The sequence below is a fragment of the Lycium barbarum genome, chromosome 2 (genome assembly GCF_019175385.1).
Source record: "Lycium barbarum isolate Lr01 chromosome 2, ASM1917538v2, whole genome shotgun sequence".
NCBI lineage: Eukaryota > Viridiplantae > Streptophyta > Magnoliopsida > Solanales > Solanaceae > Lycium > Lycium barbarum.
Window position 1 is genome coordinate 136,789,635 of NC_083338.1, and position 144,179 is coordinate 136,933,813.

A 144,179-nucleotide genomic window follows, 5' to 3' on the forward strand; every position below is an offset into this window, starting at 1 on the left:
CTAAGAAGGACCCATAAGCTAAAAATGAGTGTAGACCCTCCAAAAGGACGATTTAAGAAAACATGTTTGGGTGATCCGACTTGGAGGGGCAAAAACTGCATTATAAGTTTGGAATTTGGGAAAACCCCAGAAATAAAGGTTGTAGATAATTGAATTAGCTTTCCAACCATAGGTCGTGGGCCCTCATACGATATCGGGATCAAACGTTATGACCGTTTTACTGAACGAACATCCAGTCAGAAAATTTAACCCTGCGCGACCGCGCCCAAAGGGACGCGAACGCGCAGAAGGAGTTTATATTACCCTCCGCGATCGCGCCAGAAGGCAGCGCGAACGCGATGAGCAATTTTCCAGTAGTTTCTGGCAGCTTCCAAACGTCATAAAAAGGGGGAAACCCCCCTCATTTTCAGATCAACACACGAAAAACACACCCCAAAACTCTCCAAAAATCTGGAGAGTTCTCCCAAACTCCCCAACCAAAATTTTGCCCAAAACCAGGTATAATTTCCCAATTCCAGTCCGGGTAGTGTATAATTATTGGTGCAGAATCATATAACAGTGTGTGGTGGCCTAAATTTAGCATGGAAAAGTGGAGATTAAGAAATATTAAAGGGAGAAAGGTATGAATCTCTTTCTATTTGTGCTAATACTAGTTTATTTACGAAGAATACGCGATTAAATAATTGTATACTGAGTTAATTAGTTATGAAAGTTGGAAAACAGCGTGTGGGCTGTTTTATGAGATATTTTGGAGTTGAAAACATTATAATCGATGTTGGTATTGTTGTTGTTGTTGTTGGCTGCTGAATTAAAAATTTGGGCTAGGCATATAAATAGGGGAGATGCTGCCCGATTTTCGGCAGAATATAAAATAGTATAATTTGAATTATGGTACAAGTGTAAGATGAAAAGGCTAACATTAGTGTGAATTATCTTAAATGTAGACTTACAAGCTCGGACACATAAGCGTAGCTAATAGGACGTGGAACAGGTATGTTAAGGCTCGTCCCTTTTATTTCAAAGGCATGATCCCGATATTATGAATTTAAAATTTGTCTCCATATCTTACTTGTTTTTAAAAGTTAGATGTCTATGATTCTAAGGTATGATTACTTTCCCGATAACCCGTCAACGTTTTTCAAATGTTCGTATTTTTCCAAAACAAAGGTTTATGATATTGTAAGCTTTTATGACAAAAATGATGGATATGTATTACAATGACATCGATGACGTTAAATATGAGGAAATGTCTATGACAGATATGTTGACGATATGTTCCTACCATTAATATGACAATATGAAAATGTTAAGTTATTTCTTGATTTCTCAACTCTATTATGATAATGACTATTTTAAAGGTTTCAAGTATATGAAATGACGCCTTATGATCTGATTCTATGTTTTATTATGATTACACTCTCCATTGATAGTCTCTCCTTATATTAATTGTCCCTTCAAGGTGAGACACGATGCCCATGGCTATTCCATAATATAATCGGAGGTTACCGACCTTACGTCACTCCGAAGAAGATATGATTTTCTCTGGGCTCTCATGCATGCTATGTATATGTTATCAGTATATGTATACGTATATGAGGAAGATGGGGAAAGGAAAGGCGCTATAGACGCACAGCCACCTGATCAGTTGGAGTATGATACATGATATCGTCCCGGACGCGGGATGCCCGGACGCGGGATATATGGTTAAATGGATCGGAGCCGACGCCTCGGCAATATGATGTATTTTATTTTCTATATATATGAAAAGAAATGTTTTCCGAGAAAGCAGAGTAATATATGCACATATGGATCGGGCTGCACGTTCCGCAGCAATATGACATAGTATATGCACGTATGGATCGGGCTGCACGTTCCGCAGCATTAAGCATGCATGGCATCCGTCCTAAAAGGGCACTCATATGTACATGTTACTCTCTTATCTACTATATGCTCTATAAACTCATTATATTATTATTCATACTGTACGTTCTCGTTATGTTACTATTCATGCCTTACATACTCAGTACATTGCTCGTACTGACCCCCTCTTCTTCGGGGGCTGCGTTTCATGCCGCGCAGGTACACCCAGATGAGTTGAAGCTAATATAGAAGATATTCCAGCAGAGTTGGCAAGCTCCACTTGTTCCTGGAGTGCTACCGAGTCAGAGTACACGTGCTACGATGTCTGATAAATGTTAGAGACTTTGCAGACAGAGTCATGGGTATAAGATGTCGGTATTGTGAATGGCTCCACTAACCTATGTGTCATTTTATGTTATGTTATAAAGTCAATATGATCAAAGATTATATTGATTCGAGTACGATGAAATTTTTTTTTGAAAGCTTTACTATGTTTTCCACTCCTTATTAATGCAAGAGTCTAAGGAAATTAAGTACGTAATAAGAGTCAGCGGGTTCGCTCGGCTCCGAGTATGGGGTCGGGTGCCCATCACACCCTAGTACAGTCGGGGTGTGACAGTGTCGTCCTATAAATCAGTACCTGCATCGTGAAATGCAGGCCCCCGGACAATAGAAAGGGGACGTCAGCACATTGAATGTACAAGTATGTAAAGAAACTGAATGAAATAATATGGGACATGGGATAACAAAAGACATCATTTGACCCTTGAACTTGGCACGAAAACTCAGTTTGACAACTAAACTTAACTTGTATTTATTTACCCCCTTAACAACTTTCATTTCAATTATTTACCACCCTGAAAAAATAATACCACTCTCACAATGGGAGGTGTATTACACTCGCGCCACGTAATTGCCACATCGTTGCCACATCATTGCCATGTCAAAAATTACTAACCCTTCATTTTTTGTTTTTATTTTATTATTTTTTCTCTTTCTTCTTCTTTCCCAATTTTCTCTTTCTTATTATTTCTCCTCAACCACCCCCCCGGCTACCGCCACACCTCCGCCGCACCGCCGCCGACGCCGCCATGATTGAACAATCCACAGTTCGTCATCCTCACCACGTCATTGCCATGTCAAAAATTACCAAGCCTTCATTTTTTATTTTTCTCTTTCTTCTTCTTTCTCCTCATCCTACCATAACCACCCACATCTTTACCCACACCCACCACCACCACCACCATCATCACCCCACCAAATTTCATCCCATTCCTTCTCAAATTCGTCCAAATTGGTTATTTTGGTTGTTATTGTTGGCTATTATTATTATTATTATTATTATTATTATTAGCAACCTCATTTCTTCCATAATCATTATTCCATAACTTTATTTTTGAAAGAAAACAAAAATCAAAATCAAGAAACCAAAAAATGGTGAAAATGGTAAGAAAAGAATGATGAGAATATAAAGAGAAAGAGGAATTTGTGAAGAAGAAGAAGGAGGAGGAAGGTGGTGGGGGCGGGGTTGTGGCGTGGCGTGGGGGTTGTGAAGAAGACGAAGGTGGTGGGGGAGGGGATGTGGCGTGGGGTGGGGGGCTGTGAAGAAGAAGAAGGTGGTGGGGGCGGGGCGGTGGGGTGAAGAAGAGGGGGCGGGGCTGTGGGGTGGGGTGGGGTTGTGAAGAAGAAGATGGTGGTGGGGGCGGGGTTGTTTGGTGAAGAAGAGGGTGCATTTTGATTTTATTTTTTAATTGTATATTATTTTTATTTTATTTTTTAATTATATAATAATATATATATCAGCGGGCCCGCTCTTTTATATTTTTCACTCTCTTAATTTTTTTTTTACTTTTTTTTGCCACGTCAGCATTTGGGGTTGTATTTAATTAAGATGAAAGTTGTTAAGAGGGGTGAATAAATATAAGTTAAGTTTAGTTGCCAAACTGAGTTTTCGTGCCAAGTTCAAGGGTCAAATGATGTCTTTTCTCTATCATGATAAGAACTGAAACTGGACATGAACATGAACATGAGCATGAACATGGATACATATATATATATATATATATATATATATATATATATATATATATATATATATATATATATATATATATATATATATATATAACATGAGTCAAACATGGTAAGTAGGGAGAGCATTTCATAAACCGACAATAAGATATCACCACGTGGGTACGTGGAGTCTGGTACCTCGCCAGACCAGCAGAGCCCCCATACCTTGCCAGGGTATAAGGTGGTAACGTTCCTGATGGATCCATTCAGTGTAAAATTAAGGAATCGTCCTATCTGGGCGGAGCGATCCTTGTCCTACGGTGGCTACGTAGTTTCAGGCTGTCTGAGCCTTCTCGGTAATTCGTGCGACTCCCAAAAACATCAACATTATATAATTGGCTAAGAAGCCCATGATTTTCGTGAATTAACTTGTACTTGACTTGTAATCATGATTTCACGAAATAACTGTAAACATGATTTCATGAAATAACATGTATTTAACATGTATGTATCTTGTATCATGGCATGAAAGTAATTATATAATATAGTTGCATGAAAACTTGAAGACATGTAGGATATTCATGAAATAATCATTTTTAGCTAAAAACATGCATGCAGGAACCCATGGAATACAAGATATGGATTTTCATGGATTACAGACTGATTCTTAATAATCATATGGAGTTATTAAGAACACAATGATAGAATAATAGCAATTCATACATAATATAATCATGGACATGGACCTAGGGTTATTATGAGCATGGTATAGAAGAAACCCTAGTTTTCGTATGGACTCATACTCTATGGATTAAGAGGCGTGGGGAAGAACAATGATGTTCCCACACGTAGATAGCAACCTTACATACCTGGTAATGCTCCAAACTTGAATTAAAGACTTGAACTTTGAAGAAGATTTCCAAAATCTTGAATCTTGAACCTTGAGACGGGTTTCTTGAAAACCCCAGGTTAGGAATGATGATTTCTTGTTTAGATTACAAGGATATATATTAAAATTGACTTGGAATGATTAGAATAGGCTTACCTTGGTGTGTCTTGAAGGTTGGGAGAGAAGAGCTTCGTCCTTTGGGCTTGAGAGACTTCTTTAGGGTTCTTTACCTCAGAAAAATTGGTTTAAAACGAAGTGGGAATGAATATAACGAAGTTTGGCTCTTAAAACGTCGTGGTCAGTGCGCGTTCACGCAGCTGGAGGCCCACTTCGCGTAGGTGATCATGCAGTGAAGGCAGTAGCACCGCCTCTGGTGCGTGATCGCGCACCTGAAGGGCACTTCGCGTAGCACTTCGTATAGCTACGCGCAACACTTCGATCGCGCAGACGAATTTAGAAGGCCTTACGAACTTCACTTTTTGGTTTAACTTCAAAATGACTTTTTATCACCCGAGTTCATCCCGAATGGATTCGTATAGCTAAAATATCACCTTTATACTAGATTCATACATTCACACCTATCTCAGATTTACGGGATGTTATAGTTCGATACACCGGGGCTATTATCCCACGAAGGCTAATTGTCCTCTGGACTAGCACAACGATTGATACACCAGGGTACACGCCTCGAAAGTCAATCGTCCTCTGAACTGACACAACAATTGATACACGGGCTACATGCCACGGAGGTCAATCGTCCTCTGGACTAGCACAGCTTGCCCATACAGGCACAAACACAAACACAAACACAAACACAAACTAATGCATGTCATGGCATATTAACCAAATCATCTACCATGGCTTACAGCCGAATTCACTTCTCAAGTCATCTTCTCACAATAGAGGTATTTCAAGTCACAATCAATTTAGTAACCTTATTCAAATCACTTATTCAGTTTCAAGTTCAAGAAAACACATTTAAAGCTTCAATCTTTAGAAAATAAGTTCAATCATCCCATAGTGGGGAAAAACACGTTTCACACACTAGTATAATTCGTATAAGGTTATATGAGGGCTTGACCCTACACGCGCATGACCTTGTTCAAATATCACCTTTTAGTTCGAAAATAAATTCAACAAAGAACAACCACCAAACTATAGTTTTAACTTGTACAATTAATCAAAAGAGGATTGTCGTAAGTAATCATGCTTTCAAAACATTCTTAAAAGTCGGCATGTTTCAAATGATGTTTTCAAAGCATATGTATATATTTATCAAAACATTTTGAAAATGTAGACATACCTCAATTCCCGCTCAAACATATTCCTCCAAGTTCAACCAATCGTTCTACAATGATTAAGTTCAGAACTTTAGCCAAATTCTAAGTGTTCCTATCCTTATCGAAAAACTAGGGCCATATAGTAAGCTATGAAAGAATTGATTGACAAGCGAATGAAGAAAATTAAGTTTGTCGGACTTTGGAGAAAATATGAGGAGCAATTTTGGTTCAACTTGGCGGACGAATATCTCTTAGCATATGAAGTGTTTTAAGGTGAAACAAAATCCCAAAATGAATTTCGTCGAGTCTAGTTTCCAACGCAATAAACCGCTCATCGATTGGACTTCGGAGTAGAGAATTATGGACGTTACAAGTTCAGCTGACAGAGCAGAAACACGTGCTACAGTATTTAAGGACCAAATCTGATCCAAAACCTCCCTCATTTTTCAGCCAAGAATTCTCCAAACATTTCCCAAACCTTCTAGAAAATTCTCCCAACTTCTATTCACTAGATTTTAACGCGAATTAAGTATAATCTCCGGATTTAAGGTTGGACAGCGCGTAGTTGCGATTATACTATCGTATTGCGGTGAAACTTGGCTTGGATTCAAGGTGATAATCGAAGATATTGCAATTCTAGCGGCTGAAAGGTATGAACCTTTCCTTATTAGTATTGATTTAAGCTTATCTACGGAGGAAAATTTACTAAATAAGCATATAATGAATTTATGGGTCGAGAAATTGGATAAAACATCGTGTGAGATGTTCATGGAATATTTTGGTGTTGATAATATTGTTGTTGATGTTGGTATTGTTGTTGTTGTTGTTGGTTGCTGAATTGAGATTTCGGCAGATTCTAAAGGGATTTTAATTAAAGGCTTAAGACAAGTGTATGATGGTGAGCCTAATAATAGTATGAATGATTTTATATGTAGATTACAAGTCTCATGATCCTTATGATATTATTGAGCTTATTCATGACCTTTGGAATTATTCATTGTGATTGATCTCACCTTATGATATTTGTTCCTTCAAGGTGAGATATAGCGATGACGATAGTTCCATAGTAATAACAATCCACTGAGTTTAGGAATGTGTCTTAAGGAATGTTTTGTGGGACATGAATAGAGTGCTAGTGAAGGATCCCTAATGAGGTATTTGATACTAGAAGAGAGACTTATGATGTATCTCAGGATGTGGCTAATGTTTAGTTAAGCGGGAAGAAGTCTTAAGGGCCTAGAAAAATGCTTATGACTTTTATATGACAATATAAGCGTTGACGGATAATTGATGGTCACGAGAAGAGCTTAGAGGTGAATAGATAAGGAATGAGTACTAGAATTATATAAAGGGATTCTATATGAGAGACTGGATCAGGCTGCACGTTCTGCAGCACATATATCTATATGTTGTGGCCCAGAGATGTGTTAAGTCTTATGTGATTATGTGGACATTAGCGAATAAATGGCGGCCATGAGAAGTGCATAGAGGTTACTCGTAGAGGTTTGATCATGATGTTGATTATAATTACCACTGGTCTACGACCAGTCGGGCAGATGATACCACTGGGCTATGTCCGATTGGGCAGGTATGTATTTACCACTGGTCTACGACCAGTTGGGCAGTTATGTATTTACCACCATGCTACGGCTGGTTGGGCAATTATTACCATCGTGCTACGGCCGGTTGGGCAGATATGTATGTATATTTACCACTGGACTGCAGCCAGTCGGGCAGTTACCACCGTGCTACGGCCAGTCGGGCAGTTACCGCTGATCAGTCGGGCAGTTGCGCTCTACCGTCAAGCGATAATCGGATGGGCGATTACCACTGGACTGCAGCCGGTCGGGCAGTTACCACTGATCAGTTTGGTAGTTAGTATAGGATGATTAGTAAGATAAAGACACAGTACTGTACATAGATATGGTTAAGCTTACGAGAGTATAGAGAGAGACATGTATCATATATGGATCATGTTGCACGCCGCAACACATGTTCAGATAACGTTTGATGAAAAGGTAACCAGGACTGTGGTAGGGTATACAAACCTAGTAAAGATCACAAGAAGATGAAGAGGTATGTATACATATGCTAGATTTCCATCAGTAGTTCAGAAATGCCAGGTTGATTCTTATTCTTCTCATCTTTAGTATATGGCTATATTGTTTCACTTTCCGCCTTGTATACTCAGTACATTGCTCGTACTGACATCCCTTTGTTGGGGGCGCTGCGTTTCATGCTCGCAAGTCTTGAGATACATCTTGACGGATCTTTCAGTAAGGATACCAGCTCAGCAGTCAGAGTCGTGGCGCTCCACTTGCTTCGGAGTTGCCCTGTGAGTAGGGGTGGGCATGGTACGGTATGGTACGGTATTTGAAACTTCGGTTCGGTAACTTCGGTATTCGGTTTTTAAAAATACGATACCATTACCATACCAAACTAATTCGGTATGGTTCGGTATTTTTAAGTTCGGTTTCGGTATTTCACGGTACGGTATTTCGGTAACCATAATTTATTTAACTTCCACTTACGTATATATCATCACCAACCGGACACTCACAAACCCAAAATCCAACAAGATCTAACCGATCCTGAGGTAGAGTTCAAAAAGCAGTATGCTGTTTTCAACGTCAAGGTTCTAAGCAAAATTCCAAGAGGTCCACTGAAAGACAAAAAGATCCTATAGACGCGAATAGGTGGCACCCCTTAGGTTCACAGAGGCTTTCCTCCTGATGTTGTGATTCAGTTATGTTAGAAGGCCCTTTGTTTACTTGTTTTGCTTTATTATTACTAAACAAGCTTGGAGTTTTCTTGTGGTAGTTTTGAGTTCCAGATATGGTTTTCCTTTTTGTTAAATTTTGAACGACTGTTGTAAGATTATTGGCAGTCATCATGGTCACAGTAAACATAAATATGCAAGTGAGTATTACTTCAATTATAAATCAAAAAAAAAAAAAAAAACACATAAAAAAAACGTAACTTAACACATAAGTCAACAAAATTATACCTGCAGGAACATGATTAAGGCCAATTCCAGTACTATTTAACGCTTGTTGAACAGAAGAAGAGATCTTAGTAATATCACCATAAGCAGAAATGGAAACAGGTCCACAGTATAAATTGGCATTAAATGAGATATGATGTAATTTTTTCTAAGAAATCTAGTCTATATATTTAGCAGTAGTAAATATAATATATATGGATTGTATAGATGTAGTATAAACTTCGGTACGGTATACGGTATCTCGGTATCCATTTTATAAATACCAAATACCGTACCGAATACCAAAAAAAAATTAAATTCATACCAAATACCATACCAAATACCGCAATACCAAAACCGCGGTATTAAAAATTTCGGTATCGGTATGGTATTCGGTATATACCGTACCATGCCCACCCCTACCTGTGAGTCAGCATGGCTGCATATGCATTTGCATGGGTATGGCGGGGCCCTGTTCCGGCCACTTTGTGTCATGTACTCCTGTAGAGGCTCGTAGACAGATATGCACAGTTAAATATCTTATAATTATATCGACTTGTACTATGTTGTATCATTATTATGGATAGCTTTACCGGCACATGCACTCGAGATTAGTTTGAAGACGTAAGTATGTTATCTTTTGGGCTTGTGCCCCTTTGGCTTATAGTACCTTGGTCTTATGTTGCCTTTCGAGATACAGAAAACATGAGTTACAGTTGGTTCGCTCGGTTGCCGTAGGGTGCCGAGTGCCAGTCACGCCTTACCAAGGTTGCCCAAAAACGTGTTTTTAAATCACCCATGGATTCTTATTGTTTCTGATACCCTAAACTAGTCCAAATCCTCTAAATAATCTCAGAAAGGATCAAAGAACATACCTTTAAGAAGTTTCCCAAAATCTTCTTCAATTTTTCTTTCTTCATTTTTCAAGAATCTATGATTTTGAAGAATGAACTAGTGTTAATTTGACGTTAGATTGATGTTGTAATGATAGAATTGATCAAGAACTTGCCTTGGATGTTTTGGGGAAGCCTTAGGGTTGTTTTCTCTCAAAAGACTGGCTAAAATGAAGTGGGGAAGAGTTATAATGAAGTTTTAATCTTATAGGGTTCGAAACCAGAAAGACGGGATCGTGCGTCACATCCCCATCGCACATTGCGACACGAACGGTACCTGTGCATCCCACGGGTGGATCACAAGACCAAAAATTTGTCAAAGACAGGTTTCGTGCACGCCACCGGTGCGTCCCACGAGTGTTCCGACATGCGACAACGTTCAGTAAAATGGGCATAACTCTTAGCACAAGGCTCTATTTGATCTCCACCATATATGGTTGGAAAGTTATTTCAAAGATGTATAACTTCAGCTTTTGAGTTTTCTCAAATTCTCAACAGATTTTCACATAATTAGGATGGAAGTTAGACCTACCATAAACTTTGTCGATTCTATCGTACCTTGGGCACCTCACTTTTCGTCTTGATCTAAAAATGACTATTTCCACCCAAACTCATCCCGATAGGACTTCATATAGCTAGAGTGTCACATTAATACTCATTTAACACGTTCACACCTAACCTGGATTTACGGAGTGTTACAAGAAGCTTGGCCAAACACCTCACTTTTTTAAAATAAGCACTTATTGAAAAAAAAAAAAAAAAAAAAAAAAAACTAAGCACATTTGGGAAAAAATAAGCTCGACCAAATAGGCTATTAACATTGGAATTTCTTAAAATATAGAAATAGCAATGCTAATATTAATTGTTTAGACTTATTTTTCGAATTTAAGTTGTTAAGAAAAATAGTACAAGTAGAATATAGTACTCTTATTTATATAAATACTCAATTATATAAGAAGACTTGATTCATTTCCAAATAGCTAGATTGCTTATAGAATAGTGTTACCAATTCATGTAACGGTTTTCAAAATTGAAATTCATAAAATCTTACCTAAGATCGACAATAACTAAAGGGAGATTAAATGAATAACTAATTTATCAATTAAAATAGAATCGTTCGAAGAAATCGATAAAAAAAAATATTAATAATTTTGCATCTCAATAAGTTAAGAAAATAAACTTCAAATAAGAATGTATACAAAATTTATTTATTTTAATGAAAAAACTTAAGGATTCTATTAAAACTTACTTTTAGGCCCTCAAGTTCATTAAGCCACTCCTACATTAAAGTCAGATAACAAGAGAACAAATCTGAATATCTATTTGGAGGCTAAAAAAAGAGACTTAAGAAGAAAGTGAAGCAAATGAAAAAATATGAAGAAATGGCACCGATATATATGATGGTTAGAATGTTTTAAGGGGTTAGCATAAAACTTGGGCAGTTAGGCTAGAATTTATTTCTACCTAAAAACTAACCTTATTTAATTGAAGTCAAACTGTATTAAGATAAACTGCAAAGACAATAAACGAGGGACCAGAATCAAAATTTTCCCAAACATTTCCTTTTTAAACTTATAGGGTTTGAAACTAGAAAAACGGGGTTGTGCGGCACCTGTGCGTGGCACCCCCCATCACACATTGGGTCACGTGCAACACCGGTGCATCGCACAGGTGATGCACAAGGCCAAAAATTTGTCAGGTCTCGTGCGCGCCACCCGTGCGTCGCACGGGTGTTCCGACACGCAACAACGTTCCGTAAAATGGGCATTACTCCTAGCACAGAGCTCTGTTTGAGCTCCAACATAGATGGTTGGAAAGTTATTTCTATAGCTTTCATGTCTTAAGTTTTTCTCAAATTCTTAACAAATTTTCATGTAATTAGGCTGGAAGTCAGACTTACCGTAAACTTAGTCATTTCTATCGTACCTTGGGCACCTCACTATTCGGCTTGATCTTCAAACAACTATTTCTACCCAAACTCATCTAGATATAGGACTTCATATAGCTAGAATGTCACATTAATACCCATTTAACACGTTTACACCTGTAAGGACCCCACCGCCTGGGTCGCCCAGGACCGGTGAGTAGACCCCTTGCGGGCCCCCTCCATGACATGCATGCTTGACATACTCAGGTATTGTATGGACAGGAAATCACACCAGTTCGCTGCGCCCTGCAGAGCTTCGAACCCGTGACCTCCAGCCTTTTGTTCTCCCAAAGGAGACGACTCTTAACTTTGAAAGTTTCTTAAAATAGAAATAGAGACTCTAATATTAATTGTTTAGACTTATTTTTCGAATTTAAATTGTTAAGAAAAATAGTTCTCTTATTTATATAAATACTCAATTAGATAAGAAGACTTGATTATATTCCAAATAGCTAGATTCTTATAAAAATAGTTTTACCAATTCATGTAACGGTTTTCAAAATTGAACTTCATAAAATCTTACCTATGATCGACAATATTCAAAGAGAGATTAAATGAATCAACATTTATCAATTGAAATAGAATCGTTCGAAGAAATCGATAAAAAAATTATTCATAATTTTGCATCTCAAAAAGTTAAGAAAACAAACTTCAAATAAAAATGTATACAAAATTTATTTATTTTCATGAGAAAACTTAAGGCTTCTATTAAAGCTGAATTATAGACCCTCATTTTCATTAAGCCGCTCCTACATTAAAGTCAGATAACAAGAGAAGAAATGTGAATATTTATTTGGAGGCTAAAAAAAGAGACTTAACAAGAAAGTGAGGCAAATTTAAAAAAAATTGAAGAAATGGCACTGATATATATGATGGTTAGAGTTTTTTTATTTTTAAAAAAGGAAAAAAAGAAGGGATTAGCATAAAACTCGAGCAGTTAGGCTAGCATTTGTTTCTACCTAAAAACTAACCTTATTTAATTGAAGTCAAACTGTATTAAGATAAACAAAAGGGAATGCAATTAGAATAAAGCAATAAAGGAGGGTCCAAAATCGAAAGTTTCCCAAACATTATCGTTAATACCAACGTCATTGCTTCCTAACATCAAATCTAACGCCAAAGCCTGAATTTGGACCCAAAACAATGGCATCATCAAGTAATAATTTGAGATATTATCCATCTTCGAAGAAACAAAAGATTGGAATTGAAGAACAAACCCTCGAAGATCGTATCAGTCAGTTACCGGACTCACTCCTCGTACAAATTCTCTCTCTTTTGCCTACAGAGGATGCATTCGCGACATGTATTCTCTCGAAAAGGTGGCAGTATCTCTGGACTTTTTTTTATAACTTCATTTTCACTATTACAAATCACGGGGCAAAAGAAAATTTCTCCTTTGTTGACTATGCATTAGCTCATTCCCTCTCTTCCAAAATTAAAAAATTCCAACTCGACTGTACTGACCTGTATCCATCCGACCGCAGTGTGGAGTATGAATATGACTCGTTAGTCAGGCGATGTCTTAGTTTTGCTGTTGAGAGAAAAGTGGAAAATCTTGTATTCTGGTCATTTGTAGATGATCATTGCACATTGCCTGAATCTCTATGTACCTGTTCGTCGTTGATAACTTTGGATGTTAAATATTGTGGCTTTGATTATTATCACCCGGTCATATCGTGTAAATCTCTAAAGAGCTTAAAGTTGGGGTATACGGTGTTATCAGATGAAAATATTGTGAACTTACTGTCAGGCTGTCCTGCATTGGAAACTATGGAATTATATATGGTTGAGGGTTTCTGTCGCCTAGAAATTAGTTCTTTAAAATTAAAGAGATTCAAGCTGAAAGGTTATTTGTTTGCTCAGGCTGGAGGAGATTCCTTAGAAATTATTGCCCCGTATCTTCACCATTTGGAAATATCAGGAGATCTTTATGATCTTAAGTGTAGACTTGTTGATGTGTCCTCTGTGGTTAATGCTAAGCTTACTTTCAACATTATGTGTATCAAAGAGATTGATAATGATGATGAGGAAGAATTTGATGATGAGGAAGAATCTGATGATGAGGAAGATAGTTGTCGTGACTATCATGAAGCAGTATATACCCTCGTCCAAGATAATCTTCAGAAGTTGAGTTGTGCAGCCAATCTAACAATTGGAACTTGGTTCACAGAGGTTTGTTTATAACTCAAAAGTCCTTAAATATACTTGTTTGTATTTTGGTATAAAATTGACATTGTAAATGATATAGACCAGATGTTAGACTTCATTAGTATCCTCATATAGCTAAAACAGGGATGCTTTTGCTCAGTTGTATGTAACTTGTGTAATTCAGCACTCACTTGGTGCTGTCAAGTCATAAAAAAATTGCCTTACCTTTCTCAAATACTGAAAGTCCTTATTTTCTCGGATTTTTAGGAGATAGTTGCACAATGTAAACATTATACAATTGAGGCCTTTTTGCACAAATTTCACCAACTCAACTGGAAAAATTATGGAAACTTGTGGACTTTTGGGCCTTTTCGCAATTCTTTTTGTCTGCTTTCCGAGTCGGGTATCTTTTTATCATACAGGCAAAAGATTGTCTAGAAACTGAGGATTTTTGTGCATTGATGTTGCTTAGAGTGTTTAGATGGTTAGATTTGTCAAAGCACTATCTCTTTACTGTGAAGTACTTTCTTTTTGTTGTTATTTCTTTCTCCATTCTTTACTAGTTTCATTGGGATTACCGCGCCAGGTCCTATGCATGTTGCTGTTCAAAGGGGTGTCGATTCCAGAATTGAAGTGCAAATATCTAACACTAGAGTTGCATTTCAAAGAATTTAATTTGTACGGGGCAACTGGCCTTTTGCGGACCTCGCCTTACGTGGAGACACTCAACATAGACATGGATACCAAGCATGTAACTTCCTGGAACTTTTTCTCTTCCTTTTACATCTGGGAACAACCATTATTATCATTTTCTAAGTGTCATTTAGATTTGCTGGTTCTGATGTTTTTCTGTACCAGACACTTCTACTGTGAAATTATTGTGTCACTTTTGTGCAATTTCTATAATGCTAATGTGCAATTGATCCTGATTATATTCTGTCTCCAGTTTGATGATTCCCGCTGCTGCTTTGAGTTACCAGATTTGGCCGAAGGAGATAATATTGATTTGCAGACTTGGATTTCAAGTTTTGTGTTTCCCAACCTCAAGAATGTTAAGATTGTCTTCTCCTCACGGCAGTGCTTGAAGAATCATGTCAAATGGGGCTTTGACAAGCTCTTCAAGCTTTTGGAATTTCTGTTAAAGAATGCAACAGTTTTGGAGAAGTTCGTTATCATATTAGAGAGAAGATTGTGCGGGATATGTTCAATGAACTGTTTGTCCCAATATTTATTTCGGTTGGCTGAGAAATTGTCAGGTTGCCCAAGATCCTCCACCAAATTTATGATTATCTTCCGGGAGTGAGCTTTCCGTGACGTGAATGCAGTAGTTTTTTGTCAATTCACATTACTCTGTTTTTGATAAACTGCTCCGTGCAATCATGAATCTTTAACTTCTCTATGTAACTAACTAGTACTATTCTTTTGGACTTACCCTTATGGCCTTGCAAATGTTATGGTAGCTTTACTCATGAAGCTTCTGTTTGTTGCATTTTAGATGTTGTACACATGTCCATTGAGATTTCTTGGTAACTCTTGTTGTCTTGGACCTATTAAGATGAGATCAACCAGCCACATATATATATATAGCAAGACAAAGGCCCGCTAACTTGGCATCACAGAATCACAGGGTTTGTATTTATCTATTTTGATAGAATTTTGTAGGGAAAAAAACTACTTTGCACCCTTAAAAAAACAACCCTCGCAAATACGCACGCCGCTTCTCACATTGCACCCCCACAAACTTCGGCAATTAAAATGTTTTTCCCCAAATCTACCTTATTCACTCTCTCTCTCTCTCTCTCTCCCCCTAATCTTCTTGCTATTGTGCCTGTTCTTACCAACATTATTCTGCCGAGAAATTTGAAACTCTTCTTCACGGCGTTCAAAATCCCTCCTGACTGTGAAATTCTTCTTCACGGCACACAAAATCCGTCCAGCCTGCCCAGATATGTTGTTCTTCAATTCTTAACCGCTTTGTTTTACTTCTGACACATTAATTTTAAATTTTAATGTAGATTTCCTATGACTTCTTACGTTTGTTACAATTAGACTCCCATGTCAATTTTCATGAGACTTCTCAGTGTTAGATAAATTGTGTACCTTCGGATATTTATCGCAAGCAGTAAACTTCTTCTACTCGATTGATTTTAATTTTTTTGCCTTGGATGTCATTGAAACTGGAAACTTAAAGTTTTGGTGTGAAACCGCGCGGCTACTGGGCAGATTCTTTCTCCTTTGTTAATTGGAGAAATTTTTTCAACGGAAGTTGAAACTTTTCTATGATTTAATTGAAGAATTTTTGCAAAGACGTGTTACGTCCCGTATTTTTATACATTGGAACAACCCGGATTAAATATGATAATTTAAGGCCAAGATTATTCCGGGATTTGAAGTCGGGACTTTTGACCATTTGATTTTATTTTGAGACACAAATTATATATGAAATTGATGGCATTGAACACTTAGGGAAAATTGGGACCACAATTCATAAAATTGGGATTAAAAATCTTGTGCAAAAAGGGCCATGTGGCCGTGTGAATTTAAAGGGGTCCCCACATTGTGTGGCCAAATTTAATTGGTCCAACACATGTGTGGACCATAGGGACATGGAGATATTTTAGTGGGAACTTAAAAATATGACCTCTAAGTCATTTCTCTTCATTTCTACACTTAGAATAAAAATTAAGAAGGAGGAGAACAACAACTCCAACCTCACGGCTAAGAGGAGAGAAAAACAAGATCATTTTTTTGCTTTCCAAAAATCAATTCCTTGGTGTTAACCCACTATATTGAAGTCCCTAAGTAGCGTGGAAGAGTTGTTTGGGCCATCCAACCACTAGTTGTGCCCAATTGCAAACCCTAACTATTGAAGGAAGTGAAGAACAAAGGTAAGATTTCATCTTGTTTATGTATTGTGAACCTCGTATGCCTATTGTAGTGTGCTAAAATGGATAGAAATCATGAAATATAGAATGTTGAAGTTGGGTTGTGTGTTTGGCATGTTGGCCGTGTAAGTGGGGGTGTGTTGGGTGGTATTGGATTGATGAATTTATTCTTGTATCATGTTAAATTGTTGTAGGATGGAGAACTTTGTGCATTGAACGAAATTCGTATATATAGGAATCTTTAACATATGTATATATGTGTGTTGGGGACGAATGTGAGTTTTATAAGGTGTCGAAGATCTCATTACTACCGCTTAGTATGTTAGTTGTCGTCGTCATGAATTCTAGTCTTGAAATGAACATTTAATGACTTATGATTGATGGGAGATTGTGCGGGCTGTTTTGAGGCTTATCGTGCGTTAATGTAATTGGTATATTATATAAGGATAACATCGTTATATTGTGGATTGTTGAGACGAGACATGACTTGAAAATGAGGAAAATTAAAAAGAGAGCTGCTCTCGGCCAAAGGGCTGTTTTCGGCCAATTGGGAGAAAAATTGTGAACTGTTTAGAATGTCCTAGAATATTGTGGTAAAGACTCGGGTTGATAATTAAATGTGTGAGCGATGTGGTGGCTTGAATGTGAGCCGTTGAATTGAATATTTGAAAAGTTGTCGAATGATGAAAAAGAGAGCTATTAATGTTATTTTGCCTTCCGAATTTATTATTGATGTTGCTAGATTGGTTATTGTGGTTGTTGTTGTTGATTTTTTTAAGCGAGATAAATTCTCGGGATGGCCTATTTACAGGGGAAGTGCTGCCGAATTTTTTTGTAGAATTTAGAGTTAGTTGGAATGAAAATTTTCTTAATATGCCTATGGTTAATATTGGATATTCATTGGCACATTTTGTAGACCTTGGGGAGCCCGAGAGGTAAATTTGGAGTAGCTTTAGATTGGCTAGCTTGGGAGTGCGTTCGAGGTATGTAAAGCAACCTCCTTTCTCTTTGGCATGTCTTAGTTTTACATAGGCTAGATTAAAGCCTTAAGGAAATTCCTATGATTCGAAATCCGAGCATGATATGATCCATATGTATTCTTTGGCACTCTTATGCATGATTTGATAAAAGTATGAACCTTCACGTCTTTGAAACAATCGTTTTTTGAACTTTGTATAGAAAGGGTTCACTTTAAGGATTTTTCGTAATTCTTGAATGCCATTTCTTGCACATAAATGCTCGGATTACCTCAATACTTTTGTAGGAGCCTATATGGCATGTGATATGTATGTTTTCTATAGGTGGGCCCGACTCGGGTAAATAACCATCCGTGGGCCCCGCGACTTTCCTTTATGAAATTCGGAAACTTTTGAAAGAATTTGTTAAGACTATTATTTCGATTTCCAAATGTGATCATTTTACTTATGTTTGAGTTATGATAATGATTTTATGCATATGACTACTCACGACTCTATTCGTGCATTCTGTTATTCGTTTCGCCGAGTCCCGGGCCGGTTCTGTTATCGTGCGCATTTTGATATACTCCGGAGTTATGCTGTGTTATGGTTCTCCGAGCTACTCGCTAATGAGGGTCGGGTTCCACTTATGTTTGGTGATGTGTTGTATATGGCGTTATGTTGTGATGTGATATGTGACGGGGATACGGAGACATGAAATCTTTCTGGTGTTATGCTGTGTTTATGGCGCCATCGACAGGCGGGCGACCATATTCTTCTGTACCCTATGCATGACTCACATATTTGAAACTAAATAATTTGATAAGATTGGATTTGCACTTATGTTTGATACTCCCATTTCGTTATGTCTCAGATTTGCTTTCTGTACATTCTGCTTTGCATACTCAGTACATATTTCGTACTGACCCCCTTTCTTCGGGGGCTGCGTTTCATGCCCGCAGGTACAGACGCACAGTTCGGTGATCCCCCAGTTTAGGATATCCCCTTCAGCTGTTTGGAGTGCTCTTCTCATTTCAGAGCATACACTTTTGGTATATACTTTTGTTCGTTATGTATGTATATATATTTGTTCCGGGTACGGCGGGGCCCTGTTCCGCCATATGATTCGTTTGGTCTGTTTAGAGGTCTGTAGACTTATTTGTGGGTGTGTGTGCCTACTACTGTACAGTTGTGTCCATATGATCTCTTTCGTTATGGCAGCCTTGTCGGCTCGCACATGTATATGTTGTTCTGTTGGCCCTGTGTGGCCTTTGTTGGTATTTGCTGTGTACAGGGTTATTTTGGATAATCCGAAAAACAAAGGAAACTCTGTCGAAATTTTCTTTGAAAATCTTATAAATTTGAAACACCGCCTTGTCGGCTTCTGTTATATACCTGGATGTGTTTGATATAATCTGAGGCAGCGTTTGATATTTGTATCGGTATAAGTCATCTGTTTGCCGCTCGGATTTGTGATTGTGTTCGGGTGCCCAATTCGGGCACTAGTCACGGCCCACGAGGTTGGGTCGTGACAAGACATTGAAGTAGCAGTAAAGTGACTTAGGAACATTCATCAAATAGTTGATCATTATTATAGTCTCCCTCTCTTCAATTATAGCTTTGTCACTCACTGTTTATTTGGTGTTGAGTACATTGACATTTGGATTAGTTTCTTCGCAATCAAACAATTCAGCAACTCTTTCAGTCTTCACACCCCCCGACGTTGAATCCTAGATGTGTCTTTGTTCGGCTCTGGTCCATTAGTGTCTTGGCGGTGATTGACTAAGGAAAAGGAAATAAAAACGGATGGCTTCCTCTCGGACGGCAGTATGACTTATGTTCATATTTCCTTGCCTTGCTTTCTCTGGTAAAAGATGTCGGATACGGGGTACAAAGACCGAGGAATAATGGGACTCTAATTAAGAGAAGTGAAGAAGTTACTGTTGAGAAGGAAAGGGATAAAACTAATCTATAAAGCACTTTAAGATTTTCATGAGACTATCTAGTGTTGGATAAATTGTTCTTTGAAAATTGCTAAGGAAAAATGCATCCTTTAGGATTTTCAGGTGATCGATTTTGAAATCTAGCTCACCACTTTATGTCAAATTCTGCAGAGAAATATGAAATCATCGTTCACGCAATTCAAAATCTCTCCTGACTTTGAAATTCTTTATTGCGGTGCACAAAATCTATTCAGGCCGCCCTGGTATGTTGTTTTTTCATTCTCAACCACTTTGTTTTACTTCTGGTGCATCAACTTTTTCCATGTAGATTCTCTACTACTTCTTTCATTTACTTACACTTTGACTCCCATATGTTCTGATAAAAAAGTTTTGAAACTAAAAAGCACTTTAAGATGTTCATGACACTCTTAGTGTTGGATAAATTGTTCTTTGCAAATTGGTAAAAGGAAAAATGCATCCTTTTGACATTTCAAGGTTGTGGATTTTTAAATCTGCCTTTTCGCTTTATATCCACTTCTGCAGAATACTTGCCCTATCTTAAGATGTACTTACTGATACTACACATGATGTTCCATGTTCTTTTCCCGACCAGTAATAGCAGATGTTGGACCATGCTCTCTTTCGAACAGTTATTGGACAAATCCTATTTGTTAGGATGCTCTGTCAGATTAGTTATGCCTGGATTTCTCATTTATTTCTGCTTGGTTGTTTTATTACAACCAACCGTTTCCTTTATTGTTTTCTCGGTCTTATTTTTCCCTTCATTTAATTTATTTTAAGCAGTCCGAAAAATGGGTCTTTCTGATGTCCATAAACCCATCATTGCACCTCTTATATTGGGTTAAATCTACTTCTTAACTTTTACTACCCTTGATCCCTTTAAGATATTTTCGGAAAGTAATTTCTACTATGCATACGCCCCTGACTTGGAGGTTCTACGGTTCCTGGTGCAGTCTTTCAGTGTTTTTTATTTGGACTTCAAATAGTACATGACATTTGATTGTATTCTCAAATATGTAACTACATTCTTGTCAGTTCTTAACTACTAAAAAAATTAGTTAAGTAACATTTAGGAGTGAGGGTCGAAAAGAGGTTCGTTTTTGTTAGTTGCACAACTATGACTGTATTCATATTTGTATTTCCACCGTGATACGTTTAGACTTTACACTCTGTTTGGAACGTTGTTACCCATTGTTTCATAATGTACTGTATTGTACTGTATTGTATTGTACTGTGCTGTTTTGTAGATACAATGTTTGGATAGACTGTATCGTTTGCTGCTGTGTAATAACATATTTTTTGTTTGGATTGAATGTATCATACTGTATTTAAATTGGTAAGTTTACTAAAATACCCTAAACTATAAGTTAAGTGCATGTAAATTGTGCAATAGCATAATATCAGACCATTAACAAAAAGCAAACATATGGCAGAATGGAATAAGCAGAATGGAATAAGTAGAATGGAATTAGCTTACCTGTAACTTTGAAACTATGGAAGAGTCCTGAGCAAAAAGCAAACATATAAAATTAAAAGAAGGAAAAAGAAGTAGGGAGCAGGACAAAAAAAAAGAAAAACGTAGAAGGAGATAAAAGAAGGAAGAAGACGGAGCAGATAAACAGAAGGAAGAAGACGTAAAAGAAAAAGAAAAACCTAGAAGACGTAGAAAAAGAAAAAGAAAAAGAAGTAGGGAGCCAAACCTAGAAGGAGACAGAGTTATGTAGAAGACGCAGGTAAGGACATAATTGGAAATATTATAAGGACATAATTGGGTGGAGTTAAATAATATAAGGTAAAGGGTAAAATAGGATTATGAAATATTAAGTAAGGACATAATTGGAAAAAGAAATTAGGTAACAATGGGATAACACCAAATCGGTTGTTACATAAAATGGGGTTTTTCATTGTTACGTAACGACGGAATTTAACAATACGATACAATACATTTTAAATAACAATCAAAACAAACATTGTTTTTGTGGTAACAATACAATACAATACAATACAATGGGTAACAATGTTCCAAACAGAGTGTTAGAGTGTGTTACTACCTTGGTACGCTGCGAAGATTTACAATTACTATTTTATTTGATTGTTGCGTCGTCTTCTAATTAACTGTATTCATATTTGTAATCTCCACTGTGATACGCCTAGACTTTAGAATGTATTACGACTTTAGGTTCACTACGATATTTACAAGTACTATTTTTGATAAAATGCTTTGCCGTCTTCTAATTAAAGTTTTCCCCTTTGTTTTACTCTTTTCCGACTACATTATGCTTCAAATACACACACACTAGAGGCAATGAAGGACACGTCGTAAAAAAAAGACCTAGTTATTGTAGAAAACCCGCGTATAACAATATCATGCACCTCATTAAATTACTAAGCCGGCCTCAAAGGTAATGTAAAAGACTAAGCACACTTGTTGATCTCAATCTCAAATTCACTCTCATATATAAGTAGAAATATAAGTAGTTAACTTGTAGTACTCTTCGAAGATAGTGAACTATTATTTTATTTGATTTAATGCTTCGCCTTCTTTGAAGATTTGCCCTTGCAAGGCCAAAAAAAAAAAAAGCACTTACCAAGTTCACATCTACTTTTATTGACACACCTATTTCCTTTTATATACGTCCTTCCTCTGTTTTCATGGATACATTTTTCCCTTATCTAATTACTTAAGGCTCTTCTAACAATCGGAAACTTACTGTTGCATTGAACTTGCTATTTCACAGGTATGCTGACATGCTTATATTTCCATAATACACCACAACCATATATAAATCACGCACAACAATTTTCATCTTTTAACGTACAGGATTCTTCCAAAGGATAAGCAATATCGATCACGCATAACAACTTCCTCAAAATAATTGTCCAGGTAAATCTTAATGCTTACTTTAGCAATTTTAATACTTTGTTGTTTATCCCAATTAATATTGCCTTTATCTTTTGATATAATAATTAAGTTACCTGTGATCCCCAGAATTTTGACGTACAAACATGCGGATTCAATATCTGGAAAAAAAAAAAAGAAAAGGAACAACTGAGAACCGAAATTTATATTGGAGTTTTGCTAGATTCATCATGCAAAGAATGGCTGCGCATATATTGGTTTATGTATAGATATTGTGTTTTCACATGTATGATTTTTGAATTACATTTTGACATATAAAAAATTATTAATGTCATCTTCTTTCTAATCTTATTACAGTGGTTAATTCATTATAACCATTTAACAATGCCGCGCGTCCAGATAACTGGGCATACAAATGATGATTGCTGATAGAGATGAACTGCCAATGCCAATGAGCGTAACAACATTTCTGCTTTTCTTTGGCTTAAATGATCCAAAAAATGATGGAGCCGTTCCAATTGAAAAACTGCAGATTAGTACTTTCTACGTAGAGCTTTCACTTTAAATAATTCATAATTGATGTCAGCGTGAATAGATAATTTTTAAAAATTACATTATAACTGTTGTAATGAATTGGACAATTTCGAGAAAGCGATGACAAATAAGTTCATTGGCGTACAATATCTAATAGGTTCTATGATAAGGTGCTCAGGGTGTTGCACAAGTTGATTCGTGTGGGTTTATTAACTGTTGAATACAATTTGGGGTACATCATCTGCATTAGATTCAGCTAACGTTCAATGACTTTGAACCTCTTTGCAAGAAAGTTATAATCAACTATAAGTGTGATATAAAATTGAAATGTCAACATTCGAATTCTCCTATATAAAGGATGTCACGACCCAACCCCGTAGGCCGTGACTAGTGCCCAATCTAGGCACCCAAACACATCTATCAAATGCTATCTCAAAATTTTATCAAACGCATTCAAGTATATAACAGAAGCCATCAAGGCTATATTTCAAATTTAGACAATTTCCAGAAAAATTTCGGCAGAGTTTCCTTTGTTTTTCGGACTATCCAAAATAACCCTGTACACAGCAAATACCAACAAAGGCCACACAGGGCTAACAAAGCAACGTGTAAACATATGCGGACCGGCCGCCGCGGCGAATGGGATCGCCCAAACACAACATATACATGTGCAAGCCGACAAGGCTATCAAATGGCACAACGACCCAAAAACATATACAAAATGCATGCCGACAAGGCTGCCATGACGAAGAAGATCATATGGACACAACTGTACAGAAGTAGGCACACACACCCACAAATAAGTCTACAGACCTCTAAACAGACCAAACGAATCATATGGCGGAACAGGGCCCCGCCGTACCCATGAACGAATATATACAACATAGCGAACAAAAGTGTATACCAAAAGATGTGCTCTGAAGGGAGGGGAGCACTCCAACAGCAAAAGGGGTATCCTACACTGGGGGATCACCGAACTGTGCGTCTGTACCTGCGGGCATGAAACGCAGCCCCCGAAGAAAGGGGGTCAGTACGAAATATGTACTGAGTATGCAAAGCAGAATGTACAGAAAGCAAATCTGAGACATAGCGAAATGGGAGTATCAAACATAAGTGCAAATTCAATCTTATCAAATTATTTAGTTTCAAATATGTAAATCATGCATAGGGTACAGAAGAATATGGTCGCCCGCCTGTCGATAGCGCCATAACACAGCATAACACCAGAAAGATTTCAAATCTCCGTATCCCCGTCACATATCACATCACAACATAACGCCATATACAGCATAACACCAAATATAGATGGAACCCGACCCTCTTTTGCAAGTAGCTCGGTGAACCATAAACACAGCATAACTCCGGAGTATATCAAAATGCGCACGATAACATAACCGGCCCGGGACTCGGCGAAGGGAGTAACCAAATGCACGAATAGAGTCGTGAGTAGTCATATGCATAAAATCAATATCATAAATTCAAACATAAGCAAAACGATCGTATTTGAAAATCGGATAGTAGTCTTAACAAATTCTTTCAAAATCTCCCGAATTTATAAAAAAAGGAAGCCGCGGGACCCACGGGTGGGTATTTACCCAAGTCGGGCCCGCTTATGAAAAACATACTCGTTATATGTATTGCAAAATTTTTATAAAAATATATTGGAGCAATCCGAGCATTTATGTGAAAGATATGACATTCGGATATTTCGAAGTTCCTTAAAGTGAAACCTTTTTGCGCAAAGTCCGAAAAGCGATTTTTCAAATACATCAAGGTTCATATTTCATCAAATCATACATAAGAGTGCCAAAGAACATATACGGATCATAACATGCTCGGATTTCGGATTTGGAAGTTTCCTTAAGGCTCTAATTTAGCCTATAAAAACTAAGACATGCCAAAAAGAAAGGAAGTTGTCTTACATACCTCGAACACACTTCCAAGCTAGCCAATCTAAAGCTACTCCAAATTTACCCCTCGGGCTCCCCAAGGTCTACAAAATGTGCCAATGAATATCCAATATTAACCATAGGCATATTAAGAAATTTTTCATTCCAACTAACTCTAAATTCTACAAAAAAAAATTCGGCAGCATTTCCCCTGTAAATAGGCCATCCCGAGAATTTATCTCGCTTAAAAATCAACAACAACAGCCACAATAACCAATCTAGCAACATCAATAATAAATTCGGAAGACAAAATAACATTAATAGCTCTCTTTTTCATCATTCGACAACTTTCCAAATATTCAATTCAACGGCTCACATTCAAGCCACCACATCGCTCACACATTTAATTATCAACCCGAGTCTTTACCACAATATTATAGGACATTCTAAACAATCCACATAATATTTCCAACGACCCGAAAAAATTTTCACTGTTTGGCCGAAAACAGTCCCCTTTTCCATTCCTCATTTTCAAGTCATGTTTTGTACCACAATCCACAATATAACGATATGATTTTCATAAAATATACAATTTACGTCAAACACACAACTAGCCTCAAAACAGCCCACAATTTCTCAACATCAATCTTGAGCCACTTAAACACTTATTTCCAACTAGAATTCGTTTCGACGATAACTAAAATACTAAGCGATAGTATTACGATCTTCGACACATTATAAAACTCACATTCGCCCGCGCCACACACATACACATGTTAATGATTCTTATATATACGAATTTTATTCAATGCACAAAGTTCTCCAAATCAGTCCGCAACGCTTACTATGTCAATTTGGGACATTAAATTCTCATTTCTAACCTACAAGTCATCACAATAACCATTACGACGCTAAGCGAGATTAATTCCTTCTTTGCTACAATTTGGAGGCTATAAACACGGCTACACTACACATATACATGTATCGATGATTTTTATTCTTTTCCCCACTCGATACCAATCTAACATAATATAGAATTAATTCATCAATTCCATTTGTCACACCCATATACACGGCTAGAACACCCATCACACAACCCACGTCCAATCATACTATATTTCATGATTTCCATCCCTATTAACATACCATAACATGAATAAATGTTCACAACACAAAAACAAGAGCAAAACATACCTTTCTTCTTCAATCCACCAAATAGTTAGGGTTTGCAAATGGGTACAACTAATGGTTGGATGACCAGAACAACTCTTCCACGCTACTTAGGGACCTCAATATAGTGGGTTAACACCAAGGAAATAATTTTTGGGAAGAAAAAAAAATGGGGTTGGATCTCCCCTTGGCTGGCCGAAACAGTGGAGAAAAGAAAGGGCTCTCAATGTTGATATTTTGCTAAGTGTTGAAGTGTAGATTGAGTAAAGAAGACCACTTATTCATCTTTTAAGTGTCCCCATTACCTTGGGTCCACACAATGTGTTGGACCAATTATAATTGGCCACACAATGTGTGGGACCCCTTTTTAATTCACACGGCTACAAGGGAGTTTTGAACAACATTTTAAATTCCAATTTTGTGAATTGTGGTCCCAATTTTTCCTAAGTGTTCCATACCAACAATTTCATATATAACGTATGTCTCCAAATAAAATCAAATGATCAAAAGTCCCGACTTCAAATCCCGGAAAAATTTTGGCCTTAAATTATCATAGTTAATCCGGGTTGTCCCAATGTATAAAAATATGGGACGTAACAAAGGATGTAACAAAACTCGCACCAGATAATACCTACATGGCACTCAAAGCAAAACTAAATTCAAAGAAACTGTAATTAGGATCTCCCGATGAGGTAATATGGTACGTTCTAATTATCATCCAAAACTATGTACATTTTGTGTATACAAAATTAGAGAACACGACATTTACAAGCATTCATCGTTAAGATTCTTCATATGTGTGTCTAAACTTTTGACAATAAATGACATTTTTAAGGTATTAAACGGATATCAGGGAATGATCATACGTAAGCTTAATAAGGTCATTCACCACCGCATTACCTAGTTTTAGAATAATATTTAGCCGCATGAAATGTTATTTTCTGGTAATGCTTTTGTTAATAGCATTAAGGTCCTTGATTATGAAGTGGCATGTAAACCATGAAAAAACGATGATGTGGTGATGACCTGCTGGCACCAGAAATTTGATTCCTAGTGGTTTGGGACAGAGGGAGTACATTATCTTCCATGATAATTTAATGTTACTTGATATTAAACTGAATTCTAACTGACAACTTAGATCAGGGAGATCATACAAATACAGTAACAGGATACTCCTCATCTCCAACAAGAAGGAAATATTTCCCCTCATCAATTACTAATGAACCATTTCTATTGGCCCTAGTAAAGTGCTCACAAGGTTTCACATCAAATGCAATATGGGTATTTTCCCCTGCTTCCAAATCACACTCTTGAATCCTATCAATGTCTTTCTTGGAACCTCATCCATTGTGCTGGAATGCTTTAGAAACAACAGCACTGGGCGCTTACCAGCCATTTCTCCCTGGTTTTTTACCTCAACTTTAACTGTGATAATCGCATTGTTGCATAATTCTGATCCAATGTCTGAAACAGCAACGCTCGGAACAAAACCGGTTTCGGTTTCCTTGTTGGCCTTCGGTTCATGAAATGCACTTTGTCTTGGTTGACAGAGGAAAACCCATAAGAGTAACTGGTGTAGCTGAGACCATAGCCAAACTCGTAAACTTTTGGCCCGTTGTAGAATCTGTATGTGCGCCCTGGATATCCAGCAGATGATACAGGCCGCATCCTCATGTCAGTCATCGGTATTTTGTTGAACTCCTTAGGATACCAAGTGACTGGTAATCTTCCCCCTGCAAAGTAATGTAGTCTTGCATGTTTATAAAAGTGATCCAGCAATAGCTATCAATCCAACATCATTCAAGGAAAAGGAGTAAACGAAGTTCACCAGGATTGTGTTCACCGAAAATAATCTCTGCTAATGCAGTAGCTCCACTCTCACCAGGGTAACCAACCCACAAAATGCCTCATATATTTTGGTTGTCCTTAGCAAAAGATACATCCACTGGACCTCCACACATCAAAACCAGTATAACAGGTTTTGAGGCAGCTTGCGCGATTGCTGTAATGAGACTCTCTTGCATACCAGGTAGCCCCAATTCTGACCGATCAAGCTCCTCCCTTTCAAGACTCTGGTCTAATCCCATTACTAGAACAACATAGTCTGCCTTTTTCGCTATATCAACCGCTTCATCTATTGCAGCAGAAGTACAGTTGACGAAATTGCAGCCTGGATGGTACATTGTGTTTCAACATACCCGTGAAGTCCTTGGAGTAACGTAACGTTCTTGCAAGGATAGCCTTCATAGTTACCTAGAAGTACTTCGGTATCATTTTCGTTGGGACCTATTAAAGCAAGGGATGTTGTTTTGATCTTTGAAAGTGGAAGGATCCTGTCAGAATTTTTAAGAAGGACAATGCCATTTCTTGCTGCTTCAAGGGCTAGTGCCTGGTGTTCTTGACTACAAACCTCTGCTGTAGAAATGTCTCCGTATTCCAATTTTCTTGGGTCACCATTGAATAATCCTAGCCTCATTCTAATGGAGAAGGCATTGTGAAGAGCTCTGTCTATGTCAGATTCTTGTACTTTCTGCTTCTCTAGAGCTGATTTTGTGTATTTCTGCAAGTGGGCACCACAATTCACATCCATGCCTGAAATTTCATTGCCAAGAAAAAGTCGCATTTAGTCTTCATCAATGTTGCGTAAACTTGAAAGAAATTTCTAGTTTTCATACTTTTTCTCAACATCTTGTTGCATTATGCACCATTTAATCTACATTTTCTTTATTATCGTTTTGCCTTACGAATAGAAATTTTACTACATTCAATTGAGTATCCAACTAGAACAAAATTCACTGATAACAAGAAGGTCATGCATGTTAGTCCTCATCTTCATTACTTCAGATTAGACTGAAGTTTGATATTTTTAACTCATAGATCACAATCTATAGATGCTTTAACAGGTAAATGCATGGTATGCCAGAACAGTCTCAAAGTAGACCAATGCGACTTTGAGAGATGAACTTTGGGAAAAAATAACCAACAGATATACACCTAATTTATAAGCAGGGCCAGAAAGCATGCCAATAATAGTAATGCCAGATCATCCAGCTAAAGGATCATTCTGTTTTAGTACACAATGGACCAAGTCATGGGCATGCCAATGGTCCTATATTTTCAAAAAACATGCGCACTGGGGAATGGGTTTTGTTGTAATCAACTTTTTCTGCCGCAGCATGTACTGTGTTTCACACTTCACACTTTGGAATAAAGCATGCAAAGACATAATTGAGGTTTGAGGTGAGTCAATCTTCAATTTCACAACAAGCAAGATATTGATTTTTTGTAATTATTCTTTTGACAGCAAAGTAATAGAAGCAGAAAATAGATAAGTTACCAGCTTTGAGGGTAGCAGCTACTGCATCTTCGGTTCTTTAGCATAACCTTGTTGTTTATACATAATAGAAACTGCATCACAATCTGATACAATGTACCTTTAAATAATAGGCAACAGTAGTTAGAGATACGGACATGCAATTAGATATCAATTAGGAACAAAATGAAACATGATTCAACATTCTCTTCTCTTTTGGGAAAATTACCCTTGCAAACCCCATTTTCCACGGGCAGTCGTGGTCAAAAGATCAAAGTTGGCACAATTTGGTATCCCATTAACAAGGTTGTACGCACACATTATACTGCTGACTTTCCCTTGTTCCACACAACTCTTGAAGGGGGGCATCGAACGTGAAGCGATTGATGTTATTCCAATTATCCACATCTTGAGCAATGAAGTGCTTACAACAAGCTGAGGCTTGAAGATGCCCATCCTGAAGTTTCCCACCTTCAAAACTATCACCTTGAATTCCTCTTACATAAGCTACCCCATATTTTCCCACCATCATCGGGTCTTCCCCCGGTGTTTCTTGCCCTCTTCCCCACCTTGGGTCCCTGAATATGTTTACATTTGGTGCCCATAATGTCATCCCCTTTAACTGACCTGCATTGTACACTGCTCTTGCCTCTCTTCCAATTGCCTAGACAAAGCAACAATCTCAGCAAACTAATTTCTTGCTTGTTTTATCAATTAAAACATACTTCTTCAGTCCCATAATTTTAACATGTCCAACTTTAAAAAACCATAACCTTCAAGTAGATACAATTTTAATGCATGTCATACAATTGTAACATCATTAAGTTGTCCACGATTACTTTTTTAAAGTCATCGTATAGTGTAAACTCCTTAAAAAGGGTACCTGATCTGAGCTTAGATTTTTGGTTCCGAGCCGGATTAAAAGATGATGGTTGCCGTAAATTGGTAACCAATGCAAAACTAAGCAATTTCTAGTGAATTCCCATGGTACAGAAAAGCTGGTACTCCCTCCATCCCTTTTTAGTTGCCACGATTACTAAAAATTTAAATACCTATCATTTTAAGAATTTAAGATAGAATTAATTAATTAAATTTTTTCACATTTTTCCCTTATATTATTAGTCGTTCTTGAAAGTAATCAATATTGATTATCAAGCATAAAACCCATAGTGTACATTCACTGAAGAGGTACAAGGGTATCTCCGTCAAAAACACTTCTTATATATTTATAATAACTTCGGGTGTGCAGACTGATACGATAATCGAAGTAGAAGGGACAGCAGATAGTAACAGAAATCGAAAGGCAATAAGCTACAAGGACAATGCCCGCCTACAAAGGCCACATAATTAAGTACCTGAGCAATACGATACCAGAGATGTTCATCAAAGGTAGAAGCAGTGAGAATAATTTGCGGGAACTGAGTTGCACCCTTAACGGTGCCATTGAAAGTCGTGCCTCTTCCACTCTTAGAAACACCGTGTAATCCCTCCGACCACCACTGATAGGCAGAGATACCGAGTCGAGGTATTTCAGGTGCAGTATTAACCAGCTGTGAGATTTTCTCGTCCACGGTAAGGCGCGACACGAGGTCATGTACCCTTTGGGTGATAGTCAAGGATGTGTACAGAAGGGAAATGAACTGGTAATTGAGTTTGACGAGTCACATGAAAAGGGAGGCTGAGCTGACTCAGCTAGGAGGAAGAGCACTGAAATGAAGAAAATGAGAAAGGTGACGACTTTTTCAGTTATTTGGTGTCCCATTTTGTATGTAAAGTTGGAGGTTTTAACGGTGTTTCTTCTGTTGAACATTCACTTATATAGTACTTGCATGTGAAGGAATTAAGATTTAAAATAAATAAAGATACTGGTATCCCGTGTTAACAGGGTCTGAAAAAAGTGTTAAATACAATGAATAAAAATATCGATCCACAAGGTATCCCGCATTAACAGGTCGAAAAAGATGTTAAATTACGAGGACTAAAGATACCATTTACTAAATTTAGCCCATGATGATTAAGGATCGTGCAAAACAAAAACATAATACGTAAGTTATGTATTTGCATATCTTTTAGAATTTAATCATAATTAATTAATATATATTTTCATAAATTATTTGTTTATAATAAATTTACATGATTTGGTGTAAACACTTTCATACGAATAAATATTTTCCGAAAAGAAGTTACAGTATATTGATCATCATCGAAAAAATGGTCATATCCAATATTATAATTTTAAAACCCTTTAATTATCTTCTCTCTTAGATGCCGTATTCATTGAAACCTCCGCCTCATAGATTAAAACTTGCGGAGTAATTAAAAAATATAAGTTGGTAAAGAGTGATTTTCCCCTCATCGTGATATGATGAGAACTACAGTAGCTTAAAATGCTTTCAATGTAGATTTCAGATATTTAAATTTTTTAATTTAAGGAGATGAATTAATCTAGTCCATCAGCTTTCTAAAATTAGTGAAGATCACACACCTTGATAATCGTAAAGTGTTAATCAAAAGTATTACTACCTATTTTGGCTTCTGGCCATCACAGTATCCACCTTTTGGTATTTCCTTTTCTCATAATGTAGACAAACGTTCCCTTCTTAAGCAATTTAATCCTATGATAAGGGAAGCTCCTTTAATCTAAAGTTGTGACTAGTTCTACATCATGTGCTACATTCTACTTGTTCTATTTTTATCTTCTTTCTTTCTTTTTGGCTTCTCTTGCTCTGTGGAAACTTGGCAAATTTGTGAGCAATTAAAAAGGGTTTCTGATGAAGGAGTAATTCATAGTAGCAGCAAATAAGACTGCAAAGATAAATGGTGTGAAGGCTTAAAGTGGAAAACACTCTGTGGCCTTTGTTTTGAGTGGATGATAGGAACGGTGAATTATGTCACATCGCTATAGGTGTGCTCTTGTGGTAGCAAGAGAACAAATATGTCTACTTCTTTTTCGCCTAATCACAATTTCAAACTTTTGATCGAAGTAAGCAATTATTTAAGACAATTCACGAAAATAATAGGTTATTTTGAAAATTAGAATAGACATATTTCACATTAACGTATTAGACTATATTTTTTAATTCAAAAATTTCAACGCGCAAAAATTAACGATTGACGGAGTAAACATGCATAGAAAACGGTCTCAGCACGGGCCATGCCCCTCTAGTATATATATGTATGTAGATTGAATAGTTGACGATTTATGAAGTTCATATAGAAAAATTGGTTCTTAACTCAATAGGTTCACACCATTATCAAGCACTTACTATAATTGGCGAAGCTAATTTTAAATCCAAATTTGACATTATCTTTGATAGAAAACACGTGAAATTCTTTTTTAGAGAAAGGCAAATGTATTATTTTATTATTTAATAAACTATTAAATTATAATCCCTTATTCCACTAACCAAACAATTCGAGAGTAAAGAATTTTGGATGGAGAAAAGACCGAAAAGCTAGAATAAGCCTCTCTTGTATAGTATTTGTAAATGAAAGATACGAATACTGAGTTGTGCTCTATGAATTTGCTACAACTCCAAGATGAATTTTCCAATTGTGTAAAATTTAATAGTATATGGTTTCCTAAATACATCCGATATTCGAAACTGATCGACCTGGCTAGTTGGATTCGCGCCTCGTGAAAGTGCTCCATACGAAGAGGTTCTCCATACTCAAAACTCGAGCCTAAAATATATAATTAGAAGATGGAGGATCTCATCAATCTCACATCCGACATACATCAAATGCGCATCAAAACTCTATCGATATCTTCAGCAGTATTCTTGGCATCAGATGAAATTGTTATATCCCGTATTTTTATACATTGGGACAAACCGGATTAACTATGATAAGTTAGGGCCAAGACTAATCCGGGACTTGAAGTCGGGACTTTTGACCTTAGATTTTATTTTGAGACGTAAGTTGTACATGAATTAATTGGCTTGGAGTAATTAGAAAATTTGGGACCAAATGTGATATAGTTGAAGGTTAAAAATCTTGCAATATTTGGCCCTTTGGCCGTGTGGTCCGTTAAATGGTCCCACACCTTGTGTGGCCAATTTTATTTGGTCCAACACATGTGTGGGCCCAAGGACACATGGAGAAAATTGTGTGGAACTTAAAAGATGACTTTCAAGTCATCTTCTTTCATTTACACTTAGCAAAAAAAATCAAGGAAATTGGAGAGCAACAACAACACCACTCACGGCCAAGAACAAGGGAAAACCAAGTTCAATTTGAGCCACCCCAAAATTATTTCCTTGGTACAAACCCACTATTTGGAGGTCCCTAAGTAGCGTGGAAGCATTGTTGGAGCGATCAAGTCATTCGTTTAAGAGATCGCAAACCCTAACCCATTGTGGAATTGAAGAAGAAAGGTAAGTTTTGATCTTGTTTTTGTGTTGTGAACATTTTATTCATGTTGTAGTATGTTAATATGGAGGAAATTAGTGAAATATAGTATGTTGGAAGTGGGTTGTGTGATGGGTGTGTTAGCCGTGTGAGGTGTGTGTGTGTTGTGTGGTATTGAGTTGATGAATTAGTTCCATGTAGCATGTTTGATTGTTGTAGGGTGGAGAAATAAATTAGAACCATCTAAATGTGTATATGGGTGTATGGCCGTGTATATAGCCTCCAATGTGTAGCAAGGAATGAATTAATATCGCTTGGTGTATTAGTTGTTGTCGTTATGAATTCTAGTTTGGAAATGAAAGTTTAATGTCCAAAAATTGATATGGTAAGTGTGCGGGCTGACTTGGGGAAATTTTGTGCAATTAATACAATTTTTATTTTTATGAGAATGACATTGTTAGAATGGGGATTATTGGTGCAAATCATGATTCGAAAGTCGGAAGGTGTGTTATAGCGAGGTTCTCGGTTTAGGGGCTGTTTTCGGCCAAGTTGGAGAAAATGTGGGATTGTTGGAAATATTATGTAATTTGGTTTAAAGTGTTATTGAATGTTGTTAGTATGGGTTTGGGGTAGTATTTGAATGTATAAGCGATAATGTGGCTTGAATGTAAGCCGTCGAATAAATTATTATGAATGTTGTTGAATGATGAAAAAGAGAGTATTAATGTAATATTGCCTTTCGGATTGGTTATTGGAGTTGCTAGGTTGGTTATTGTTGTTGTTGTTGTTGATTTTGGACGAGTTAAATTCTCGGGTTGGCCTATTTACAGGGGAAATGCTGCCCAAATTTCTGTAGAATTTAATGTTAGTTTGGAATAAATGGCTTAAGTGCCCATGGCTAATGTTTGATATTCATTGGCGTATTTGTAGACCTTGGGGAGCCCGAGGCGTAGATTGGGATTAACTTTAGATTGGCTAGCTTGGAGTGCGTACGAGGTATGTAAAGCTCCACCCTTCGTTCTTTTGGCATGCCTTAGTTTTCAATAGGCTATATCCCGAGCCTCGAGTAAAATTCTAAATTCGAAATCCGAGTACGTTATGATCCTTATATATATATTCTTGGCATTCTTATGTATGATGTGATGAAATATGAACCATTATGTCTCCCAAAGAATTGATTTCAAAACTTTGTAAAAAAAGTTGTTTTAAAGAATTCCGTAATTATGAATATCATATCTTTCACAGAAAGGCTCAGATTGTTCAGATATTTTTGTAGGAATTTGTATGGCATATGATAAGCATGTTTTCCATAGGCCGGCCCGACTCGGGTCATTACCCGTCCGTGGGTCCCGCGACTTTCCTTTATGTAATTCGGACGACTTTTGAAAGAATTTGGTATGATTCTCATTTCGAAGTTCAAGCATGGTCATTTACTTATATTTGAGTCTATGATAATGATTTTATGCATATGGTTACTCATGACTCCGCTCGTGCGTTCTGTTACATCTTTCGCCGGCTCCCGGACCGGTTCTGTTGTCGTGCGCACTATGATATACTCCGGAGTTATGCTGTGTTTATGATTTACCGAGCCACTCGTTGGAGGGCCAGGTTCCACTTATTTTGGTGTTATGCTGTGTATGGCGTTATGCTGTGTTACGATATGTGACGGGGATACGGAGATTTGAAACCTTTCTGGTGTTATGCTGTGTTATGGCGCCATCGACGGGCGGGCGACCATATTCTTCTCTACCCTATGCATGACTTATATATTTTTAAATGAAACATTTTTGATATGTTGGATTTGTACTCATGTTCTGTACGCCTATTTCGTTTATGTCTCAGATTTGTTTTCTGTATCTTCTGCTTTGCATATTCAGTACATATTTCGTACTGACCCCCCTTTCTTCGGGGGGCTGCGTTCATGCCCACAGGTACAGACGCACAGTTTGGTGATCCACCAGTTTAGGACACCCTCTTTTGCTGTTCGGAGTGCTCTTCTCATTCCAGAGCCTACATTTTGGTATATACGTTCGTTCGTTACATATGTATATACTTGTTCAGGGGTACGGCGGGGCCCTGTCCCTCCATATGTTTTGATTGGTCTGTTTAGAGGTCTGTAGACGTATTTGTGGGTGTGTGTGCCTACTTCTGTTCAGATGTGCTTGTATGATCCTATTCGCTATGGCAGCCTTGTCGGCTTGCATTCGTATTTGTTTTGGGGCCGTTGTGCCATTTGATAGCCTTGTCGGCTTTTGATATATATATATGTGTGTGTGTGTGTGTGTGTGTACACATGGTTGTGTTTGAAATGTGTCTGAGATAGTTTGATATAATTTGAGGCAGCGTGTGATATTAGTGTCGTATACACTATCTGAGTGTGATTTATTCAGGATGAGTGTGTTAGGGTGCCCAACTCGGGCACTAGCCACGGCCCACGGGGTTGGATCGTGACAGAAATTTTAAATAATCCAGCACTTGCAAATCCTAAACAATAAATACCCTTCTATCTTTTTCCAGTGATAAGGACTTCTGTTTTTTGGCATCTCATTTTCAATGAATAGCACACCATCATCCTACACAAAGCATTTCATAAATATTTAAATTTGCAAAGAACATACCTTCGAATTATGGATCGGATTATTACATTTTAAATTTGAAATTGTATACAAACTTTTCCTCATATTAGCCAAATACCTTGAACCATTTTGTAACTGTGCTTTTGTACCCTATAGCAAAAATCAAGGCATCAAACTGCTCCCTATTACGATCAGTAAATTCAACAAAGAGAGACTGGCTGCTAAGGGCTTTTGTCAGAAGGAGGGAATCGACTAAAATGAGATTTTCTCACCAGTCATGAAGCATAGCTCAATTCGTTTGTTACTAGCTTTGGTTGGGCATTATGACCTGAAGCTTCATCAGCTTGATGTCAAGACTGCATTCTTACTTGGTGAACTTGAAGGGGTGATCTTCATGAATCAACCCGAGGGTTTCCTTATTGAAGGAAAAAAAAAAGATCAGGTTTGTCAATTGAAGAAATCTTTGTATGGTTTGAAACAGTCCCCACGACAGTGGTACAAGAGATTTGATGCATTCATGATTGCAAAAGGTTTCTCGAGAAGTGCATTTGATAGCTGCGTGTATCACATGACGGTATCTGGTAATTCAAATATTTATTTACTGTTATATGTTGAGGATATGCTGTTTGATGCTAATAGTATGACAAAGATAAATGCTTTGAAGAAACTGCTAAATAAGGAGTTTGCCATGAAAGATTTAGGTGAAGCTAAGAAAATCCCTGGAATGGAGATTCACAGGAAGAACGGTGAGGTACATATCTCTCAGAAGAAGTATATTGAGAAGGTAGTTCAGAGGTTTGGCATGGTAAAATGTAAACCCATAACTTTACCGTTAGCACAACATTTCAGACTTTCTTCTTTGATGGCACTGCAATCAAAGGAAGAGGTGGAGTACATGTCAAAAGTTCCTTATTCTAGTGCAGTTGGTATCATTATGTATGCTATGGTTTGCACTCGGCCTTATATTGCTCAAGAAGTGAGTGTGGTAAGTCGATTCATGTCTAATCCGGTAAGACACATTGGGAAGCAATTAAGTGGATATTGAGATATCTTAAAGGCTCTTCGAATGTTGGTCTAACTTTTTATGGGATGAGAAATGAAGGCTTCTCGGCCCTTAGTTATGTGGATTATGATTTTGCAAGTGATCTTGATAGAAAGAGATCAACTACGGGCTATATCTTTGCTCTTGCAGGTAGTGCCATAAGTTGGAAGGCAACTCTCCAGTCTATAGTTGCTTTGCCCGCAACAGAAGCTGAATATATGGCCGCAGCAAAAGCAGTAAAGAAGGCTATATGGTTGAAAAGTTTGGTGTCAGAATTGAGTAGGGTTCAACACGAGCCAACTCTTAAATGTGATAGCTAGAGTGCTATTCACTTGACAAAAAATCAGAGATTTCATGATCGCACCAAACACATTGATATCATATTCCATTTTATTCGTGATATTGTTGAACAAGGCACGGTTAAGGTCTTGAAGGTTGACACAAAGGACAACGCAGCGGATATGCTGACCAAGCCGTTTCCTCTTGTCAAGTTCAATCATTGTATGAATTTGGCAGGAGTTCGCGTCAACTGATGCGTCAGGATGGAGAACGGCCTGGCAAGGTAGAGCTACTAGTATGTACAAGGTTTAGGTTAGTGTCTCTTATTTCCTACACGGAGTTAGCTCACGTAGGCTTAGACAAATTGGACTGAATGACGTTCATATGGAAGCTCAAAATTCATCTCGAGCTGCAGATTGTGAAGTTGAGAAGATATTCAAGCCAGGAGATTGTGAAGTTGAGAAGATATTCAAGCCAATTCCTACTCAAAAGCGGAAAGAAATAAAAGAAAACTTTTTTCTTTGTTGGTTTTCGAGTGTTATTTGGATTTAGATCCTTTCTAGGAAAGGATTAGACCTAGTAGTATAAATACATGCTAGCTAGAATTTATTAAGTAGGACAGAACATAGAACCTAAGAGTATTCAATCTTGTAACTTACTTTCTCCCTTGATATTAATAAAAGTGTCGGGCTTTCTCCGTGGACTAGGATCACATCGATCCGAACCACGTTAATTACTGTGTTTTTATTATTTCCGCGCTAACATAGTTAATACAATTTTACTACTCAACAGAAATCTCGACTTGGATCTTAACTTGTGTACTCTTAACAGAACCCTTTTTTTTTTTTTTTTGCACATATTGACAGATTTATCATATTAGATAGCTCCGTCCCAATTTGTTTGAAGGTTGACCAGTTTGGAGTCAAACAACTTTTCCTTTGACTTAATTTTAAACTTAGATTCTTCGAGTATTTTATAATAAAATTTACATATTTGAATTCTACATAAAAAATATTATAAATCTGCATAATTAATAATTCACAATATATTAAAAGAGTTGGAGAAAATCGTAGTCAAAGAAAAAGCTATTTGACAACTTAGATCAGGGAGATCATACAAATACAGTAACAGGATACTCCTCATCTCCAACAAGAAGGAAATATTTCCCTTCATCAATTACTAATGAACCATTTCTATTGGCCCTAGTAAAGTGCTCACAAGGTTTTACATCAAATGCAATATGGGTATTTTCCCCTGCTTCCAAATTCACACTCTTGAATCCTATCAATGTCTTTCTTGGAACCTCATCCATTGTGCTGGAATGCTTTAGAAACAACAGCACTGGGTGCTTACCAGCCATTTCTCCCTGGTTTTTTACCTCAACTTTAACTGTGATAATCGCATTGTTGCATAATTCTGATCCAATGTCTGAAACAGCAACGCTCGGAACAAAATCGGTTTCGGTTTCCTTGTTGGCCTTCAGGTTCATGAAATGCACTTTGTCTTGGTTGACAGAGGAAAACCCATAAGAGTAACTGGTGTAGCTGAGACCATAGCCAAACTCGTAAACTTTTGGCCCGTTGTAGAATCTGTATGTGCGCCCTGGATATCCAGCAGATGATACAGGCCGCATCCTCATGTCAGTCATCGGTATTTTGTTGAACTCCTTAGGATACCAAGTGACTGGTAATCTTCCCCCTGCAAAGTAATGTAGTCTTGCATGTTTATAAAAGTGATCCAGCAATAGCTATCAATCCAACATCATTCAAGGAAAAGAAGTAAACGAAGTTCACCTGGATTGTGTTCACCGAAAATAATCTCTGCTAATGCAGCAGCTCCACTCTCACCAGGGTAACCAACCCACAAAATGCCTCCTATATTTTGGTTGTCCTTAGCAAAAGATACATCCACTGGACCTCCACACATCAAAACCAGTATAACAGGTTTTGAGGCAGCTTGCGCGATTGCTGTAATGAGACTCTCTTGCATACCAGGTAGCCCCAATTCTGACCGATCAAGCTCCTCCCTTTCAAGACTCTGGTCTAATCCCATTACTAGAACAACATAGTCTGCTTTTTTCGCTATATCAACCGCTTCATCTATTGCAGCAGAAGTACAGTTGACGAAATTGCAGCCTGGATGGTACATTGTGTTTTCAACATACCCGTGAAGTCCTTGGAGTAACGTAACGTTCTTGCAAGGATAGCCTTCATAGTTACCTAGAAGTACTTCGGTATCATTTGCGTTGGGACCTATTACAGCAAGGGATGTTGTTTTGATCTTTGAAAGTGGAAGGATCCTGTCAGAATTTTTAAGAAGGACAATGCCATTTCTTGCTGCTTAAAGGGCTAGTGCCTGGTGTTCTTGACTACAAACCTCTGCTGTAGAAATGTCTCCGTATTCCAATTTTCTTGGGTCACCATTGAATAATCCTAGCCTCATTCTAATGGAGAAGGCATTGTGAAGAGCTCTGTCTATGTCAGATTCTTGTACTTTCTGCTTCTCTAGAGCTGATTTTGTGTATTTCTGCAAGTGGGCACCACAATTCACATCCATGCCTGAAATTTCATTGCCAAGAAAAAGTCGCATTTAGTCTTCATCAATGTTGCGTAAACTTGAAAGAAATTTCTAGTTTTCATACTTTTTCTCAACATCTTGTTGCATTATGCACCATTTAATCTACATTTTCTTTATTATCGTTTTGCCTTACGAATAGAAATTTTACTACATTCAATTGAGTATCCAACTAGAACAAAATTCACTGATAACAAGAAGGTCATGCATGTTAGTCCTCATCTTCATTACTTCAGATTAGACTGAAGTTTGATATTTTTAACTCATAGATCACAATCTATAGATGCTTTAACAGGTAAATGCATGGTATGCCAGAACAGTCTCAAAGTAGACCAATGCGACTTTGAGAGATGAACTTTGGGAAAAAATAACCAACAGATATACACCTAATTTATAAGCAGGGCCAGAAAGCATGCCAATAATAGTAATGCCAGATCATCCAGCTAAAGGATCATTCTGTTTTAGTACACAATGGACCAAGTCATGGGCATGCCAATGGTCCTATATTTTCAAAAAACATGCGCACTGGGGAATGGGTTTTGTTGTAATCAACTTTTTCTGCCGCAGCATGTACTGTGTTTCACACTTCACACTTTGGAATAAAGCATGCAAAGACATAATTGAGGTTTGAGGTGAGTCAATCTTCAATTTCACAACAAGCAAGATATTGATTTTTTGTAATTATTCTTTTGACAGCAAAGTAATAGAAGCAGAAAATAGATAAGTTACCAGCTTTGAGGGTAGCAGCTACTGCATCTTCCGGTTCTTCAGCATAACCTTGTTGTTTATACATAATAGAAACTGCATCACAATCTGATACAATGTACTTTAAATAATAGACAACAGTAGTTAGAGATACGGACATGCAATTAGATATCAATTAGGAACAAAATGAAACATGATTTAACATTCTCTTCTCTTTTGGGAAAATTACCCTTGCAAACCCCATTTTCCACGGGCAGTCGTGGTCAAAAGATCAAAGTTGGCACAATTTGGTATCCCATTAACAAGGTTGTACGCACACATTATACTGCTGACTTTCCCTTGTTCCACACAACTCTTGAAGGGGGGTTCATATGAATCTGCCATATCCTGCTTCAGGACCTGAATAGTTCTCCATGTGTATTAGAACAGAAATAGTGATGACAATCTTGTAAATGTTAGTTTTGAATTGTGTGTGTTGACACCCAATTTTGTCCCGCCTCTCCTCCGAAATACCTATTTACGCTTTTAATATTTTTAGAAAAATTAAAATATATATATTTATTTTTTACTATAATTATTAGTCTCTTATCAATATCGGCGTTTCATTATTATATTACAGTTACTTATTATTATTATTATTATTATTATTATTATTATTATTATTATTATTATTATTATTATTACAGTTCACAATTTTTATCATTTCAGTATTTTACCAGCTTACGCACACCTTATATTTCAGTTCAGGCGCCCACCTCCGAATGCGGGTATTTTATATTTCAGTTCAGGCACCCACCTCCGAATGCGGGTATTTTATATTTCAGTTCAGGCGCCCACCTCCGAATGCGGGTATCTTATATTTCAGTTCAGGCGCCCACCTCCGAATGCGGGTATCTTATATTTCAGTTCAGGCGCCCACCTCCGAATGCGGGTATTTTATATTTCAGTTCAGGCGCCCACCTCCGAATGCGGGTATCTTATATTTCAGTTCAGGCGTCCACCTCCGAATGCGGGTATCTTATATTTCAGTTCAGGCGCCCACCTCCGAATGCGGGTATTTTATATTTCAGTTCAGGCACCCACCTCCGAATACGAGTATCTTATATTTCAGTTCAGGCGCCCACCTCCGAATGCGGGTATTTTATATTTCAGTTCAGGCGCCCACCTCCGAATGCGGGTATTTTATATTTCAGTTCAGGCACCCACCTCCGAATGCGGGTATTTTATATTTCAGTTCAGGCGCCCACCTCCGAATGCGGGTATTCTATATTTCAGTTCAGGCGCCCACCTCCGAATGCGGGTATTTTATATATCAGTTCAGGCACCCACCTCCGAATGCGGGTATTTTATATTTCAGTTCAGGCACCCACCTCCGAATGCGGGTATTTTATATTTCAGTTCAGGCACCCACCTCCGAATGCGGGTATTTTATATTTCAGTTCAGGCGCCCACCTCCGAATGCGGGTATTCTATATTTCAGTTCAGGCGCCCACCTCCGAATGCGGGTATTTTATATATCAGTTCAGGCACCCACCTCCGAATGCAGGCACCCACCTCCGAATGCGGGTATTTTATATTTCAGTTCAGGCACCCACCTCCGAATGTGGATTCAACTTTCAAAACAGGGGTTCCAAGTGTAACTTCTCCAACCTCGTCTTATTTACACATATATTTCTTTATTGCTAACAATTGTTTTTAGCTGTTGGCTTTTTGACAATATCGAAGTTGGCATCACACATCAACTCGTGGAACTATTTCTTCGGCAGCGAACTGGGGCGATTTGTCGGGAAGGATAATCAGACTTCCCGACACGGGTCACAGATCTACCTCGAACACTCGTCTCTAATCACAAGTATTCTTTTGCATTCCAGCAATTGAATTCTCAAGTTTCTATCATAATACCCAGTGTTATCATAATTCAACACTGGGACAATATTTTGCAAGATTCAGGTGTCGTAATTATTCCAGAACTACACTCGACCTGATTCTCGTGCAGCCCGAGATATATAGGCAACTCAGAGACCGGTGTTCGGTCATAATCCTCTCAAGTTTCCTTTAGCCGGGACAAAATAGGCTATTGAGTCAACGTCTTTGCCCGACAACTCTTTTCATCATTACCGGGCAAAGAGGGACAAGTTGTTGACACCCAATTTTGTCCCGCCTCTCCTCCGAAATACCTATTTACGCTTTTAATATTTTTAGAAAAATTAAAATATATATATTTATTTTTTACTATAATTATTAGTCTCTTATCAATATCGGCGTTTCATTATTATATTACAGTTACTTATTATTATTATTATTATTATTATTATTATTATTATTATTATTATTACAGTTCACAATTTTTATCATTTCAGTATTTTACCAGCTTACGCACACGCATCGCATTTATCTTTGCATAATTAAATAATAGTATTTATCTTATTGTGGATTTTCGAAATATTATTGCACGACTATTACAACGCCATTTTTTATCTGAGCATTAATGTTTGCATATTTCATGTTGAGCAATATTTTAACACAAGTTATTTAAATAGGTCTCTTATTCAAATTTAGAAGCCAAACTATTTCTTGCACTCGGTCCGTATTTTGACTTACCGGACCCCAAATTAAAGTCCGATTAATCCCTAATATCTTTTGGACTAGCCCATATCTTTTATCTCAATTTTTTAAAACCAGTCTATGTTTTTAATTCTACCCCATTCTTTCAATACTCAGTCCAAAAATGGACCCAGTCCAAAAAGAACCGGGTCCGGCCCAATCTTGCTTAAGGGAAACCCTTTAGGTTTCCCCTTCTCATTTTTTCCTCATCTTCACTTATACTCCACCGCCGCTCCCTCTCATCTTCCTTTCCCGCCTCTCGCCGCGGCTCCCACTTCCCCCTTTCCCTCCTTCTTCTCCGCTCCCCACTCACCCTTGTCCCCCACCACCGCCGTTTCCTTTTCATCGTCACCCCACCACGCCGCACTTAACTCCAACCACGCCGCTCCCCCCATTTCCGATTGTCTCCCCTCACGTTCCACCCCACCTCGTTTTGTCCCGCCCCCGCTCCTCTCTCTTTCTCTCCTTCTTCATCAGAAACCCTAAACCCACCCTATAAATAATTGTGGAGTGGAATCGATTAAGGGGGACTTTGGGGGATTCAGAAAATTCCCCAAGAATTGAAACCTTAAAATCGTTGAAATCCCCCTAAGAACAAGTCGTTTTTTTTTACGGCAGAAATCCTCTAGAAATTAAGGGAAATTCGGAGAAATCGCAGAAATTTCCCATATAAGACATTAATTCTTTAGTTGTACTGTTCGATATCAAGTCAAAATCCACACCTTTTGTTCTGTTTCGTCCTTAGCATCTGTCTAGATTCGAAGGGTATGCAAATTCGGGGTTTTTAGTGTTTCGAAATAGATTTGAAGTGTTCGAGGTGGATCGAAAACTCGAAGCCTCATTTCGCTGCACCCGAAGAAGGTAAATACTCCTCCTTTTATTTAATTTTGGCAATTATTGCGTTTAGCATGTGCGTTGGTCAGTCATTATATGTTCATTTCAGTTCTCTGTTTGATATATGTGTGTCGATAGCTATGTCCTTTCAGTCTTATGTTAGCTTTGCTTAGTCTCTTAAGATGAGTTAGTTTAGTTAATCTGTATGTACTAGGTGTTTGTTAAAATGGGATTTGCAAATGATTTATGCACAGTGAGATATCATGTGATCCCCCTTTCTTCATCTCTGTTCATCTATGCTTAACAAAGTGGTCCCGAAATCCTTCGAATTGTTTCACACTTGGATGTTGGTTTGATTAACAGTTAGCTTTGATTCAGCCCCTGCATTTCTTTAAAAAATCTTACTCTATCTACGTTCCGTGTGCATCACATTGTATGTCATTATCCACATCATGTCTTCATTCATGAAGCTCCTATTTCCTTTTAATGACATAGCCATGTTCCATGACTCACCACATGATTCCCTGTAGTTCAAGATTTCTTCTTCCCGTATGCTTGAAAGACTTTCCTGTTTGTTTAACTAATATACATTTGGTTAAGTATAATTTCCCTGTGATATATATGTGTTTTGTAACTTATGATCAGTTGTTTAAAGGGGGGCAGTTAGTGGTTATGTTTGAGTAGCAGATAAATTTGAATCATTCAAATTCCTATGAATTGTGGTTATTTGGTGTTTGCTATGAAATATTACTACTTTGATAAGATAAAATGACCATCATGTTTACACACATATTGCTGTCCTGTGTGCTGCAATGATTTTCGACTACACTTGTTTAATTTCTTTTCTTACTGCTTGTTCAATAACTGTTAAGTAGTTATAGGCAGTCCTGATTAATTTAAAATCACTAAATCATTACTCCAATTGATAAATGTCTTGTGAAATATTGAAGTGCTCTCCCCTGCCATTTTGAAATCCTGTAGCTTTCAGCTAGCTTTAATTAGTGTCATCTCTGTCTGGAACCTATGATTTTGAATAGGTTTTACTTTCACAAACTAATCTCAGGCATGCTAATTCTGTGTTTGCTACTGCTTATGTTCTGTAATTATATATTTCATTTGACTCCTTTAAATAGTATGAATATGGAAAAGGATCATATCCTTTACTAACCTGTAAGCAATTAGTTAATATCATATAAATCTCAAATGGTTAGCCTGTGATTTTTCCTGTCTACCTACCTATTGGGGTGTTGCTCATTATGTACTCTTGCTTTGCAATGTGCAAGATGTTTGATTATGTATATTTATGCATATTATTAATATAGTTTCACTGAAGCACATTAATGAGGAGGGTAGTTAAATCATATTAAGGAGTTTGAATGCTTCAATTTTCAATTTCCAGTAATTCACTTGGCTCAATGCATTATTAAAAAAAATGATACTCAGTGCTTGGCTCGGTTGATTGTGAAGTATACAGATTAAAAAAAGGTTTAGTTTCTTCCTTAGTTTTATTTTAGTTTGTGATGAAATCCATTGAAGTTTGATCATGGCCACTGAGTATCTAAAATGATCAGTCCTAAAATATGAACTGCAATGTATTGGCAGACCCCTGCTACTTACCCCTTCCCTCTTTGCTATTATGCTACTGCTGTATGATATACATGGGTTATACACAGTGTATACACCATCTGTTTGAAGGTACATCTTACGTGTTTGATATTCTTCATTTGATCATATTCTAATCCTCTTTCTTTCCATTTTATATGCATGACCGCCTCGCACGAGTCCGAGGGACTCGATTTCATCCGCTTTCGGCGTTGGGCTAAAAGCCCAATACAGCTTTCCTCTTGTGTCAGCTCACCCGCAGCAAATAAGAATTCTGGGCCGAGGCCCATATAGCAGGAACAGTGTTCGCGGCAATGGGCCAGATCCATTCAACAACAGCCCTTCTTGAATATGGGCTGAGCCCATTTTTTTCAATTATCTCTCCTTTACTTATTTTGTGCATTTAATTTGTATACTAACTACTTTGTTTATTTTTTTTCTTTTTAGTTTATATAAATCTTAATGATTTAATAGATTTAGTAATGGGTAGTTAGTTTAAAAAAGACTAATAATTAATCCCATAAGTTTCATTTTCTTCTTTCACATTAAAGTTATTTATAATATTTACTTCTAAAATAATTGATAGTATAAATTAATATCCTTTCTTTTTTTTTAGTTAAAAGAATCATATTTTATCTCTCGATTTCAAAAAAAAAATATACCACTATGGCGCAAATATAAATTCAAACATATTCTAAACAACTCTTCAAATTTTGAGTCAATCACGCATTTCTTAATTAAGCATAGTAGATAAAGATAATAAAATGGATAAAAGAAATCTATTAACTCTTTCATGATTTTATTCGCATCTCTAAAATTTAAGTTTAATTAATACCTCACTGTTTAGTTTGTTCAAATATTTATCGTTTGAGTTCGCATCTTTTTCTATTTATATGTAAATCGTCATATTTTACAAACTTCATTTTTTATGCTACTTCCTTTAAAATTATTATTAACGATTATAAATTATATTTCAAATAGCATCCTAAGATTCCCCTTTATACGAATATTAGTCTTACTTTCAATAGTCTCTTATTGAAAACCTTAATAACCTTTATGAGTCTTATTCTAAAAATGGCATTTAAAGTTTTCTTTATACAAATTATACCTCTTTTCTGTAAATCTTATTTTAATTAACATGATTTTCTTTCTTAAAAACTTTAGCAATATTTTAAGGTCATTTTCTAAAATTTAACCCTACATTTAATTTAATTAATTAACCTAAGTTGGTCGGATAACCGTAAGTTAACGGATTCTAAAGGATGCCTAACCCCTTCCCTTTAGGATAATATAGAGCCCTTACCTAGAATCACACTGGTTAAGCAGACTATTAATTGAGGTTTAGTTTTAACTTTGCCTTAGTTAACATCTAGGTGTCCTAATTCACCGTTAAATTAATTAGGTGGCGACTCCTAAAAAATCAAAATAAAATAGGAATCACCAATACGTCATACTCCCTAATTTTGACCCGGTTAAAATGGGGTGTGACAGCTTGGCGACTCCGCTGGGGACTTTAGGTTCTTAACCATAACAACTTAGGTTAATAGTTAATTTGTTGGATATTTTGTTTGTTTTCTTTTTTTTCCTTTATTATTGCTTTTTCCTTATATGCTTTTGGTTGTTTTTATTTTATTCCTTATGTAAATTTTCTATGTAATATGTATGTTATTGCTTTCCTTAAATTGGCATTCCGCTCATATTTCTTCCACTCCTGGAAAACTCACACATATTCACACACTTAAAGCGGCTTCGCAGTTTGTGCCCGTGCACTACTAAATTACCCCTTTAGTTGGATTGGTCTTGTGGATTTAGTCGATCGGCGGTGCAGTCGACGGCCACGGACTTTTCACTTCCAAGTTGTCCGCTTGGGGGAGCCTTGTGTCATAGGAAAACCATTCTTAGTCTACCTAGGTAGAGCGAAAACCAAAACCTTGTAAGGACATGCATCATTTTAAACCTAGGAGGCTTAATACCCTTGGAGTATTAAGTTCATTAGTGAACCTTACCAAATGTCCAAATGAGTCTATGACTCAAAGTGACACTATTCACTATTTATGTGCATTATTTGAAGGACAAATATGTGGAATATGTGGATCTAATACTCTATAGATAAATATTTCAAGGAAACTGACATTTTGTTGCAGGTTGCCGTGGAGCATTAAATTAATGCCGGAGGTTGAAGATAACCAAAGGAAATTAGTGAAGTTGAAGTATTAGATATCTTAGGTTGATTTTGAGATGTATTATTGGCATGTAATAATTTTTATTCTTGCAAATTTAGTTTTAGGAAGAGTTATGGAATGATACATAAAAGACATGTTTGTCCTTCAAATGTTCGTTAGGCCTACCTCTGGCATAAAAAGGTCCCTTGCATTATAGAACGCGATTTATTATGTGCAATAATGTATTTATGCAATATTATGTCCTTACCGTATACTGACTCGTTTTCTTTTTTTCTTATTTTATCTTTTTTCTTTTAAACTTATTTTCAAAATTAAAAAGGTTGACTTGTGCTGAAGGGGAACTGACGGAGTATACATATTTCACACGATCTAAAGCCAAGAAATCAAACTCTGACTCATCACTAATCACCTGGTTAACCAAAAGACTCGTTCTAAAATGGAGCAAATTTTGATCAATGCAACCACTTCATCTTAGTCATCTCTTAGTTTACCGATCAGAAGTAATCCCACATCCTTTAATGAACCAGAAACACATTTGGAGACAATAGTTGCTGAATTAAGCCATATTGTACTTCAAAATCGGTCATTTTCTCAAACTCCACCACATATGACTCCATTTCAGGGGGTCGTTAGACTTTGCCTATGCCAGATTCTCAAAACAAGCAAGCTATTTTACCTCTTCTCGACCAGCTCATTTCAATTTAGGCAACCCACATCGGGTTCGCCCCCCCCCCCCCCCCCCCTTTTACTAAAAAAAAAACAAAAACTCAAAAGTTCTTATTTTGATCAACGAACTACGTTTGGCCTGACTTCCTGTTGGATACGTAGGCAGCCCACATCGGGTTCGGCCACTCTTTTCAAATCATTTCAGTATCTTTGTTTGTGGCTGGAACTACGTTTGGCCTGACTTCCTGTTGGATACGTAGGCAACCCCATATCGGGTTCGGCCACTTCTTCAAAATATTTCAGTGTTTCTGTTGTATGGGTGGAACTACGTGTGGCCTGATTCCTTTGGGATACGTAGGCAACCCGAGGCGGGTTCGGCCCTTCTATCTTAAAATTTTTATCTTCAGTTTGTCCAAACATTTTGGTTCCTATAAAATACATAAGGATTTTTATACAAGACTTGGTCTTCCCACCGTTTAAATTCATGTGTTTTAGTATCTTGAAACTGGGACAAATTTTTGAAATCGGTCAAATCACTTTCAAAAGATTTTCGTTACAACTTTCTCACTTTCGATTGTTTAGAATCAAGTACCTCCAGGACTTGAAACTGGGACAAAATTTTGAAGTCGGTCAAATCACTTTTAAAAAAAAAAAAAAAAAAAAAAAAAAAAAAACTTTCATTATAAGTTCTTACCGTCCAGAATCAAGCATCTCCAGATTTGAAACTGGGACAAATTTTTAGAAGTAGCATAAAAGTGGTCTTAAACGTTTAACGATGTTAAATAAAAAGTCCACCAATATATTTCTGGAAATGTGGATAAAGTCAAAATCGAGTCTCCACAATCATTTTATCTATTAGAGTCACTAAGTATTTCCTTTCGAAGTCACCCAAAACTCATTACTTTTATTTTTTCAAAATACACTTTGTGTAACTGAAACTCCCCGGCAAAGCAAAACATGTGATGAAAATCGAAGAACGAGGGACGCGACCGAGTCAAAAATCAATTCAAGGGCCAAGTTCCCCGACATGCACAAGTCAATCAATTTTCTTTTAAACTCACAATTTTTCTTTGATGAGACAGGTTTAATCAATATGAATGTGGTTCGTATTTGGCTCCTCTTAGAATTTTAATTATGGACACGATCAAAGAGTTGGCCTTCTTCAAAAGACAAATATTCTTCAACATGGATGCAAAGGTAGCTCGCGCTAAACGGTGGTCGTCATGCCACTCGTCACGAAATTTCGATTGCAACAGTGGACACAAGTTCATCTTCTCAACCAAGGGCTGTGAGTATAATTCTTTCAAACCCAGCTATTTACATATCACTAACAGTTATTTTAGCTCGTGGCATTTCTCGATGGATCAAGTACATATAATCGTGGATTTAACCTTTTCCAAAGTGGATACTGACATTGGTCATCTGTTATTGGTTTGAATTCCTCAATTTTGCTATCACTTTATACATATTTATTTATTTCAAGTCGCTAACAAAGTTCTTTTATAATGTGGTATTTTAATAAGGTAACAAGATCGAAATTTTGCGTCGTATATTAAATTGTGGGGATAATTATAGATTTAACTTCCGTCACAACGAGACGTGGACTAAGATGTGGACATAAATGTGGATTCATATGAACATTGTGGACGTGGAAGTGGATTTATTTTCAAAGTGGAGGTGGATTTATTTTTTTCTTGCATCGTGGAAAGTGGATGTGGATTTATTTTTCGAAAGTGGAAGTGGATTTATTTTGGTACCGTATAATACGGACGTGGAAGTAGATTTATATTTGTACATTATAAAAAAAAAAAATTGTGGACGGGGATGGGGATTCATATGAACATTGTGGACGTAGAAGTGGATTTATTTTTAAAGTTTGTGAAAGTGGAGGTAGATTTATTTTCTTGCACCGCGGAAAGTGGACGTGGATTTATTTTTTGCACTGTGGAAGTGGACGTGGATTTATTTTTCTGCACTGTGGAAGTGGATGTGGATTTACATTTTTTGAACCGCGGAAGTGGATGTGGATTTACATTTTTTGTACCGTGAAATGCGGACGTGGACTTATTTTTCTGCACTGTGGAAGTGGATGTGGATTTACATTTTTGTACCGTGAAATGCGGACGTGAATTTATATTTTTTGCACAGTGGAAGTGGACGTGGATTTATTTTTTCTGCACTGTGGAAGTGGATGTGGATTTACATTTTTTGTACCGCGAAATGCGGACGTGGATTTATATTTTTGCACTGTGGAAGTGGACGTGGATTTATTTTTTCTGCACCGTGAAATGCGGATGTAGATTTACATTTTTGTACCGTGAAATACGGACGTGGAAGTGGATGTGGATTTACATTTTTGTATCGTGGAAGTGGACGTAGATTTACATTTCAGTTCAGGCGCCCACCTCCGAATGCGGGTATTTTATATTTCAGTTCAGGCGCCCACCTCCGAATGCGGGTATTTTATATTTCAGTTCAGGCACCCACCTCCGAATGCGGGTATTTTATATTTCAGTTCAGGAGCCCACCTCCGAATGCGGGTATTTTATATTTCAGTTCAGGCGCCCACCTCCGAATGCGGGTATTTTATATTTCAGTTCAGGCACCCACCTCCGAATGCGGGTATTTTATATTTCAGTTCAGGCACCCACCTCCGAATGCGGGTATTTTATATTTCAGTTCAGGCACCCACCTCCGAATGCGGGTATCTTATATTTCAGTTCAGGCGCCCACCTCCGAATGCGGGTATCTTATATTTCAGTTCAGGCGCCCACCTCCGAATGCGGGTATCTTATATTTCAGTTCAGGCGCCCACCTCCGAATGCGGGTATCTTATATTGCAGTTCAGGCACCCACCTCCGAATGCGGGTATTTTATATTTCAGTTCAGGCGCTCACCTCCGAATGCGGGTATTTTATATTCAAGTCCAGGCACCCACCTCCGAATGCGGGTATCTTATATTTTATTTCAGGCACCCACCTCCGAATGCGGGTATTTTATATTCAAGTCCAGGCACCCACCTCCGAATGCGGGTATCTTATATTTATTTCAGGCACCCACCTCCGAATGCGGGTATTTTATATTCAAGTCCAGGCACCCACCTCCGAATGCGGGTATCTTATATTTATTTCAGGCGCCCACCTCCGAATGCGGGTATTTTATATTTCAGTTCAGGCACCCACCTCCGAATGCGGGTATTTTATATTCCAGTTCAGGCACCAACCTCCGAATGCGGGTATCTTATATTTCAGTTCAGGCGCCCACCTCCGAATGCGGGTATCTTATATTTCAGTTCAGGCCCCCACCTCCGAATGCGGGTATTTTATATTTCAGTTCAGGCACCCACCTCCGAATGCGGGTATTTTATATTTCAGTTCAGGCACCCACCTCCGAATGCGGGTATTTTATATTTCAGTTCAGGCGCCCACCTCCGAATGCGGGTATCTTATATTTCAGTTCAGGCGCCCACCTCCGAATGCGGGTATCTTATATTTCAGTTCAGGCGCCCACCTACGAATGCGGGTATTTTATATTTCAGTTCAGGCACCCACCTCCGAATGCGGGTATTTTATATTTCAGTTCAGGCGCCCACCTCCGAATGCGGGTATCTTATATTTCAGTTCAGGCGCCCACCTCCGAATGCGGGTATCTTATATTTCAGTTCAGGCGCCCACCTCCGAATGCGGGTAATCTTATATTTCAGTTCAGGCGCCCACCTCCGAATGCGGGTAATCTTTATATTTCAGTTCAGGCGCCCACCTCCGAATGCGGGTATTTTATATTTCAGTTCAGGCACCCACCTCCGAATGCGGGTATCTTATATTTCAGTTCAGGCGCCCACCTCCGAATGCGGGTATTTTATATTTCAGTTCAGGCGCCCACCTCCGAATGCGGGTATTTTATATTTCAGTTCAGGCACCCACCTCCGAATGCGGGTATTTTATATTTCAGTTCAGGCGCCCACCTCCGAATGCGGGTATTCTATATTTCAGTTCAGGCGCCCACCTCCGAATGCGGGTATTTTATATATCAGTTCAGGCACCCACCTCCGAATGCAGGCACCCACCTCCGAATGCGGGTATTTTATATTTCAGTTCAGGCCACCTCCGAATGCGGGTATTTTATATTTCAGTTCAGGCGCCCACCTCCGAATGCGGGTATTCTATATTTCAGTTCAGGCGCCCACCTCCGAATGCGGGTATTTTATATTTCAGTTCAGGCACCCACCTCCGAATGCGGGTATTTTATATTTCAGTTCAGGCGCCCACCTCCGAATGCGGGTATCTTATATTTCAGTTCAGGCGCCCACTTCCGAATGCGGGTATCTTATATTTCAGTTCAGGCGCCCACCTCCGAATGCGGGTATTTTATATTTCAGTTCAGGCACCCACCTCCGAATGCGGGTATTTTATATTTCAGTTCAGGCGCCCACCTCCGAATGCGAGTATCTTATATTTCAGTTCAGGCGCCCACCTCCGAATGCGGGTATCTTATATTTCAGTTCAGGCGCCCACCTCCGAATGCGGGTATTTTATATTTCAGTTCAGGCGCCCACCTCCGAATGCGGGTATCTTATATTTCAGTTCAGGCGCCCACCTCCGAATGCGGGTATTTTATATTTCAGTTCAGGCACCCACCTCCGAATACGGGTATCTTATATTTCAGTTCAGGCGCCCACCTCCGAATGCGGGTATTTTATATTTCAGTTCAGGCGCCCACCTCCGAATGCGGGTATTTTATATTTCAGTTCAGGCACCCACCTCCGAATGCGGGTATTTTATATTTCTGTTCAGGCGCCCACCTCCGAATGCGGGTATTCTATATTTCAGTTCAGGCGCCCACCTCCGAATGCGGGTATTTTATATATCAGTTCAGGCACCCACCTCCGAATGCGGGTATTTTATATTTCAGTTCAGGCACCCACCTCCGAATGCGGGTATTTTATATTTCAGTTCAGGCACCCACCTCCGAATGCGGGTATTTTATATTTCAGTTCAGGCGCCCACCTCCGAATGCAGGTATTCTATATTTCAGTTCAGGCGCCCACCTCCGAATGCGGGTATTTTATATATCAGTTCAGGCACCCACCTCCGAATGCAGGCACCCACCTCCGAATGCGGGTATTTTATATTTCAGTTCAGGCACCCACCTCCGAATGTGGATTCAACTTTCAAAACAGGGGTTGCAAGTGTAACTTCTCCAACCTCGTCTTATTTACACATATATTTCTTTATTGCTAACAATTGTTTTTAGCTGTTGGCTTTTTGACAATATCGAAGTTGGCATCACACATCAACTCGTGGAACTATTTCTTCGGCAGCGAACTGGGGCGATTTGTCGGGAAGGATAATCAGACTTCCCGACACGGGTCAAAGATCTACCTCGAACACTCGTCTCTAATCACAAGTATTCTTTTGCATTCCAGCAATTGAATTCTCAAGTTTCTATCATAATACCCAGTGTTATCATAATTCAACACTGGGACAATATTTTGCAAGATTCAGGTGTCGTAATTATTCCAGAACTACACTCGACCTGATTCTCGTGCAGCCCGAGATATATAGGCAACTCAGAGACCGGTGTTCGGTCATAATCCTCTCAAGTTTCCTTTAGCCGGGACAAAATAGGCTATTGAGTCAACGTCTTTGCCCGACAACTCTTTTCATCATTACCGGGCAAAGAGGGACAAGTTGTTGACACCCAATTTTGTCCCGCCTCTCCTCCGAAATACCTATTTACGCTTTTAATATTTTTAGAAAAATTAAAATATATATATTTATTTTTTACTATAATTATTAGTCTCTTATCAATATCGGCGTTTCATTATTATATTACAGTTACTTATTATTATTATTATTATTATTATTATTATTATTATTATTATTATTATTATTACAGTTCACAATTTTTATCATTTCAGTATTTTACCAGCTTACGCACACGCATCGCATTTATCTTTGCATAATTAAATAATAGTATTTATCTTATTGTGGATTTTCGAAATATTATTGCACGACTATTACAACGCCATTTTTTATCTGAGCATTAATGTTTGCATATTTCATGTTGAGCAATATTTTAACACAAGTTATTTAAATAGGTCTCTTATTCAAATTTAGAAGCCAAACTATTTCTTGCACTCGGTCCGTATTTTGACTTACCGGACCCCAAATTAAAGTCCGATTAATCCCTAATATCTTTTGGACTAGCCCATATCTTTTATCTCAATTTTTTAAAACCAGTCTATGTTTTTAATTCTAGCCCATTCTTTCAATACTCAGTCCAAAAATGGACCCAGTCCAAAAAGAACCGGGTCCGGCCCAATCTTGCTTAAGGGAAACCCTTTAGGTTTCCCCTTCTCATTTTTTCCTCATCTTCACTTATACTCCACCGCCGCTCCCTCTCATCTTCCTTTCCCGCCTCTCGCCGCGGCTCCCACTTCCCCCTTTCCCTCCTTCTTCTCCGCTCCCCACTCACCCTTGTCCCCCACCACCGCAGTTTCCTTTTCATCTTCACCCCGCCACGCCGCTCCCCCCATTTCCGATTGTCTCCCCTCACGTTCCACCCCACCTCGTTTTGTCCCCCCCGCTCCTCTCTCTCTCTCTCTCCTTCTTCATCAGAAACCCTAAACCCACCCTATAAATAATTGTGGAGTGGAATCGATTAAGGGGGACTTTGGGGGATTCAGAAAATTCCCCAAGAATTGAAACCTTAAAATCGTTGAAATCCCCCTAAGAACAAGTCGTTTTTTTTTTACGGCAGAAATCCTCTAGAAATTAAGGGAAATTCGGAGAAATCGCAGAAATTTCCCATATAAGACATTAATTCTTTAGTTGTACTGTTCGATATCAAGTTAAAATCCACACCTTTTGTTCTGTTTCGTCCTTAGCATCTGTCTAGATTCGAAGGGTATGCAAATTCGGGGTTTTTAGTGTTTCGAAATAGATTTGAAGTGTTCGAGGTGGATCGAAAACTCGAAGCCTCATTTCGCTGCACCCGAAGAAGGTAAATACTCCTCCTTTTATTTAATTTTGGCAATTATTGCGTTTAGCATGTGCGTTGGTCAGTCATTATATGTTCATTTCAGTTCTCTGTTTGATATATGTGTGTCGATAGCTATGTCCTTTCAGTCTTATGTTAGCTTTGCTTAGTCTCTTAAGATGAGTTAGTTTAGTTAATCTGTATGTACTAGGTGTTTGTTAAAATGGGATTTGCAAATGATTTATGCACAGTGAGATATCATGTGATCCCCCTTTCTTCATCTCTGTTCATCTATGCTTAACAAAGTGGTCCCGAAATCCTTCAAATTGTTTCACACTTGGATGTTGGTTTGATTAACAGTTAGCTTTGATTCAGCCCCTGTATTTCTTTAAAAAATCTTACTCTATCTACGTTCCGTGTGCATCACATTGTATGTCATTATCCACATCATGTCTTCATTCATGAAGCTCTTATTTCCTGTTAATGACATAGCCATGTTCCATGACTCACCACATGATTCCCTGTAGTTCAAGATTTCTTCTTCCCGTATGCTTGAAAGACTTTCCTGTTTGTTTAACTAATATACATTTGGTTAAGTATAATTTCCCTGTGATATATATGTGTTTTGTAACTTATGATCAGTTGTTTAAAGGGGGGCAGTTAGTGGTTATGTTTGAGTAGCAGATAAATTTGAATCATTCAAATTCCTATGAATTGTGGTTATTTGGTGTTTGCTATGAAATATTACTACTTTGATAAGATAAAATGACCATCATGTTTACACACATATTGCTGTCCTGTGTGCTGCAATGATTTTCGACTACACTTGTTTAATTTCTTTTCTTACTGCTTGTTCAATAACTGTTAAGTAGTTATAGGCAGTCCTGATTAATTTAAAATCACTAAATCATTACTCCAATTGATAAATGTCTTGTGAAATATTGAAGTGCTCTCCCCTGCCATTTTGAAATCCTGTAGCTTTCAGCTAGCTTTAATTAGTGTCATCTCTGTCTGGAACCTATGATTTTGAATAGGTTTTACTTTCACAAACTAATCTCAGGCATGCTAATTCTGTGTTTGCTACTGCTTATGTTCTGTAATTATATATTTCATTTGACTCCTTTAAATAGTATGAATATGGAAAAGGATCATATCCTTTACTAACCTGTAAGCAATTAGTTAATATCATATAAATCTCAAATGGTTAGCCTGTGATTTTTCCTGTCTACCTACCTATTGGGGTGTTGCTCATTATGTACTCTTGCTTTGCAATGTGCAAGATGTTTGATTATGTATATTTATGCATATTATTAATATAGTTTCACTGAAGCACATTAATGAGGAGGGTAGTTAAATCATATTAAGGAGTTTGAATGCTTCAATTTTCAATTTCCAGTAATTCACTTGGCTCAATGCATTATTAAAAAAAATGATACTCAGTGCTTGGCTCGGTTGATTGTGAAGTATACAGATTAAAAAAAAGGTTTAGTTTCTTCCTTAGTTTTATTTTAGTTTGTGATGAAATCCATTGAAGTTTGATCATAGCCACTGAGTATCTAAAATGATCAGTCCTAAAATATGAACTGCAATGTATTGGCAGACCCCTGCTACTTACCCCTTCCCTCTTTGCTATTATGCTACTGCTGTATGATATACATGGGTTATACACAGTGTATACACCATCTGTTTGAAGGTACATCTTACGTGTTTGATATTCTTCATTTGATCATATTCTAATCCTCTTTCTTTCCATTTTTTATGCATGACCGCCTCGCACGAGTCCGAGGGACTCGATTTCATCCGCTTTCGGCGTTGGGCTAAAAGCCCAATACAGCTTTCCTCTTGTGTCAGCTCACCCGCAGCAAATAAGAATTCTGGGCCGAGGCCCATATAGCAGGAACAGTGTTCGCGGCAATGGGCCAGATCCATTCAACAGCAGCCCTTCTTGAATATGGGCTGAGCCCATTTTTTTCAATTATCTCTCCTTTACTTATTTTGTGCATTTAATTTGTATACTAACTACTTTGTTTATTTTTTTCTTTTTAGTTTATATAAATCTTAATGATTTAATAGATTTAGTAATGGGTAGTTAGTTTAAAAAAGACTAATAATTAATCCCATAAGTTTCATTTTCTTCTTTCACATTAAAGTTATTTATAATATTTACTTCTAAAATAATTGATAGTATAAATTAATATCCTTTCTTTTTTTTTAGTTAAAAGAATCATATTTTATCTCTCGATTTCAAAAAAAAATATACCACTATGGCGCAAATATAAATTCAAACATATTCTAAACAACTCTTCAAATTTTGAGTCAATCACGCATTTCTTAATTAAGCATAGTAGATAAAGATAATAAAATGGATAAAAGAAATCTATTAACTCTTTCATGTTTTATTCGCATCTCTAAAATTTAAGTTTAATTAATACCTCACTGTTTAGTTTGTTCAAATATTTATCGTTTGAGTTCGCATCTTTTTCTATTTATATGTAAATCGTCATATTTTACAAACTTCATTTTTTATGCTACTTCCTTTAAAATTATTATTAACGATTATAAATTATATTTCAAATAGCATCCTAAGATTCCCCTTTATACGAATATTAGTCTTACTTTCAATAGTCTCTTATTGAAAACCTTAATAACCTTTATGAGTCTTATTCTAAAAATGGCATTTAAAGTTTTCTTTATACAAATTATACCTCTTTTCTGTAAATCTTATTTTAATTAACATGATTTTCTTTCTTAAAAACTTTAGCAATATTTTAAGGTCATTTTCTAAAATTTAACCCTACATTTAATTTAATTAATTAACCTAAGTTGGTCGGATAACCGTAAGTTAACGGATTCTAAAGGATGCCTAACCCCTTCCCTTTAGGATAATATAGAGCCCTTACCTAGAATCACACTGGTTAAGCAGACTATTAATTGAGGTTTAGTTTTAACTTTGCCTTAGTTAACATCTAGGTGTCCTAATTCACCGTTAAATTAATTAGGTGGCGACTCCTAAAAAATAAAATAAAATAGGAATCACCAATACGTCATACTCCCTAATTTTGACCCGGTTAAAATGGGGTGTGACAGTGTGAATACCACCTCATTTAGCAACTTAATTGAATTGTATGAACCGTCTAATCTAAAAGCTTATATTATTAGAGAAGGGGACTTTTAGCTAAGCATTCTATATCCGCAACAATCCTCTCACGTGCGATTGAAGCAATATGTCATTCCAAAATGGAAATTTCCTCCATAAACAAGCTGGAACAGTTGAAAGCTATCAACAAGGTAACGCTAAAATCAATGCACTGCAGCAACAGAGTTAGTTAAGACTTACATGGGCATCGAACGTGAAGCGATTGATGTTATTCCAATTATCCACATCTTGAGCAATGAAGTGCTTACAACAAGCTGAGGCTTGAAGATGCCCATCCTGAAGTTTCCCACCTTCAAAACTATCACCTTGAATTCCTCTTACATAAGCTACCCCATATTTTCCCACCATCATCGGGTCTTCCCCCGGTGTTTCTTGCCCTCTTCCCCACCTTGGGTCCCTGAATATGTTTACATTTGGTGCCCATAATGTCATCCCCTTTAACTGACCTGCATTGTACACTGCTCTTGCCTCTCTTCCAATTGCCTAGACAAAGCAACAATCTCAGCAAACTAATTTTTTGCTTGTTTTATCAAGTAAAACATACTTCTTCAGTCCCATAATTTTAACATGTCCAACTTTAAAAAACCATAACCTTCAAGTAGATACAATTTTAATGCATGTCATACAATTGTAACATCATTAAGTTGTCCACGATTACTTTTTTAAAGTCATCGTATAGTGTAAACTCCTTAAAAAGGGTACCTGATCTGAGCTTAGATTTTTGGTTCCGAGCCGGATTAAAAGATGATGGTTGCCGTAAATTGGTAACCAATGCAAAACTAAGCAATTTCTAGTGAATTCCCATGGTACAGAAAAGCTGGTACTCCCTCCATCCCTTTTTAGTTGCCACGATTACTAAAAATTTAAATACCTATCATTTTAAGAATTTAAGATAGAATTAATTAATTAAATTTTTTCACATTTTTCCCTTATATTATTAGTCGTTCTTGAAAGTAATCAATATTGATTATCAAGCATAAAACCCATAGTGTACATTCACTGAAGAGGTACAAGGGTATCTCCGTCAAAAACACTTCTTATATATTTATAATAACTTCGGGTGCGCAGACTGATACGATAATCGAAGAACAAGGGACAGCAGATAGTAACAGAAATCGAAAGGCAATAAGCTACAAGGACAATGCCCGCCTACAAAGGCCACATAATTAAGTACCTGAGCAATACGATACCAGAGATGTTCATCAAAGGTAGAAGCAGTGAGAATAATTTGCGGGAACTGAGTTGCACCCTTAACGGTGCCATTGAAAGTCGTGCCTCTTCCACTCTTAGAAACACCGTGTAATCCCTCCGACCACCACTGATAGGCAGAGATACCGAGTCGAGGTATTTCAGGTGCAGTATTAACCAGCTGTGAGATTTTCTCGTCCACGGTAAGGCGCGACACGAGGTCATGTACCCTTTGGGTGATAGTCAAGGATTTGTTACAGAAGGGAAATGAACTGGTAATTGAGTTTGACGAGTCACATGAAAAGGGAGGCTGAGCTGACTCAGCTAGGAGGAAGAGCACTGAAATGAAGAAAATGAGAAAGGTGACGACTTTTTCAGTTATTTGGTGTCCCATTTTGTATGTAAAGTTGGAGGTTTTAATGGTGTTTCTTCTGTTGAACATTCACTTATATAGTACTTGCATGTGAAGGAATTAAGATTTAAAATAAATAAAGATACGGGTATCCCGTGTTAACAGGGTCCGAAAAAAGTGTTAAATACAATGAATAAAAATATCGATCCACAAGGTATCCCGCATTAACAGGTCGAAAAAGATGTTAAATTACGAGGACTAAAGATACCATTTACTAAATTTAGCCCATGATGATTAAGGATCGTGCAAAACAAAAACATAATACGTAAGTTATGTATTTGCATATCTTTTAGAATTTAATCATAATTAATTAATATATATTTTCATAAATTATTTGTTTATAATAAATTTACATGATTTGGTGTAAACACTTTCATACGAATAAATATTTACCGAAAAGAAGTTACAGTATATTGATCATCATCGAAAAAATGGTCATATCCTATATTATAATTTTAAAACCCTTTAATTATCTTCTCTCTTAGATGCCGTATTCATTGAAACCTCCGCCTCATAGATTAAAACTTGCGGAGTAATTAAAAAATATAAGTTGGTAAAGAGTGATTTTCCCCTCATCGTGATATGATGAGAACTACAGTAGCTTAAAATGCTTTCAATGTAGATTTCAGATATTTAAATTTTTTAATTTAAGGAGATGAATTAATCTAGTCCATCAGCTTTCTAAAATTAGTGAAGATCACACACCTTGATAATCGTAAAGTGTTAATCAAAAGTATTACTACCTATTTTGGCTTCTGGCCATCACAGTATCCACCTTTTGGTATTTCCTTTTCTCATAATGTAGACAAACGTTCCCTTCTTAAGCAATTTAATCCTATGATAAGGGAAGCTCCTTTAATCTAAAGTTGTGACTAGTTCTACATCATGTGCTACATTCTACTTGTTCTATTTTTATCTTCTTTCTTTCTTTTTGGCTTCTCTTGCTCTGTGGAGACTTGGCAAATTTGTGAGCAATTAAAAAGGGTTTCTGATGAAGGAGTAATTCATAGTAGCAGCAAATAAGACTGCAAAGATAAATGGTGTGAAGGCTTAAAGTGGAAAACACTCTGTGGCCTTTGTTTTGAGTGGATGATAGGAACGGTGAATTATGTCACATCGCTATAGGTGTGCTCTTGTGGTAGCAAGAGAACAAATATGTCTACTTCTTTTTCGCCTAATCACAGTTTCAAACTTTTGATCGAAGTAAGCAATTATTTAAGCCAATTCACGAAAATAATAGGTTATTTTGAAAATTAGAATAGACATATTTCACATTAACGTATTAGACTATATTTTTTAATTCAAAAATTTCAACGCGCAAAAATTAACGATTGACGGAGTAAACATGCATAGAAAACGGTCTCAGCACGGGCCATGCCCCTCTAGTATATATATGTATGTAGATTGAATAGTTGACGATTTATGAAGTTCATATAGAAAAATTGGTTCTTAACTCAATAGGTTCACACCATTATCAAGCACTTACTATAATTGGCGAAGCTAATTTTAAATCCAAATTTGACATTATCTTTGATAGAAAACACGTGAAATTCTTTTTTAGAGAAAGGCAAATGTATTATTTTATTATTTAATAAACTATTAAATTATAATCCCTTATTCCACTAACCAAACAATTCGAGAGTAAAGAATTTTGGATGGAGAAAAGACCGAAAAGCTAGAATAAGCCTCTCTTGTATAGTATTTGTAAATGAAAGATACGAATACTGAGTTGTGCTCTATGAATTTGCTACAACTCCAAGATGAATTTTCCAATTGTGTAAAATTTAATAGTATATTTTTTCCTAAATACATCCGATATTCGAAACTGATCGACCTGGCTAGTTGGATTAGCGCCTCGTGAAAGTGCTCCATACGAAGAGGTTCTCCATACTCAAAACTCGAGCCTAAAATATATAATTAGAAGATGGAGGATCTCATCCATCTCACATCCGACATACATCAAATGCGCATCAAAACTCTATCGATATCTTCAGCAGTATTCTTGGCATCAGATGAAATTGTTATATCCCGTATTTTTACACATTGGGACAAACCGGATTAACTATGATAAGTTAGGGCCAAGACTAATCCGGGACTTGAAGTCGGGACTTTTGACCTTCGATTTTATTTTGAGACGTAAGTTGTACATGAATTAATTGGCTTGGAGTAATTAGAAAATTTGGGACCAAATGTGATATAGTTGAAGGTTAAAAATCTTGCAATATTTGGCCCTTTGGCCGTGTGGTCCGTTAAATGGTCCCACACCTTGTGTGGCCAATTTTATTTGGTCCAACACATGTGTGGGCCCAAGGACACATGGAGAAAATTGTGTGGAACTTAAAAGATGACTTTCAAGTCATCTTCTTTCATTTACACTTAGCAAAAAAAATCAAGGAAATTGGAGAGCAACAACAACACCACTCACGGCCAAGAACAAGGGAAAACCAAGTTCAATTTGAGCCACCCCAAAATTATTTCCTTGGTACAAACCCACTATTTGGAGGTCCCTAAGTAGCGTGGAAGCATTGTTGGAGCGATCAAGTCATTCGTTTAAGAGATCGCAAACCCTAACCCATTGTGGAATTGAAGAAGAAAGGTAAGTTTTGATCTTGTTTTTGTGTTGTGAACATTTTATTCATGTTGTAGTATGTTAATATGGAGGAAATTAGTGAAATATAGTATGTTGGAAGTGGGTTGTGTGATGGGTGTGTTAGCCGTGTGAGGTGTGTGTGTGTTGTGTGGTATTGAGTTGATGAATTAGTTCCATGTAGCATGTTTGATTGTTGTAGGGTGGAGAAATAAATTAGAACCATCTAAATGTGTATATGGGTGTATGGCCGTGTATATAGCCTCCAATGTGTAGCAAGGAATGAATTAATATCGCTTGGTGTATTAGTTGTTGTCGTTATGAATTCTAGTTTGGAAATGAAAGTTTAATGTCCAAAAATTGATATGGTAAGTGTGCGGGCTGACTTGGGGAAATTTTGTGCAATTAATACAATTTTTATTTTTATGAGAATGGCATTGTTAGAATGGGGATTATTGGTGCAAATCATGATTCGAAAGTCGGAAGGTGTGTTATAGCGAGGTTCTCGGTTTAGGGGTTGTTTTCGGCCAAGTTGGAGAAAATGTGGGATTGTTGGGAATATTATGTAATTTGTTTAAAAGTTTTATTGAATGTTGTTAGTATGAGTTTGGGGTAGTATTTGAATGTATAAGCGATAATGTGGCTTGAATGTAAGCCGTCGAATAAATTATTATGAATGTTGTTGAATGATGAAAAAGATAGTATTAATGTAATATTGCCTTTCGGATTGGTTATTGGAGTTGCTAGGTTGGTTATTGTTGTTGTTGTTGTTGATTTTGGACGAGTTAAATTCTCGGGTTGGCCTATTTACAGGGGAAATGCTGCCCAAATTTCTGTAGAATTTAATGTTAGTTTGGAATAAATGGCTTAAGTGCCCATGGCTAATGTTTGATATTCATTGGCGTATTTGTAGACCTTGGGGAGCCCGAGGCGTAGATTGGGATTAACTTTAGATTGGCTAGCTTGGAGTGCGTACGAGGTATGTAAAGCTCCACCCTTCGTTCTTTTGGCATGCCTTAGTTTTCAATAGGCTATATCCCGAGCCTCGAGTAAAATTCTAAATTCGAAATCCGAGTACGTTATGATCCTTATATATATATTCTTGGCATTCTTATGTATGATGTGATGAAATATGAACCATTATGTCTCCCAAAGAATTGATTTCAAAACTTTGTAAAAAAAGTTGTTTTGAAGAATTCCGTAATTATGAATATCATATTTTTCACAGAAAGGCTCGGATTGTTCAGATATTTTTGTAGGAATTTGTATGGCATATGATAAGCATGTTTTCCATAGGCGGGCCCGACTCGGGTCATTACCCGTCCGTGGGTACCGCGACTTTCCTTTATGTAATTCGGACGACTTTTGAAAGAATTTGGTATGATTCTCATTTCGAAGTTCAAGCATGGTCATTTACTTATATTTGAGTCTATGATAATGATTTTATGCATATGGTTACTCATGACTCCGCTCGTGCGTTCTGTTACATCTTTCGCCGGCTCCCGGGCCGGTTCTGTTGTCGTGCGCACTATGATATACTCCGGAGTTATGCTGTGTTTATGATTTACCGAGCCACTCGTTGGAGGGCTAGGTTCCACTTATTTTGGTGTTATGTTGTGTATGGCGTTATGCTGTGTTACGATATGTGACGGGGATACAGAGATTTGAAACCTTTCTGGTGTTATGCTGTGTTATGGCGCCGTCGACGAGCGGGCGACCATATTCTTCTGTACCCTATGCATGACTTATATATTTTTAAATGAAACATTTTTGATATGTTGGATTTGTACTCATGTTCTGTACGCCTATTTCGTTTATGTCTCAGATTTGTTTTCTGTATCTTCTGCTTTGCATATTCAGTACATATTTCGTACTGACCCCCCTTTCTTCAGGGGGCTGCGTTCATGCCCGCAGGTACAGACGCACAGTTTGGTGATCCACCAGTTTAGGACACCCTCTTTTGTTGTTCGGAGTGCTCTTCTCATTCCAGAGCCTACATTTTGGTATATACGTTCGTTCGTTACATATGTATATACTTGTTCAGGGGTACGGCGGGGCCCTGTCCCGCCATATGTTTTGATTGGTCTGTTTAGAGGTCTGTAGACGTATTTGTGGGTGTGTGTGCCTACTTCTGTTTAGATGTGCTTGTATGATCCTATTCGCTATGGCAGCCTTGTCGGCGTGCATTCGTATTTGTTTTGGGGCCGTTGTGCCATTTGATAGCCTTGTCGGCTTTTGATATATATATATATATATATATATATATATATATATATATATATATATATATATATGTGTGTGTGTGTGTGTGTGTGTGTGTGTGTGTGTGTGTGTGTGTGTGTGTGTACACATGGTTGTGTTTGAAATGTGTCTGAGATAGTTTGATATAATTTGAGGCAGCGTGTGATATTAGTGTCGTATACACTATCTGAGTGTGATTTATTCAGGATGAGTGTGTTAGGGTGCCCAACTCGGGCACTAGCCACGGCCCACGGGGTTGGGTCGTGACAGAAATTTTAAATAATCCAGCACTTGCAAATCCTAAACAATAAATACCCTTCTATCTTTTTCCAGTGATAAGGACTTCTGTTTTTTGGCATCTCATTTTCAATGAATAGCACACCATCATCCTACACAAAGCATTTCATAAAACATTTAAATTTGCAAAGAACATACCTTCGAATTATGGATCGGATTATTACATTTTAAATTTGAAATTGTATACAAACTTTTCCTCATATTAGCCAAATACCTTGAACCATTTTGTAACTGTGCTTTTGTACCCTATAGCAAAAATCAAGGCATCAAACTGCTCCCTATTACGATCAGTAAATTCAACAAAGAGAGACTGGCTGCTAAGGGCTTCTGTCAGAAGGAGGGAATCGACTAAAATGAGATTTTCTCACCAGTCATGAAGCATAGCTCAATTCGTTTGTTACTAGCTTTGGTTGGGCATTATGACCTGAAGCTTCATCAGCTTGATGTCAAGACTGCATTCTTACTTGGTGAACTTGAAGGGGTGATCTTCATGAATCAACCCGAGGGTTTCCTTATTGAAGGAAAAAAAAAAGATCAGGTTTATCAATTGAAGAAATCTTTGTATGGTTTGAAACAGTCCCCACGACAGTGGTACAAGAGATTTGATGCATTCATGATTGCAAAAGGTTTCTCGAGAAGTGCATTTGATAGCTGCGTGTATCACATGACGGTATCTGGTAATTCAAATATTTATTTACTGTTATATGTTGATGATATGCTGTTTGATGCTAATAGTATGACAGAGATAAATGCTTTGAAGAAACTGCTAAATAAGGAGTTTGCCATGAAAGATTTAGGTGAAGCTAAGAAAATCCCTGGAATGGAGATTCACAGGAAGAACGGTGAGGTACATATCTCTCAGAAGAAGTATATTGAGAAGGTAGTTCAGAGGTTTGGCATGGTAAAATGTAAACCCATAACTTTACCGTTAGCACAACATTTCAGACTTTCTTCTTTGATGGCACTGCAATCAAAGGAAGAGGTGGAGTACATGTCAAAAGTTCCTTATTCTAGTGCAGTTGGTATCATTATGTATGCTATGGTTTGTACTCGGCCTTATATTGCTCAAGAAGTGAGTGTGGTAAGTCGATTCATGTCTAATCCGGTAAGACACATTGGGAAGCAATTAAGTGGATATTGAGATATCTTAAAGGCTCTTCGAATGTTGGTCTAACTTTTTATGGGATGAGAAATGAAGGCTTCTCGGCCCTTAGTTATGTGGATTATGATTTTCCAAGTGATCTTGATAGAAAGAGATCAACTACGGGCTATATCTTTGCTCTTGCAGGTAGTGCCATAAGTTGGAAGGCAACTCTCCAGTCTATAGTTGCTTTGTCCGCAACAGAAGCTGAATATATGGCCGCAGCAAAAGCAGTAAAGAAGGCTATATGGTTGAAAAGTTTGGTGTCAGAATTGAGTAGGGTTCAACATGAGCCAACTCTTAAATGTGATAGCCAGAGTGCTATTCACTTGACAAAAAATCAGAGATTTCATGATCGCACCAAACACATTGATATCATATTCCATTTTATTCGTGATATTGTTGAACAAGGCACGGTTAAGGTCTTGAAGGTTGACACAAAGGACAACGCAGCGGATATGTTGACCAAGCCGGTTCCTCTTGTCAAGTTCAATCATTGTATGAATTTGGCAGGAGTTCGCGTCAACTGATGCGTCAGGATGGAGAACGGCCTGGCAAGGTAGAGCTACTAGTATGTACAAGGTTTAGGTTAGTGTCTCTTATTTCCTACACGGAGTTAGCTCACGTAGGCTTAGACAAATTGGACTGAATGGCATTCATATGGAAGCTCAAAATTCATCTCGAGCTGCAGATTGTGAAGTTGAGAAGATATTCAAGCCAGGAGATTGTGAAGTTGAGAAGATATTCAAGCCAATTCCTACTCAAAAGCGGAAAGAAATAAAAGAAAACTTTTTTCTTTGTTGGTTTTCGAGTGTTATTTGAATTTAGATCCTTTCTAGGAAAGGATTAGACCTAGTAGTATAAATACATGCTAGCTAGAATTTATTAAGTAGGACAGAACATAGAACCTAAGAGTATTCAATCTTGTAACTTACTTTCTCCCTTGATATTAATAAAAGTGTCGGGCTTTCTCCGTGGACTAGGATCACATCGATCCGAACCACGTTAATTACTGTGTTTTTATTATTTCCGCGCTAACATAGTTAATACAATTTTACTACTCAACAGAAATCTCGACTTGGATCTTAACTTGTGTACTCTTAACAGAACCCTTTTTTTTTTTTTTGCACATATTGACAGATTTATCATATTAGATAGCTCCGTCCCAATTTGTTTGAAGGTTGACCAGTTTGGGAGTCAAACAGCTTTTCCTTTGACTTAATTTTAAACTTAGATTCTTCGAGTATTTTATAATAAAATTTACATATTTGAATTCTACATAAAAAATATTATAAATCTGCATAATTAATAATTCACAATATATTAAAAGAGTTGGAGAAAATCGTAGTCAAAGAAAAAGCTATTTGACAACTTAGATCAGGGAGATCATACAAATACAGTAACAGGATACTCCTCATCTCCAACAAGAAGGAAATATTTCCCTTCATCAATTACTAATGAACCATTTCTATTGGCCCTAGTAAAGTGCTCACAAGGTTTTACATCAAATGCAATATGGGTATTTTCCCCTGCTTCCAAATTCACACTCTTGAATCCTATCAATGTCTTTCTTGGAACCTCATCCATTGTGCTGGAATGCTTTAGAAACAACAGCACTGGGTGCTTACCAGCCATTTCTCCCTGGTTTTTTACCTCAACTTTAACTGTGATAATCGCATTGTTGCATAATTCTGATCCAATGTCTGAAACAGCAACGCTCGGAACAAAATCGGTTTCGGTTTCCTTGTTGGCCTTCAGGTTCATGAAATGCACTTTGTCTTGGTTGACAGAGGAAAACCCATAAGAGTAACTGGTGTAGCTGAGACCATAGCCAAACTCGTAAACTTTTGGCCCGTTGTAGAATCTGTATGTGCGCCCTGGATATCCAGCAGATGATACAGGCCGCATCCTCATGTCAGTCATCGGTATTTTGTTGAACTCCTTAGGATACCAAGTGACTGGTAATCTTCCCCCTGCAAAGTAATGTAGTCTTGCATGTTTATAAAAGTGATCCAGCAATAGCTATCAATCCAACATCATTCAAGGAAAAGGAGTAAACGAAGTTCACCTGGATTGTGTTCACCGAAAATAATCTCTGCTAATGCAGCAGCTCCACTCTCACCAGGGTAACCAACCCACAAAATGCCTCCTATATTTTGGTTGTCCTTAGCAAAAGATACATCCACTGGACCTCCACACATCAAAACCAGTATAACAGGTTTTGAGGCAGCTTGCGCGATTGCTGTAATGAGACTCTCTTGCATACCAGGTAGCCCCAATTCTGACCGATCAAGCTCCTCCCTTTCAAGACTCTGGTCTAATCCCATTACTAGAACAACATAGTCTGCTTTTTTCGCTATATCAACCGCTTCATCTATTGCAGCAGAAGTACAGTTGACGAAATTGCAGCCTGGATGGTACATTGTGTTTTCAACATACCCGTGAAGTCCTTGGAGTAACGTAACGTTCTTGCAAGGATAGCCTTCATAGTTACCTAGAAGTACTTCGGTATCATTTGCGTTGGGACCTATTACAGCAAGGGATGTTGTTTTGATCTTTGAAAGTGGAAGGATCCTGTCAGAATTTTTAAGAAGGACAATGCCATTTCTTGCTGCTTCAAGGGCTAGTTCCTGGTGTTCTTGACTACAAACCTCTGTTGTAGAAATGTCTCCGTATTCCAATTTTCTTGGGTCACCATTGAATAATCCTAGCCTCATTCTAATGGAGAAGGCATTGTGAAGAGCTCTGTCTATGTCAGATTCTTGTACTTTCTGCTTCTCTAGAGCTGATTTTGTGTATTTCTGCAAGTGGGCACCACAATTCACATCCATGCCTGAAATTTCATTGCCAAGAAAAAGTCGCATTTAGTCTTCATCAATGTTGCGTAAACTTGAAAGAAATTTCTAGTTTTCATACTTTTTCTCAACATCTTGTTGCATTATGCACCATTTAATCTACATTTTCTTTATTATCGTTTTGCCTTACGAATAGAAATTTTACTACATTCAATTGAGTATCCAACTAGAACAAAATTCACTGATAACAAGAAGGTCATGCATGTTAGTCCTCATCTTCATTACTTCAGATTAGACTGAAGTTTGATATTTTTAACTCATAGATCACAATCTATAGATGCTTTAACAGGTAAATGCATGGTATGCCAGAACAGTCTCAAAGTAGACCAATGCGACTTTGAGAGATGAACTTTGGGAAAAAATAACCAACAGATATACACCTAATTTATAAGCAGGGCCAGAAAGCATGCCAATAATAGTAATGCCAGATCATCCAGCTAAAGGATCATTCTGTTTTAGTACACAATGGACCAAGTCATGGGCATGCCAATGGTCCTATATTTTCAAAAAACATGCGCACTGGGGAATGGGTTTTGTTGTAATCAACTTTTTCTGCCGCAGCATGTACTGTGTTTCACACTTCACACTTTAGAATAAAGCATGCAAAGACATAATTGAGGTTTGAGGTGAGTCAATCTTCAATTTCACAACAAGCAAGATATTGATTTTTTGTAATTATTCTTTTGACAGCAAAGTAATAGAAGCAGAAAATAGATAAGTTACCAGCTTTGAGGGTAGCAGCTACTGCATCTTCCGGTTCTTTAGCATAACCTTGTTGTTTATACATAATAGAAACTGCATCACAATCTGATACAATGTACCTTTAAATAATAGACAACAGTAGTTAGAGATACGGACATGCAATTAGATATCAATTAGGAACAAAATGAAACATGATTCAACATTCTCTTCTCTTTTGGGAAAATTACCCTTGCAAACCCCATTTTCCACGGGCAGTCGTGGTCAAAAGATCAAAGTTGGCACAATTTGGTATCCCATTAACAAGGTTGTACGCACACATTATACTGCTGACTTTCCCTTGTTCCACACAACTCTTGAAGGGGGGTTCATATGAATCTGCCATATCCTGCTTCAGGACCTGAATAGTTCTCCATGTGTATTAGAACAGAAATAGTGATGACAATCTTGTAAATGTTAGTTTTGAATTGTGTGAATACCACCTCATTTAGCAACTTAATTGAATTGTATGAACCGTCTAATCTAAAAGCTTATATTATTAGAGAAGGGGACTTTTAGCTAAGCATTCTATATCCGCAACAATCCTCTCACGTGCGATTGAAGCAATATGTCATTCCAAAATGGAAATTTCCTCCATAAACAAGCTGGAACAGTTGAAAGCTATCAACAAGGTAACGCTAAAATCAATGCACTGCAGCAACAGAGTTAGTTAAGACTTACATGGGCATCGAACGTGAAGCGATTGATGTTATTCCAATTATCCACATCTTGAGCAATGAAGTGCTTACAACAAGCTGAGGCTTGAAGATGCCCATCCTGAAGTTTCCCACCTTCAAAACTATCACCTTGAATTCCTCTTACATAAGCTACCCCATATTTTCCCACCATCATCGGGTCTTCCCCCGGTGTTTCTTGCCCTCTTCCCCACCTTGGGTCCCTGAATATGTTTACATTTGGTGCCCATAATGTCATCCCCTTTAACTGACCTGCATTGTACACTGCTCTTGCCTCTCTTCCAATTGCCTAGACAAAGCAACAATCTCAGCAAACTAATTTTTTGCTTGTTTTATCAAGTAAAACATACTTCTTCAGTCCCATAATTTTAACATGTCCAACTTTAAAAAACCATAACCTTCAAGTAGATACAATTTTAATGCATGTCATACAATTGTAACATCATTAAGTTGTCCACGATTACTTTTTTAAAGTCATCGTATAGTGTAAACTCCTTAAAAAGGGTACCTGATCTGAGCTTAGATTTTTGGTTCCGAGCCGGATTAAAAGATGATGGTTGCCGTAAATTGGTAACCAATGCAAAACTAAGCAATTTCTAGTGAATTCCCATGGTACAGAAAAGCTGGTACTCCCTCCATCCCTTTTTAGTTGCCACGATTACTAAAAATTTAAATACCTATCATTTTAAGAATTTAAGATAGAATTAATTAATTAAATTTTTTCACATTTTTCCCTTATATTATTAGTCGTTCTTGAAAGTAATCAATATTGATTATCAAGCATAAAACCCATAGTGTACATTCACTGAAGAGGTACAAGGGTATCTCCGTCAAAAACACTTCTTATATATTTATAATAACTTCGGGTGCGCAGACTGATACGATAATCGAAGTACAAGGGACAGCAGATAGTAACAGAAATCGAAAGGCAATAAGCTACAAGGACAATGCCCGCCTACAAAGGCCACATAATTAAGTACCTGAGCAATACGATACCAGAGATGTTCATCAAAGGTAGAAGCAGTGAGAATAATTTGCGGGAACTGAGTTGCACCCTTAACGGTGCCATTGAAAGTCGTGCCTCTTCCACTCTTAGAAACACCGTGTAATCCCTCCGACCACCACTGATAGGCAGAGATACCGAGTCGAGGTATTTCAGGTGCAGTATTAACCAGCTGTGAGATTTTCTCGTCCACGGTAAGGCGCGACACGAGGTCATGTACCCTTTGGGTGATAGTCAAGGATTTGTTACAGAAGGGAAATGAACTGGTAATTGAGTTTGACGAGTCACATGAAAAGGGAGGCTGAGCTGACTCAGCTAGGAGGAAGAGCACTGAAATGAAGAAAATGAGAAAGGTGACGACTTTTTCAGTTATTTGGTGTCCCATTTTGTATGTAAAGTTGGAGGTTTTAATGGTGTTTCTTCTGTTGAACATTCACTTATATAGTACTTGCATGTGAAGGAATTAAGATTTAAAATAAATAAAGATACGGGTATCCCGTGTTAACAGGGTTCGAAAAAAGTGTTAAATACAATGAATAAAAATATCGATCCACAAGGTATCCCGCATTAACAGGTCGAAAAAGATGTTAAATTACGAGGACTAAAGATACCATTTACTAAATTTAGCCCATGATGATTAAGGATCGTGCAAAACAAAAACATAATACGTAAGTTATGTATTTGCATATCTTTTAGAATTTAATCATAATTAATTAATATATATTTTCATAAATTATTTGTTTATAATAAATTTACATGATTTGGTGTAAACACTTTCATACGAATAAATATTTACCGAAAAGAAGTTACAGTATATTGATCATCATCGAAAAAATGGTCATATCCAATATTATAATTTTAAAACCCTTTAATTATCTTCTCTCTTAGATGCCGTATTCATTGAAACCTCCGCCTCATAGATTAAAACTTGCGGAGTAATTAAAAAATATAAGTTGGTAAAGAGTGATTTTCCCCTCATCGTGATATGATGAGAACTACAGTAGCTTAAAATGCTTTCAATGTAGATTTCAGATATTTAAATTTTTTAATTTAAGGAGATGAATTAATCTAGTCCATCAGCTTTCTAAAATTAGTGAAGATCACACACCTTGATAATCGTAAAGTGTTAATCAAAAGTATTACTACCTATTTTGGCTTCTGGCCATCACAGTATCCACCTTTTGGTATTTCCTTTTCTCATAATGTAGACAAACGTTCCCTTCTTAAGCAATTTAATCCTATGATAAGGGAAGCTCCTTTAATCTAAAGTTGTGACTAGTTCTACATCATGTGCTACATTCTACTTGTTCTATTTTTATCTTCTTTCTTTCTTTTTGGCTTCTCTTGCTCTGTGGAGACTTGGCAAATTTGTGAGCAATTAAAAAGGGTTTCTGATGAAGGAGTAATTCATAGTAGCAGCAAATAAGACTGCAAAGATAAATGGTGTGAAGGCTTAAAGTGGAAAACACTCTGTGGCCTTTGTTTTGAGTGGATGATAGGAACGGTGAATTATGTCACATCGCTATAGGTGTGCTCTTGTGGTAGCAAGAGAACAAATATGTCTACTTCTTTTTCGCCTAATCACAATTTCAAACTTTTGATCGAAGTAAGCAATTATTTAAGCCAATTCACGAAAATAATAGGTTATTTTGAAAATTAGAATAGACATATTTCACATTAACGTATTAGACTATATTTTTTAATTCAAAAATTTCAACGCGCAAAAATTAACGATTGACGGAGTAAACATGCATAGAAAACGGTCTCAGCACGGGCCATGCCCCTCTAGTATATATATGTATGTAGCTTGAATAGTTGACGATTTATGAAGTTCATATAGAAAAATTGGTTCTTAACTCAATAGGTTCACACCATTATCAAACACTTACTATAATTGGGGAAGCTAATTTTAAATCCAAATTTGACATTATCTTTGATAAAAAACACGTGAAATTCTTTTTTTGAGAAAGGAAAATGTATTATTTTATTATTTAATAAAGTATTAAATTATAATCCCTTATTCCACTAACCAAACAATTCGAGAGTAAAGAATTCTGGATGGAGAAAAGACCGAAAAGCTAGAATAAGCCTCTCTTGTATAGTATTTGTAAATGAAAGATCCGAATACTGAGTTGTGCTCTATGAATTTGCTACAACTCCAAGATGAATTTTCCAATTGTGTAAAATTTAATAGTATATTTTTTCCTAAATACATCCGATATTCGAAACTGATCGACCTGGCTTGTTGGATTCGCGCCTCGTGAAAGTGCTCCATACGAAGAGGTTCTCCATACTCAAAACTCGAGCCTAAATATATAATTAGAAGATGGAGGATCTCATCCATCTCACATCCGACATACATCAAATGTGCATCAAAACTCTATCGATATCTTCAGCAGTATTCTTGGCATCAGATGAAATTTTAAATAATCCAGCACTTGCAAATCCTAAACAATAAATACCCTTCTATATTTTTCCAGTGATAAGGACTTCTGTTTTTTGGCATCTCATTTTCAATGAATAGCACACCATCATCCTACACAAAGCATTTCATAAAACATTTAAATTTGCAAAGAACATACCTTCGAATTATGGATCGGATTATTACATTTTAAATTTGAAATTGTATACAAAATTTTCCTCATATTAGCCAAATACCTTGAACCATTTTGTAACTGTGCTTTTGTACCCTGTAGCAAAAATCAAGGTATCAAACTGCTCCCTATTACGAGTAAATTCAACATAACGTTTCTTTTTTTTTTCCTTGATCGAAGGTAAATGTTACATCTCGCCCTTCGTGAAACTAAGTACGTTACATATTCCTTGACAAAAGCCCGGAGGGACCATGGAATTCTCAAGAGGTCAAGGAAGACTTTTAACAAGTGTTGAACATGTATCCAAAGGCTTCGGGATCAAGCGACTCGAAGAAACTATGTTTGTCGAAACTTAGGGAAGATTTTGCAGAATTCTGGACATAAATTTTAGTCCAACTTTGGAGAGGTATATCTCCTAGTATATAAGGAGTTATGGACCGCATAACCTATGTAAATTGAAGTTCAAAGAGTCTTCTTTCCAATGCAATTGACAAATCGCAAATCCGAGATGTACGGTGGAAGATATAGCTCGTACACAATTGTACAATTTATCTTGCAATTCGACAGTTGCACATGGACGACCCGTCGACATTTTGACAGTCCGTCGATGTGCACGTCGAGTTGAATCCGCGCTCACTGATTTTCACAAGTATAAATAGCCCCTCCCTTGTTATTTTCATTATATTTCAAAGTCTGGAAGCTTCACCATAGATACATATATTCTCCCAAAATTTCTACATCAATCTTTACGATACTTGTTTAAATCTAGCATCAATTAAGCTCGGGAAGTGCATATAACCTTGTAGGCTTCAATTCCATCTTGGTATCACTGTGGTAAGGTGGAAACCTTGGATCCAAATTGGTACTAAGAGTCAACGAGGTTGATTGAGGTAAAGATTCCTTCTCTTTTACCAATAACTTAAGTTAATTCGAAGTTATATTTTTTGGATTGTCGTGTGTTAAGCCTAATTGGGCGAAAGACGACATAACCCTCTTATGGGATATTGTTAATGGAATTATATGGATATTGAATTAGATCAAATGCCTTTGATGTTAGTTTTGGTTGTTGTTGAGATCATGGGAACATAGTAAAAATAGAGGAACTGCTGCCCGAATTCCCTTAACCTCAAATTAAATAGTCTCAAAGATACATCACATATGCGTTGGTGTATGAACAATTAAGGCCTAACTAAGGTCATATATCGCCATGTAGGGGCAAGGAACGAGCGGGCTTTGGAATAAGGAATTCCTTCAAGTAACGGATCAGCAATTTAAGGTATGTAAGGTGTTCGTTTACCTCTTTCTTTGGCACGAATCCAACTAGAACATGAACACGAGCGTTCCATAACAATTTACTCCATTCCTATGCTTTGTGCTTCAAATTTTAATGCCTCAATTATCTGATTGATTCTTGAAATATTATCATGTTTATCATCATTAAGTTATTCCTTTGAATTTGATACGAATTTCATAATTCATTCAGAGGTTACTGACGTTACGTCACTCCGTAAGGTCCGATGTTAATTCATTGGCTCCTCATGCATTATATACATATGTATTGCACTATTTTACTACACTGTGACGTGCTATAGTCGGCCGGGTAGGCACGTCAATGTGCACACCACTGCAGTGGGCATGTAATGATATATCTCGGACGCGGGATTATGATGATATGATGATGTTACGCTGATGATGCTACTATATGTATATACTTGCGTATGATTTTTAAACTCATGCATTGCATATGGTACATTCTCAAATGGCTCAGGTTATTTTTTTCCTTCTATATTTACGTCTTACTTATGTTATTGTCTCCTACCTTACATACTCAGTACTTTTATCCGTATTGATGTCCCATCTTACGGGACGCAGCATTTCGTGCAGGTCCTGACAGGCGTAGCGGAAGACCTTGACCACAGTAGGACTTCCAGTTTCAGCGGCGTCAGTAAGTACCACTACTTCGGAATTGCAATCTTTTGGTATACTTATGTTATCATGATATATGTTCACTTGCTATAGGCACGCCGGGGCCCTATCCTGACTATTATGCTTTTGGTATGCTCATTCTTAGACGCTCATATATAGACATTTTGGGGTATATGTAGATGTTATGTACGGCCTCGTCGGCCTTGCTTTGGTTTTGATATTCTCCTGATAGCCTCGTCGACTTTATGGCACATATGTTGGATCATTGCATATTTTTGTATTTGGGTATTTTCTGCGTACAGGTGTCCTTTGAGTCAAATTATATCGACGGTTATACGATAATCATGGTAATTGTACGCCAGGTGGTATCCGGCCTATAGGTCGGTGCCCATCATGCTCCTCGTCGGGGGTGTGACAGTAAAACCTGATAACCAAAATGAAATCAATCATAAAAATAAAAACTATATTTCCTTCTTAGTGGGAGGGGAGGGGGGGAGGAATAATTATATCAATAATTGGAGTGAATTTTTTTTATTTTTTGTACCTTGATTTTTCCTTCTTTGACTTTATCCATTGTTCAAACATCAATAACAGGAGATCTACCAGTAGCTTTCTTAAGATAAAAGGACCCTTATTAGGCCTATTTATGCCAAAGACAGAGAAATCTCCATATGTTAATTTGCTTAACATCATCACCATTTTGCCCACTGTATCACACAGAATATGTTTCAATAAAAACATTCCCACTTGAACCATTATATATATAGAAAGAGAGAAAAATGAAACATGATGACCATCGTAATGAACTTTGATGCAATTAAAAATGAAAGATTAAAGTGACAAATAAAAAGGATCAACAACAGAAAATTAATAATAAAAAAGAACTTAAGGTTACGAACAATAATGAAGGTCTGAGCGCCCCAGTTAGATATATCATAGGCAAATTTCCATGCCTGAATTTCCACAACCAACAACTAAAACTTCTTTCTCCTCAAAACTTTTTCCATTTCCATAGTCACTAGAATGCATTATCTTTCCACCAAAACCATCTAATCCTTCAATTATTGGAACAAAACCTTCACTATTTTCTCCAGTTGCAACACAAAAATCCTTCAACATAATACTCGACGGCATTTTTTTCGAAGATCATCGCCTTAACTTGCCATTTACCATCAACATTATCGAAAAATGCAGACTCAACGACAGGTAGATATAGGGGATTAACATTAAAATGGGAAACATTAGTATCTAAGTATTCAAGAAAATCATTTTTGGACGCAAAAGTTGGTGAATTTGGAGGAAATGACATGTAAGGAAATTTACAAAATTGACTTGCTAAGTGATGTTTCAACCTATCATAAGACCTTTTTCTCCTTTTTTCTTGGTCAAATGAAAAAAAAAAATTATTCAACCAGTGAAACATTTTCAGTACATCTAGCTCTGTTTGGACTATAGAGCTATTTCTTAGTTTTTGCTAACTATTACAGAGTATAATATTAGCCTCTACAGGAAAACTATTTAGACTAGCCAACATTCTACTCCATTTACACTGAAACTGTCCTATAATATGTAGTTGCAAGGCAATGTTCCTGATGATCTGTGTGCTTGAACTGGATTTGTCTTTGAATCTTCTTGCATTTCTCTCTGCCTAAATATGATAGTAGCAGCTGTAATGACGCTTGCTCTTGGGCTGTTGTTGTTAACATATTGTGATAGCCAAGCTACTTCTTCTACCCAGGTGCCTATCCTCCTTTGTGATCCTATCCAGTTTAACAAAGTAGACCTTTTTCTCCTTAAAGAAGCGGAAGAGTTATCTTTTTCCAAAAATATATTTTTGAGATTTAAACAAGCTGAAGTAGTTATGTATGGCCAGCTCCAACAGCGAGAAAAATTGTTTTGTGCTTCATAGTTAACTTCTTTTTTTTTTTTTTTCCTCTTTGTTTATCTTTATCTCCTTTCTTTTCTAGTTTGTTGGTCTTTATCACCGCATTTATATAGAGAAGAACATCCAACAAAAAAGGAAAATTAGGACTCATTACATCATTTTTCAAAGTCATATAATTAAAATTTCAATATGCAGATGTGTGTTATCTTCTATTTAATGCTGAAATAATTATGTCCATATTGGACATATTAATTTGACTATTTTCTCTTTATCTAATGTTTGTCTATATGACTGCCATATTAATAAAATTCGAAAGGCTTAAGAATATTGTGCGTATTCCTTAAAGATTCTAACATAATTGAGAATATGTTCTATCAAATAGGAAAATCTATATCTATATAATATAAAGCTAGACATAGACAAGGTGATGTGGCACCTCTCTATGGCCTAGAATGCTATTTATCTTTTTTTTTCTCAATTTTTTGACCTTTATTCTATTTTTCTTCACCTATGTGCTATTAAAAAATATTGAAAAGTCACTTCTTAAAATAATTACTCAATGTTAACTACCATTTATTGTGTTTTCCTATCTTTAGTAACCTTTAAGACCACCATTATCATTTCAGCTAAAACGAATATGGCACCCAAGAATCCTTTCAAACAATCCTTTTTATAGAGGAACTCTAAAATTGTTTTCGTGCAGCCATTGCTGAAAGGAAAAGAAGAAATCTAAAGTTGTAAGTCTTCAAAGTTTTTGCTTTGTGTAGTTCAATCTGTGCTTTTGCCGTTTACTTTTTTCCCTTTTTGTTTCTTGAGTTTAAACTGATTTGGAATGACTTGAATTGTACTGAATATTAATTGAGTTTCTCTTATCTTAAAAGAATTTTTTGTGACCTCTCTCATTCAAGAATGTATGATCATTCTTTCTTTCCATACCTTAATACTATTTTGCTTAATATATTATAATGTTAACCTTCTTTAACGGAGTATATATGTAACATCCCATGAATCCGAGTTAGGTGTGAATGTATGAAACTAGTATAAAGATGATATTTTATCTATATGAATCCATTCGGGATGAATTCAGGTGATAAACAGTCATTTTGAAGTCAAACCAAAAAGTGAAGTTCTTAAGGTCTTCTAAATCTATTTAAGTCTGAGACAGTCTATACTTATGGCCAGTTTTCAGGTAATTTCTATAGGAATTTGAGGAAACTCAAACATGAAAGTTGTAGGTATTTGAAATACCTTTCTAACCATATATTTTGGAGCTCAAACGGAGCTCTGTGCTAGAAGTTATGCCCGTTTTACTGGATGTTATGCAGTCTGCGCGAAGTGCCCTTCAGGTGTGCGATCACGCACCAGAGGCAGTGTTACTGCCTTCGCTTTGCGATCATCTACGTGAAGTGAGCCTCCAGCTGCGCGGCCGCACACCGAACACGACGTTTTAAAAGCCTAACTTCGTTATATTCATTCCCACTTCGTTTTAAACCAATTTTTCTGAGGAAAAGAACCCTAAAGAAGTCTCTCAAGCCCTAAGGACGAAGCTCTTCTCTCCCAACCTTAAAGATACTTTAAGGTAAGCCTATTCCATGCATTCCAAGTCAATTCCAACATACGTTCATGATTAATAAGTAGAAATTCAACGTTCTTAACCTAGGGTTTTCAAGAAAAATCCAACTAAAGGGATTCAAGACTTAAGCTTTGGGATTCTTCTTCAAGTTCAGACCTTTACTACAAGATTGGAGCATTACCATGCAGGTAGGGTTGCTATCCACGTGTGGGAACGTCCTTATTCTTCCCCACGCCATGTTCTTCCATGATTATGCCAGAAACTATCAAAACTAGGGTTTTAGCCATGTTCATGATAACCCTAGGTCCATGTACCATGTTATATTAAGCCTTGTGATATTAATTCATTATTGTGTTCTTGATATTCCATTATGGTTATTAATAATATGTCTGTAATCCATGAAAACCCATACTTTTCATTCCATGGGTTCTTACATGCAAGTTTTTAAACAAAAATGCTTATTTCATGAATATCCTGCATGTCTACACGTTTTCATGCAATTACATTATATAATTATTTTACATGCCAAGATACAAGTATTCATGTTAAATACAAGTCACGTTTTCATGAAATTCACGGGCTTCTTAGCCAACTATATTATGTTCATATTTTTTGGAGTCGCACTAATTACCGAGAAGGCTTCAACTACCCTGAAACTACGTTAGCCACCGTAGGATAAGGATCGATCCGCCCAGTAAGATGATTCCTTAATATTGGTTGGATCCTTTCATATCATATTACATCTTATACCCTGGCAAGGTATGAGAGGCATTACTAGTAGGGCGCAAATACCAGACTTCATGTTGTCAGTTATATTTATGCTCTCCCTACTTAAAATGTTTTTACTCATGTCATATCTATATGTATTCATGTTCATGATCAGGTTTCAGTTTCAGTTTCTCTTCTTATCATGTTATTTCATGCCCCATGTTATTTTATTCAATTGATTTACATACCTGTATATTCAATATGTTGATGTCCCCTTTCTATTTCCCAGGGGCCTACATTTCATGAAGTTGGTACAGATTTACAGGACGACGCATCTGCTCAGTAGGATTTTTCACGTATCAGTTTGTTGGTGAGCCCCATCTCCTTCGGGGTTTAGTCATTCATCTATTTCCTTATGTTAGTCATGCATTAAGGGTATGCTGGGGGCCTTGTCCCAGCAAGTATGTTTTACGATCCAGACTCATGATAGAGGTTTCATAGACTAGTCAGTTATGTTATGTCAGATATTCAGAGTTGTTTAGCCATATTTGGCTCAATTCATGCTATTTCCGCATTCATGTTTTAAACAAGTATTTTATTAATAATTATGACTTCATGTGTTTTCTCAAAGCCCATCATGTGTCATGTTATATTTCGCTCATGTATGCCTCATGATGACTCAGCAAGCCATGTGGTTCGCTGTCAAATGCAGTAAGGCACCGAGTACCGTATTTTGCCCAGGCCATGGTTCAGGTATATATATATATATATATATATATATATATATATATATATATATATAAAGAGGCAACTTTCACAAAAATAAATTGGTCTGAGATGAATAGTTCCATATTAGATGAAGTGCTAGCTAAGAACCTATCTATGTGAAGCTGAGAAGATATTCAAGTCAATTCCTACTCAAAAGAGGAAAGAAATAAAAGGAAACTTTTTTTTTCTTTGTTGGTTTTCGAGTGTGATTGGGATTTAGATCCTTTCTAGAAAAGGACTAGAACTAGTACTATAAATACATGCTAGCTAGGATTTATTGAGGACAAAACATAGAACCTAATAGGATTCAATCTTGTAACTAACTTTCTCCCTTGATATTAATATAGTGTCGGTCGTTCTCCGTAGACTAGGATCACATCAATCTGAACCACGTTAATTACTGTATTTTTATCGCTTTCACTAATAATCGGTATCAAGAGAATACAGGTCATGAGATCTAGGAGACGAGGAGACTATGGCATCTATGAAGTTTGAGGTAGCAAATTTTGATGGGTGAAGTAATAACTTCAACATCTGGAAGATCAAGATCATGGCTTTGTTATGGAGAGAAGGATCAGTCTATTAGTTGGACGACTCGTATCCCAAAAATACGAAAGAGGCCGAGAAGCAGAAGATTGAGATGGATGCGTTTAGTACAATTCAATTATCCTTATCGGACAACGTGTTATGTGAAGTCAGTACCGAGAAAATGGCTGCGAGTTTGTGGAAGAAACTTAAAGATCTCTACCAGAAGAAATCAGTAACAACTAGAATGTTGTTAAGTCAGCGTTTACACACCTTCAAGATGAAGACAGGTGCAACTTTACAGGATCATCTTGATCCTTTTAATAAATTGGCTATGGGTTTTACTCATACTGATATTAAAGTGGGAGATGAAGAACTAGCGTGCACTCTATTTCTTTCATTATCACCAGCACACAAAGACATAGTTAATTCAATAATGTACATTAAGGAGGTGGTCACGTTACAGATGGTAAGACATGAATTGAAGTCGGATGAATTAAGAAACCATATCAACAATGGTAAGAAATAGGACCATGGTGAGGGTTTGACAGTTAGAGGTCGCTCGAGCCAAAGAGGCAGAGGAAAATCAGTAGCTAGGTCAAAGTCTAGGAAAAAGGTGAGTAGGAAGGATGTTGAATGTTGGGGTTGTCATCAAAAGGGTCACTTTGAGAGGGATTGCCCGAATAAGAAGATTGATAAAACAACAGCTAATGCATCTAAGGTTCAGGTAGCTCAGACATCTGGAGAAGATTATGTGCTAACTGCTACAACAGATGACATTTAGACACACAAGTGGATTTTAGATTCAGCTTGTACCTTTCACGTGTGCTTCAGAAAAGATTAGTTTACTAGCTACGAGCAGAAAAGTGGGACTGTACTTATGGGTAACGATGCAGTATATGAAATAGCAGGCATTGGTTCAGCCCGTATACGGTGTCATGACGGTATCATAAGAACATTTTCTAGTGTTCGACATGTTCCTGATATGAAAAAAATAATTGATCTCTCTTAGTACTCTTGATAAGCTCGGATATAAGCATGCGGGTGAAGGTCGAATCTGCAAGGTGACCAAGGGTTCTCAGGTCATGTTAAAGGCCAAACTGAAGGGTGGTATTTATGTACTCATGGGCAGCACCATTCTAGGTACTGCGAATGCTGCAACCTCATAGTTATCAGATGATGACAAGGCTAAGATGTGGCATATGAGATTAGGTCACATGAGCGAAGGTCACATGAGCGAGAGGAGGTTGGAATTTGAGCAATCGAAACCTTTTGAAAGGTAAGAATATTAGTACACTTGATTTTTGTGAGCATTGTGTCCTTGGAAAGCAAAAACGGGTCAGCTTTAGCACGGGCAAGCACAAAACCGAAGGGGTACTTGACTATATTCATTCAGATTTATGGGGTCCATCTCAGGTTCCATCCAAGGGTGGAAAAAGGTATCTTCTTATTTTCATTGATGATTTTTCACGCAAGGTTTGGGTATAATTCTTAAAGGCTAAAAGTGATGTCTTTGAGAATTTCAGAAACTGGAAGACATTAATTGAAAATCAGTGTGGCAGAAAGATTAAGTGTCTTCAAACAAATAATGGCTTGGAGTTTTGCAATGAAGAGTTTGACAATTTCTGCAAGATTGATGGTGTATTGAGACATAGAACTATTAGGCATACACCATAACATAATGGAGTAGCTGAAAGGATGAACCGCACTCTTCTTGAGAAAGCACGATGTATCCTCTCTAATGCTAAGGTGCCTAAGGAGTTCTGGGTGGAAGCGGTAAATTACTGCTTGTTATGTTGTTAATCGTTCTGCAGCATCGGCGATTGACTTCAAAACTCCAAATGAGATATGGTCAGGTAAACTGTCTGATTACTCATACTTAAGAATATTTCAATGTCCCGGATATTATCATGTAAGTGATGGAAAATTAGAAACTAGAGCTCGAAAAGGTTTATTTATGGGATATTTTGAAGGGGTAAAAGGATATAGAATATGGAGTTTAGATCCTCTTAAGTTTGAAATCAGTAGAGATGTTACTTTTGATGAGGCCTCTATGCTTGATCCTGAAAAGACTTCTATTGAGTTTGCAGGACAGAAAGTTCTTACAGCAGAAACAGTGGAGGAAAATGTGAAACTCACTGAGCAGGAGGATCAAGTGACTCAAGTGGAGTCAGATAATGAAAAAGCTCACACAGTAGTACCTGAAGGTGAACCATACAGTATAGCTACTGGAAGGGACAAACGAACTTCGAAGACTAATCCAAAATATTATCCTCAGCTTTCGTAAGCTAATCTTGTGGCCTATGCATTAGCTACAGCTGAGGAGGAAATGAAGGATTTGGAACCTTCAAGCTATACAGAAGCTACTATGTGTGGCGAAGCTGATCAATGGAGTTTATCCATGACCGAAGAGATGGAGTCTCTGCACAAGAACCAGACATGGGATTTAGTGAGTCTACCAAAGGGGAAGAGAATTTTTGGTTACAAATGGATCTTTAGAAAAAAGGATAGCATTTCGGGTGTAGAAGATGCTAGATAAAAAGTGAGATTGGTTGCTAAGGGCTTTTGTCAGAAGGAAGGAATAGACTACAATGAGATTTTCTCACCAGTCTTGAAGCATAGCTCAATTTGTTTGTTACTAGCTTTGGTTGCCCATTATGCTGAAGCTTCATCAGCTTGATGTCAAGACTGCATTCTTACATGGTGAACTTGAAGAGGTGATCTTCATGAATCAGCCCGAGGGTTTCCTTATTGAAGGAAAAGAAGGTCAGATTTGTTAATTGAAGAAACCTTTGTATTGTTTGAAACAGTCCCCATAACAATGGTACAAGAGATTTGATGCGTTCATGATTACTAAAGGTTTCTCGAGAAGTGCATTTGATAGTTGCGTGTATCATATGACGGTATCTGGTAATTCAAATATTTATTTACTGTTATATGTTGATGACATGCTTTTTGCTGCTAATAGTATAACATAGATAAATGATTTGAAGAAACTGCTAAGTAAGGAGTTTGACATGAAAGATTTAGGTGAAGCTAAGAAAATCCTTGGAATGGAGATTCAGAGGAAGAACGGTGGGGTACATCTCTCACAGAAGAAGTATAGTGAGAAGGTAGTTTAAAGGTTTGGCATGGATAAATGTAAACCCATCACTTTACCATTAGCACAACATTTCAGACTTTCTTCTTTGATGGCACCGCAATCAAAGAAAGAGGTGGAGTACATGTCAAAAGTTCCTTATTCTAGTGCAGTTGGTAGCATTATATATGTTATGGTTTGCACTCGGCCTGATATTGCTCAAGAAGTGAGTGTGGTAAGTCGATTCATGTCTAATCCGAGTAAGACACATTGGGAAGCAATTAAGTGGATATTGAGATATCTTAAAGGTTCTTCGAATGTTGGTCTAACTTTTTGTGGGATGAGAAATGAAGGCTTCTCGACCCTTGGTTATGTGGATTCTGATTTTGCAGGTGATCTTGATAGAAGGAGATCAACTACGGGCTATATCTTTACTCTTGCAGGTAGTGCCATAAGTTGGAAGACAACTCTCCAGTCTATAGTTGCTTTGTCCACAACAGAAGCTGAATATATGGCAGCAGCTAAAGCAGTAAATGAGGCTATATGGTTGAAAGGTTTGGTGTCAGAATTGAGTAGGGTTTAACACGAACCAACTCTAAAATGTGATAGACAAAGTGCTATTCACTTGATAAAAAATCAGAGATTTCATGATCGCACCAAACACATTGATATCAGATTCCATTTTATTCGTGATGTTTTTAAACAAGGCACAGTTAAGGTCTTGAAAGTTGACACAAAGGACAACACAGCGGATATGTTGGCCAAGGTGATTCCTCTTGTCAAGTTCAGTCATTGTATGAATTTGGCAGGAGTTGGCGTCAACTGATGCGTCAGGATGGAGAACGACAGGGCAAGGTAGAGCTATTAGCATGTTCAAGGTTTTGGTTAGTGTCTCTTGTTTCCTACATGGAGTTAGCTCATGTAGGCTTAGAGACATTGGACTGAATGATATTCATATGGAAGCTCAAAATTCATCTCACGGTGGAGAGTGTGAGGTTGAGAAGATATTCAAGTTAATTCCTATTCAAAAGAGGAAAGAAATAAAAGGAAACTTTTTTTTCTTTATTGGTTTTTGAGTGTGATTGGGATTTAGATCCTTTCTAGGAAAGGATTAGACCTAGTAGTATAAATACATGCTAGTTAGGATTTATTGAGGACAGAACATAGAACCTAATAGGATTCAATCATGTAACTTACTTTCTCCCTTCATATTAATAAAGTGCTAGCCGTTCTCCATGGACTAGGATCACATCGATCCGAACCACGTTAATTACTGTGTTTTTATCGCTTCCGTGCTAACAATATGGAAAAGGCCGTCCAAGAAGTTTGCAGAAGTTGAGTTATATGGTTAATGGGTTACATGGTGGCCAGATAATTTTAATCATATTTATAAGCAAATTAAGATATTTTATCCGAATAGATGTAGTCAATTTTGGAATTTTTTTGTTACTGCACCAAGAACTTAGAAATTCATTAATCTTCTATTATATAAGCGTTATATAATTGTTGTAGATAACTGAGATTACACCTCTTATTGATCGTAATTACATTAATTTTTTTCTCATTTTTTTCATATTCAATTAATTAGATGTTTTTAGTGACACATTTGCAACCCCATGGATCCATCTACCCTACAAGTTCAAATCTGCGTTCCAATTCTCAATTTCGGTTTCAAGGACTGAATTGAGTGTAATAAACGAGTACTAAATTAAGGCAATAAAGGAGTATTAAATTAAGGCATGAAGGTTAATTTTGTCTCTCTTTACCGATAAAACTAACAGAAAATGGAAGAGTAACGGTTTTTCTTCCAATTCTCAACTTCAGTTATGAGAATTCAATTGAATGCAATAAATAAGAGTTAAAGAACTTTCTCGCAAAATTTTCATTTCAAATTATTGATAGAGATTTTTGTTGTGGTAAGGCTAAACTACAAAAAGGTCTTGGTCCTCCGAGGATTATAAAAAGCATGTAATTAACAATGACTTTAACAAAGAAGAAATGATGGTGGTCTCACTGTCACACCCTAACAATGGTAGGGCATGACGGGCACCCGACTCTCATCAGAGTCGAGCGAACCCTCAGACATTCGCTCTATCAAAACCTGTCATTTCAAAAAAAAACTTTTAAGAACATAAAACTTTTCCAAATCAAAATCATTATTTGTGTAACCATTATGAAAACTTTCAATCAAATAAGTACTTTAAACCAACTGAAATCATCTAAAATACATACTCTTTTAAAATCCACAACTGACATCACTTTGTCGACAAACATACCACAGGACGCTGTCTGCAGAAGCCTCTAAGGAGTAAACTGAACATTATGAGTTAGGACAGGGCCCTGACATACCCATAATCATACATATCTATACATGACTCAGCACAGCTCCAGAATGAGGTGGAACTTGCCAGTCCCAGCTGACGTCCAAGCATCCTAGCTATACACTTAACCTGCCAAACAATCTGGGGGTGCGGGCATGAACGCAGCGTTCCCAGACAAAAGGACGTCAGTACGGACAATGTACTGAGTATGTAAGGTGGTAATAAATCATAATCATAGTTTGACTTAGGAGAGAAGAAATCACAATCTAACTCAATACCTGCAACCTTCGCTGGAAGAAACATAAATGTGCACACGAAGTCTCAAAACAATCTTTAAGTAAATAATGCAATCCAACACACATGCCGCTTCCGACATGTTAACAGAATGGTCCCTTCGGACAGCCGCTTCCGGCTAGTATTACAATAGTCCCTTTGGACGGCCGCTTCCGACATAATAATGATGGCCCCTTCGGGCAGCCGCTTCCGGCTTAATAATGATGGCCCCTTCAGGCAGCCGCTTCCGGCTTAATATCACCATCATATCAACACAAACTCAATCCACAAATATCAATTTCAATTCATATCATAAGTCACTAATCAATTCATCACAATCCAGTTATTAGTCTTACTCTTTCATAAGAAGTTATCAAATTTGTATCTCACTGGACTTAGGAGGACATACTTCCAGGTTTGAGGGTAGAATTGTTATGAAATTCTTACTACTCATATTCCACTCAATTTCATCTTATTTCCCTACCCAAAGAATAATGATCATGTCAGTACAAAGGGATGATACTATGGAATGTAAATATAAGTCGTAAATGAAATAAAGTAGTAAAATCTCGCACCCCCTTCGGAGTGGTTTTGAAATTCAAACTTTATGTTTCCTTTAGTATAAAACTCATTTCCTCGAAATCGTTAGTAAAACCATATACACAACTCAACTTGGCACCTTATGGGTGTTCCCTTTGGAACAGAATAGGAGTACAATATCAATAAGCCATCACAAGAAACATTTAGACCTTACTCGTCTAAGAATGGAATCATATGGAGTACATACAGAACGAATAACAATAACAATCATGCCAAAGGAAGAAAGGTTTGCCTTACATACTTTGTCGCTTACGTGATTAGATTAACTTATGCTTCCAAACACTGGTCAATCTACAATCAAGGTAAAGGAAATCGTAGACAACTTGAAAAAGGTTCATAGACTTCTCTAAGCTCGTAATTAACTTTCATAAATTCGGGCAGCATTTTTCCTGTAATCTTCGGTTCCCTCTAATTCCAATTCAATTTAACAACACAATCATAAACTAACAACAACAACCATCTCATATAAGCCTCATTAAACTCAAAGCATCAACTCCCAAATATATACACCAAAACAGCCCAGTATACGCTTTGTATATGATATCCTCATACACTTTATTCTCCCAAATTCAAGAACAGCAACTTATCAACAACATCAACAATCATTTTATATCAATATCCAACTAACTCTATCCATTTAATCATACCAAAACATCCCCCAAGTTATTTGATATCCAAAAATGATAACCGAACTTTAAACGTCATTTTCTCTATTCTAACCCGTCAAATCTATCCATGATCATGGTAAGAGCATCATTAACATCTTAAACATACCTTATATGAGCAGCCACCACGAAACCAACATCCCCCAAGTTCAACTTTTAGCTTAAAACGACGGCAACAACTTATACTGCACTTTACTCTTCACGAGCCTCGGGATTCGAGACCTCGAACTTGATCAAAACTTGGTTTCTCTCTCTAAGGGCTCTCTTTCCTCTCTCTAAAATGTTCAGGTCTTTTTGGGGTTAAATGACAAGAAATTTCACGAATTTGGCCCTTATATAGGGGTCTTGGGTCGGTTCCCACCGACCTTGAGTCAGGTTAGGCCGAGCCCACTGCCCAGCTTGACCTTTCTGCCTTAAAACGTCCATAACTTTTTATCCCTATATCGTGCGAAGGCTCACGAACTATGTTTGGAAAGGTATTTCAATTATCTACAACTTTTATTTTTGGAGGTTTCCTAAATGCCCAAATAATGATGGGGTTATGGCCTTCCGAAGTCAGATCACCCGAAAACGTAACTTAAAAATATCTTTTTTGGAGGGCTTACACTTAGATTTGGCCTTCTTGAGTTGTGTTTAACTTCACATATATTGTCCATATAAATTGTCATATGTCCTTTATTAAAACCCCATCATGTGGGCCCCACCCCAGCTTACGGTTACGAGGGCTATATATCTTTTAACGTATCATTTCAATCATATTGTACGAATTCCAAATATCATACTCATGCTATCCTCATGCTAATACAGTAGCATTTCATCCTTTATACTTATAATATTTGCTCCTCCTTGAGCTCACATTAAGTCATCTGCGGCCTTAGTAACGCGAAATTTTACGGGGTGTAACACTCACGAAATTGGCGAAGAGATTGCAGTGGAGGCAGAAGCAATGGCAATGTGGTATAACTTAGATTCTTCTGCACAAATATTTGGGTACGTAATTGGGATTGTTACATGTAATAATAGAATTTCACATCATGAATAAATTGAAGTCTCGCAATTTAATCTTTTTTATGCTATCATAATATACTATGTTTCTCTTCCTGCTAAATTCCGGGCCATGATGCCTCTATTTTTTGCGGAGCAAGGGGGGGAGAAGAGGAATAAAAAAAAAAAGAAAAATGGAGTAAGATAAACAAGATAAGAAAAAAGAACAAAAGAATAATAAACGAGGAAGATAAAGAAAAAGAAAAGAATCAAATTTTGCTACTAGCGATAATCAGTATAGTCAATATAAAATTGGAATATAATTATTTTTCATATTTCCTGACAACATTAATTGGAAACAAACTTTTGAAATAGATTGAGTCAAATCAAGCATTTAGATATACCAAATTTAAATTTTCTAACTGAGACATACAAATCTCCAACCACGTACGATATTTCTTTGTAGTACTACAATTTTAGGCAATCATTTACGGCTTCTCGGTGATACTCCAAGTAAATTTGTATTGTTAAATGTTCAATATCCTGCGAGATGGAAGTTGAAACAGTGTTTTGCGAATGAAGTTATAGCAGCTTTTTTTTTTAACGTCTTAAAATAAGAGAAAGCTACAGACCTTAAAAAAAAAAAAAAAACGAAAAAGGCTCAAATATGTCATTGAACTATTGGAAATGGTTCATTTATACCACTCATCAATAGTTTGGCTCATTTATGCCAAATAATTAATTGTGAGAGAAACAACACACTATTATATTTGTAAAATAAATATGGAGTTTCAAATAGTATTTCATATTGTTACTTGTGAGAATTAGTACGTTTAAGATGCGAGTTAAATTGAAGTATTTTTTAATAAAGTGAATCTATAATTTTTTTTCACGGCCACCCAAAGCGCGGACTATTTTACTAGTATCCATATAATTTCATGTATCTTAGAAACCTTGTATAAAAAGCCCTTTGGTTATTATTCAAAATCTTTTTCCTTTTTTTTACATAAATCAATCGTGTTTTAATCTCTTTTAGTTTTTTTAAAATTTAACAAAGTCAAATTAGGCCATCACCAATGAACCTGCTTTATGATCACATCGACGAATGGTGGTATTCCCTGGAAAAAAAAAATACTATGTATCATGTTTCAACAACATTGACGATAGTGTTACAGAGTAAGATTAGAAAAGCTTAAGTTAGCTAAAATTTATTAGTTCAAAATGCCTTGTGCATCATCTTGCCAAACTCCACTACGAGGGTTAAGACCATCTTAAAATGTCATGGTTGCAATAACCGAAGCCTCATTGTTAATGTATTCTTCTTCCTTTCTATCCATTCATCTGCTTGTAATATTCCGAACTTCTTTTCTCTGACGTATATTTTGAGTTAATGTCTTTCTTTTGACGTGCTCATGTAACTCGACCTAATACTCCATTTTCGATGTCTTCAATGTCACTATGAACTTGGATTTAATCATCCATTGTCAATTTAACACATCACGTACGTCACACGTGCATAGCACGTGCATGTATATAACAAAATTAAAAGGAAATGGCTGGGAGTTCGTGAAATTCGGTTGGGAGATTTTTGAAGTGATATAGTTAAAGTTCGTCAGTTTAGCTTTGAATCAATTGTGAAATAACATGACATGTGTATCTAGAGAATAGTTTCTTCAAAGCGAATTCTCCCTAGATATATCTATTAATTTAATTCTGAATTTATTTCGAATATATGATATATTAATTGTGGTAAATATTTTCAATCTATTTTCACTAAGTAAGTCCAATAGATTTAAAACTTATTTTTTTCTAAATCAATTACGAAATATTTTTTTCTAAATCAATTACGAAATATTTTTTCTAATATTCCCAATGTCTGTTTTATATCTTCGCTACGAGAAAGATGCTTTTGAAACTGTTTTGTGCATCGTCTTTGGCGCTACCACCGTCACGACGGATAATGGAAACAGTCAAAAAATAAATTATCTGGCGAAACCCCTCACAAATACGGAGGGATTAAGTAGAGAGAGATGAAATGATGGAGAATTTACTGGAAGAGAGAGGATAAAGTAAAAACCAGTGTTTACATTCTTAAAGAAATTAAAAAAAAGATTAAAAAATTGTTGGTAACGTACTATAGCATATCAATGTTACTTGATGATATAAAAATATTATGCACTAGCAGTGCACAATACTTAAACTCATAATTAATTATTTGTTTCCGCCTTTAGCCTTATCCTAATAAATGTGGAGAAAGATTAATGAAGCGAAAGTGAGAATAGTATTAAATTGAGATCAAAGGATAAATAAGGGTAATAGTCAAATTATCCTTTTTGTTAATATTATTTTAGGGGCATACAAAAGACAAACTTGATGAGTAAAATGGAGCATAGGAGAGAGTATGTGATGGTGTTTGACTGTGAGTAGAATTCAAAAATGAAAGAAAGACTTTGATATAAAATAAGTCATAAATATTTATTTTTGTGTGACTTTAAATCAACTCATTAAATGTAAAAGAAGTTTAAAGTTAAACTTTTACTAAATATAGAAATGTGTTATCTTTTTAGACTGACTAAAAATGAAAAAGTGTCGCATAAAGATACAAAGGGAGCCAGTATATTTTTATCCTTGTGGTTTTTGCGATTTGATGAAACTTTTTAATGCTTCTGGTTAAATTCTTTTTTTATTAACTCCTACAAATCTAAAATCTAAAATTCGTTAAATATTCAACACCAAAAATGCTAAATTTTGACAAACATAAAGAATCAAAACAACTCATAAACATATTCAACGGGCCATTTTAAACCTACCTCAAACATTAAAGATTTTTTGTCGTTTTCTCGAAATCACTTAAAGGACCAAAAAGATAAAAGGTGAAGTGAGTATTTTTATTTTTATTTTCAGTAAGGTGAAGTGAGTATATTATTTTGTATTACAATTTCTCTATTTTACCGTTGTCTCTTCAAAAAAATTCCCCTTTCTGTGTTTTGGGGTTTATAAGGATTAAAAGTTATTTGCTGACTTAGTAATATCTTTGACCAATCTGGATAAACACACACAAAGGTTTTGAATTTGAATCCAAGAAATGGAGAAATCTTGATAGGTCTTAGGCTACCCAATGCAAATTTGGATTAGTCGAGGCTAACGGATTTCAGATTCCATATGTGATATGATCATTTGAAGAGAAGAAAAAGAGAGAGAGATTCTAAATCCACATCCCAATTAAAGCTCGTTATCCCTTCCGCAGAGATGCATTCCTTTGAAGTTCAATAAGATTGATCTATTCTTTCTGTTTACAAATAGATCAAATACCTTAACCTAAAATATTGAATAATCTAAATGATAAGTTAACAAGATCACTACCTTCTTTTTTTTTAATAAGCCTTCCTTTTTCCTCTTGTCCCTCGTTAGCATTTCTTTTCCTTTTAAAATGCATGTATATAATCCTTAAGGGTAATAGGAGTTTAAGAAAACACTGAAACTTGAAACTTTAAAATAAAAGATATGGGCAAACTATGGTCTACCTTCTCCAAGTTATACAATGTTGCAATTAGCTGGCTGCAATCCCAGTCTCATCCCTTTTGTATCTTGATTTACATTTGCCCTTTTCACTTATTTTTAGGTTAAGAAAAACTAAAAATAAGAAGAATACCTTTAAATTATTGCTAATTAGACAAATAAAATATCTTTTCCACTATTCATATATTTTGCAAAAATAACCCATTCTTAGGACAACTAAATCCATATCTACCTAACTCAAAGTAATCTTTTAGGAAGATGAAATAGCAGCTCATCAACAGCAATAAAAATTAAAAGCTAAACATTTATTATGGGTTAGGGACAAAAATCAACTGAATCCAATAAGGAGATGAATAGTCTTTACAGTACTAAAATGCACACTACAAATGTGATCTAATTATTAAGACTGTAGTTTTATATATGATTTAAAGGGTCATATGGAAACAGTAACAGGTTTCTTCTCATCTCCCACAACAAGAAAATATTTCCCTTCATCAATTACTGATATACCATATTTATCAGCCCTTGTAAAGTGTTCACAAGGGTTCACAATAAATTTAATCTTGGTTTTTTCTCCTGCACCTAATTGTACACTCTTGAATCCAATCAACTGCTTTCTTGGAACCTCATCATCCTTCACCTTGGAATGCCTAAGAAACAACAACACAGGATGTTTACCAGCAATTTTTCCCTTGTTTTTCACCACAACCTTAACTGACATCTTAGCCTTGCTGCAAACCTCTGATCCAAGATTTGAAATTGCAATATTATGATGTGAATCTTGTTTTGTTGACTTGTCAGTTGTTTGGTTATTGAAGTAGAGGTTGTGATGGCTGACAGAGGCAATTTTGTATGAATAGTTAGTGTAGCTAAGACCATAGCCAAATTCATAAACTTTCGGCCCTTGGTAGAATCTGTAAGTGCGCCCCGGATATCCAGTCGATGAATTAGGCCTCATATTCATGTCTGTCATTGGTACTTTTATGAATTCCTTAGGATACCAAGTCACTGGTAACCTGCCCCCTGCAAGGTAAATGTGATCTAGCATATTAAACAAGTTTTCCGACAAAATGGATTTACTCAAAATTATTGATGCTGAAGTTAACCTGGATTATGTTCACCAAATATAATCTGTGTCAATGCAGCCGCACCAGCCTCTCCAGGGTAACCAATCCACAAGATGCCTCCGATTTTCGGGTTTTTCTTGGCGAAAGAAATATCAATTGGGCCTCCACCTACTAACACCAGTATAACAGGTTTTACAGCAGCTTGAGCTACTGCGTTAATAAGAATCTCTTGCTGGCCAGGTAGCCCCAAATCTATGCGATCCCAGTTCTCCCTCTCCACACGCTGGTCCAATCCCATCACTAAAAAAACAAACTGTGCCTTTTTGGCAACATCGACTGCTTCATCTATTGCAGCAGAAGTGCAGTTGACAAAATTGCAGCCTGGATGATAGCCTAAGTTTTTCACAACATGCTGAAATCCTTGGAGTAATGAAACATTATTGCAGGGAATGCCTGCATAATTACCTAGAAGTAAGTGAGAATCGTTTGCTTTTGGACCTATTACAGCAAAGGATGTTGTGTTGATCTTAGAAAGCGGAAGCAGTCTGGCAGAATTCTTTAGAAGGACAATGCCATTTCTTGCTGCTTCAAGGGCTAGATCCTGGTGCTCTTTACTACAAACCTCTATAGGAGAAATGTCTCCATATTCCAGTTTTTTTGGATCACCATTGAATAGTCCTAGCCTCATTCTAATGGAGAAGATATTGCGAAGGGCTCTGTCTATATCAGATTCTTGTAATTTCTTCTTCTCCATAGCTAATCTCGTGTAATTTGTCACGAAGGAACCACAATTTACATCCATACCTAAATTGCAGTATACAAGGAAGAGGTCAGATAGTTGCAATAAATTAAGTTAGCCTAGCTTGGAGACACCTTACTCGCCACGCCTTTCCTCAACATACTTTGCAAGAACATTGCAATTGATTTAAGTAGTTGCTTGTTTATATGTCAATTAAATTGAACTTTCTGTCAATGATGGATCTTACAGGTTCAAGCTTTATCACCAGTAGATAGGTTCATTTGGAATATAGATATTTTCCTCCCAATTTCGGTAACAGGCAAGACATCATTAAGTTTACAGAAAAGTGTGAGCCGACAAATTAGGGATCACTTACCAGCTTTGAGAGAAGATGCAACTGCATCTTCAATTGTGTATCCCTGGGCATTGTGCATAACACGAATTGCATCGCAATCTGATATAATGTAACTTTTCAGCAATAGACAATAGTTAGTTTTGGGATTGCTGGAGTCATATTTTCACGATGAAGTAGTAAACTTTTGAAGGTATCAGAACAGAAATATCCATTTGTTTCTTAATTTTCAGTAAAATTTTACCCGTTGAAACCCCACTGTCCACGAGCAGTCTTAGTCAGGAGATCATAGTTAGCACAGTTCGAGACCCCATTTAGACGACTATAAGCACACATTAGACTGGTGGCTTTTCCTTCTTCCACACAAGTCTTAAATGGTGGTTGAAATGAATCTGCCATATCCTGTGGTGTAACCTGAATGACACATTGGTTTAGATAACAATATCAAACTTTCTGGAAAAAAATTAAATAATATGAAATCACTTGTTTTTACGGATAATTACATTTTTGAACTGCACAAAAGAATAATAGCCAGCAAATGTATAGTTTTTGTATATTAAGCATAAATATACATGTAATATACACATCGTGTACGTAAATTATACATATACTATACATAGATGTACAATATAATATACAAATCAGTGTATGTGTTTTGTATATTATGGATAGCACCCGTAATTAATTTCAGCGGATGGGCCATAAATGAAAAAAAAATCTAAATAAATTAAAGGATCAGCGTAATTTAACATGTGACAGCAGGTTAGTAACTAACCTGAGCATCGAAGGTGAAACGATGGTGGCCATTCCAGTAATCTAAATCTTGAGCAGCAAAGTGCTTGCAGCAAGCTGAAGCTTGAAGATGCCCATCTTTGAGTTTTCCACCTTCAAAACTATCCCCTTGAAGTCCTCTTACATAAGCCACTGCATATTTTCCAACCATCATTGGGTCTTCACCAGCTGTCTCTTGTGCTCTTCCCCATCTTGGATCCCTTAATATGTTCACATTTGGTGCCCAGAATGTCATTCCCTTTAGTTCACCAGCATTGTATACTGCTCTTGCCTCTCTTGCAATTGCCTATGCAAAGTACATCTTATAATACTAGATACTACTCCCTCTGTCCAAATTTATGTGGCACGGTTGAAATTTCAAGATTTAAACTTTTAAATTTTCCGTGAATTCTGACATTGAAGCTTTAAGTTTTCTTAAATAAAATTTATATATTTGCAAACTACATAAAAAATATTATAGGTCACAATAATTAACAACTTAAAATATTTAAAACGCATACAAAAAATTTAGGTCAAAGAAAAACTTGGTTGACATTCGAAAGGTTTCACATAAAGTGTAACAAAGGGAATATAAGTTCATTCGAAATTCTATATTTACCATACAATTATCTCTTGGATCTTTTCAGAAACGTTATATCTTCTTCCAATAATCCAATTAAAGTTTGAGGCAGTCCAACACCAAAAGGTGATTCCATGATCAAGATGATCATTCTAAGAACAATTTGTCCAAAATCAAATAGGCAGTAACTAGTAGTACCCAGGGCGGAGCTAGAGGGGTAGAAAATATTACTACTATACATACAATTTTTCTTATGTATATATAGTTGGTGAACCCGAAAATTTTGCCTCCGCCATTGCTAGTACTCTATATACAACTATCCCCTCGTTTTAATTTATATGACATCTTTTCATTTTAAAACGTCTTCATTAGATAATATTCCATTAATTGTACCATCTATAATCCACGTTCTCACATCTTTCTGAAATTGTCATTTAAATATTTAGATCTTAAACTTTGATTTGGCATTTTCTCTGTCTAACATGCACATCAACTGTCACATAATTTATTTATTTATTTCACTGTCACTAATAGCCAAGTTTGAGCGGCTGAGCTAAAATTTCAAACAAGGAGGTCCAAAATAATTTTATGCCAAGGGGATTCGTAAATTAAATATACCAAAAAAAAAAAAAAAATTGCCCTTTTCATGTAGTAGTTTAATTGGAACCCCTTGCACCCCTATGCCTCCGCCCTCCTTAGTGTCGTGTGTCCAATTAAACGTCGCGTATAAAATTGAACAGAGAGTTGAATCAAGTACGCTATAGCAGAGCCTAAATAGAGCAAAATAATATATACCTGAGCAATACGATACCAGAGATGTTCATCAAAAGTAGAAGCAGTAAGAATGATCTGAGGGAACTGTGTTGCATATGTAATACTTCCATTAAAAGTAACCCCTTCTCCTTCTGTCGATAGTCCGTGTAACGCCTCTGACCACCACTCATAAGCAGGGATATTTAGCCGTGGAATGGCTGGTGCTGTGTTACCCAATTGTGATATTTTCTCGTCCAAATTCAGGTGTAAAATTAGATCATCTACTCTTTGCGTAATGGGTAATGAGGAATTACAGAATCGAAATTTTCTGGTATCTGGATTGGATATGTCACATGAAAATGGAGGATGAGTTGACTTAGTAATGCTGAGAAAAGAGACGATAGTAGTGATGATAACAATTTTATGGAGTCCCATGTTTTGGACTAATTTTGTAACAGAAAGGTGGAAAAAAGAAATTGTGTCCTGTTTTATTGTTGGGGAAAGGAGGAATGGTTATGTTCGGCTGTTACTGGTGAAATGTATTGGTGGCGCCAAGTGCAGAACCTTTCAAAGGTAACGGTTAGTATATTTAACCAATAGCTGTGTTAATAATGTCTTGCTAATAAATTCAGTCATTAAATAAAGCGTGAATTCATGTACACTTAAAAGTTATGTACATTGATAATGAAATTAATTTGTTTGCACCATTTAAAGTCCATTTAACTTATGCGCATGTATTTTTCCTACTAGTATGTATTAGAGCCTAAAGGATTTTAATTTTGAGCCAATTTGTGGGGACTTTTTTTTTTTTTATTTCCCTTCCCTTTGATTATCCTTTGATCCACTTTTATTGGAGTTACTCGAACCAGCGACCCTGGAGTTGTAGGTGGGAGTGTTGACCATTTAAGCAACCCCCGTGGTCAATTGGTGGGGGATTTATGTCCAATTAGGCGTAGTGTTTTCCCTACTGTAGGTGCATTTTTACTTTGTAGTTTGTTCCAACTTTAACAATCACATTTTAAAGCCCCTTTCGTTTTTCTGTTCCACAAAACAAAATTTTCATTAATAGATTGTGTTAACCTAGGTGAACGAAGATTGAACATCAACTTGTGCTAGCTGTGAGAACAAATTATTTAGTTGATGAATTAATCTGCTTCTCCATTTTAGCGAGCTCTGTGTTTGATAAACTTTTATCAATAGTCACATCATTAGTACTTTAGTTTTAAAATTCTACAACCATGCAGGAGCAATATCTACCTAGAAAAAGATCAGACTAACATATGTACATATATTGAAACCAGGAATGAAAGTACAAAAGAATTGGAAGGGAAAAAATGATTGGATAATAAACGACGGTATTGGAAAAATTGAATGGATAATACAAATGATTAACATGAGAATCGTTTTTGATATTTTAGAAATATACGTAATAATCCAACTCATTTCTAGCCATTGATTTGAGTTTAAAGGTGTTTATTGTCTCATTCAAAATGTGAAGGGGCTATTGTTTCCCAAAACCAAAAATGTTAAGGGGTAAAGTATATTTTTTTTTTTTTGTGACAAATTTAGTTGAGTGATTTTATAAGAAAAAAGCCCTAAGTTAAGTTACTTTATTAATACAAAATAAAGATGAATGACTTTACTACATAATTCCTTGAGTGATCTAAATTCTAATTAGATATTTACTCAATAACTTTGCAATTGCTTTTGCCTTTGCACTTCTACAAATTCCAGATTTGATTGGATAGCTCTATCGATGAAGCCCATGAGCCAACATTAGGCCTCCAATGGTCCAAGCCCATACAAATATGTAGTCTTATTTGTATGAGAGAAAGTAACACAATTTTATAGCTTTCTACGTCGGGTCATTCGCACAAATGTCTTATTTCGGGGGTGGTCTTTAATTTTTTTCCCTTCGGCATTTTAAGTGGACGAAAAGACCCCTAAAATTCTGGGTTCTGCGCCCAGCAAAGTATTAAAAAAAAAAAATCGCAAGGTAAGATTTCATAGCAAATTATGCATATTCGAACAAAAGTTATGCCTTAAGGCTAGGGGTGTTCACGGGAAACCGAAAAATCAAACCAAACCGAAATCGAATCAAACCGGCGGAAAAAACCGACACATTTTGGTTTAATTTGATTTTGGTTTTTTATTTTATAAACCGATAAAATTTGATTTGATTTTGATTTTAAGCAAAAAAATAACCGGAATAACCGAACCATACCAATAATATAAATATCTATCTAAAATTTTCACACACTTTTATAGAAAAACTTTGAAATTTTCCAATATTAATCTTTTGCACTCTTGATTCATAATCTATGTTTTTGCCTTTATAGTAATCCAATTTTTGTATTTACTTTCTAGTTTGATTTGTTATTTTATTTTGATATTTCTAAGAATCCATTTCTGTTTAAAATACCTTGTTTTAGAGTCATTTAATTATTCATCAAGATATCTTGATATATCACTATTAGATCTTTAATTTATTGCACAAAAACAAATTCATTGTAAGAACTTTTTTTTATGTTCCTTGAAAATGGCTAAATTCTTAGGTGATGCATATAATTTTTGGAGAAAGTACATATATAACTTGATTAGGTTTATATTTCTTTCTTTTCTTAAATGGGAGTAATTGATTTGATATTGTTATGCTAGAAAATAGTCAATTTAATATGTACTTGGACACAGATTGACATATATTTAAATAAAAACCGATAAAAAATCAAAAAAAAACCGACAAAACTGACAAAAACCGAAGCAATGAAAAATCGATTTAATTGATTTGATTTGATTCTAACATTTGAAAACCCGACTAAATTGATTTGGTCATCTTTTAGAGGATAACCAACTCAAAAATTTAAGACCACCGATTTGAGGGACAAAAATTAAAGACCCGTCCATATGAAGGACAATCCGCGCATTTTTTTGTTTTACATTCAATTGCATCAGTTTAGGGCCTGTTTGGAAAGCCACCTCGTAATTGGAATTGGTGTAATTACTAGGGTAGTAATTACACAGTAGTGTAATTACAACGACCTGTTTGTTTGTCATAACATAATTACAAGTGTGTTGTTTGGTTGCACAAGTGTAATTACACCGTCAGTTAAATTTAAAAATAAAATATAATTGTAAAAAATTAATATTTGCCTTTATAAATGATATTAAATTAGTTATTTAATAACACATTGTTTCTTGAAAATATATTAATTAATAATCATATATTTGTAACTAACATTGTAAAAAATAATTGATATATATTTTTCAAATTAATAATACTTAATTTTAATTAATTATAAAACTTAAAAGAAGACTTTTATTGTGAGAACGTCATGGATTGGATGTTTGACGAAAAAAAAAATTTATAATATAATGCCATAACATTATTCAAATGTTTGACACAAAAAATCCTTCAAATGTAAGTAAGAAATAAACAACATACAATGTGAAAACAAATAACTTAAAATTGAAAATATAACCTAAATTCAAAATCCAAAAGAAAAAGCTTAACATAATACTCTTATGTCAAATTCCAATATTACATAAGTAGGTACCAACGTAACTTAAGTAAATAATTCAAAAGAAAGGGAAACATAAGTCTATAACCTCATTCACAACGAAATTCTACCTTACTAACGTCATTCGTTATATGCCAAGTTTGTTAACGACTCATTCTTTCCAATATTAAGAGGTGTAGTTTAAAAAATTAGAATAATAACACAGTTATGTTAAATGAATAAAATAAAAAATAAAAATAAAAAACACGAGCAATTACATGGAACCACAAGAAGTAAAGGTTGGGAATGAGAAGAAAGGAAATGAAAAATAAATAATATAAAAAAATACATTTTAAAAAATAAAAAATAAATAAAAATAATAGAAATAAAAAATAAATTAAAAATCAAAAGAAATTAAAATAATAGAAATAAAAAATAAAAAGAAAGTAAAATAAATAAAAAAGAAACAAATTAAAAAGTAACCTTGTAATTAGATTCTCAACCCCCCCCCCCCCCCCCCCCCCCTCTCTGAGAATTGGAGAGTGTAATTACACCCTCTCAATTACACCCAGTTTTCACCTAACTTTGTAATTACTTGGTCAAACAAACAAATTAAACTGTGTAATTACACTCAATTCCAATTACCTGGGTGACTTTCCAAACAGGCCCTTAGTGAAGAAATTTATTTTGCCATTGTAGCCTAAAAGATAATAGCAATTGGCAGCCTAAAATTGTAGTAAGGTTAAACTTTTAGTCTTGTTAATCTAAAATTTACTTTTTGGAGATCACAAAAGTTCGTACCCGAAGTTTTGAAGTTTTACTTTTTAGAAAGGAGAATTTCAGACCCGTGGTTTGAAATTATTTATCTTATATTCAACATTTTTTATATTTATTAGTAAGAATAAAGATATTATTAATATCATAAAATGAATTATAAGCATGTGAATTGTTCTAAATGAAAATTTTTAAGTTCAATATGCAGTTCTTGTCTTTTATGCATTTGTGAGAATTTTAATAATTTTTTATTGAAATGAATTACAAGCAAGTGATGTTATTCTTAAATTCCGTATATCAAAAGTTTCAAGTTTTAAGGACATGGACAAATATGAAAAGTGCATTTCAAAAATAAAAAAGGCTACTTGTAAGGAGACACTTCTGTAAGTAACAATTCAACAGTTCAGCTGGAACAACAACATACCCAGTTGAATCCCACAGTGTGGGGTCTGGGGAGGATTAAACGTACGCAGACCTTATCCCCACCATGATAGGAAGGTTGTTTCCGAAAGACCTTCGACTCAAAAGAAAACAAGAAAACAAGGGGACATTTCTGCTGGAACAAAGTTTTCAATTTCATCACCCACTAAAGTATTCTTTTTAAAATAAAATCAATTTATTGAACCCGATGTCACTTAGATATATGTTGATATAATCTTCCTTTAATAAATCATTACATAGATATTAAAAAGCCAAATAAAGATCTACAAGTTAGTGTTCACGATATTGATAGTACTATTATAAAATAAAACTATGAAGTAAATACACAGAAGAAATATGTAGAGAGAATATGTAGAGAGATATCAGATTATCTTACTTCTGCTCTTTCAACATTGCATCTGTGCATCCTATTTATAGGAGCAACATACAAAGGAGATATTTTGGGATATTTGGGATATTTCCAATTTAATGGATATCCACCAAGTTGGGATATTTACAACACTCCCCCTTGGATGTCCATTAATAGATGATGTACCTCGTTAAAACCTTATTAAAAAAAAACCTGTAGGAAAAAGTCCTAATGAAGGAAAAAGAGTGTACATATCTAGAAATACGCTTTGAGAGCTGTCTCATTAAAAACCTTACCAAGAAAACCCAATGGGACAAAACTTGGTTAAGGAAAAAAGAGTACAACGCGTATTTCACTCCCCCTGACGAAGACCAAGATTCAGATGTCGGAGTCTTCGCATTCCAATCTTGAATATCATCTTCTCAAGAGTTGAAGTTGGCAAAGATTTAGTGAACAAATCTGCAGGATTGTCACTTGAACGGATTTGTTGCACATCAATATCACCATTCTTCTGGAGATCATGTGTGAAAAATAACTTTGGTGAAATGTGCTTTGTTCTATCTCCTTTTATGAAACCTCCTTTTAATTGAGTTATGCATGCAGCATTATCTTCATATAATACTGTGGGTATTTTTGTATCACACTTACATGAATACAAAGATTTAGATTTGATTTGACAAGTAAAACTTGATTTACTAATGACTAATGCAATAATGACATAGTGCCCTTATTTTTCAGGAAAGTTTAATCAAAAAAAGTGTTCAACATAATAGTTAACAAATTGTATACAAAGTGAAATAAAATAGTAGAATTTAAAGTTCCACCCTTAGAAAAGATTAATGTTTTGTCAGATCTATTCTCTCAATATAGCTCTGATACTATTCGGTCACCAAATTATTTTCATATAGTATAATGTATATTGGATTTTATGAGCATTTTAATATTATAAAATATTATATTAAAGTTTCTCATTATGCTTCATTATCCACTTTCGTTAGCGGCAGAAAATGATCATTAGTTTTTTGAAACCCTTTTAATCTCTATCACATTATTCATCCACGTTCTACCTCATTATGTCTTGTAACTCATGTTACTTCTAAGTCATAATTCTCCCATGATCCACCCATTAAAACCATTACCTCCTTTGATTAACTTTTCATATTTCAGTTTTGTACACAATTCTAATCAAAATAATATTTATAAAACTTATAATATCACCATATAAATTGCTGATCATTTGAAATTTCTTCATTAAATATATCCTTCAATCTATTTGTAACCTTTTTTGGAAATAATGCTAGTAATCTACTATAAATCTTTCTTTCCAATATATATGACTACAATCATTTCTTGTCATAACTTTGCCACTAAATATATCTTTATACCATTTAAAGTTATATAATTTCGGACAAATTAGGTGTGGTAAAATTTTTAAACTCCTATTTTGAACTAGTGTGGGTTCTCTCACAAAATGTTTAGCTATTGAATATAAAAGTGTTGCTACAACATCTTCTTTTGTTTATTATTCTGATGTTTAATTAGTTTCTTCTTATTTTATTATTTGCATAACTATTATCGCGCTTATATCTTATTTTTATTGTTCGTCAGTGAGTTGATTATTCCACCAGTTTTTTTAATATTACAGCAAAAACATGATGCTATCATAAGAGTTGCATCTTTGTCAGAGGTATTTCTTAGTCACAACTATACCCATCTCATGTGATTTAGTGTATATATGTTGTTCTGCTATCCTAACTATATTTCATTCAGTGATATCATCTTCTGAGTGAGAGCTAGTTGTTAACAAATAATTTTCTTCATGTTTCATACCCAGAAAGGTAGGCCTTTTATAATATTTTTTTTTCATATTATGATATCTTGATCATAATCTATTAATTTGATCTTGTTGTTCTTCTGTTAATGTTTTAATTATTTTTTCTCTTATCGTTATCTTAATTTTAGTCTTATATTTATACTTTCTAATACATCTTCAATTACTTCTAACTTATAGTTTAAGTTTGGGAAATTATCTTTTGGAAATTCTTGTAATTAAAAAATAGGAACTTTTTCTTGTGAATATGTTTCTATATTTGTCATTGCAAAGGTCTTAATGTGGATTTATTACTTGCTTCAACGATTTCATTAGCTACTACAAGTGGAAGTTGATTATTATAATTATTTTATTGAAGAAAGGATAAAAACCGTCCTTGATCTATTGGATTCAACATACTTTTCATTCTGAGTTAAAAATGCCCCCGCTGTTTTTTTTTTTTTTTGCGCTCAAAATACCCTAAAAACTGACTAAAAATTTAAAATAAAATGGAAAAGCGTTAGCGTCTAATTTATTGAATTTGATTAGAAATGTCATTTGTTATAGGAATAGGAATGAATGAATCATTTAATTTGATATGTGGCTAACGCAAGAGGGCACGCATCTATTTATGTAAATAACTTACTAAGTACTACTTAATCTTACTCTTTTCTTACTTGTCAATAAAGTGTTACCTAACTCATTTTCTAATTTAAGTCCAATTTTAGAGGAGGTTAGATATCTATGCTTGACCTTGATCTTTTTAAATTCAGCAATTTATAAGACTAGGTTACTTTTTTAAATTTATTTATGTAATTTAATATCAATGAGAGACCGACCTTTTGAAGTGGTTAGTCTGACATCTTAAAACAGTATTACCTACTGGAAAATAATGACAAGTAGCTAATCAAGTGGGTCCTCAGATCAAGTTTTATGTTGAGACTTGAGACCTTATCTTAAGCAGATAATATTCTTTATTTTAAGAAAATTTACTGCAGCTAATTAAATGAATGGTACAGTATATTTTTACAAAAAAAAAAAAAAAAAAAAAATCTAAATCCATTGGTGATAGCGGAGGAGCGTAAGGGGCACTAGTCCTAGCCGCCGCCGCCCCCCCCCCCCCCCCCACCCCACACCCTTCTTCAATTTTTTGTCTTTTCCTTTTTCCTTTTCTATTTGTAGTCCTTGATTTTTGGTTTTTTTCCTTTTACAACAAAAATTGAAATTATATACAAATTTCATTGCTAATTTGTGGCTAAGTTGCTCATAACTAATATTAGAACATTTTGATAATTTGTTGTTAGAATTTTACTGTTTAGCTATGAAATTTATCTGTCTCTAATTTCTGTTTTTATAATGTTTAGCCATGACATTTTTGTTTCCAACCCCTACTAGTACTGTTGGTATCACAGTTTTCCATTGTCTTCACATATGATGCCAATTATGTTTTTGACTGACTGAAAAACATAGAAAACTGGAAGAGACTTATCACCTGGGAGCTGATGGAAATCAGCTGAAAGTAGCAAGTGGTCTTGTTCCACAACGAAACAAAATAGAAAAGAAAACAATTCTACGATGATGACTTCACCTTTGTCTTTGTTTCCACAATTCTTCTCTCATTGTGCTGCGTTTACAACTCTCATTAACCTGAGGAAAAAAAAAATGAATTCGGTATATACAAATATTAATTTATCATTTTATGCAATCACAGCTGTCGCTAACCTTTGGATAACATGTTTATTGTACAATAGACGAGTTCTAATTGAGAAGGCTACTTGTGAGGGAAATCGATCATAAATCTTTAATATGAAAAACCACTTATCCAATCAACTCAGTTATTCCATACAGGAATTAATTTAATAATTTAATTTATCATATTAGTAAATGACAATCTTATATATATATATAAAAGCAGGCAATAGGCTCGCCTACGTGGCGCTCTAAAAAATCAAAAATCATATTTATCTTTTTTCCTATTTTTTTGCCTCTTTACTCCTTTTTTGCCATTTAATTTGCTAAAGAAAATTAAAAGGACACGCCTTTTAAATTGAAAGTTTTAAAACCACCCTTTGTTAATTACTATTCTTCTTTCCCTTTTCCAACTAAAACTATTTTTCTTCACTTTCCGTCCTTCTCCTTTACCTCTCCCTCCCACTGGCCAGCAAATTCTCTTTTCCTCTTCAACATATATTTTTCCCACCTCATTTTATGTTAATTGTACTACTCAGTATTTTATCTATTAGTTGTTTCGTTGCTCACGCATTGAATTAAACAAGTTTTATTTGATATGGTATGTGCTCTTTAATTTCGGAGAAGCCATCAAATTAAACACGGATACATCGACGACACTGGAGACGGTAACAAGTTTTGTGAAGAGAACGAGGCGGGCAACGGAAATGATAGCACCAATCATGGCAGAAACAGAGTGTCTAACTTAAATGCAAGGACAAATTTGGAGTTCTTCCAAAAGAACGATCACCTCACATATGTACGTATCCTTTTAAGATTGACTACCTATAGAAGTTAAAGTAGTCGGGATTGATAGTTCCAACACCCATATTGTCAAACAAGACAACCTTATAATATATTTGTTATTTAGAGCCACTTGAACTTGGTTTCCGGAACCAATTTATTTGGTTTTAAAATTATACATGTACAAGCATTGATTTTTATTGTTTTAGGTAAGCCATTTTGCACTTCCTTTGATAATCCAACCTACACAAACCCGCGTTTCACAGACTTCTTTCACTATTTGCGTAATACAACATTATTGTTTTCCTGGCTTCTCGCGCGGTGTCCGATACTTGCATTGACGCTCCGATTAATCAAGGTCCAACTCAACACGGTAACACAGTATTAATCATGCATTTAAAATGTTGAATTACCAACAATTTGATTTCTTTTACTCAAAGATATGTTTTTTTTTTTCTAAATAGAATTTGCTTACGAAAAATTTATAATCATATGTTTTTAAGCATATGTTTGTTTTCGTTCCACTCTTTGTGTGAAACTGCTTATATGGAAAGTGCTGCAGCTAACTAGAAAAAATGGGTATGTATGATAGAATTAAGTCATTAGCTTTAACATGCATATACAAGCAAATTTATTTCTATATCGATCAAATTTATAAGAATAATATATACTCCTACATAATTTAAGCAATATTGATCATAGAACTAACTTTTATATGCATATATATGAAAAGTTATTCCTATATGAGTGGAGGACTATTTCTTGAGAACTCTATTATAAACTTATAAAACACATATGAGATGCTTCTACGGAAGGTTTTTTCCCGTTTTGTATATTTTCTTTTATATATTAATTTTTCTAAAAGATCTTTCATATGTATATCTTGCATATATTTGTTACTTTCAATTTTTCATCTGCATGTATTAAAAGAAGTTTATTGACCGCACGAAGCGCGGGTAAATTTATTAGTTTTAAGATAAAAATATATACTTATCAATTAAGGGAAGAACTGACTACATAACGTCATAACCCTTTCAAATGTCATGCTTGCATACTAGGTAGCACATACAGGCTACAATGTTTAACACCTTAACGAAGCTACTACACATGGACAATGACCCATCGGCATGGAGCCCACTGGGACCCTTTCGTGCCGACCTAAGATGAAAGATAACTCTAAGAAATAACCTACCACGGTCATAACTACCAACCATGGTTAACTTAACGTCCTTAATTGACGCCGTTTTACGACAAAAGTTAGGAGAACTGTCAGTTACATAGGGGCCACGTGGTGGAATCTGGATTTGCCAATGTCGGAGAATGAAATCTACTGAACAGGACACGTGTAAGCCGAAAAATAGTAGCTGGCGAAACTGGCGGTCCAATTTGAAGGAGACTCGTTGTGGAATCCATCCTCGTTTAAATGTCATTGGTACTTTTTGAATTGTATATTGCGTAAATACTTGATCAAAGTTTACAAAAGAAACCAAACACAGCAACATATCAATGTAATTTCACAAGTAGACTCTGAGAAAAATAACGTGTGTGCATACCTTACTCTTATTTGAGAGCTAGAGAGTTTGTTTCCGATAAAACTCGGCTCAAAAAAAAAAAATTCACAGAAGTGAAGAAATCAAGATAAAATATCAAAGATTACATGACAAAGCATTTAAAAAAAAAAACAATAATTACAACAAAATAATATGTGCATCCAAATAGCAAGAAACAATAAATAGTGTTTGAAATGAAATTGAAGAACAAGGAGCGTAACATTACAATTAGAAATATGAATAGATAAGCGAAACATAGCCGAACTATCTATTAGCATTCTATCTTAATCCGTATCCTTTATGGCCTATTATAAGGGTGCCTCCATCTAAGGTCATATCAATAAGATAAGCTGCATCATCCCTGTCTAATAGCTGCAAAAGAAGCCAATGTGAATTTAATAAAGGTCATTGAGTAGGCATTTTGGAAGTACCAGCTGTGCGCCAAACTGACTCCTTTGTCTGTTCCCACTAACCCTCTTCATCAAATACGTAACGGTTTAGATGGGAGCGCCAGTGTCAAGTCCTCATGAAGGGTGCGCTGCACCATTAGCCCACTGGATCTCACGTGTTTTCTCCAAGCTACCAGTGGGTCCCCACGCTTTGTTTCCAGTTATAAGTACAAGCTTAGTTCCCTCGCCATTTAGCAAACAAAAAAAAAGCATTAGACAAGAGTTTCTCATTTTCAATTCCCTTTTCTCCGTTTACCTCGCCTTTTGTTTCTCGTCAAAAATCTCTCAGCTTCCGTTAATTTCAAGGTTCGGTAACCTCCTTTTCCGGTAACTATTTCCTTCTAGAATGTACTTATTACACTTTCTTTTTTCAATTTATGTTGTTTAAGTTTCGGTTTTCTATGATAAAATTGATCAGTTTCATTGCCTTATTGTATGCTAGTACCTGTGAAACTGCATGTTAATGTTTTTTCTGCGCCGAGCTTTTGTTAGTAGTTAGTTTTGATGCTGTTTAGCTTTTATTCCACTAAATTCTGAGCTGTTTTCTACTTACGTTTTGTGAAATTCACCTTGAAGTTCAAAGTTTTTAGATGTTTTCCTCAGTAGACATGATTTTACTTTTCATAAAATTCATGTGAATGATATAGTATTTCAAGTTCTTGCTAATTTGTTAGTTTCATTTCCTTATAAGTGGACTATTTTATTTTTTTAAATTATGGGTCAGTTGTGTGAAGTTCTTTTATCTCAAAAGTGAATTTCTTTCTATTTTTATATTATTATATATAATACTCCTTCAGTCCCAATTTAAGTCTCCTTAGTTTGACTGGGGCACAGAGTTTGAGAAATACAAACTTTTGAATCTTGATAAGTAAAGTCCTTAAAATTTTGTCCACTTGAACTTGTTAAGTAGAATGTTGGAATTAAAAAACTTACTCAAAATAGAAAGTTGTGCAAAGCAAAAAAGAAAAAGAAAGTAAGAAACTTAAGTTGGAACGGAGGGAGTAGATTATAGTATAAGAAAAATGGCTAGACAAAAATAAGCATCACCCAAGTAGTGACATTAAAGTTTTTCGTGAAGACTTGTCACATTAGTTCATGAATTCTTATTCTTATGCCTTTTCGAGTGCTTATTTAAGTTTTCTTTTGGTGAATTTAGGATAATGGCGCTCTCTCAAGACCAGGAATTGGAGTATATGGTGGATGAGTACTATGACACTACTGATTTTGATGACAGCACTATCGAGAATGAATCGCCAAGAAGTACTGATCTCGACGACTCTTTAGACTCCGACTCCGATTTTGAGGACGATTTCGATGTGGTACGGGGACAAATTTAAATAAATTTTTTGACATGTTACTGGTGTTATCCTCTTGTTTTAGTTTAACACTGTTGACTTACTGCTCTTTTGATTATATACAGAGTAAGTCAAAGACTGATACATCAGCTATAGAAGCGAGAAATGGCAAGGATATGCAGGGAATTCCTTGGGAAAGACTTAATTTTACCAGAGACAAGTATCGCGAGACGAGGTTGAAACAGTATAAGAACTATGAGAGCCTCTCACGCTCGCGTGAAGATCTTGAAAAGGTTTTTCTTTTCACTCTTTTCGGTTCCCAAGTATTGTCAATGCATACTAGTAGTGGCAGAACTAGGATTTTTACTAAGGAGTGTCAAAATATGAAAAAGTAAATATATGAAAGAAATTAAGAGGATTCAACACATAATATATATACGTAAAAAGAATGTATCTACACAGTGTAAGTTTCCAGTGAAGGGACACCCCTTGGATATACTAGGATTGTATGGTATACCTTTCTCGTATTTTTGGCTAAGCTCGACTCTGAAAGTTTCTTTCCTCACCATTGTAGGAGTGCAAGGAAGTACGAAAAGGACACAGCTTCTATGACTTCCAGTTCAATACAAGGCTCGTCAAATCAACTATTGTGCACTTTCAGGTACATTAATCTTTAATCGTTTTCTTGTTTGGATAGATCAGGTGTTAACCTTGATTTAGATACCTGTTGACTGGTCTACTGCCCCAGTAGTTCTTAGTGTTTTGATGTAGTCTCTGTTGTCTCGTTTTGCATAATTCAGTTAAATACGGCAAACGACTCCCATGGACGCCTTTCTTATTCTGGCCTTTCATGCTAATTTTTCCTGTTCAATTTTTAGCTGGGGTCTTTAGTTGTTTGTTATTTTACAACATAATAAGTTTACTCTAAATTTATGAATTTAGAGTTAACAATAGGATTTGGTTATTTATGGTCTAGTCAGTGTGTCAACCTTCGGTCGATGATGCCTCTCGCCTTTTTATTCTTTCCATGCAATAACTATACTCTTGCAGGTGCTTACTCTAATGTTATGGATATTTTGATTTAAACCTTTAGGCTGTTAGTTCTTCCTCTCATTCTTCAGAGGTACGGAATTTGTTCCTTTGTCGAAGAATTGAGTGAGTGTGATGCTTGATTTGGATTACTTTAAGACATTAACTTTATGTATCTCTAACACATGCTTGGACAGCTTTCTGGAATAATAAGTCACCGAGGCCATGTTTGAGATGATGTTTCTATGGCCTCCAAGCTGGTGAATTTGCTTCTGATATAGATTTAGTGTTAATTTATCATTTCTTGATGCAGCTTTCTTTTTCTTCCTCTGTTTAAAAAACCGAAACGTTATGCCTAATTTGGCTTTTGCCAGTTCCATTTTGTTGCTTCCAGCTATTATATTCTGGCTACGTGTGGAAGCGACAAGATGTACATAGGAACCATTCTTCCTGATATTCAGCATTTAGTTTTTAACTCATTTCTTTTCAGTAAGCAGTTTTGTTGTGCCCGGATTGAAGTTTTGATCCGGGAGCTGTATTCACAATATCCTTTTGGTGCAGATTTTAAACAATTAGAGAAGAGAGTGTCACATGAAACTTTCTAATAGTAGAAGATCCTTGTTTGGAGCTTCACTTTTGAATATTTCATCATGAATCAGCTGACTGTATTTTGAGGACAGGGTTTTAATATGGAAGCTCAGTGGTGAGGACAGAACTTGGCTTTTGCTGGATTTGCCAACGTAGATTATAGTTTTGAGTCGAAGTTGCCTGTTATGTTCTATTCTGCTAGCATCTGTGTGTTTTAAGAGTTTGTGTGACAGAGTAGATAAAGAGCACACTTCATTCAGTTTTGCCGTGTCAAACAGTAAAGTTGAGGCTGATGGTTGAAATTTCTGAACTTCCATTTCCATTTTGTGTGTCCCTCTAGAGAATAATTATCACTTGATTTTAGTTATGTTCATCTGTTTATTTCCATGGTCCGGCATTTTCAGTTGGTCAATAACTACCTCTGTCACCTTTGCTGCACAGTTCATCCCTTCCTATTCAGAGCCCATTGATCATTGCATACCTTTCTCAGCTGTTGTTTTAAGATGATGAATTGAAAATTTTTGCTAGTCCTTAAGAAGTGGTTAAGTTCTAATTCGTGTTGCAGATATGTTTAGTTGAATTGTATGTCCCTCTAGAGAATAATTATCACTTGATTTTAGTTATGTTCATCTGTTCCTGCATTTTCGGTTGGTCAATAACTACCTCTGTCACCTTTGCTGCACGGTTCATCCCTTCCTATTCAGAGCCCATTGATCATTGCGTACCTTTCTCAGCTGTTGTTTTAAGATGATGAGTTGAACATTTTTGCTAGTCCTTAAGTGAAGTGGTTAAGTTCTAATTCGTGTTGTAGAGATGTTTGGTTGAATTGTATTCCTTCAAAAATTGATCAATATCATGTATGCATTTATATTGTATCTATATTTCAGCCTTAGAAGCAGGATTGCAGTTAGTGTGTGAGCAGCTGGAGCAAGCATTTTCCATATGGTATGATAGGGAATTTCTGAGAATTTAAGAGGCCTTTATGGTCATTCTTCTGTTTGGTTTTGGGCTAACTTGTTAATGGCAGCAATAAGTTATTAAAATATTTGTGTGCTGCTTCATCATTTGAACATTTAGATATATGAATGTGCAATCTCAAATGTTTCCTCTACATATTGTTTCATTTGAACTCTATTGGATACATACAAGAAACTTGTAGACATTATCTTGTTTATGGTTCTCTCTTGTGTTGAAGATGGTTGCACTTTTTTCTTCTTGTTAGTTTCTGCACTAGGCTCTTTAAGTAATTCCACTGTGTGGGTTGTAAATTCTAATTTGCTGTGTCACAGTTATTGCACAGTTTTTATCAATAACTAATCTGTATGGCACATCTTCTCTTGTAGCTGCCATCTGCAGCTAGTATCTGTTTCAATGGGCTGTCCATTGAACTTTCTGTCAACTGAGCTTTTCGGTATACGAGCTGGGAAGTTAGGTTAAATTATGTGTGTGTCATTCATCTGGGAGTCCATGATTTTCATTTTGAAAATGTGGCTTTATCGTGTGTTGTTCTTCCCTTAATCATCACATTTCTGAACTTGGGAGCTTAATTGCTAATTTACTCCCTTTGTTATGTGGTGTGCTGCCTTTAATCAATGACATTCTGAACTTGGGGGCTCAAATGCTTATTTGCTGCTCCTAAGAGTTCTCCTCTTTCCTATTTCCTTTGATCCATTCCACTCTCTGGATAGCTCGTCACTTTTTGAACATAATGTCGAAGCACTTAGCACCTGTCCTCGCGATCTATCCATTAAGCTATTTGAATCTCATAGACGTCTTTTGAAATTATGCATTGTTCATTATTTGGGTTGTGTTGCCTGTGCTAATTATGTACAGATGCCGGGGGATGGTGTAGCTTGCTTAAGGCATCTCTTTCGAGTCTCTGTGGTATTCTTTTTTTGTGGCATCATTGTTCCTCCTTTCATTGTCACGATTGACATCTCCTGACTTCGTTTTCAGAGGTTTCTTTTCTGTTTCGATCTTTGTAGTAGTAGGAAAGATTAACTATTGTTTGCTGCCTGACTTGTTTTCTAACAAACCAGCTCCATCACAGACGATGATGTGCAATTATGAGTGTAGTTCAGTTGTAGCAAGCTAACAGCTGTGCGATCACTAGCTTATGCATCATTGACCACTAATATTTAGGACTAACTACATGCTAACTTACAACTTGACTTTGTTTTAGGGTTTTTGTACGTTGTTGTCTTCTATTATTTTTGTCCCTCTAGAGTCTTACCCAGCTAGAAGGAGATAGGGGTTTTTGTGGCCCATTCTGTATCGTGTCTCTGTAGGTTATTTATTCCCAATCTAGGCACTTCTCTCTCAGCTTGCCAGTTTGAGACGGTGAATGACAACTGTCTGAACCTTGAAGTTTACATGACTGCAGGCCTATTGTACTTCTGAAATTTTTTATGATGTGTTTTCTGCAAATGTCAGCATTCTGAAGTTCTTGTTTTTGCTTTCTTTGATATTTATCTATTATGTGATGTTATTATTTGCTTCATTAGAAACTTGTATGCAGTCCATTGATGAGTGTATCAACCGGTTTATATTTTTGTTTCAGTTGAGGAATCTCTTGTGGTCGACATCCAAACATGATGTGTATCTCATGCAAGATTACTCTGTGATGCACTGGTCCTCACTTCTCAGGAGGGGAAAAGAAGTGTTAAATGTTGCTAGGCCATTGGTGCCCACTATGGTTAGCGATGCTCTTTGTCTCCCTTTTATACACTTAAAATAACTTTTGGCAGTCAAGAATTAACTCTTTGGTTTGTGCAGAAATACCCTGGATCAGTGTCTCAAACACTTTCCCGAGTGCAGATTAGCACTATGGCTGTTAGAGATGGTTTGGTGGCTGCTGGTGGTTTCCAAGGGGAGCTTATCTGTAAGGTAGGATGACTATAAATTGTTAGATTTCTACTCTTGCTGAAGTAACGCGTACTGATATGATTTTAAATCGTGCAGTATCTAAACCAACCTGGAGTTGCATTTAGTACAAAAATAAGTAACGAAGAGAATGCCATAACTAATGCCGTGGATATTTGTTATAGTCCGACGTAAGTCCCTGAAATATGTCTGTCTCTAGCTTTTCTTGAATTCAATGTGAAGACTGTTTTGTACCAGTGCTTATACGGTTCTTTGCAGTGGCTCGATGAGGGTAATCACTGCTAATAATGATCAGCAAGTCAGAGTTTTTGATGCGAAAACCTTTGCTTGCACCAGTCGTTATACATTCCCTTGGTCTGTTAATGTGAGTAGAGGTTCTATTTCCTCGTATGTATTATCACAATTTTTGACAATGCTCATTGGCTCTCTACTCACAACTTTCTGTTTCATTGCAGAACGTCTCGGTTAGCCCAGATGGTAAATTACTTGCTATCCTTGGTGATAGTCCAGAATGTCTAATTGCTGATGCTCAAAGTGGGAAGGTTGGTCTCGTTCATATCTTTTAAATAGGTTGGTAACAACTTTTAACGATTAGTTGCTCATGTGTTGACCTGTGACTGATGCTTCAGGTTGTCAGCAACCTAAGAGGTCATCTAGACTATTCATTTGCATCAGCTTGGCACCCGGATGGAAGAATTTTGGCAACTGGTAACCAAGACACAACTTGCAGATTGTGGGATATAAGGAACACGTCACAGTCCATAGCAGTGCTCAAAGGAAGGATGGGAGCCATCCGTGCAATCAAGTTTACATCAGATGGGCGCTTCATGGCCATGGCCGAGCCAGCTGATTTTGTCCACATATTCGATACAAAATCCGATTATGGTGCCTGTCAAGAGATTGATTTGTTTGGCGAGATTGCTGGGATATCCTTCAGCCCTGATACTGAAGCTCTCTTTGTTGGAGTGGCAGACCGAACCTATGGAAGCTTGTTGGAGTTCAACCGTAAACATTACCACCAATACCTCGATTATGTTTTGTAGTGAAAGGCGCCGGCCTGTGTCAGTTTAATTTGGGCAACTGCTTGTTTGGTATATAGTTTGTGTATAGTATATATGCAGAAAACTTGGGGTAGACTTGTGTAACTTGGCCTTCTTAATGACAATGCTCTGGAGGCAGGCCTATGATTTGGAGAACTAGTGTGATAGGGAAAGAGCTAGCATGACGTCCCAGCGGCTGATGGCCATGCAGGGGCTGTTTCTGGGGAAGTATATTGTTTAAGCTTTGCAGAAATAGGAAGATTATGCAGTAGTAAATGTAAACCGCCAGTGCATTTGTATATCAGAACGAATTATGGGGACGAGTTGTTTTTGTTAATGGCCAACTTTATCACAATTCGACGTGTTCGCTTTGTCTGTTTTGTTTTTATATTTTTGTCCGTTCAAGTTCTGTTTTCTTTTACCTGTTTTTTGCTCCCTTTTCCCATAAGCAAGTACTAGTTTGTTAATAAAGTCTCTATACTGAAAGATCTAAGAAATGCAGTTTAGTCTTGGCGTCTTTGACTCTGCATGAGATTGATGCCAAACTAGACCCCTTATATTTGCTGGAAGAAAAGTGAAACACATACTGCAACTTGGACTTAAAACTGGTCTCAGTTCGATCAGAAATAGTTCTAGCCACAAACTTGCCAAATTTGCGCTGGTTAAGGTAAAGCTAATCTAGGCCACTGTGAAGTATCTGGTTTTTGTTCCTTTTGATATTGCTCCTCTAATGAATGTGAAAGTAATTGGTGAGCTACCAGACAAAAGACATTTCAACATCCAACCAAAATTTATGTGGGACTTGTCAAGTTTAAACATACGAAAAGTTAGTTCATCGTTTCAACTGTCAGTTATTATCCACTTCAATATTTGTGTGCAAGGACTACCAATTTCAGAGGAAGCCAGCAAGTGTGACCAAATCCAAATTACTAAAATAAAATATCTTCGAAAAGTGGATGAGAAAAATCGCACTGACAACAGCTAGACACTGATATTTATTAAAATGGGGAAAGTAATATCAATAACAATGACAAGAATTAGGGTAATCTCTTTTAGTTTATCCTATGAAGATTATTTATTAAAACTGATAATGACTTTTTACTTATCAAGTTGTCCACTACTAGTATTAACTAAAACAAAGGCCGACATAGGAATAGTAGGAACAACGTAACACATGCCCTTTCTTGGTTACTGAAGACACAAATAGTTAGAACTTTGAATATGGGGGCCCTTTTGGCTGGTTGGTGTAGGTCATATTAGCAGTAAGTATCAACTAACAACTGTCTTGAATTCTCAGGAACAAGTTATCTTTTCCTATACCACCAAGCTGAAATTCGTTGACAGCTATATTGGTTTGAAGCTTGGAGAAGATTTTCGATAGCTTTGGACAAAACATTTAAACTTTGTCAATACATATATGACCAACATAGTAACACGTAATATATATGACTAGGTGATGAGGTTTCTAATCAGTCGACACCATGATCTATAGTGTATAATTTATACGGGTATCCCTCAATTAAGATGTAATTTTTTTTTTCTCTTCGATTCGATTGTGCCCATCTTAAGCTAAATTTACATTGATTTGAAGAAATTACAGGTTTTCCGAGATAATTTTTATCCATGTAATTTTAGTTCTATCTTGTTCTTTTTTAACACCTTCACTCATCATAGTATCTTACATACAGGCAGGTGCATATATAAGTTAGATGTAATATATGACTAAACTATCTCTAGCGGACTTCTGTAATTTTATCCTCAATGCATGGTATTCGCATGTTCTAGCAAATGTAGTCATTTTTAATCTTAATTATCTAATTTTATATCACCAAACAACCATCTTTGCGTCTTCATTGTTGCAACACTCATTTTATGAATATGTCGGACTTTAATGGCTCAACATTCATTATCATATAGCATTTGCATATCTTATAACATTGTGTAGAACTTATAAACGAGTTTGATTTGATTCCAGAAATTAATTATAGCAACTTTGGATAAGTAATAAACCGAATAAAGTGAAACGAAAGAATGGGCTTACTTGTGGTTGGTCACATCAAGAAAGATAACTTCATTCCTTCATAGATCCAACAGTATGACACATCTCAGATTATATTCGGACATAGCGATCCTAGTACATAACTAGAAACCTATTAATATGGTACTTTAGTTTGTACGACTTTTTTCAGAAGACCTCATAATATTTAAGAGTATTCCAGCACCTACTTTCTTTTCGTTCAATTATCAATATGTGATTATATTCGCAGTCACACCCACACTAGTTAAAAAAGAAAGAGAAAAATATACCTTTTCTCGTGTAAGAGACTGGAGTTGCAAAATAACGCTTACGACTCTACCTTTCATAAACTAATTGTAGGGTTTCTGTAAATATATATTTTCTCAACTAATTCTGTAATATTCTAGCCATGAATTAAGTCCAAAGGAAAAGGTATGAGCCCCAAAAAAATTAATTTGAGGTGGCCAACTTATCCTCTCGGGCAAGCTATCTCATAGGTCGATAACCAAGATCACTCCTATTACTATCCGTTTGTTTAACAAACTTCACTTGACTTTATTTGCAAGATGAAATTGGTTTCACAAGTTTCTCCAAAGAATTTCAACCAACCACACTAAAAATGTATTAGTACTTCATTAGCAAAGATATAATCTTTACTTCGTTGGCAAATAATTTTTACTTTATTTGCAACTCGGAGGATGGTTGCAAAATTTTGGACCGAACTCTCATTTTACTTGACTTTAGTTATTTCACAAGTTTAAATACAATTCCATAAACTTCAACTTCAAATAATTTTCTTTAGACACAATTCAATTCCATAAACTTCAACTTCAAATAATCTTTTTTCAACCTCAACCCAAAATTTGTCAAAATGTCTATGATTGGTTACCATTTTCATAATATCATCAAAGGCTCAGCATGACTTAAATTGGGCTGGCTTTAGAGCATGGGCAAAAAACGTATATTTACATAGTAAGAGGGTATATTTAAACGATATTTTTCAGTTTACAAAATATACCAATAGATTTCTTACAAAATTTATAAGAATCAGATAAATTAAAAAGAAGCAAATAAAACACATTAAGTAATGTAAGGAACTGCTTCCTTTATTTTATTCACTTTTCTCTCCCCATTCAAAATTAAAAGATATTGTTCTTTGATTTTCTCCAACTTTTGCGCCCTTATTTAATCCACTTTTCTCTCCCCATTCAAACTTAAGAGATATTGTTCACTAATATTCTCCACCTTTTACTCAAAAATCCATTCTAATCAGTAATTCTCTCATTCAAAATTCACACCAGAATATATATATATATATATATATAACTGTATAAATTCGTTATAATTTTTTATATATGAAATATGTATAAAAGTTGTATGTATATTTTGATTATGATAAAGTACATATAAATTGTATAAAATCTGATCAAATTAAAGTATGCATAAATTTTGAGAAAATATGTATAATAAATCTGTAATTGATACAAACCAGATTCCATACAAGTTCATACACCAGAAAATAAATATGTATACAATTTTTGTATGCAATATGTACAACTGTATAAATATGTTATAATTTTTATGTATGAAATATATATATAAAAGTTGTATGTATATTTTGATTATGATAAAGTACATATAAATTGTATAAAATCTTATCAAAGTATGTATAGATTATGAGAAAGTACATAAGTATAATAAATTTTCTAATTGATACAAACTAGATTTCATACATAAATCAATTTTCAAAAAATTTTAAGACTAATTCATATCAAATTTATTCGTATTTCATACACATTGTGCCACATATATCTCAAAAATGATATATAGCATATTCCATACACATTTAATACATCTGTTAGTTTTCAACATTTTTAAAAACTACAGCTTATATAATTTATACAGATTTCAAACACACAATGATCACATATATCTCAAAACGATACAACTCAATTTTTATATACAATTAATACACAGGTCAGTAATCATAATCTTTATATTTTTAATGTATAAATAATTTATACACAATTACAACATACATTTCAACTTTTTTACATGGTGCAAAAAAGATTTTTTTTTTCTTTTTTGCATTAAACATATCATCACTCCCAATATCCTGCTGCTTAAATTCATAAGATTTTCTGTAACACCCCGTGCCTTTAACGAAAGTTTTGACCACGATCCTAAACTTAGAAAATCAGATAAAGAATGTGGGAATTGAATGTTTTCCGTTCAGTTGTGATATGGTGGTTTACGCCCATGAACAGTGGTCGTATTTCACTTTACGGGCCGTAAACCAAGTCGTGAACTGAAACCAAGAATTTCTGAACATTCTGGAATTTGACATTTTGAGGTCATAGGGTTAAATACGGACCGTATTTCACTTTACGGCCCGTATTGCAAACCGTGTTTGGAATTTGGGAAAACTTCCTTGATGAAAGTTGTAGAGCATTGAAATACCTTTCCAACGGTATCTTACGGGGGTCAAACGGACATCTTTACAAAGAGTTATGGCCATTTTACTGAAGAGATGCAGTGCAGTCCATGGGGCAAAATACGGCCCGTAAAGTCAGTTTACGACCCGTAAACTGAAATACGGCCAGTATTTTGCTGGACGTAAATTGCAATGTTCCAGAACACTATATATTCGTCCATATCAGTTCAACTCATTATTTTTCACTCCCTCAAACCCTAAAACGACTTCCTACTCTCCTCCAACATCAAGAACACCAAGGTAAGTCCATTCTAATTATTCCAACTCAATTCTAACATATATCCTTGTAATCTAAACAAGAAATCATCATTCCTAATCTAGGGTTTTCAAGAAAACCCATCTCAAGATTCAAGAATCAAGATTTAGGAAATCTTCTTCAAAATCCAAGTCTTTAATTCAAGTTTTGGAACAACTAAGGTATGTAGAACTTCCATCCACATGAGTGAATCTCTATGTTCTTCCCCATGCTTCGTTTCCTTGATATCCATGAAGTTAAAATCTTAGGGCATTAAACCCAACATATTGGTAGCCCATATTTAAGTATTTATGTACATGAACTTTGTATCTATATTCGTTGTTGTATTCCTAACCTTCCATTACGGATATTAGGAATCCTAGCTTAATCCATGAATCATGAATTCTTCCTCATGTGTTCTCATTATGTTCATATGAAACTTAATGATTTTATTTTGCAAGTTACAAGCATGTTTTCAAGTCAATTACACATATATGATTATGAACTATTGTTATTACTCATGAATCAAGAATATGTTTACAAGCTATTTCATGAAACCATATTTACAAGCTATTTCATGAAATCATGTTTACAAGTTATTTCATGAAATCATGTTTACAAGCTATTTCATGAAACCATATTTACAAGCTATTTCATGAAATCATGTTTACAAGCTATTTCCTGAAACCATATTTACAAGCTATTTCATGAAACCATATTTACAAGTTATTTCATGAAATCATGTTTACAAGCTATTTCATGAAACCATATTTACAAGCTATTTCATGAAATCATGTTTACAAGCTATTTCCTGAAACCATATTTACAAGCTATTTCATGAAACCATATTTACAAGTTATTTCATGAAATCATGTTTACAAGTTATTCCTGAAATCATATTTACAAGCTATTTCCTGAAACCATGTTTACAAGCTATTTCATGAAACTATGTTACAAGTTATTTCGTGGAATCATGATTACAAGTTAATTCACGAAAATCATGGGCTTCTTAGCCAACTATGTTATGTTCATGTTTTTGGGAGTTGCACGCATTACCGAGAAGGCTCAGATAGCCTGAAACTATGTAGCCACCATAGGACAAGGATCGCTCCGCCTAGTTAGGACGATACCTTAATTTTACACTGAATGGTTCCATCAGGTACGTTACTACCTTATACCCTGGCAAGGTATAAGGGCTCAGCTGGTCCGGCGAGGTACCAGACTCCACGTTCCCACGTGGTGTTATGATATGTCGGTTTATGAAATGCTCTCCCTACTTATGATATTTTTACCATGTTTTTATATATATATATGTATTCATGCTCATGCTCAGGTTCATGTCCAGGTTTTCAGTTGCAGTTCTTATCATGTTATTCCATGTCCCATGTTATTTCTTTCAGTTGTTTTACATACCAGTACATTCAATGTGCTGACGTCCCCTTTTTATTGCCCGGGGGCCTACATTTCACGATGTAGGTACTGATATACAGGACGACACATCTGCTCAGTAAGACAACATTCGTATCAGCTTATTGGTGAGCCCCATCTCATTCGGGGTTTAGTCAACTTTTGTTTTATGCTTAGTTATGCATCTAAGGTATGCTGGGGGCCTTGTCCCAGTAAGTATGTTTTCCAGTCAGATCATGATAGAGGTTTCATAGACTAGACAAGTCAGTTATGTTATGTCAGACATTCGGAGTCGTATAGCCATTTTTGGTTCATTCATGTTATTTCTGCACTCATGTTTAAACAAGTATTTTTATTAAGTATTACGACTTATCATGTTTTATAAAGGCTCATTATGCATTCACGTTATATTCCGCTTATGTTATGCCTCATGATAGTTCAGCAAGCCATGTGGTTCGCTCGGTCACATGCAGTCAGGCACCGAGTGTCGTGTTACGTCCAGGCCATGGTTCGGGGCGTGACATTTTCTATTCATTATTTCCACAAACAAAAGCCGAAGCACAATTAAAGTCTAACAATGTAGGACTGGAAAACAATATTAATATACAAAAGTAATGATGACCAATAACAATGGTGAAAGATGATCTGAAAATCGTGAGTTGAAAATGCAGAGAATTGCTATCACGGAAAAAGCGTTAAAATTAGTGGAGAATTGTTAGTCGATGAAGCTGAAATCATATCATACTAGGAGAGAAGATGAATTTTAGGTTTGGAAATTGTTTCTATCATAGAGGGGTAGAGAGAGAGAGAGAGAGAGAGAGAGAGAGAGAGAGAGAAATCTTTTTGAAAAGAAGAAGAAGTTGATTGGTAACTATCCTAAAATTTAAGCCCACATTTAAAATCAGGTTCACTTCCTAAAAAAATGTCCAATATGGTGGGTATCCCATTAAGCCCAAATCTGGTATACTTTGTAATTTTGTTGGCATGTCTTGCAAAAATAAAAAAAAGTATCCTTATATTTTGTAATATAGGGTCTTAAGTAGTATTATTAGGTTATTTTCCCTTAGAGCATACCCCCTGCGAATTGCCCTTTTTTTGGGGTGGTCTTTAAATTTTGCCCCTCATATTTGCGGTCTTTAAATTTTGCCCCTCATATTTGCAGTCTTTAAATTTTGCCCCTCATACTTGTGGTCTTTAAGTTTTGCCCTTAGCTTCGATACCTGAGGTTCTGGGTTCGAACCCCCGCTCAGACATAAAATAAAAAAATAATTTCGCAAGGCAGGGCTGGAGGGAGTGTATGCCGGATCCGGCATAAAGTCTTTAAGGATAAACTAAAGTTATGCCAGAGGGGGCATAACTTTTCCTCAAGGCATAGTTTAGTTATGCTTTATGGGGCAAAATTTTTCCTTAAGGAACTATGCCTTATAGAGCAGACTTTTAATTAAGGCATAACCAAAAGTCTGCCTCATAAGGCAGAACTTTTAGTTATGCCTTAAGGAAAAGTTTCGCCTTATGGGGCATACTTTTAGTTATATTTTATGGGGCACACTTTTAGTTAAGGCATAACTAAAAGTATGCCCCATAAGGCGGAACTTTTCTTTAAGGCATAATTAAAAGTTTGCCTTGAAAAGTAAAAAAAAAAAAAAATACATGTCTCGAGGCAAAGTCTGCCCCCTCCGGCATAACTTTAGTTTTTCCTTAAGGATTGTATGCCGGATCCGACATAAAGTCCTTAAGGAAAAACTAAAGTTATGCCGGAGGAGGCATAACTTTTCCTCAAGGCATAGTTTAGTTATGCTTATGGGGCAAAACTTTTCCTTAAGGAACTGTGCTTTATGGGGCAAACTTTTAATTAAGGCATAACCAAAAGTATGCCTCATAAGGCAGAATTTTTCCTTAAGGCAAACTTTTAGTGATGCCTTAAGGAAAAGTTCCGCCTTATGGGGCACACTTTTAGTTAAGGCATAACTAAAAGTATGCCTCATAAGGCGGAACTTTTCCTTAACGCATAATTAAAAGTTTGCCTTGAAAAGTAAAAAAAAATGAAAAAATATATGTCTCAAAGCAAAGTATGTCCCCTCCGGCATAACTTTAGTTTTTCCTTAAGGATTGTATACCGGATCCGGCATACACTCCCCCCAGCCCTGCCTTACGAAATTATTTTTTTATGTTATGCCTGAGCGGGGGTTCGAACCCAGAACCCCAGGTATCCAAGCGAAGGGCAAAACTTAAAGAACACAAATATGAGGGGCAAAATTTAAAGACCACCCCAAAAGAAGGGCAATCCGTGCAAAAAGTACCCCAAATATCTATTTAAGCCCAGCCTGATTATCCCAAAATCGATTGTCTTTTGGGCCAGGAGAATTATGAGTTTTTACTGAATTGTGATGAATGATTAACTAGATTAGCAGCCCATATAAGTTATCAACTTAAAATAAACGTACTTTATTTTTACAACTCATTTTAAACAATTAGAATTCATAGTTTATTGCTTTTAGCTGGATAATTATACACACGTTGGTCATGTGAATTAGGCTAAAATTTAGGGATTTTCTATTTAGTTACCCATTTTAAAGAAATAATTTTTATTCTCTCTCCTCTTTAAGGAGTATTTAGTGTTTATTATCGAACACCTTTAATTTACTAAGTAGATCACTCTTTCTTCTTCTAACGTGCCAAAAGTCTCCCTGCTTCACTCCTTTATTTGGCTTTCAACATCCACAATTTACGAGCAACAATATAGTCAGGATATCCTCTTACTAGAAATGATTCCCATCATCCTTTAACTCATTTTAGTAAATTTTCATATTCAAGCCCAAAGTTTAAGAAGATTTTGAGAAATATTTTTTATAACACATGCTAGCTTCTTTATGAAGCTGAAATTGTCATCTCATTCCGTGGAGAATAATCCTAGTGTTATTGATAAATTTTAGTGCGAATTTCGACGCCATTTCTAGCCAGTACATTTGCAAATCACTTCCACGTATAAAAGAATGGGATTGTTCTGTGGGTTGATTAACTTCTGTTTCTCCTTTCTTCTATGTCATGGGGTGATTGTTTTTGGAGAATAAACACAAACCCACTCAGTTTTTTTTTATATCTAATTAGTGTATAATCATTGTATATTTGTGTAATCAGTGTAATATTAAGAGAAGATGAAAGATGGAGAAATGATGTTATAATTATACATTGTGTAAATCAATATATAATCGTTCGACAATATGTATATAAGCAGAGTGTACATTATATACTAATTATAAATTATGTAATCAATATCTAATCATTATACATATGCATATAATCAGTGTGTATACATTATTTATTAATTATACACTGATTTATATATTTAAATGAATTGTAAATGTGCAACTTCGGCTAAATATACACTTTGTAATATTTATACACGAATTATATATAAATACAAAAAATATACATGCAAAAGAAAACACCTGTAGCACAAACGAAAAAATTATATACATGCAAACACATTCTTTATATATTTTTGAAATTTGGTAACCAAAAATGGAAGAGAGAGAATGAAAGATAGTATTTCTTTATTTGGGTAATTGAAAATATAAGAGAAAAAAGAGATCTTTTTAATTAGAAAAGAGAATGACAGGATCTTTTTGAAATGGAGACTTTTGCGCCTAGATTTCTGCTAGGATCGATACTAGGGCTGTTTAAAACCGAATCACTACCTATAACCAATCGCGAAATTGGCTTATTGGTATTGGGTTATCGGATTAGCGGTAGGAGAATGGATTAAAATTTTATAGTTAACGGCTTATCGGTGCGGGGACGGATTACTCAATTTTCTTATCGGGTAAACCGTTAACCCGCTAAGAATTTGTCATATTTATATTCTTACCCCTAACATATAAAATATGTATTGTGATTGTAATTTGTAAACCTAAAGCTAAAGCCTCAACCTAAAATATGTATCTATGTTTCTGTTAATTTGCTACTTTCTGCGTTATTTTTACTAATATTGAATCCAACATTTCAATCTTCTTGGTTATATTCCTATCCATTTTTTGGGGATATACCAGTATCTTCTTTTATAACCTGGACAGTGTAAAATAAGTTGAAACTATTACATTTTGAGTCACTTTAAAGGCAGGTAATTTCCTTGGCTACATGTGATTTTATCATTCATTTTTCTCTTAGATTTAACCGCCACACCGCCCGATAACCGTCTGATAATTGCTAATCCGATATCGAACCAACCGATATCTTATAGGTTGGCTAGCGGATTAATACTTTTAAAAGCCGTAACCGTTAAGCGTAATTATCCGTCCGATAAGCAGCCCTAATTGATAGGGTTAAATGTATTTTACAGCTAATTATTGTAAACCATCTTTTAGGGCTAGATTAAAGTTTAAAGATTAATGAGCTTGGCTACATATGTTTTTTTATCCCCGACATTTATCTTGGTTATGGAGGAAAACAAATAAAAAGTTACTAAAAGATAGAGAATACATTTATATCACATAGGTCAAACTCTGAAGACCAAAAAGTTTGATGAGTTGAAGTTTCATTAAGAGTTTAAATTCTACGTATAAATAGGGAGGAATTTAAGATATTGAGAAGATTAATACATTATTATAAATAAGCAGATTCAGAAATTAAATTGAGCTCAATCTTTAGATTCTTGCTGTTGAACCCACTATACTTTTGAAAATATAGGTTCGACTAATTTTTTTTGGAACGCTTTTCCGCATACAAATACACACACACACAAAAATGTTTGCCTGATTGGTTGAACCAATTGACTACGTGCTACATCTTTTACTGCTACTAATTTCAATGTAAACATCCGTTTAATTATTCTACAAAAAAGCGCAGAATATGAATTTCAATGTATCAGATTTGGAGATTTTAAAATAATAATTAAAAAAAATATATAGAAAGAAAGACAAACAAAAGAGTACTTAATTAACAAGAGATGGATATGAGAATTAAACCCTCAACTATCTTCTTTTTTAACAAATGTTCACCATCTCCTACCAACCCCAAAATTCAATTTAGGTCGACAACTTTAGTCGTCGTTTCAAAGAAGCATCTATATTCTACCTTTCTTAATCGACATGTAAATAATGGTTTTGTTGTTTTAGTGGGCTTTTATTGGTTGCAGTTTATTGCTTCAAAAGGTTCAGTATGGATTAAATTGGGCCCAGCCTGCTGTTCCCAAAACTAATAAAAATCTTTTGGCCCTGGAAATCTTATCGTTTTATCACGAGTCAGAATCTTCTCGAATGTCTTTATCTTATGGGAAATGAATAAAATTCATAGATAGCCACTTTTCTTACGTAATTTTAGTACATAATTAATACTCCAATCATAGAGTTTTAAATTTCACAATTGAAACTACAAGAAATTACGATGAAATTTCACCACTAAATTTGAAATTTATGACAGTATATTTTAACTATACAAAGCTGAAAAGTGACTAACTCGCCATATTCCTACATGGGAAACTATGCAGCCCCTAACAATTCTCAATTTCCTTTGATATCCGCTGATTTATGTTTTGCTTTTACCATTTAACGTGTTATAGCAAGTAAAATAATAGTTTGTATTAGTTCAATTATGGAAATGGCTACTACTAAAATTTCACATATGTTGGAACCGTTTATTATGAAAGTTCATGTTTACACGAAAATGTTTTACCAAATTAAAGTAGGTATGGAGCACTGAAAGGAAACCGGAAAAAGAACATATACGCATTATAGACTTTGGTTCAAAAGAAAGAAGTTTGAGTGATGGAACATAAATACAACAGCAATAACAACGTACCCAATGAATCCCACAGGGGTCTGGGGAAGGTAGAGTGTACGCAGACCTTACCCCTACCTTAAGTAGGGAGGTTGTTTCCGAAAGACCCTCGGCTCAAGAAAAGGCATAGAAAAGGTTAGATACGGGCAAACAATTCAAAACAATTATGAAAATGAAAACAACGAAAGTGAATAAGCCATGATAAACCATTCTGTGCAAACAGATACTCGCAGAAATCAAGGGACAAGAAACTAAAGATCCATGCAGCTACTCGCAAGAAAGGATAAACGTGATTACCTACTAGCCTTCTACCCTGATCTGAGTCCTACATACCCCCCTATCTAAGGTCATGTCCTCGGTAAGCTGCAGATGCGCCATGTCCTGTCTAATCAACACTCCCCAATACTTCTTCGGCCTACCTCTACCTCTTCTGAAACTGTCCATAGCCAGCTTCTCGCACCTCTACACTGGCGATGGAACATAAATATGTACATATATACAAGTGTAAAATATATTTGTCAAACTTTAGCTTTCGCATGTGAAAGAATTTGAACATTCAATAATAGCTTAAGTAGCACAGAAGTGTCATACTAATTCATAACCTTCTTTAAAAAAATTTATACAATGAGCAGAGGCGGATCCAGGATTTGAAGTTTGCGGGTGCCATGCGTCATTCAATCAATTTGGGCTTCGGGTCGGATTATTCGTCTTTTCGAACTTTGATTCGGGTTATTCGTCTTTTCCGATGAAACATTTATTTATAGCAATATACAGAAGAGAAAAGCATAAAACTTTCAATAATATTACTAATATCATAAATATCCATCATTCATTTACAATTGTCCTCGACGAGGTTTCATCTTCTGAAAATGATCAATGACGACATCATTACTTACATTTGTGAATACATCACGCTCTATGTAACAAACTGAAGTAAAGCATCGCAAATTTAAGCAGCCAACAAAAAACACACAAAGCAATATACCAACTTCTTTACAAAAATGTACATACCTACAAACAAAATTACACTTTTATACATAACTCTACAAAAAGCACAAGCAAGATTACAACTTTTCTATAAAACAGTACACACCCACAAGAAATTACAACTTTTATACATAAATGTACAAAACCCACAATCAAGATTACAACTTTTATATGTAAATGTACAAAACCCACAAGCAAAATGACAACTTTTATACATAAATATACAAAACTCACAAGCAAGATTGCAATTTTAACACAAAAAAGCATTTTTGTAAGAAAAAAAACTCAAAAGAAATCAAGAAAGAAAGACGAAAAGATCCTTACAATGGGTCAATGGAGGAAGCAGCCGAATGGGATTTTGACTTTGGAGCAATGAAGAGGGTTTGTTTAGTTGATGAGAATTGAGAAGAGAGAGAGGGCTTGTGTCTTTTTTTTAATGAGAAGGAAGAGGGAAAGTTCTATTTTTAACTTTAAGAAATAAACAAGTCAAAGATTAATAAATTAAATTAAGTCAACAAAGATTGCTACTGCTCATTATTATCTGTTGAGCAGCACTGCAGCAAGGGTTAAAAAAATAAAAACATTTATGCAATCGCTGGGGCTCGATCCAGCGATCAAAGAGCAGAAATCAAAGCCACTATCCATTGGCACCAGCAGGTAACTTTGTAGTGGGGTTGTCACTTTAAATATTTGTACATAGCTTCTGTATATAAACATATATATACACAGGGTTTCGGGTGAGGCTTGCGGGTGGCGTGGCACCCTCCCGACCCTTAATAGATCCGCCCTTGACAATGAGGGACAAGTGTGTTGTGTGTACTTATCTTATAATACAGATACTTCTTGTTAGTCCACTCAAAGATATAATGGTTGAAAGCTGGTGAACCACAACTCTACAAGTTTGTTGAGTTTAATTTTCAGTAATTACTAGTACTATCGAATATTAATTTACTTTAATTAGAAGATTATCTCGGATTTCAGAAATATCCACTACTAAAAAACTGGTAAAAATCGACGACGAAAACCGACGGACCGCGTCGGTTTTTTCAATGAAACCGACCCTTTACGGTCCGTCGGTTTACATAGCCTCGCTTTTTGGAAACCGACGGACCACATCGGGTTTTTGCGACGGACTGCATCGGTTACGTGGTCCGTCGGGTTTTATCCAACAATTTAAAAAAAAAAAAAAAAACTGACGGACTGAGTCGATTTTTTTAATTTCTGATTTTTTATCTTATATAAAAACAATATAAATTTTATGAAAAAACCGACGTAGTTATTTCAATTTTTTTATTTTAAATAAAAAACCGACACAGTGCGTCGGTTTTTCATAAATTTTAAGAATTAATTTCCAGAAAACTGACGGACTGAGTCGGTTTTCTGGAAAAATTTCCAAAATTAATTTCCAGAAAACCGACGGATGGCGTTAGTTTTCCGTCAGTTTTCTGGAAAATTTCCTGCATGCAATTCCTGCATTTTCTGCAGCCACACCTGCATAAAAACCAGTACCAAAACTAGTACCAAAAGCTGCTCAAAACTAGCATTAAAATGCTCCAAATCAATTCTAAAAGTGCTACAACACATAAAATCACCCTAAGTAATAATAAAACACATAAATAGACCTTCAAAGTTAAAAAATATTTAAATGTCCAACCAAAAGTACCATTAACTAGTTTTAACATAAGTCCATAAAACATAAGTCCATTATTAAATATAAACTACTATAACTGATCATCCGGTGTCAGGGTTACGTAATCACCGTAATCATCTGGGTCGGGGGGGGGGGGGGGGGGGGGGGGGGGGGGAAGGGGGCACACCAAATTGTCCACATGCAATGTGGCTTTTAACTTGTGCCATGAGCGATTCAAGGCTCGTTTCATGGAGTTACTTTCCTCAACTCTTTTTGCCACAGTCTCAGCTAATTTCCTATTAAGTTCAACAATTTGTTGCGCCATAGCTATGACCTGAACACCATCAACTCCCTCGGCTTGTCAAGAAGACCCTTCACCTCGCAATCCTGACCGAAGGCGACTTAAGTTGTTTCTTGGGCCTAAGACCGTACGCTCTACCCTTTTGTACTCCCCCAACTACTCTAAGGTTATATGAAGTAAGAAATATAGGCAAACAAGAATAGGGTGCAGCCGAAACAGAGTATGGTGTGAAACCATCCGCACACAAACCCAAACGAATGTTACTTGGTTCACTAGCAAAATCAAGATAAGTTCTATCAAAATGTTTCCACGGTTCTCCATCCGATGGATGACACATAACACCAGGTGGCCTTCTATTTTTGTTGTGCCATCTCATGTGAGGAGCAGAACTCGACGATGCAAACAACCTATTTAACCTAGGTATAATAGGTAAATAATGCATCGCCTTAATTGGAACCATCTTCCCACTAGGTGTCCGCTTATAACGCGCATGTCCACATATTTTACATTCATTTAAATTAGCATCTTGCTTATAGAACAACATACAACCGTTTGGACAACAATGAACTCTATCATACGACAATCCTAATTTGGAAACCAATCTCTTTGCTTCATAGTAACTCTTAGGTATGTCGAATTCCGGACTAACTAGTTCCCCTACAAGCTTAATCATTAAGTCCATAGCAGCTTCAGCAAAAGTCCAATCTAATTTGATGTTAATCATTCTAACTGCAACAGACAACTTAGAATGCTGACTCCCTACCCAAAGTGGGCGACTAGCCTCTTCTAATTCTTGATAGAAGCGTATTGCTTCTTCATTAGGAGGTTCCTCAAAATTTTGCGCAGGTTCAAACTGTTATATCCCGTATTTTTGAACGTCGGATTATTTGTAAGCTGAGGTGGGGCCCACACATCGAGATTTTTTTTTTTTGGACATCTGAAAAGTCATATGAATCACATATGTGAATTTAAACACAACTCAAGAAGGACCCTTGGGCCAAATCAAAGTGGAAGTCCTCCAAACGAATATTTTTAAGAAAACGTTTTCGGGTGATCTGACTTCTAGGGGCAAAAACGGTATTATAAGTTTGGAATTTGGAAAATACCAAGAAATATAAGTTGTAGATAATTGAATTAGATTTCCAACCATAGGTCGTGGGTTCTCAGGTGACGTCGGTGCAAGGAGATATGGACGTTTTAAGGTCGAAAGGTCAGTGGGCTAGGCCCAACTCGGGATCAACCGAGTTGGCCCAAAAAAAAAAATGAAGAGAAAAATCAGGCCCAATATGGGCCATCCGGCCATGGTCCATAAAAGAGGACCCAAGTCCATGGGTTTTAATTATTTTCCATGTGACAAATTAAATATAAAGGGAGTCTTAGTCATGGAACTTTCAAGAGAAATTTAGAAGGTGAAAAACAAAGCAAAGAAGAGCAAATTAAAAGGGCCATACGGCCAAGCTCTTGAAAAATTGACCCTTTGAAATCTTTCTCCAAAAATTATTTTCTTGTGGTATTTCTACTAATTCAAGGGTCCTTTACAACTTGGTGTAATTATTTTGGAAGAAAGAGCACTTGTTTCTTCAAGTTGACAACTTGGTCAAGTGAAAAAGATTGTAGAAAAAGGTAAGAATTAATCCCTTTTTATTATGTTATGAAGGTTGGTTTATGTTGTAGTATGTAGAAATGAGTAGAATTTATGGAAATATGGAAGTTTACAAAGTGGGTGTGCATATATGTAAGTGGACATATATGTATATTGTTGTATAAATAGTATGAGTTGAATTTTATGTTGTATTCTAGTTGTGGTTATGGTGAAATTTATATTGGAAATGGAAGAAAATGGTTCAAGTTGGCATGAAAAATTATTGGAAATAGTTATAGGAAATTATGTGATTTTAATGAAGTTTTTATGTAATTATAGAAGTGGAGTTTTAAATGTGAATTATTATGTTAGTTGGTGAATTTGGAAGGATAATAGTTCATATTGGCATGAAAGATTGGTTGTTAAGTGGTTATGAGAAGTTTTGTGATTTTATGGTAGATTTATGTAATTATGAAAATGAAATTATTAAGGTGCAAATTATGATTATGGTTGATGAAATTGGAAGATGGAAATATGTTATGAATATGTAGATTGAAGATTAGAAGTTTTGGATGGATTATGGTTTTGGTGGAAAGTTTGTATATTTTGTATATCTTGTGAATATTTGGTAGAAACGATATGAAATGCTTCCGAATTATATTGTAATGATCTTGATTAGTAATGAATGTAAAAACATTGAGATTGGTTTTGGAAATGTGAAGTTGGAATGAAAGCTATTGCATTATGTTGGAAAGAAGACTAGTTGTGTTATATTGTGTTTTGTAGTCATGGTTGTTGTCATTGTGTTGATAGTTTGGCCGGGTTGAATTCCCGGATTGTTGTTGATAAAAAAATTGGCTAAGTTGAATTTTGGGGATGGTGTATTTATAGGGGAGATGCTGCCCAAATTTTTGTAGACAAGTATTGGTTAAGATTGAAATCTTAAAGCCTTACAATTAACATTTGGTAATTGTGACCAAATTGTAGATTTTGGCGAACTTGAAACTTGATTTTGGAGACGTGTATGAATCGGAAAAGGTATGTAAGGCTTCACCCTTCCTTCTATGGCATGTCTTAAACGTAATAAGTTGGATACGAGCCTCGGGGACAACTCTATTCTCCGAAATCCGCACCCAAAGTTTCCCCTTTTTCATTCAGTAGAATTGAATTAAATATTGTATGAAATGTTGAAAATTTGCCTAAACATCTGGAACTTGCACAAATAGGACCCGACTACCTTAAAACCCACACAAGTGACGTCATGAAATATAATGTACGTAAATTTGGTACGCCGCCTCATTTGACCCGAGGTGGGCCCATTGTTCCCGGATTTTTCCCTATTGCTCCGTTTGACTTATTTTGGAGTAGAATCCAAAGGAAACTTTTGATCCTCGTTCCGATTATCAAACGATAAGTACTGTACCATTCTAATGGAAATATGTATATGTATATAAAATATGTATATGTATATAAGATATGTAAAAGTATATAAGACATGTATATGTATATAAGATATATATATATGTTTATAAAATATGTACATGATATACGTATATGTATACGATGAAAGATCCAGAGCGCTATAGACGCTGATATATGTACGTGATACACGTATATGTATATGATAAAAGATCCAGAGCGCTATAGGCGCTGATATACGTACATGATACCAGTATATGTATATGATAAAAGATTCAGAGCGCTATAGACGCTGATATATGTACATGATGTATGCATATGTATACGGGGAAGATGGGAATAAGGGCAGAGCGTTATACACGCATATCCACCTGATCAGTTGGCATTACATGACATGATATCGTCCCGGACGCGGGATGCCCGGACGCGGGATGTGTATTTATGGCTAAATGGATCGGCTGCCGACGCCTCGGCAATATGACATGTTCTATTTTTATATATATATGAACAAGAAAAGATTTTCAACGGAAAGCTAAGCTATGATATGATATGCTATGATACGCTATGCCATGATATGATACGCTACGACAAGCTATGCTATGATATGATAAGCTATGCTATGATATGACAAGTTACGCTATGGCATGATACACTATGACACACTATACTATGACATTGACATGATATAACACGATACGACATGCTGTAGTAAGACATGACATTACACGATATAATATGCCATGATAAGACACGATAGGATACGACCTGATATGCCACGATAGGATACGATAGGGCACGATAGGACACGATACGACAAGATACGACATAATATAAGTTCTATTTTCTACGTTCATGGAGGGGAAACGTTTTTAAAAGGGAAAGACAAGCCATGCATGATAGCCGCCCAAAAAGGGGCCTTCCTATGTACAGGTTACTTTCTTGCCTCGTTATATGTCCTGTGACTCTATGATATTATTAATCGCACTCTATGTTATTGCTTGCATTGTCTTCCATGCCTTACATACTCGGTACACTATTCGTACTGACGTCCCTTCTTGTGGACGCTGCGTTTCATGCCGCGCAGGTCAGCAGACAGGTGGACGTGATCCTTAGAAGCTCTACCAGCCGCACTTGACAGCACTCCAGTTGTTCCGGAGCCTCACTCCAGCGGTACTATTTTATGCATATACATTCGGGCTTGGTAGCACCCCGGCCCTTTCTATGTATAAGTGTACTATGTCTAGAGGCTCGTAGACAGATATGTACAGTCAGATGTTTTGTACTTTTGTGGTCCTCGTCGTTGTATAATGTGCTAGCAAAGTTTATAAGTCCATGTCTACAATTATGCCATTAATGTTAGCGTTAAGCAACAGAAAAAAAAAAGATACGGTATAGTCTATACGGCCCACCTAGTAGTAAAAGTACGATACGAGATAAGGGGTGCTCGGTACAAGTATCGGGTACCCGTCGCGGCCCCTAGTCGGGTCGTGACAGAAGTGGTATCAGAGCAGTTCGGTCCTAGGGGTTTGTCTACGAGCCGTGTCCAGTAGAGTCTTGCTTATAGGCGTGTAGCGCGCCACATTTATAAACAGGAGGCTACGGGGCATATAGGGATTGTTGACCTTCTTGGTATCTTAGATCGTGCGATAGAGCTGTGTTATAGGAAAATGAAATTCCTTATATGAGCTTTACATACGACGGGAGAAGGTAAGGGCTGACATGGAAAGTCATAAAGGTAAGTTTTGAAGTATTTGTTTTGTTATCTAAAAATTGAAAGTCCAGAATGGCTGGAATGTGTTATATAGCTGTATGCTTTGTAAGGTATTGTTGATATTTGTCGCGTACAGATTCTGAATAGTAAGGATGATAAAGGAAAATAGGGTAAAAGATAAGGAATGGGCATGAGGAAAAGGACGAAAAAAAAAGGGGACCCTCCCGAAGTATTATGACACCCCATAAGATCAGTTGAACATTCGAGGACGAATGTTTTAAAGGGGGGGAGGATGTTATATCCCGTATTTTTGAACGTCGGATTATTTGTAAGCTGAGGTGGGGCCCACACATCGAGATTTTTTTTTTTTGGACATCTGAAAAGTCATATGAATCACATATGTGAATTTAAACACAACTCAAGAAGGACCCTTGGGCCAAATCAAAGTGGAAGTCCTCCAAACGAATATTTTTAAGAAAACGTTTTCGGGTGATCTGACTTCTAGGGGCAAAAACGGTATTATAAGTTTGGAATTTGGAAAATACCAAGAAATATAAGTTGTAGATAATTGAATTAGCTTTCCAACCATAGGTCGTGGGTTCTCAGGTGACGTCGGTGCAAGGAGATATGGACGTTTTAAGGTCGAAAGGTCAGTGGGCTAGGCCCAACTCGGGATCAACCGAGTTGGCCCAAAAAAAAAAATGAAGAGAAAAATCAGGCCCAATAGGGGCCATCCGGCCATGGTCCATAAAAGAGGACCCAAGTCCATGGGTTTTAATTATTTTCCATGTGACAAATTAAATATAAAGGGAGTCTTAGTCATGGAACTTTCAAGAGAAATTTAGAAGGTGAAAAACAAAGCAAAGAAGAGCAAATTAAAAGGGCCATACGGCCAAGCTCTTGAAAAATTGACCCTTTGAAATCTTTCTCCAAAAATTATTTTCTTGTGGTATTTCTACTAATTCAAGGGTCCTTTACAACTTGGTGTAATTATTTTGGAAGAAAGAGCACTTGTTTCTTCAAGTTGACAACTTGGTCAAGTGAAAAAGATTGTAGAAAAAGGTAAGAATTAATCCCTTTTTATTATGTTATGAAGGTTGGTTTATGTTGTAGTATGTAGAAATGAGTAGAATTTATGGAAATATGGAAGTTTACAAAGTGGGTGTGCATATATGTAAGTGGACATATATGTATATTGTTGTATAAATAGTATGAGTTGAATTTTATGTTGTATTCTAGTTGTGGTTATGGTGAAATTTATATTGGAAATGGAAGAAAATGGTTCAAGTTGGCATGAAAAATTATTGGAAATAGTTATAGGAAATTATGTGATTTTAATGAAGTTTTTATGTAATTATAGAAGTGGAGTTTTAAATGTGAATTGTTATGTTAGTTGGTGAATTTGGAAGGATAATAGTTCATATTGGCATGAAAGATTGGTTGTTAAGTGGTTATGAGAAGTTTTGTGATTTTATGGTAGATTTATGTAATTATGAAAATGAAATTATTAAGGTGCAAATTATGATTATGGTTGATGAAATTGGAAGATGGAAATATGTTATGAATATGTAGATTGAAGATTAGAAGTTTTGGATGGATTATGGTTTTGGTGGAAAGTTTGTATATTTTGTATATCTTGTGAATATTTGGTAGAAACGATATGAAATGCTTCCGAATTATATTGTAATGATCTTGATTAGTAATGAATGTAAAAACATTGAGATTGGTTTTGGAAATGTGAAGTTGGAATGAACGCTATTGCATTATGTTGGAAAGAAGACTAGTTGTGTTATATTGTGTTTTGTAGTCATGGTTGTTGTCATTGTGTTGATAGTTTGGCCGGGTTGAATTCCCGGATTGTTGTTGATAAAAAAATTGGCTAAGTTGAATTTTGGGGATGGTGTATTTATAGGGGAGATGCTGCCCAAATTTTTGTAGACAAGTATTGGTTAAGATTGAAATCTTAAAGCCTTACAATTAACATTTGGTAATTGTGACCAAATTGTAGATTTTGGCGAACTTGAAACTTGATTTTGGAGACGTGTATGAATCGGAAAAGGTATGTAAGGCTTCACCCTTCCTTCTATGGCATGTCTTAAACGTAATAAGTTGGATACGAGCCTCGGGGACAACTCTATTCTCCGAAATCCGCACCCAAAGTTTCCCCTTTTTCATTCAGTAGAATTGAATTAAATATTGTATGAAATGTTGAAAAATTGCCTAAACATCTAGAACTTGCACAAATAAGACCCGACTACCTTAAAACCCACACAAGTGACGTCATGAAATATAATGTACGTAAATTTGGTACGCCGCCTCATTTGACCCGAGGTGGGCCCATTGTTCCCGGATTTTTCCCTATTGCTCCGTTTGACTTATTTTGGAGTAGAATCCAAAGGAAACTTTTGATCCTCGTTCCGATTATCAAACGATAAGTACTGTACCATTCTAATGGAAATATGTATATTTATATAAAATATGTATATGTATATAAGATATGTAAAAGTATATAAGACATGTATATGTATATAAGATATATATATATATGTTTATAAAATATGTACATGATATATGTATATGTATACGATGAAAGATCCAGAGCGCTATAGACGCTGATAAATGTACGTGATACACGTATATGTATATGATAAAAGATCCAGAGCGCTATAGTCGCTGATATACGTATATGTATATGATAAAAGATTCAGAGCGCTATAGACGCTGATATATGTACATGATGTATGCATATGTATACGGGGAAGATGGGAATAAGGGCAGAGCGTTATACACGCATATCCACCTGATCAGTTGGCATTACATAACATGATATCGTCCCGGACGCGGGATGCCCGGACGCGGGATGTGTATTTATGGCTAAATGGATCAGCTGCCGACGCCTCGGCAATATGACATGTTCTATTTTTATATATATATGAACAAGAAAAGATTTTCAACGGAAAGCTAAGCTATGATATGATATGCTATGATACGCTATGCCATGATATGATACGCTACGACAAGCTATGCTATGATATGATAAGCTATGCTATGATATGACAAGTTACGCTATGGCATGATACACTATGACACACTATACTATGACATTGACATGATATAACACGATACGACATGCTGTAGTAAGACATGACATTACACGATATAATATGCCATGATAAGACACGATAGGATACGACCTGATATGCCACGATAGGATACGATAGGGCACGATAGGACACGATACGACAAGATACGACATAATATAAGTTCTATTTTCTACGTTCATGGAGGGGAAACGTTTTTAAAAGGGAAAGACAAGCCATGCATGATAGCCGCCCAAAAAGGGGCCTTCCTATGTACAGGTTACTTTCTTGCCTCGTTATATGTCCTGTGACTCCATGATATTATTAATCGCACTCTATGTTATTGCTTGCATTGTCTTCCATGCCTTACATACTCGGTACACTATTCGTACTGACGTCCCTTCTTGTGGACGCTGCGTTTCATGCCGCGCAGGTCAGCAGACAGGTGGACGTGATCCTTAGAAGCTCTACCAGCCGCACTTGACAGCACTCCAGTTGTTCCGGAGCCTCACTCCAGCGGTACTATTTTATGCATATACATTCGGGCTTGGTAGCACCCCGGCCCTTTCTATGTATAAGTGTACTATGTCTAGAGGCTCGTAGACCTATGTACAGTCAGATGTTTTGTACTTTTGTGGTCCTCGTCGTTGTATAATGTGCTAGCAAAGTTTATAAGTCCATGTCTACAATTATGCCATTAATGTTAGCGTTAAGCAACAGAAAAAAAAAGATACGGTATAGTCTATACGGCCCACCTAGTAGTAAAAGTACGATACGAGATAAGGGGTGCTCGGTACAATTATCGGGTACCCGTCGCGGCCCCTAGTTGGGTTATAGAAAAATTGAAAAGTAAATCTAATTAAATAAAGTCTACATTTTAGTTCTGAGGTTATAGAAATATTATAACTTAATAATTCTAACTTTGAAAAGCACAATCTCATTCAATTCTAAAAATTGAAAAGTAAATCTGGAGAAATAAAGTCTACATTTTAGTATTGAGGTTATAGAAATACTATAACTTAACAATTCTAACTTTGAAAAGCGCAATCTCAACCAATTCTAATTTGAAATGATCAATAACAATTCTAATAACTTATGGATTCTAACAAAAAGCACAATCCAACAAAAAAAAAAAAAAACTAGTCAAATAATTAAAGTATACATTTTTGCACATATTCAACATCAATAATATTACAAAGAATGATAACTAAGCTAACACAAATACATTGACAAAGAACATGAAATATAGCACAATCTCAAGCAAAAAAAAATGACAACTAAACTAGTCAAATAAAGTTTACATTTTTTTCACAAATTCAACATTAATAACATTGCAAATGATGTTTAACAAAGCTAAATAGACTAACATTAGGCCTAAAATCTACAAATAAAACTAAAATTAAAAGAATTTTAAAAGCCCTAATTTAAAAGAAACTAACCTCAATTTATTAAGTTAAAAACGGGTCTGGGGTAGGTGGGGGCGGGTTGCGCAGGCGGTGGGGCTGGGTGGAGGGGAGGGGGGCGGCAGGTAGGGTTTTAGGGAAATGGGGAGTTTTATTTGGGAAGAGTAGAAGAAATGGGAATAAAACCCGTCTGGCCATTTTGTTAAAAAAAAAACCGACGGACAAAACTGACCCTGTCCGTCGGTTTTTTCCGCCTGTTGACCAGATTTTGACCCCCCCAAAAAAAAAGAACCGACACTGTCCTTCGGTTTCTTAAAAAAATTGTTTATTATTTTTTTAAAAAACAAAATGAATTGAAAATTATTTAAAATACTTTTAAAAATAAAACCGACGTCATCCGTCGGTTTTATATTAATTATTATTATTTTTTAATAAAATCGACGTGGGACGTCGATTTTTTTGGCGGAAAATATATTTTCAAAATTCTGCCAAAAAAACCGACGTCGTCCGTCGGTTTTCTAATTAAAAAAAAATAGAAATGCAAAAAACCGACGCAGTGAGTCGGTTTTCCGTCGGTTTTTCAAATCGACGCACTATTTTTTGTCCGTCGATTTTTTTTGCAATTTTTTAGTAGTGATCTCTAGCAAACTTGAAAGAAGAATACAAGTAGGGTTACGTTCATCGCGTGTTTTGTCGTGTAAAGCACATATATGTCTAATTTTGAGATCTTTTTCTTGCAAACACAAGTGATTATTGTATCTTTGAATACAATGACAGGAGAGTCGCTCCATTTTATTGAAATGACTATACCAATTTGCCTAGCTTTCCTCGAAGTTTTCTGGGCCCTTTAATTTGCTCGACTTGTCTAGAAAAATGCTTTGCTTTTTCCAAATTTTGAACGAGCACAAATTAAATTTTGGCCAAAAAAAAAAAAAGGAAAAGGACCATGCTTTAATTTCGAGTTGCTGAAGATTTAATAAACGGAAAAGGGCCAAATATACCCTTGTACTTTTGGAAAATGGTCAAACATACCCTTCGTTATACTTTGGGTCCAAACATACCCCCGCCGTTATACTTTAGGGCCAAATATACCCTTCGTTATATTTTGGTCCAAATATACCCCTCATTTTAACGGAGTGACACGTGTCATCGTTCTATTGGTCTATTTAAATCATCTCCTAATTAATTAAAATTCAACTCATAACTTGATATCTAGTTAGAAGACCCATACCCCTACCCCGTATCAATTCTGAGAAATCATAACTGGAAATTATATCAATCTGCTGATCAAAGGGTGAATTCTCAGGTTTAACTGAAATTAATGACGGAAGTGAGTACTTTGACTTATCAACATTCGACACTTTAGTAAATCAATTAATCATGTGATTATTCTCAAAAACACTTGGATTTAGGACCATATTGTCCGATGAATTATTCGATGGAATTAAAATGGAATTAATGGTGGAGGAGTATTTAGGACTTGAATTTTCTTTTGAATAAGATGGATTTTTGCCATTTCAGTCAATTCTGCTCTTAACCTAAGAGCATATTCAACAGGGTTCATCTAATTAGAAGAAAATTTGGGAGAGTGATTTCACTTCTACAACTAAGATCAGTACTATTTGAGAGAGTGAATTGACTAGTTAACATCTCTGAATCATGTTGTTGATGTTCTTCTTAGCTAACCATGGAGGAATCTGAAGGAGGAGGGAGCAAGCTTTCATTTTAATTGGATATCGTGGATATGGGTCTTCTAATTTGATTTTTGGGTTATGGGTTTGAATTTTAATTAATTAGGGGATGATTTAAATAGACCAATAAAATTATGGCACGTGTCTCTCCGTTAAATGAGGGGTATAGTTGAACCCATTTGACCCTTTTTCGATAGTACAGGGGTATATTTGGCCCTTTTCCGTTTAATAAATCATTAGTGGCTTAATTAAATATGTACTCCGTGTCTTATTTGGGAACTCCATTGTTGTGGTGTGGGATCCTACTGCTCAATTCGTACATATGTGCTAAATCGTGACTTGTTCTTTTTGTCTACGGCTCTTCTAGTCAACCCAAAAAAGATTTTCAATACTGAATATTTTTCAATAAATGATTCTTTTCTTTGATGTAATTTTGTAGCAGCTAAGTGGGACCGAAAAAGATTTTGGAATTTTTTTCAGAGATTGAAGATTATTAGGTGTTAGACATGAATTTGGTGACATTTGAAAAAAAAAAATCTATTTGAAGTTAAGTTAAGAGTATTTGAAAATTGAAGTTGTATTTGAATATGCATGTCACTTGAGAAAATATTAAAATACTTGAAAAAGTAGTTAGAATCAGTTTTCAAACTTGAAAATCTCAATTTTAAATTAATTCAAATTCAAGTTTGAGTAAAAGATTGACTACATTATATAACCAAACAGTTCTTAAGTAAAATAAAATAATTGTATGTCCAAACGGATAAATCTTGTTCTTTTTTTTTTTTTTTTTTAAAATACAGAAAAAGGTCTTCTTTTGAAAATTTGAAGCAAACTGTTTTAAGAACCACAATCTAATTTGAGACCTACGCAGCGCGAATCAAAATATAATCGGGCTTCAATGCTGATACCAGGTGGTAAACCCAAAAAAAAAAAAAAAAAAAAGACCCCCATAAAAACTCTTACATCTATGATTGTACAATAACTGTCACTTAAGTACTGTGTTTTTTTTATTGTACCATTTTTACTGTACTAACCTTGGTATCTTTCAGTTTAAAGAATCTCTATGTTACACATTGATTCCGAGACATGATCATGAAAACTGATAAGGGATTCTATGTGCTTTTGCAAGAAAAGAATTGTTTGGTCATCAAATTGTCATAGAGAATCTAGGCTGGTTTTTAAATTTAAACTAAATCCTGCATATGCCACTCTTCTTAAGTGACAAATGACAATTTTTTCCATCCATTGACTTAAAAAAATGAATGACACAAATCAGAGAATAATTTCATTACGAAAAAGGGAATTTTTGGAAAAGGGAGTCTGAAATGGACAAGGAAACAGGTAAAAAAGAGAAAGGCAAATTCCTCAAAAAAGAATCCAACCGTTGAATTATCTTAATACGTTACGGAATCGTCGTTTTATTCTATCAAAAAGCATATATACACTACGTTCATTATTTTTCGTGTAGAACCTAGCTAGTCCACGATCACATTTTAAATACCTTGTTTCTGTTGGGAAATTCTCCACGGGAAAAAAAGATAAGAAAAACAGAAGAAAGGAACAAAACATCTTTTTACTACTTTATTAGAAGCACGAGTTGGGTCCTTCTTCGTCCTCCATTGATGGGCCCCATATTAGAAGCACGAGTTAGGTCCTTCTTCGTCGTCCGTTGATAGGCCCCATTAAAATAAAAATAAAAAATTGGGCCCCATATTAAATAGGCCCTAAAAAAAAATTATGAATCCCATATATATTAAACAACAACTAATATTTTTAAAAATTTATGGGCCCCAAATTAAATACCAACAGTATTATAAAAAAAAAAAAGTGGAACCCACCACATCCAAACTCACGTGAAAAAAAAAAGTGGACCCCATATTAACAAAATCAAACAATATTAAAAAAAAAACAATGTTAAATAAAATTATGAGCACATATTAAACATCAACCAGTATTCAAAAAAAAAAAAAAAGTGAAACCCACCACATCCAAAAATAGAATTGTAAAAAAAAAATTGTGGACCCCATATATATTAAAGAACAACTAATATTTTAAGAAAAATTATGCGCCCCATATTAAACACCAATCAGTATTAAAAAAAAAAAGTGGAACCCATATTAACAAAATCAAGCAATATTAAAAAAAAAAGTGAATCCCATATTAAAAAAACAAACAATGTTAAAAAATAATTGTGGGACCCATATTAAACACCAACCAGTATTAAAAAAAAAAAATGGACCCCATATTAACAGAATCAGGCAAAAAAATTGTGGACCCCATATATATTAAATAACAACTAATATTAAAAAAAGAA

At 36.0% G+C, this 144,179-nt stretch overlaps 6 protein-coding genes, 7 long non-coding RNA genes and 1 pseudogene across 19 annotated transcripts; 8 read left to right on the forward strand and 6 right to left on the reverse strand.

Annotated features, from left to right (window-relative positions):
• Positions 1-12,921: 12,921 nt before the first annotated feature.
• LOC132627481 (putative F-box/LRR-repeat protein At3g18150) lies at positions 12,922-15,571 on the forward strand. The gene is made up of 3 exons (XM_060342846.1): positions 12,922-14,017; positions 14,580-14,744; positions 14,940-15,571. Exons 1-3 carry the CDS (start codon positions 12,989-12,991, stop codon positions 15,294-15,296), a joined length of 1,551 nt encoding a protein of 516 aa, XP_060198829.1. The 5' UTR covers positions 12,922-12,988; the 3' UTR covers positions 15,297-15,571.
• Positions 15,572-15,906: 335 nt separating this feature from the next.
• LOC132622697 (uncharacterized) lies at positions 15,907-19,224 on the forward strand. The gene is made up of 3 exons (XR_009575967.1): positions 15,907-16,881; positions 17,795-17,861; positions 18,797-19,224. It is a non-coding gene; the product is annotated as an uncharacterized LOC132622697 (long non-coding RNA).
• Positions 19,225-21,993: 2,769 nt separating this feature from the next.
• LOC132622702 (uncharacterized) lies at positions 21,994-23,022 on the forward strand. Its single transcript, XR_009575969.1, has 3 exons — positions 21,994-22,536; positions 22,620-22,682; positions 22,788-23,022. It is a non-coding gene; the product is annotated as an uncharacterized LOC132622702 (long non-coding RNA).
• A 638-nt stretch (positions 23,023-23,660) lies between these two features.
• LOC132622708 (uncharacterized) lies at positions 23,661-26,496 on the reverse strand. The gene is made up of 3 exons (XR_009575971.1): positions 26,276-26,496; positions 25,119-25,185; positions 23,661-24,183 (listed from the first exon to the last, which is right to left on the reverse strand). It is a non-coding gene; the product is annotated as an uncharacterized LOC132622708 (long non-coding RNA).
• An 842-nt stretch (positions 26,497-27,338) lies between these two features.
• LOC132622714 (probable beta-D-xylosidase 7) lies at positions 27,339-31,333 on the reverse strand (annotated as a pseudogene).
• Positions 31,334-33,525: 2,192 nt separating this feature from the next.
• LOC132622724 (uncharacterized) lies at positions 33,526-35,934 on the forward strand. Its single transcript, XR_009575978.1, has 3 exons — positions 33,526-33,940; positions 34,845-34,910; positions 35,846-35,934. It is a non-coding gene; the product is annotated as an uncharacterized LOC132622724 (long non-coding RNA).
• Positions 35,935-38,853: 2,919 nt separating this feature from the next.
• On the reverse strand, positions 38,854-39,959 carry LOC132628985 (probable beta-D-xylosidase 7). The gene is made up of 2 exons (XM_060344735.1): positions 39,605-39,959; positions 38,854-39,509 (listed from the first exon to the last, which is right to left on the reverse strand). The coding sequence occupies exons 1-2, from the start codon at positions 39,957-39,959 to the stop codon at positions 38,923-38,925; spliced, it is 942 nt and encodes a 313-aa protein (XP_060200718.1). The 3' UTR covers positions 38,854-38,922.
• LOC132628986 (probable beta-D-xylosidase 7) lies at positions 39,887-60,707 on the reverse strand. Its single transcript, XM_060344737.1, has 5 exons — positions 60,292-60,707; positions 59,298-59,600; positions 41,424-41,489; positions 41,115-41,211; positions 39,887-40,369 (listed from the first exon to the last, which is right to left on the reverse strand). The coding sequence occupies exons 1-5, from the start codon at positions 60,697-60,699 to the stop codon at positions 40,152-40,154; spliced, it is 1,092 nt and encodes a 363-aa protein (XP_060200720.1). The 5' UTR covers positions 60,700-60,707; the 3' UTR covers positions 39,887-40,151.
• A 2,147-nt stretch (positions 60,708-62,854) lies between these two features.
• LOC132622730 (uncharacterized) lies at positions 62,855-65,293 on the forward strand. Its single transcript, XR_009575982.1, has 3 exons — positions 62,855-63,313; positions 64,218-64,283; positions 65,219-65,293. It is a non-coding gene; the product is annotated as an uncharacterized LOC132622730 (long non-coding RNA).
• A 3,017-nt stretch (positions 65,294-68,310) lies between these two features.
• On the reverse strand, positions 68,311-72,667 carry LOC132622735 (probable beta-D-xylosidase 7). The gene is made up of 6 exons (XM_060337393.1): positions 72,252-72,667; positions 71,258-71,560; positions 70,768-70,937; positions 70,562-70,659; positions 69,052-69,816; positions 68,311-68,956 (listed from the first exon to the last, which is right to left on the reverse strand). The coding sequence occupies exons 1-6, from the start codon at positions 72,657-72,659 to the stop codon at positions 68,370-68,372; spliced, it is 2,331 nt and encodes a 776-aa protein (XP_060193376.1). The 5' UTR covers positions 72,660-72,667; the 3' UTR covers positions 68,311-68,369.
• Positions 72,668-94,003: 21,336 nt separating this feature from the next.
• Positions 94,004-99,118, reverse strand: LOC132622743 (probable beta-D-xylosidase 7). 2 transcript variants are annotated; one of them, XM_060337406.1, is made up of 6 exons: positions 97,999-99,118; positions 96,628-96,930; positions 96,097-96,266; positions 95,877-95,968; positions 94,801-95,565; positions 94,004-94,717 (listed from the first exon to the last, which is right to left on the reverse strand). In XM_060337406.1, exons 1-6 carry the CDS (start codon positions 98,389-98,391, stop codon positions 94,128-94,130), a joined length of 2,313 nt encoding a protein of 770 aa, XP_060193389.1. In that variant the 5' UTR covers positions 98,392-99,118; the 3' UTR covers positions 94,004-94,127. The 2 variants fall into 2 exon arrangements, with proteins under 2 accessions (XP_060193389.1, XP_060193396.1); XM_060337413.1 differs by having other exon boundaries at positions 96,628-96,917; positions 97,974-99,118.
• Positions 99,119-109,272: 10,154 nt separating this feature from the next.
• Positions 109,273-116,504, forward strand: LOC132627482 (uncharacterized WD repeat-containing protein C2A9.03-like). Of its 6 annotated transcripts, none has more exons than XM_060342847.1 (10): positions 109,273-109,625; positions 110,455-110,617; positions 110,719-110,886; positions 111,168-111,254; positions 114,771-114,905; positions 114,986-115,096; positions 115,172-115,263; positions 115,352-115,457; positions 115,549-115,635; positions 115,723-116,504. In XM_060342847.1, exons 1-10 carry the CDS (start codon positions 109,351-109,353, stop codon positions 116,134-116,136), a joined length of 1,638 nt encoding a protein of 545 aa, XP_060198830.1. In that variant the 5' UTR covers positions 109,273-109,350; the 3' UTR covers positions 116,137-116,504. The 6 variants fall into 6 exon arrangements, with proteins under 6 accessions (XP_060198830.1, XP_060198831.1, XP_060198832.1 ...); XM_060342848.1 differs by having other exon boundaries at positions 109,273-109,604; XM_060342849.1 differs by lacking the exons at positions 109,273-109,625; positions 110,455-110,617 and adding an exon at positions 113,098-113,155 and having other exon boundaries at positions 110,824-110,886; positions 111,168-112,325.
• Positions 116,505-132,360: 15,856 nt separating this feature from the next.
• Positions 132,361-135,225, forward strand: LOC132622756 (uncharacterized). Its single transcript, XR_009575986.1, has 3 exons — positions 132,361-132,602; positions 133,549-133,599; positions 135,065-135,225. It is a non-coding gene; the product is annotated as an uncharacterized LOC132622756 (long non-coding RNA).
• A 1,263-nt stretch (positions 135,226-136,488) lies between these two features.
• LOC132622763 (uncharacterized) lies at positions 136,489-139,467 on the forward strand. Its single transcript, XR_009575991.1, has 3 exons — positions 136,489-136,753; positions 137,700-137,750; positions 139,205-139,467. It is a non-coding gene; the product is annotated as an uncharacterized LOC132622763 (long non-coding RNA).
• Positions 139,468-144,179: the final 4,712 nt, after the last annotated feature.

What these genes read in the sequence shown, in the direction of transcription:
- LOC132627481 (XM_060342846.1), top strand. Translation starts at nt 12,989, where the DNA reads ATGGCATCATCAAGTAATAATTTGAGATATTATCCATCTTCGAAGAAA. An exon ending in TTGGAACTTGGTTCACAGAG is followed by an intron (nt 14,018 to 14,579) that starts GTTTGTTTATAA and finishes TTACCGCGCCAG; the next exon opens with GTCCTATGCATGTTGCTGTT. An exon ending in TAGACATGGATACCAAGCAT is followed by an intron (nt 14,745 to 14,939) that starts GTAACTTCCTGG and finishes TTCTGTCTCCAG; the next exon opens with TTTGATGATTCCCGCTGCTG.
- LOC132628985 (XM_060344735.1), bottom strand. Translation starts at nt 39,959, where the DNA reads ATGTACCATCCAGGCTGCAATTTCGTCAACTGTACTTCTGCTGCAATA. An exon ending in TTTCGGTGAACACAATCCAG is followed by an intron (nt 39,510 to 39,604) that starts GTGAACTTCGTT and finishes ATTACTTTGCAG; the next exon opens with GGGGAAGATTACCAGTCACT.
- LOC132628986 (XM_060344737.1), bottom strand. Translation starts at nt 60,699, where the DNA reads ATGGGACACCAAATAACTGAAAAAGTCGTCACCTTTCTCATTTTCTTC. An exon ending in GTTGTGTGGAACAAGGGAAA is followed by an intron (nt 41,212 to 41,423) that starts GTCAGCAGTATA and finishes TATTATTTAAAG; the next exon opens with TACATTGTATCAGATTGTGA. An exon ending in AGCTGCTACCCTCAAAGCTG is followed by an intron (nt 40,370 to 41,114) that starts GTAACTTATCTA and finishes ATGAAATTTCAG; the next exon opens with GCATGGATGTGAATTGTGGT.
- LOC132622735 (XM_060337393.1), bottom strand. Translation starts at nt 72,659, where the DNA reads ATGGGACACCAAATAACTGAAAAAGTCGTCACCTTTCTCATTTTCTTC. An exon ending in AGCTGCTACCCTCAAAGCTG is followed by an intron (nt 69,817 to 70,561) that starts GTAACTTATCTA and finishes ATGAAATTTCAG; the next exon opens with GCATGGATGTGAATTGTGGT. An exon ending in TTTCGGTGAACACAATCCAG is followed by an intron (nt 68,957 to 69,051) that starts GTGAACTTCGTT and finishes ATTACTTTGCAG; the next exon opens with GGGGAAGATTACCAGTCACT.
- LOC132622743 (XM_060337413.1), bottom strand. Translation starts at nt 98,391, where the DNA reads ATGGGACTCCATAAAATTGTTATCATCACTACTATCGTCTCTTTTCTC. An exon ending in GTTTCACCTTCGATGCTCAG is followed by an intron (nt 96,267 to 96,627) that starts GTTAGTTACTAA and finishes TGTGTCATTCAG; the next exon opens with GTTACACCACAGGATATGGC. An exon ending in ATTTGGTGAACATAATCCAG is followed by an intron (nt 94,718 to 94,800) that starts GTTAACTTCAGC and finishes TTTACCTTGCAG; the next exon opens with GGGGCAGGTTACCAGTGACT.
- LOC132627482 (XM_060342847.1), top strand. Translation starts at nt 109,351, where the DNA reads ATGGGAGCGCCAGTGTCAAGTCCTCATGAAGGGTGCGCTGCACCATTA. An exon ending in CAACTATTGTGCACTTTCAG is followed by an intron (nt 111,255 to 114,770) that starts GTACATTAATCT and finishes TTTTTGTTTCAG; the next exon opens with TTGAGGAATCTCTTGTGGTC. An exon ending in CATTCCCTTGGTCTGTTAAT is followed by an intron (nt 115,458 to 115,548) that starts GTGAGTAGAGGT and finishes GTTTCATTGCAG; the next exon opens with AACGTCTCGGTTAGCCCAGA.